The following is a 144,179-nucleotide window of genomic DNA, read 5'->3' on the forward strand; positions in this document are numbered from 1 at the left end:
ATTTCTTTTAACAAAAAACTGCATACCGCCATGATGGCGCGTCGGCTCATACGTCACTTCCGCTTATGCTCCGAGAAGCCGCTGCTGCTCCTGCAGTGGAACGTTTAAGTTTCTCCTACCGAACTTGCAACAATGCTGTGGTTCACTCGGGTTGCAAGATTGTAAGAATATAATTTCTGCATATACTAGCAGTGCTTCTCAATTATTTCACGCCCGCCCCTTCCAAGAAGAAAAAGATTCGCGCCCCCCCACCACCATTTTTTCTGTCTTTGTATATTGATGTTAGATTGTCAATAAAATATCCCTGAACTAACCTAAATTGATAATATAATTTTGAGAACGATTATCGTAAGTATCTCGAAACTCCGTACTCTGTTGTCCAAATATTGATGAGATGATAAATATTTACTAATATGTGTTTTGTAAAAAAAACTTCGTTAACATTAACAAACCAAACACAGTTATTAATACGTACAAAATATAGAAAAGACAAAAAGAAGAGCCAGGGCGATTTTCAACAAAGATTCTATATAAATTACAAAGCAACAGCTTTAGTATGTTTACGCGACTTTTTTTTTTTTTTTAATTTATGGTTACTATGAGGCAGTCGGAATTAACACACACGTCTGACTGAAAACCAGCCTTTATTTGAAGACTACTGTAGAAAAGGCTGCTCAGAGACTGTGACAGCGGCTCCTTTAAGAGGGCGGAGTTTAGTGCTCCAACTCACGTGCGTGGGCGTGCGTGCGTATATAAGAAGGAGGAAGAGGGGAGAATCGTGTCAGTCTGTCTATCGAGCTAAGTTTGAGTTGTAGTCCACATTTATCCTGCTTTGAGTTGTGCGTGAGACAAGTAAGTTACAGCATTAATACCACTGTTTGTTTGTCTGTACAATCCACGTTTCACTGCTAATTAGTAACATGCAATGTTCAATGTTTATTATTTCCTTTAGAACCACACGAATTGAAGCGTCAAGAAATGTGTGCTTTGACTGCAACTTATTAAAAGACCTGAACCACACGACCATACCCTCATTATTGGAGTTCTAACCGGACTCTCAACAGCGATTTGCATACTCCTCCCAGCACTAGTCAGTTACATATTTTACAATGGTCCTTCGAGCCGGATGGCAAATCGCTGTTTGAAGATGCAGGACTCGGAATTAGCAGCACCTGGCGGCAAATCCAAACGATTGACATCGGTGCCTTCCTATATGTCTGATTATGACTTAAGTGGGCCAGGTGCGCTGAGTAAATTCCGAAGACCAGCTGCTCCAACTAGAGCATTACCAGAGGAGCACGTAGCTACGGAGCGCTCAACTAGTAGATCCCCATCACCACCGGCTAGCCAGGGCTTTGACACGGGAAATTTGGGGGATGTTGAGCACGAGCAGGGGTCTCAGCATTTTAGGTTGCAAACCACCAGGGGGCAGGATGCCAACACACTCAGTGAGTTTAATGCCGCCCTTAAAGAGATGCGCCAAGAAAATGCTGAACTCCGCAAACAGTTTCAGAGCCTGATGACTGCCTTACAGTCCAATCCTCCTCCTCCTACCCTCCCCCCTCCAGGCACATACCACAGTGGGTCTGACGGAGGCAATCAACGCCCGACCAGAAGCCAACTGGACAACCCAGCCCACTCACAGCTTCAAGATCAGGCACGCGGGTCGTCCGGAAACCTGAGACAGGACTTCTCACAAGTCAAAGTTTCACAGCCACCCGCAGATCAAGGATATAGTCCATACTACGCAGCCACACCTCCGCAAAGTGCGTCTCGTGCTGACATGTATGGCCGAAGGCATCCCGCTCACTCATTCAGAGCTAGTGACTCCCAGCATGAAGATCCATACGCTGGCAGAGATTCAGCCTTCCCCCGAGTGCCCTACTCTCATGTTCCACAGAGAGAGACCACATACAGAGGACCAAAGCCCACCATTCCCAGCCTCACATCACCAGACCCCAGAGGGTTCGCACGTATGAAGTTAGCCTTAGAGAATTTATTACCGCATGACGCCACTGAGAGATACAAGTACCAGATTCTCACTGATCATCTCAAGTGTGAAGAAGCCTCACTGGTGGCGGACTCTTATTGTAATTCCAGGCTACCCTACACAAATACGATGCTGGCTCTCACCAAGATGTATGGACAGCCCCACAAGCTTGCTGTGCAACGGATTGCAGCGCTAATGGATGGTCCAAACATACGTAGCGGTGATGCTAAGAGCTTTCGTTTATTCGCTCTCAATGTGCGCTCACTAGTGGGCATGTTAGAACAGCTGGGTCGACAAGGTCAGGCTGAATTAACCTGTGGCTCTCATGTCTCGAGGCTCTTAAGTAAACTCCCCCACGACCTCAATGCCAGCTTTAAAAGATTCATCCATCCACTTAGAGTTTCCATTCCGACCCTTTTCGAATTTGCTGATTGGCTGGAATATGAGCTAGAAGTCCAGGAAGACAGCATTACGCCCCCCAAGAGAGATGAGTCGTCCAACAAGAGGCATGATAACAAGCGCACTCCTAAATCTTCAAGTAAGTCTGCTACTATCCTCCTGAACACTGAGAAAGCTTCGGGATCAAGCTGTGCAGCAGACCCACCTGCCTCTGGACAGTCAGCTGACAAGGCAAATGCGATGGAAAGGAGAAAGGCCTACTGCCCATATTGTGATAATGACAAGCACTTCCTAAACAGCTGCTCTAATTTTAAGGACTTGACTAGGGAAAAAAAGGTGACGTGGATTAAAGTCAATAAGAAGTGCTGGCGTTGTGGACGCAATCATCAAGCGGCAAAGTGCACGCTCAAAGCCCCCTGTAAGGACTGTGGCAGGAAACATCTGCTTGTGCTGCATGACGTGAATGAGAGGGGACAGGAGGAGGAACAAGCGCCGCATTCACCGCCAACAGGAAGCTGCCTCGTAAGCACAACCAACAGAGTCCTGTATGCAGACCGTCCAGTCTACAACCGGAAGGTGTTGCTGAAGATCAGCAAAGTCTTCCTGAGGAACGGTGACAAATCCTTGGAGACATATGCAATTTTAGATGATGGCTCTGAGCGGACAATACTGCTCCAGCCTGCTGCCAAACAGTTGTGCCTTCAAGGAAGAAAGGAGGTGATGGCTCTCCGTACAATCCGATCAGGACTGGATCAGCTCCATGGAGCGTCAGTTTCGTTCACGATTTCGCCAGCTGACAGCCCTGACAAGATATATAGTATCCCGAATGCCTTCACAGCCGCTCAACTGAGTCTAGCAAAGCATTCTCATCCAGTTGCCGCACTTAAGCAGAAGTATAAACATCTGTCAGGTTTGCCTCTTCTGTCACTGAACAGGGTCCAGCCGATGCTGCTGATTGGTGCTGACAACACGCACCTCATCACACCAATAGAGCCAGTCAGATCAGGACCACCTGGTGGGCCAGCAGCTGTAAAGACACGCCTCGGATGGACTCTACAAGGGCCAGCCCAAGCCATTAAGTCAAGCCCGAATGTAAGTCACTGCCTTTTTACGTCCACCCCTTCATCCACAGAGCTCTTCTCATGCGTTGAGAAGATATGGCAGATGGAGGTGCTTCCCTACCGCAGCGAGAAGCTAACAGTTCGGTCAAGACAGGACGCTGTTTTCAAGAAGACTCGATTTGGATTTCAAAAGGCAGATATCAGTGTAGATGTTCGTCCTCAGCGACAGTCACCCCGCATTAAGAAGCTAGCCCAGAACAAAGAACCCATGCATGTGAAAGAAGACAAGTGGGTGCTCCCTCAAGTGAGAAAGGAGGAGCAGCCAGAGGCCTCCTCCATTGAAGTGAATGAGATTGACTGCCCCCACATCAAACAGGAAGTGCAGAAGCCTCTGAATATTCAAGAGGCACCTGACGAGGTGGCAAAGCAAACAGAGCCCCTCTTCATTAAAGAGCAAGAGGAAGCAAAGCCCTTCCAAGTAATGGAAGAGGAGGAAGCGTCTCCCCACATTAAAGAAGAAGAGGTGGATGTGGCAATCACACTGACTGGTCTTCCTTTAAAGAGTGAGGATGAAGGTGGAAGTGTGGATAAATGCGGACTGGACTCTCCAAGCAACAGCTCAAGTCAGCACATGACGACAGAAGGTGAGCTGAAACATCATCTCGTGCTAACTCTGTCCAGTTCTAGTCTTCCAGATCCTCTTCAATACGAGACATGGGACAGTTTCATTGAGGACACTGCCCGGCAGTTTCATGGGGCGGCCAACTCCAAGAAGCCCCTCACGACTGATTCCTATGCTGCTGCTGAGCTGGAAACCTTGCAACAATCTCAAAGAGAGTCATTCCCTGAGGATGTCACCCAGTTAAAGGTCAACAAACCCATTGCTAAATCAAGTCGACTTATCCCACTTGCACCTGAGTTTGATAAACAAACAGGTCTTATCAGAGTAGGAGGCCGTCTTCGCCGTCTCCCCCTCCTGACAGCGGATGAAGTGCACCCCATTGTTCTGGACCCTAAACATGCTCTGACCAGACTCATCATACAGGATTATGATGTAAAGCTACAGCATCCCGGGCCAGAACGAGTGTTTGCCGAAATCCGGAGGAAGTACTGGGTGCTACGTGGACGCGAAGCCGTACGCCGGCATCAGAGAGCCTGTGTGAAGTGCAAGGAGTGGAAAGGACGACCAAATCCTCCACGGATGGCGGACCTCCCTCCGGCCAGACTGCGTCTCTTCAAACCTGCATTCTATTCCACCGGCGTAGACTGTTTTGGGCCATACACCATCAAGATTGGACGCAGGAACGAAAAGAGGTGGGGGATAATATTTAAATGTCTAACCACTAGAGCAGTCCACCTCGACCTGATTCCTAGTATGGACACAGATGCGTTCCTGATGGCCCTGAGACGCTTTATAGCCAGACGAGGGAAACCCCAAGAGATTCTCTGTGACCAGGGAACAAACTTCAGAGGAGGCGAACGAGAACTACAGGAAGCATTTCAAGAGCTTCATCCTGAGCTCCAGCAACAGCTTGCTGGCCAACAAATCAGGTTTGCCTTTAACCCTCCTGGTTCCCCACACTTTGGCGGATGCTGGGAGCGGGAAATTCGCTCATTGAAGACTGCCCTTCAAGTCACCATCGGAGCCCAGATCGTTACAGATGAGGTATTACGCACAGTACTAGTTGAGATTGAGGGGATGCTCAATTCAAAACCTCTGGGCTACACTTCATCTGAGATTGCGGACCCTGACCCCATTACCCCCAATTGTCTCCTCATGGGGCGGCGGGACGCCTCGCTGCCGCAAGTCGTCTATGAGGACTCCGAGATACTTGGCCGAAGAAGATGGCGGCACAGTCAGGTGCTAGCAGACCATTTCTGGCAGCACTTCCTGCGACACTATCTGCCAGGACTTCAAGCCCGCCACAAGTGGCAAAATGAATCAGCTAATCTGCAAGTGGGAGATGTAGTTATGATTGTGGACAAGCAGCTGCCACGGGCATTCTGGCCTGTAGGGAAAGTCTCTCAGGTCTTTCCTGGACCAGACACTCGAATCAGATCAGCTGAAGTGACTGTGAAGGGAAGAACCTACGTCCGACCTGTGGCAAGACTCATCAACCTACCTGCTCTGCCGAAGGACGATTAATTACCCTTTGTGTGACCTTTTCTGTTGTTCATATTCACAGGTGAATATGGGGGCGGCTGTAGAAAAGGCTGCTAAGAGACTGTGACACCGGCTCCTTTAAGAGGGCGGAGTTTAGTGCTCCAACTCAGTTGCGTGGGCGTGGTGCGGGTATATAAGAAGGAGGAAGGGGGAGGATCGTGTCAGTCTGTCTATCGAGCGAAGTTTGAGTTGTAGTTCACATTTATCCTGCTTTGAGTTGTGCGTGAGACAAGTAAGTTACAGCATTAATAACACTGTTTGTTTGTCTGTACAATCCACGTTTCACTGCTAATTAGTAACATGCAATGTTCAATGTTTATTATTTTCCTTTTAGAACCACACGAATAGAGCGTTTTGAAGCGTCAAGAAATGTGTGCTTTGACTGCAACTTTATTAAAAGACCTGAACCACAAGACCATCTCCTCATTATTGGAGTTCTAACCGGACTCTCAACAGCGATTTGCATACTCCTTCCAGCACTAGTTAGTTACATATTTTTCACTTGCACTTTTCTGATGGGAGAGGGGTTCCAGAACTGTCATTACCTTCGGACTCACTCAGTGCCACAATAGTGATGGCACATAGAAGTTCTGTTGAATGTTCCACACATTGTGACTTGAGTAGTTGTGCTAATGATCTCACATAAAAATCTTTGACACGATGTCTTTTATTTTTCAGGCAATCCCACTGGCAGATCATTTTGATGCAGTGTGCAACATCTACCCTGACAAAGCATGGCGGCAGGTTTGCATGCTGACTCCCAAGCAAGACTTTAAAGCACTCATTAATGTAGCTCTTCAAATCGGGATGTTTTCCTGCTGACAGGTGCAGAAGTCCAGTGAAAGTTACCAAAATTTGTCCTGATTGCCAGCATGTTTTGCAACAAAATATAGTATTAAAATAAGGAAGGGCACCATCATCTTTGTCGACGCCTGTTTCATGAGTTGGTTTTCTTCTTTCTGTTGAACCGCATACAATTAAAAAGCAAAGCCTGATTTTTTTTTTTTTTTTCAATTAAAATTACTTCGACAGACATGACCACTAGTGATGAGTCTATAAAGACAGGAATGCGAATAACAATTCAGTTTTATTGATAATGCCTGTTTCAATTTCTAGTGGCATAAGCCAGCAAGTCCCCACAACTTTTCTAACTTTAATTTTTGCTGTAAAAACATCCGCTTTTTGGTTGAACTAGTCTGTCGATTGTGCTGTTTTGGGCCTTAAGAACTTGTATTGTGTTGCTACTGTTTTTCAATAAGAAATTATTTTAGGTCATTTAGAATTCATCCAGCCGCTTCTCCAAATGGACACAATCGTCGACCTTGCGCGTGTAAGGTTGCTGAAATGTGCATCACTGCAGAGAAAGATGTAAGTTTGCGTCACAAATGAGGACATCTATGTATTTATGTACAGTGCACCTCGCAGTGGTAGCATTAAAGACATTGGACTGGACACATTTTTCTGTCACTACTGGAGTCAAACAACTATGTGTACAAGACATTGGTACAGATGTCAGAAAAGCATGGCGTATGTGTGTTAGGATATGTCACCAATTTTGTGTATTCATAATCATGTTTCATACACTATTTGTATCACTAATAACTGTATACACACAGACACTCATTTAGCACACATGAGCACAGCTTGAACACACACACACACACACACATTCGGTTTCAAGTTTCTGAATCTTCGAGCTGAAGTTTTAAACTGACTGTTGTGATTGGTTGTTTCCTGCCTGCCTGCTAGAATTCCAGAAGACAGCCCCCCTCTTTGTCTCTTTATGTCCGGAGGAGAGTCAGAGGAGGGGGTGAGATGAAGGGAGTGTGGGAGGCCGAACGGGCCTGTTCGGCCTCCGGCTCTCTCTCTCTCACCAACTCGCAAATTGCAAAATAAAACTTTGCTTGATTGACTTTGGACATTCAGCCATCACCCGATTTGAAGACCTACATCAATGAGTGCTTTAAGCATGAAAACCTGCCATGCTTTGTCAGGGTAGATGTTGCACACTGCATCAAAATGATCTCCCAGTGGGACCGCCTGAAAAATAAAAGACATTGTGTAAAAAGATTTTTTCTGAGATTTAGCACAACTACTTAAGTCACAATGTGTGGAACATGCAAAATAACTTCTATGTGCCATCACTATTGTGGCACTTAATGAATCTGAAGGTAATGACAGTTCTGGAACCCCTCTCCCATCAGAAAAGTGCAAGAAATACCTGAAAACACAAATAGCACAAGAAGACTGTATCAGCATGCCAGACACAGAGGTTCAGGCACAGGAACCCGTCGAGGAGCATCAGCAGCAGATCCAGACTAACGCTTGACAGTGGGTGACAGAAATATGTGAGGAGATCAGGTCACTTGCCATGGCTGAGGGGGACAGGGATAACATCCACTTCCTCCCTGAGATTATTACCCACATCATAAGACAGGGAAGTTACTTACCACTCTGGACAGGAGTAATGGTCCCTCTCTTCCGGAGTACCAGCATCACTGCAAGTTCGGCAGCTGTTGAAGCAGAGTTCAAAAACATAAAAAATGGCCTTTTCAAGCATGAAAGCCTTCCCATTCGTGTTGACCGGTTTGTTGCTCGTCATCTTGCCTTCATTGAGGGAAACGTGGATTTCTGCTGCAAAACAAAAAAGCTGATGTAGGTCATGTCTTAAGACCTGACGATGCCTCTACTACTTCTCATACTGAGGAAAAAATATATTAAAAAATTATGTTGACCTCTGTGATGAGTCTGATGTTGCTACAGTATTCATACTACTGAAGTTGAGAAATGGAGAGGCTTAGTGGATTGACACCGACCTAGGTATGAGTTGAACAGAAGTTGCCCTGCTGGAAATTCCCAGAAGTCTGATGCTGACAGTTTACTTTTAGAGCAGTCATATCATCTCGAAGAGGATTCTCTAGGACATTATGTGGCATATTGCAGGAGGGCTGCTTTTGACTGGGAGATGCACAATGACCTGGAAAGTAGAGTGAAAGCAGCATCAGAAAAGACAAAGAGCTTCACAAAGCAGTGATTGCTTAATTGTTGAAATGTAAATAGTTTGGGGTTTTGTTTGTTGCTGTTTTCTTTACACATAAAGCTATCGTTTCACCCAAGGTTTCTCTGCAGGCTCTCATCAATTACACACGGACTGTTTTTATATTAATTCAGTTGTTCTCAAATGAGGGAATGCTTCATCGAGGGGTGTCTTTAAGTTGTTTTTATTTCAAAAAGTTCAACGGATATGTTTCAGCCTCACGTCTACTATAATTTTAAGAAATAATCACATAGCTTTAATGACTACTGATGAAATAAATGAATGAGCAGTAGAACAACACTATTAAAAGAAATAAGACCGAATTTAAAGTAATTTACAGCAGTGAAAACAGGAAGGTTTTAAGATTACTGTATGCTAGCAAAAAAGCTACAACAGTGAGTGTGACCTGTTTACCTGAAGTTCGTCCGGCAACAGTTGCTTTCCAGGATCATGAAGAATGTAAAATGCGCAAAAACATACAAAACATCGGTTCATTCCAGGAACTAGTTTATAACCTGGAATTAATAACAAATACGAGTGATTCAAGTGATTGACTGAACGCGGTAGCGCGATACCGAGCTCCTTGTTCGACAGCAAAACAAAACAAACTGACGCTGGCGCGTTCCTGTTTGTGACGTCACCGCGTGAATTAAAACGTGTAATATCTTTCGAACCGGAGCAGCACAAACGAAAATTTTAACAGCACAAACGGGCACAAACGTAGCACAAACGAATGGCACCATTCCCAAGTCAATCGGATGAAAATGGGGGGCTGGGTGACGTCACCACTCGAAATTAAAACGTGTAATATCTTTCGAACCGGAGCAGCACAAACGAAAATTTTAACAGCACAAACGGGCACAAACGTAGCACAAACGAATGGCACCATTCCCAAGTCAATCGGATGAAAATGGGGGGCTGGGTGACGTCACCACTCGAAATAAAAAAGTGTAATATCTCTGGAACGGAAGCAGCACAAACGAAAATTTTAACAGCACAAACGGGCACAAACGTAGCACAAACGAATGGCACCATTCCCAAGTCAATCGGATGAAAATGGGGGGCTGGGTGACGTCACCACTCGAAATTAAAACGTGTAATATCTTTCGAACCGGAGCAGCACAAACGAAAATTTTAACAGCACAAACGGGCACAAACGTAGCACAAACGAATGGCACCATTCCCAAGTCAATCGGATGAAAATGGGGGGCTGGGTGACGTCACACTCGAAATAAAACAAAGTGTAATATCTTTCGAACCGAAGCAGCACAAACGAAAATTTTAACAGCACAAACGGGCACAAACGCAGCACAAACGAAACAAACTATTTCCACCTATTTTTGCAACAAATGGGGGGCCAACTTCACGCAGGTTGCCAGAGGGGGTTGTGGACCCGGGGTCTGACTGATGTTGTGCTCTGCTCCACAGCTTCTCCAATTTGTTTTTGCTTTATCTGCGAAAGTTTTTATTTTATTGTGAAAGAAATTAAGTTTGTCATGTCATCATGTTTCAAAACTATGCTTACGGGTTAATAGAAGGTCACCAAAACATGGACCTCTTAAACAGGAAAACGTGAGTTCAGTGGTAACAGGGTTGTGTCTATGCTGGCAGTTTAGCAGGAAGCCACAAAAACAGATGCACGCCTTGAACCGTGTTTGACAGGAAACCGTTTAGCTCGCATGCAACAGAAGTGTTACCCAAATATGTGTTGTAAGCTGAAACCGTTCGAACAACAGGAAGAGCGTGGACGGGTGTGATAAAGTCAAAGTGTTCATGTTTTTCCATTCTTTATGAGTTTGCATATTCAAATTACTTTGCTGTGCTTCAATAAAACGCCGCACAGGAGCGGGAAAGCTTTTCTCTTTGGCGGACTGCTCCTTGCAAGTGACAAAGACAATCTTGGCTGGGTGATTCATTTGTGCAGGCTTGTCTCGTTTTTGGCAAAAACTCTGACGTATCTTGTTCAAGCAATTCCTTACTGAAGGAATTCTGCCTGACTCTAAAAAATGTGCACACTGCGGCGAAAACATCAATGGTGGTTAATCAATTTTAGTGGATAAAACACAAAATATTACGTTTTTTTAAAAAATCAAGTACGTATTGGTCTTATTTATGAACTTTGTACTGGCTTGGTCGGGTGAGAGTCAATGAACCTCGGGTGGCCCTGCACTGTTTTGTGCACGTGTGCATAGTTTCACCCCATCCAATCATTTAAAATACATTTAATGCATCCATCCAGGGTTGCAAGGATCTCATCGGTGAAAAAGCGCATGCTGCAAGGAATACATCTGCATCTTTGGCTTACGATGGGCTTAAAAAGGGAGAACGTCACGACCCCCTTTTCTACCAACAAGCCCAGGATTATTTAATTCTATCTCAAAATGCAAAATGAAATACTTGTAAACATATTTCACTTGAAGGATTCCTATTTTATCGATGACATTATGTTGCGATGGCCCCCAGTGGTCTGCATCAATATGTTAAGGTCCAGCAACAGGTGTTCCATCAGACGCACACGATAGCCTGTGTGTGCTAACTTCAGCTCGCTTCCAGAAACGTCTGTGACCATGTCAGGAATGAAATAGGGCATCAGCCGCAACGTGCTTCCGTTTTAAATGCTCGTTTATCACTGTTGTGCAGCTAACGGGAGGCTTACATCGTAGGACGTAATTTTGTGAAATACCCCCATGGTCCGGTCCAAATCGGGGTCGCACGCATTGCTCCGTGTGCGGCAGGCACAAGTCAAGGTAGCTCGGTAAAAACAATATAAGACAAAGTCGCCGCCTGAACTTTGACTTGACCAAACCAAATTTGTCTTTTTGTGTCCTGCAGACGTCAGTGAAAACGATCTCCGTTCTGTGAAAGAGGAGCCAGACTTGACTCACATCAAAAAGGAGGAGGAGGAGGAGGAGATCAACAAGTCACCAGTGAACGTTCTCCCTATAAAGACTGAAAATGAAAACAAGGATGAGAGTGAGGACAACAGAGGGGCGGAGCCTACAAGCAGCAGTTCAAGTCATCACGTGACAACAGAAGGTGATGAAGACCACCGGGGGCCAACACATAATGAGGACACATTATCAGACGCTCATGTCGATGATGATGATACTAATGATGATGATGATGATGATGGGCAAGCCAAAGGTGAAAGGGCATGGCACACTGACTCATTAACTTCAAAGCGGTCTTTAAAAGGACACAGAAAAACACACAGTGGTGAAAAACCTTTTTCTTGTTCAGTTTGTGGGAAATGCTTCTCTCGAAAGTCTCATTTAGTAAGGCACACAAGAACACACAGTGGTGAAAAACCTTTTTCTTGCTCAGTTTGTGGTAAAAGCTTCTCTCAAAATTCAAGTTTAACATATCACATAAGAACACACAGTGGAGAAAAACCTTTTTCCTGCTCAGTTTGTGGCAAAAGCTTCTCTGGAAAGTTTTATTTAACAATCCACACAAGAACGCACAGTGGAGAAAAACCTTTTTCTTGCTCAGTTTGTGGAAAATGCTTCGCTCAAAAGGCAACTTTAACAGAACACGCAAGAACACACACTGGAGAAAAACCTTTTACTTGCTCAGTTTGTGGTAAAAGCTTCTCTCAAAATTCAAGTTTAACAATCCACACAAGAACGCACAGTGGAGAAAAACCTTTTTCCTGCTCAGTGTGTGGTAGACGCTTCTCTGAAAAGTCAAGTTTAACTTGTCACACAAGAACACACAGTGGAGAAAACCCTTTTTCCTGCTCAGTTTGTGGTAAAAGCTTCTCCAATAATTCTCATTTCACAAGGCACACAAGAATACACAGTGGAGAAAAACCTTTTTCCTGCTCAGTTTGTGCCAAGAGGTTCTCTCGAAAGTCGCATTTACGACGCCACACAAGAACACACAGTGGAGACCAGCCATTCAGTTGCAGCGTTTGTGCTAAAAAATTCTTTTCTAAAGAGGGTGCTGAGAGACACAATTGTGCTGGTGAGAATTGCAGCGATCCTTTAAGCTTAAAAAAAAGACAACAAAAAACTCAAGGAACTGACTCTTTGTGGTAAGATGTAAATATGATTTTGGATAAAATATGATGAATTTAATTTTGAAAAGCTTTTTTTATTGACATTAAGCCAATGTGATCCGTGCCAGAAGAAGCAACGTGTCTGAGTGATGATGATATTTTTTGTGTGTTAACATCAAACATGTAAATAAAATTAATTGCCTGTGCCTGGAACAAATATTTGTGAACATTTTGCTTTTCAGTTGTCTTTTTAAACGTACTTAATGGAAAAGGTGTGAGAAGAAACGGTGCTTATGGAATCGGTGCCTTCCACAATCATCAATAAAATGACTTGTTCCACTTGCTCAACTGGCCTTCAATAGGCCGTGAAAAGGTGAAAAACTGAACTAGAAGTTGAACTATAAAACGAACAAGAAAGAGAAACGCAAATAGTCTCAGTTTCTCTCAAAGGTTTTGGTATGTCAGGAGTTGGCAACTTGATGGCGACTGGAGTCAGCGCTGGTTTTCTCGCTGTGTTTGGCTGGCTCGTATATGAATGGTCCATTGAACAAAATTCAAACTCTTCAAATATCCCCTCACATACATTTAATATTACACTTTCTGAATAAATTTCTGACTTGCTAAAAACACTTTCTAGGTTGAGCTCTATCAAGCGTTTGGGGTTTGTTGCGAAGCAGAATCTCACTTCGGAAAATGTATCATTTTGTCAACTATACCAAATATTTTTTTTCATGCTGTATTATATTTTTTATATATTGGATTATTTTTATAATGAAATAGGGAAATATTAAAATAGGCAACCACATACAGACTTAATTCAATTAATAAGAAATATAGAAACATTTTATAAATATTGAACTCATTGAGAAGAGTCCTAATATTGAAATAAATATTGAAATATAAAAAATACTTATGTATTAAATTAATTCAATAACCCGACCCCGGATGAGCGGCAGAAAATGGCTGGATGGATGGAATAATTTAAATTGCAAACATATTCAAATGAACAAATAAGTTAAGTGTCAGGGTCGCCTTTTGGCGAGGAGGAAGGTGGACCCAAAAGGCGAGGAGGCAGGGAATGGATGTCGTTCAGGGGGTTTATTAAAGGGGTTCAACAAAGGAAGACAACCGGGACGGGAGAAAAATAACAACGGTACCAACTTGACGAACAGAAAAAGGGGGGGCGAGGAACAAAAACCGAGGCAAAAGGCTGAGGAAGGCAAACGGGAACGAGGAGGGGAACAAAAGCATGAACATGAACGTGAGCGAAACGTGGTCGTGGCAGTCCGTAACTTGCGGCAATGACCCGACACAGAGTGGTGGGTCTGGGAGGCTTAAATAGTCCGAGTAATTAGGGGAGCAGATGGGAATCAGGTGCGTGATGAGGGTAACGGGGAACAGGTGCGTGGCTGGTGAGGACGAGTGCTGAGGGGAGGCGCTATCACAGCTGACCAAAACAATAACAGAAAACACATGGCGGGAAGGAGGGGACGAAAACAATAACAAAACCGCATGCACATGAAAACAATAACAAAGCCCCTCTCATGCCCGACGCGGATCATGACATTAAGAAATAATCAAGAGTGAAATAAAAAGGTTTAAATTAATATTGATGTAATTTAACATTAAAATAATTGAATAAATATTGTAGTATTACATAAACAAGCTTAAATATAAGTTGAAATGTTGTGTATTTTTAAATGGCCTAATTTAGATATGGGAAGTAATTCTCTTTATAAAACTATGAAGGGACTGGAGCTCACAGAAGTGACCAGTCTTGGTGCTGAAGTTCCGATGTAACCATATACTGCCCTGAGTGAAAATAGGCCTGAGCATTGTTTATGGTGGGGGCAATTCTCTCGCCAGGTCAGTGACCTTCCAGGGTATGAGAGTAATTTAAGGTGGTCACGAGTAGACTGGTCATATCAACGGGGAGACGCGTCTGCTCTCCCTCTGGGGGACTTTTGGAAGGAAATCCCAAAGATTAGCGGGATGGGAATGCATATGCAACAAGGGAAAATTAGATATTCATGTCCTACTTAGGCATTCCCTGTAAGAAGGGAATGTCTGAGAGGGGGCTCGCACGTGCGCGGGGCGCATACACGCACACGTTTTTGGGGAGACTTTTTTTTACATCAGCATATGACGAGAATAAAATCTTTTTCGAACCAGTTCTTTTCCATCACCAATCCAGCCTTGCTCGGCTGCCTCTCCGGAAGGCAGCAAGGACCCAAACATCTGCCAAGTTACAGGATGGAAAGTATACTATGAACTTACCTTTCAAGAAGAAAGATGTCTTCTTACCAAACAATTTTGCTGTGGCCCAGCAACGGTTACAAGGTCTGAAGAAGAAATTTAAGTTTGATCAGCAACTCCATCAAGAATATGTGAAGTCCATGACTAATATAATCACTTGCAATTATGCAGAACAAGTACCTGACAATCAAAGAGACCTTGATTCAGGAAGAGTTTGGTATATTCCCCATCATGGTGTCCATCATCCCAGAAAGAGAACACTGCGTGTCGTGTTTGACTGTGGTGCCACGTTTAAGGGCTTGTCCCTGAATACGGAGCTGCTGCAAGGGCCCCTTCTCACAAGCACGTTGTGGTCCTCGTCAGCACCCGTGCGGCTGAATTCTGAAGTAGTTGTAGACTAGAAATACTCTTTTTGGGAAGACCAGAGAGCAGGGCATTACAGTAATCTAGGCGGCAGGAAATAAAAGCATGCATCAGCACCTCCGTGTTAGCCTGAGAGAGAAACGGGCGGACTCTGGCTATATTCTTCAGGTGATAAAAACCAATCTTGGTTACATTTTAAATATGAGGAATAAAACTGAGCTCAGAGTCAAAAAAGACGCCCAGGTTCTTCACAAATTGTGATGAGTTTTTCTCTCTGACCTTCAGGACCAATAACTAAAACCTCTGTTTTGTCCTGATTGAGCTGTAGGAAATTCTCTGCCATCCATGACTTAATATCTAAAATGCAATTTAAAAGGGTATCGATAGGCTTTGTGTCATCCGGAGACACGGCAATATACAGCCATGTGTCATCAGCGTAGCTGTGGAAGCTGATGCGTGTCGCCTCATGACATCCCCAAGAGGAAGCATGTACAGATTAAAAAGTATTGGGCCTAAAATTGAACCTTGGGGAACCCCACATTCAATTTCATGGGTTTTGGCGGAACAGGTATCCATACTTGCAAAGAAACGTCTGTCTGTGAGATAGGAATAAAACCAGTTAAAAGCAGTACCAGAGATGCCCAATAGGTTTTTAAGTCTATTTAATAAAATGTGATTTACTGTGTCAAACGCGGCACTTAAATCCAGTAGCACCAAAACTGTGAGTTTTTTTGCATCTGCAAAACACCTGAAATCATTTAGAATCCTTAAAAGAGCTGCCTCTGTACTGTGGTTCATTCTAAAACCAGATTGAAATTTCTCTAAAACATTATCTGTATTTAAAAAAATAATATAACTGTAGAAAAACATTTTTTTCTAAAATCTTACTTCAAAACGGTAAGTTGGATACAGGGGTGTAATTATTTAAAACACTGGGCTCTGAATTGCTCTTCTTCAGAAGGGGCTTCACCACCGCCGTTTTAAACGCAGTGGGGAAGACACCCGTCTGAAGAGAGCAATTGACTATATTTAAAATCTGTTCCTCAAAAAAATCCATAAAAAGCTTTTAAAAGTGATGTGGGAATTGGATCTAAAAGGCAGGTTGTTTGATTTATCTGGGAGAAAACTCGACCAAGTGTCCTTGCATCAACCAGGGCAAAACTTTCCAGTGTTTCCTCTGGTAAAAATGACTGTCCAGCGTTAATAGAAGTTACATTTTGATGAGCTAAAAGACTGGATCTTATGTCATCGATTTTACTTCTGAAGTGGTCTGCAAAGTCCTCACAGAGAACGTCTGTCGCTGTCTGTGAGGACTTTTTAATATCAGATCTGGTTAAAAGATCGAAGGTGGAGAAGAGATACCTAGGGTTGTTTTTACTAATTGTAATGAGATTTGAGAAGTAAGACATTCTTGCCAGTTTGACTGTTTTATTGTAGGATTTGAGTTGTTGACAAAATATTTGGTAATGAACTGTAAGGTTGCTCTTTCTCCACCTCCATTCTGCACTCCTGCATTTTCTTTTTGATTTCTTCGTTAAATCATTTCTCCACGGGGGTATCGTCTTGATTTTTATGTTTTTTGTTAAAAGTGGAGCAACTGAGTCTAATGTTGATTTTAAAACCCTGTTAAAATTATCAACAATAAAATCACCAGGTGCAGGTAAAATGTCAGCAGGAGTGCTCTTTAAAATCTCAATAAAATTTGCAGTAACCTCAGAAGTTAGGTAGCGTTTTCTCACTATTCTCACCGGGGCTGCTTCTTGATTAAAACTGGCGATGTTAAAATATACACAGTAAATGTCTGACACAGCCAGGTCAACAACAGAGGACACACCAACGGACAGGCCGTAGGTTATGACCAGATCCAGGGTGTGTCCTCTGTTGTGAGTTGGCTGTGCGACATGCTGTTTAAATTCAAAATAGTTAAAAAGGTTTAAAAATTCTCTGGACAGTGAGTCCGAGATATTGTCAACGTGCACATTAAAATCGCCAGTTATTAAAATTCTGTTATAAGTGGAATGTAAAATCGATAAGAACTCTGAAAACTCACTCATAAAAGAAGTAGAGTGATGAGGAGGTAGATAAAGTGTGACACAGAGAATAGAAGGACTGCTAAAAACAAAGGCATGGTGTTCAAAAGATAAATAAATACCTGTTAAAAATAGTTTCCTTTGAAATAAGAGAAGTTTTTATAATTGACACAGTCCCGCCTCCTCTTTTACAGTCTCTGGTCGAAAATAAAAAATTAAAATTTGGTGGGCAAGCCTCGGTGAGAGCAACTGGAGCATCTGTACCGAGCCATGTCTCAGTTAAAAGAATACCTTCAAGGTTGTTGTCTAAAATCAGGTCGTTTATGATAAAAGTTTTGTTTAAAAGGGGGCGCACGTTCAGCACAGCCAGGTTAATGTTTGTGCGGGACGTGCGCTCATGGTCACATGGATTTGAAATGTTAACATATAAAAGATTGTCGCCCTGTCGCTCGTTGTCCCGGAGGTGATTTCTTTCCGCTTCTTAAACGCCCTGCGCTATGCTATCTTGCGCCGCAGCAAAACGGACTTTGTTTGAACTATATGTAAGTCCATACACAGCAGCAGCAACAAGCTACGTGATGGAAAATAAACGACTCCACTATCAAGTACCGTGCTAAACGAGGAGGTGAGCAAGGAGGTGCTAAGCGCGCTAATTGCTAAAATTAATTGTTTCGATGTACGCTCGACGTTTAACAGAAGTCTGACTTGAACTGCGTTTGGGTGGAGACCCAGCAGCAATGAACAGAAATGTTGAATTGCAACCATTAAGTATCTAAACATAAAATGAAAGGAACACGGAAATGTCTGATGTTATCACGACGAAGTGGTTTGATGTCAAACGTAAAGTAACTGTAATGATAGCAGTTATATCATTAGTCACTAGTTGGCAGTATTGCCTGATGTGTGTTTTGGTTACCAGACGAACAAGTGTGTCTGCACATAGACGAGAATGCAAGTCAGTAAATAAAGACACACAAGCTTGAAGCATCACATTACCTGCGTGACTTCTTAGAAGACAGAACGTTACATGGTACCAGGTCGCGGGTCAAGAAAAGGACTGACGCGAGATGGACTCCGTGAGGCCACCAGAACCGCTGAAAATGACGGGAAATGTGGACGCGAGTTGGCGAGCTTTCAAGCAACAATTCCAGCTCTACCTTGCTGCGGTGGGAGTCGGTAACAGAGCAGACGAAAGAAAAATAGCCCTTTTGAGAACCAATGCCGGAGCCGAGGCCATTGAGGTATTCAACACCTTTGTTTATGATGAACCGAAGATAAAGACAAGTTTGAAAAGGTCCTACAAAAATCTGATGAACACTGTCTAGCTAAGAAAAACAAAACTTATGAGAGATACGTGTTTCGTTCAAGACTCTAACAGCCCGGTGAGTCCTTTGACAATTTCTTCAACGATCTCAAAATTAAAGCTAGGTCTTGTAACTTTGGTGATCTGAAAAACTCAATAATAAGGAAAGCCTTGCCAAGCTAACGAGCTAGCAAAGCAGCACGTGCTAACTTTCCAAGCAGCGCCATCTTATGAAAAAACAGAGTCCGTGAAGGCAGTGACGAGGAAAGGTAAACTGCGATTCAAGAAAAAGACCAAAAACAATGAAAATGATCAAGCTCCATTCAGCTGGAAAAAAGTGTGGAGAAATGCACGAGCCAAAACGGTGTCCTGCATTTGGGAGAACATGTGCTAAGTGTAAAAAGCAAAATCACTATGCTAAGATGTGCTACACCAAGAAGTAAGTGCACACCGTGCAGGAAGACACAGTGATCGTGATGACCTAAGTGACACTTTTTTCATCAAAATCGTGTCATATGACGAAAGCGAGGTGCAACAACAAATTAGAGGAGACCCAGAGCAAGCAGTAAAAGAAGATAAATGGATTGCACCACTGCTTGTCAATGGGACACTATTTGCTTTTAAAATTGACACAGGAGCAAAAGCAAACATAATAAATGAAAAAGACTTGAAATCACTTGAAGAGAAACCGGCACAGACAAGGCCGTGAAATTGAAAACCGACAACAATCAGCCAATAAAAACAAAGGGATGTTGTAGGCTAAAAGTGACAGCAAAGGGAAGACAACACAAGTTAACGTTCACAATTGTGCCAAGTGGACTGGAGTCAATCCTTGGAGACAGGACATCTGAAGATCTTGGATTGGTAAAAAGAATTTACCAAGTCGACGGCAAGGATGTCAATAAGAACAACAAAGACTTGCAGAGTGAAGGTAGTAAGAGTATAGTGAACAAATACTTTTCTGTCTTCAAAGGACAAGGTACGCTACCTTACACTTACAAAATACAGCTCAAGGAAGATGCTGAACCTGTAGTACATGCCCCGAGAAGAGTCCCAGCCCCTCTCAAAGAGAGATTAAAAAAGGAACTGAGCAGAATGACACCGATCAGAGTCAGAGAAAGTGGAAGAACCCACCGACTGGGTAAATTCCATCACGTGTGTTTAAAAGAGAAACTCCCCAGAGTTACGTGTTTGCCTCGACCCCAAAGATCTGAATAAAAACATGATAAGAGAACATTATCAGATTCTCAAGCGTGAAGAAATCCTGAGTGACATGGCAGGTGCGAAGTACTTTAGCAAATGAGATGTATCGCATGGATTTTGGCAGCTCAAGCTGGACACCGAAAGCAGCAGGTACACCACCTTCAACACACCATTTGGGCGTTTCTGTTTTCTGAGACTGCCATTTGGCATAAAGTCTGCGCCTGAGATTTTTCACAGAGCTATGGAGTCAATCATAGAAGGTCTGGAAGGAACCCGTGTGTACATTGATGATTTGGTTGTTTGGGGAAACACGGAACAAGAACACAATGAAAGACTTGAGGAACTGCTACAAAGAGTTAAAATGAATGGACTTAAACTAAAACGAGAGAAATGTCTGTTTGGAGTTACAGAATTGACATTCTTGGGAGACAAGCTCACAGCAGATGGAGTGGTGCCAGGCAGAACCAAAGTGCAAGCAATGCCGAACATGCCAGTTCCAACTGAGAAAAAAGGACTTCTGCGAGCAATGGGGATGATAAACTTCCGGGGCAAGTTCATTCCAAACCTCTCGTCGAGGACAAAGTCCCTTAGAGAGCTGCTGCATCACAACGTCGCCTTTGAGTGGACGACAAAACATGACAAAGAATGGCAAGATCTAAAGAGAACTGTGACAGCTGAGCCAGTCCTTGCCTACTTTGATCCGTCAAAACCAACCAAAATTTCCACGGATGCGTCGACAGATGGGCTAGGTGCCGTACTGCTGCAAAAGGCGAGAGACACATGGCAACCTGTAGCCTATGCATCCAGGTCAATGTCAGAGACTGAAAAATGCTATGCTCAGATCGAAAAGGAGTCACTGGGTCTAGTGTTTGGATGTGGCAAATTTCACACGTATGTTTATGGACTGCCCACGTTCATAGCAGAGACTGATCATAAGCCACTGATTTCAATTAGGAAGAAAAATCTCAATGACATGACGCCCAGAATTCAACGCATGATGATGATATTGCAGCGCTATGATTTTGAGCTAATATACACGCCTGGAAAATACATAGTGCTTGCTGTTGCGTTATCCCGAGCGCCGCACCATAACAGTGACATCAAGGACTGCGTTACGGCGGAGGAGGCTGAGGCTCACATCATTACTTCAAGCCCTTTATACCCACAGGCAAATGGCCAGGCTGAGAAGGGAGTGCAAATCATCAAGAGACTGCTAAGGAAGGCCAAGGATGATGCTGTGGCGGACATTAGGACCATGCCTCTCACCCAGCAGGCATCCCGTTTGGGGGCGTATTCATGTTAATGTTTGTTGGCGCAAATTTGTGATTGTGCGTTATTCTGTTGTTGGCAGTCTTGGAATAAAGACGTGTTCACAGTCAGTCGTGTGTGCTCATTTCAACTGCCACATTGGTGACCCCGACGCTGAGTATGTTTCAAGTCATAGATGAAGAGGTGTCTTCCTCGGCCATGCCGCCCCAACTCCCTCATCTTGCAGCCGTCACCGCTACCGTGAGGCTACCGGAGTTCTGGCAGAGCGATCCGGCTTCGTGGTTCCAGCATGTGGAAGCGCTTTTCCACCTTCGTGGAATCACCTCCGATGACCCGAAGTACTACATGGTCGTGGCGTCCCTCAACCAACTGACTACACGTCGTGTTATGCAGCTATTGCGAGCACCTCCACATGGCGGGAAATACGACGCGCTCAAACAGCTTCTGCTGAGGAGGTTCTGTTTGTCGGACTCAGAGAGGGCAGATAGGCTCCTTTCCCTGCCCGGTTTGGGCGATGGCACGGCGGTGGATCTCATGGACAATATGCTGTCGCTCTTGGGTTCGGATGAGGGCGGTTTTATTTTCCCGCACATTTTCCTGCGACAGCTACAATCTCCGGTGCGCGCAGTGTTGGCTAACTCCGCTTGTCTGGCGACCGGCGATCATCGAGGTTTGGCTGAGAAAGCGGATCGAGTTCTGCTGGCTACGAGACGGTTCGCCGTGCAAAGTGTGGCGGCCGATTCCACCCTTGGGACGACACCAGACGTGGATCCGTCAACGGTGGCCGCGGTGGTCGTTCGAAAGCGTCGTGGGAAGGTTCTCTGCTTCTTCCATCAGCGGTTTGGCGCCAGGGCTCGGCGTTGTGTTCCCCCCTGCACCTACGAAGCTCCGGGAAACTCCAACGCCGGCGTTCAGTAGTGGCTATGGGCGCCGGCAAAGAGAGCGAGCTGCTTTTCCTTACAGACTCGTCCTCTGGACGACGTTTCCTGGTGGACTGCGGGTCGCAAGTCAGCCTGCTTACACCCTCCGCCGTGGACAAGGCGGGCGGCGTTTGCGGACCACCCCTGTGTGCGGCTAACGGCTCGCCCATCATCAGCTTTGGTTCCAGGTCGGTGACTCTGTGCTTCCATGGACGTGATTTCCAGTGGAACTTTCTTGTTGCCGCAATCACGGTTCCCATTATCGGCGCGGATTTTCTGTGTGCACATGGACTGCTCGTTGATGTCGCAAACCGCCGTTTGATTGACGCTGTTTCTTTTGCTACTTTTCCGTGTGAGGCTGGGGGACTCGGGCCATTAACGCATGCGAATTATTTGGCATCGGGTGACATTTATCAGCGCCTGCTGACAGACTTTCCCTCCCTAACGACTCCAGCCTTTTCCACCGCATGCACTAAACACGGGGTGGAGCATTTCATACCCACGGTCGGCCCGCCTGTTTTTGCTCGCGCGCGTCGCCTTGACGCGGCCAAATTGGCGATAGCAAAAGGGGAGTTTGCTACAATGGAGCGTTTGGGGATTGTGAGGCGTTCTAACAGTCCGTGGGCCTCGCCTTTACACATGGTGCCTAAAAGGGATGGTTCCTGGCGGCCTTGTGGTGATTTTCGTCGCCTTAACAATGTGACTACGCATGACCGTTACCCCATTCCACACATTCAAGACTTTTCCACCCGTTTGGCGGGCACCACCATTTTTTCAAAAGTGGACTTGGTCCGTGGTTACCACCAGGTGCCTGTGCAGGCGGAAGATGTGCCCAAAACCGCGGTGATAACCCCGTTCGGTCTTTTTGAATTCTTGCGCATGCCTTTTGGACTGAAGGGGGCAGCACAGACTTTTCAAAGATTGATGGACTCTGTGTTGCGCAACCTCGACTTTGTGTTTGTTTATCTTGACGATATTCTGGTGGCCAGTCCTTCACCAGAGGAACATCTGTCGCACTTAACAGAGGTTTTCAAGCGTCTTGATTCGCATGGTCTGATCGTTAACCCAGCGAAATGTCAATTTGGTCTGGCTGAGATTGATTTCTTAGGCCACCGGATTTCAGCACAGGGCGCGGTCCCCTTGCCCGCCAAGGTGAAGGCAGTGGTGGATTTCCCCCGCCCGGCCTCAATTAAGGCGCTGCAGGAGTTTTTGGGCATGGTTAATTTTTATAACCGGTTTCTCCCGCGTGCGGCCCACCTCCTGCATCCTCTTTACAATGCCTTGAAAAATAAGAAAGCTAATGATACTGTCGAGTGGTCTGCACGGCGGGAACAGGCTTTTCAACAAACTAAGGACGCCCTGGCGAGTGCGACTCTCCTGGTCCACCCGATTGCGACTGCGCAAGTTGCCTTAACTACAGATGCTTCTGATATAGCTGTTGGGGCAGTGGTTGAGCAGCTCGTGGCAAATGTGTGGCAGCCTCTTGCGTTTTTCAGTCGTAAGCTGCGGGATAACGAACGCAAGTATAGTGTTTTCGACCGAGAGTTGTTGGCTTTGTACCTTGCGACGCGCCACTTTCGTTTCCTTCTTGAAGGACGCCGTTTCACGGCTTACGTGGATCATAAGCCACTTACGTTTGCGATGTCAAAGGTTACTGAACCATGGTCGGCCCGTTTCAGAGTTTACGACGGACGTTCGGCACGTGGCCGGTAAGTGTAACCCTGTGGCTGATTGTTTATCGCGCGCGATCGTGTGTCCTGTCCAGCTCGGGGTTGATTTTTCGGAAATGGCTGCCGACCAGTCCGTTGATCCTGACATCCGCAACCTCAAGGCAGTGAGTATGGCTCTTAGGCTTGAGGAGGTGGTGTTGCGGGGCGGTGGCACTGCTCTCCTCTGCGATGTGTCCACGGGCCGCCCTCGTCCTGTAGTTCCGTTGGAATGGCGTCGCCGGATTTTTGATTCGATCCACTCCCTGTCACACCCTGGCGTCCGTGCATCGGTCAAGCTGGTTGGGGCAAAGTTTGTCTGGCCCGGGCTTCGTAAGGACGTCAGGATGTGGGCAGCGGCCTGTGTAGCATGTCAGCGTGCCAAAGTCCACCGACACACCAGGTCGAGCCTTGAACCTTTTCCGATTCCGGCCAGGAGGTTTGACCATGTGCATGTGGACTTGGTAGGTCCCCTTCCCCCTTCGCAAGGTTTTACTCACCTACTCACTATGGTGGACCGGACGACTAGGTGGCCAGAGGCGGTTCCTCTGTCCTCCACGACCTCGGTGGATATAGCCCGTGGGTTTCTGTCGTCCTGGGTCGCGCGTTTTGGCACGCCGTCCGATATCACCTCGGACAGGGGCCCCCAGTTTGTATCTGAGCTCTGGTCAGCCTTGGCAGTATCGTTGGGTGTGCGCGTGCACCGCACTACTGCCTACCATCCGCAGGCTAACGGTTTGTGCGAACGTTTTCACCGGTCACTTAAAGCTGCGCTGCGAGCTGCGTTATCGGACGGTAACTGGGTCGACCGTCTGCCATGGATTTTGCTCGGCTTACGTTCAGCGCCGAAGGAGGATCTTAACGCCGCTCCTGCTGAGTTGGTGCTCGGTCAGCCGCTTCGCGTACCTGGTGAATTTCTGCCAGACGGTTTGGACGCTCCGCCCTTTTCCTTTTTGTCGGGGGGGCCCCTGAGCCCTGCACCGGTTCACCACTGTGTTCCCAAGGTATTCGTGCCGTCCGCGCTTATGTCAGCCCGTTTTGTTTTTGTGCGCCACGATGCCCACCGCTCGCCCTTGCAGCCACCGTATGACGGCCCGTTTAGGGTGCTGGAGCGCGGCGATAAGAGTTTTGTGCTTGATATGGGTGGGCGAAGGGAGTGCGTCTCGGTAGATAGGCTAAAACCAGCTCATTTGGTTGCAGGCGATGTGCTGTTGCCGGCCCACGTCCCTCGCCGCGGTCGCCCTCCAAAGTCCACGCCCTCACTTCCGCGCGACGACGTTGTGTGTCGTGCTCCCGCTCCTGTCTCGCCTGACCCCCCTGCCCACCGGGTTTCAACTGCACCACTAAAGGATGGCCTGCGTAGTCGATGTGGCAGGCCGGTGAAGCCCCCTGTGAGGTTTTTGTTCTGAGCGACCTTCTGGGTGTTCGGGGGGGGGGCTGTGTGGCGGACATTAGGACCATGCCTCTCACCCAGCAGGCATCCCGTTTGGGGGCGTATTCATGTTAATGTTTGTTGGCGCGAATTTGTGATTGTGCGTTTTTCTGTTGTTGGCAGTCTTGGAATAAAGACGTGTTCACAGTCAGTCGTGTGTGCTCATTTCAACTGCCACAGTATAGTATATAAGTGGACTGAGGCTGGGAAAGATTGGATCTTTCGGACCGCCATTATCTGTCGCTGCAGAGGCATACACGGTGGAGGGAAGTGCACAGCTGACGAGCTGATGGTCGCACTGCAACCTCAATAAAGCGTGCGCAGTCACGGTAAAAGAGCGTGCAGTCACGGTATACGTGGTTGACCGAGGCGTGGAGCGTTCCGGTTGCTGGAATATAGAATAGATTTTAAGGTGTTCCGATATTGTTGGCAGTTTCTTGATTTCGGGGTGTTCCAATGTGGTTCACTAGCTCTGTTCTGTGTTTGTGCTGTTGTCTGTGTGTTAATTGTGACGTTGTTGTGTAATTGTCTAATTGCCTATACGTTGTGTGTGTCCCGTGGCAATTTGTGGCCCTTGCTGTGCTGCGTTCAACTGGGTTGTTGTGTCTCATGTTTATAATTCCCGCGTCTATGTCTTATGATGCTCAATTGGTTTAATGTTAGGGTGTGTAGAAGAAAGTAGAGTGTTAATGTCTGGTGAGTGATGATAAAAAGGAGAGAGTGGGGTTTGCGTCCCACACTCACAAGAAAACATGCTTAAAGTAAGGTGTGGTGCATACAATATATCATGTGAAAGTTCAAGCGATCGTGTGAGTGAATGCAACCCTGAAGCAGAACAGGGGGAAACCTAACGGTGATAAGATAAAACTGCCTGATTGGTTGGAGTGGATAAATAATGAAGTTGTGGATATTTTGGTAGTACAGAGAGGAGAATCCAAAAAAACGGAAAAATTTGTGATAGGATGGACCTTGCTCCGATGAGAGTTCCACACTGCTTGAGTCGTAGTTGATTAAAAATGGGGAAATGGTGGGAGTGTAAAATTATGATTGGTATAAAAATTTCAGGGGATGATTAGCAATTAAATTAATTAATTTCTACTGAGGTGGCAATACATGATGGGTTTAAGCATTCCTCCTCGGTCGGTTTTATTGACGACGAGCCGTTCTCTCAAAATAATAGCACTCGAAAGCTGGTAAATAACTATCGGATTCCGACCGTCAGAATTTCTCGCCGCGTTTATAGTCGCTCGAGGTACAATCCGGGACCTAGGCAAAGCAATCTCCTTAATATTATGACCAGGAGTCCTGTTGCGCGGAATAACTTACCTTACCTACCTAACTTACTTAACTAACTAACCTATTTTACTGAAACTCGGTTTTTTAAATATTAGATCGCTTTCATCGAAAGCCTTGTTAGTTAATGACCTTATTAGAGACCATAATCTTAACATGATTGGTCTTTGCGAGACCTGGTTAAAACCAAATCAGTTTTTACCGCTAAATGAGGCTTCGCCTCCAAACTTCGTGAGCTCGCATGTTGCGCGCCCTCAAAAGAAAGGTGGGGGTGTAGCCCTCATTTCCGAATCTAACCTAAAACTTAGTCCTCGTTTTAGCAATTCCTTTAAAACATTTGAAGTTCTCATTATGCGATTCTCAGCCGAGCTGCCGTTTTATCTTGCCGTTCTTTATCGTCCACCTGGCTCTTACTCCGGCTTTTTAGATGAATTTTCTGAATTCGTAGCTGATTTAGTAACTCATGCGGATAATATACTTATCATGGGCGACTTCAACATTCATATGAATCTCCCGTCGGAACCACTTACGGTAGCGTTTCGGACAATCATTGATATGTTTGGTTTCACGCAAATAATAAATGAAGCAACGCATATAAATGGCAATACGCTAGATTTGGTATTAACCCGAGGCTTAGCATCTTCAAAAATAATTGTATTACCATATACCAGTGCTATATCTGACCATTACTTTATCAAATTTGAAGTCTTGGCTCACTGTCATCGTTCTGACCATAATCAAAATTATAGCAGCCGTAACATTAGCTCCTCAACCATCGTTGCGTTCTCTGAGCTACTCCCTTTAGCAACTGCTTCGTTTCCTAATTATATTGGTACGATTGATGATCTCACAAACAACTTTAATGTCGCTTTGTTAAATGCGCTTGACTCCGTCGCGCCTTTAAAAACTAAAACTCGTCCAAAGAGGCTTACTCCGTGGTTTACAGAGGAAACGCACGTACTGAAACGATCTTGTAGGAAGCTTGAGCGCAAATGGCGTGCGACCAAACTTGAGGTCTTCCGTCAGGCATGGTGCGATAGTTTACTAATATACAAAGAAGCGCTTAATTTAGCCAAAACTAATTATTATTCTAGATTAATTGTCTTACATAAAAACAATCCTAAATATTTATTTGATACCGTAGCAATGCTAACGCAACAGCGACCAACCTCGGATAGCTCTTCCTATTCAGCTCACGATTTCATGCAATTTTTTACTCAGAAGATAGAATGTATTCGTGATGAGATTAAAGACACTGTTCTTAAAATTCCGTCGACTTCCGCGATAAATGGTGTTAATAGGGACATTAGGGCTGATAACTGTCCGATAACCTTATGTCAATTTAAAAAAATATCTCTTGAGAGCCTAACAAAATTGGTGAGTGCGGCAAAACCGACAACTTGTGTGCTCGATCCGCTTCCTGGCAAACTAATTAAAGAACTGTTTACGACCCTAGGACCGTCTGTTTTAAATATAATTAATCTATCACTTACCACGGGTGTAGTACCAGCAGCTTTTAGGACCGCCGTTATCCGACCGTTACTTAAGCAACCAAACCTTGACCCAGAGAGTCTCATCAACTATAGGCCGGTTTCAAATCTTCCGTTTATTGCAAAAATTCTTGAAAAAGTCGCAGTGCAACAACTTAATGAATATATGACTGCTAATAATCAATTTGAACCTTTCCAATCGGGTTTTAGAGCCGACCACTCTACTGAGACGGCCCTTGCTAAAGTTACTAATGATCTTCTCATAGCTATGGACGCCGACACCTCATCAATATTACTCTTACTCGATCTTAGTGCCGCTTTTGATACCGTTGATCATAACATATTATTAAAACGCCTTGAAACGTGTGTTGGCATTTCAGGTTCAGCGCTTTCTTGGTTTAATTCGTATCTGTCGGAGAGGACGCACCGTGTAATTCATGGCAATACGACTTCGGATCTTTGTAAGATCATATGTGGAGTTCCGCAGGGATCGGTACTTGGACCTCTATTGTTTAGCATCTATATGCTACCGTTGGATATAACGAATCCGCGCGACTGCTATAAATTAGAGGCGTGCCTTGCCGAAATTAAACAATGGATGTCTTTCAATTTTTTGCGTCTTAACTCAGATAAAACCGAGATGCTCATCATTGGACCAGCGCGTCATCGGTACCTTTTCAAAGACACCACTCTGAATATCGATAAATGTAATATTATCCAAAAGGATTCAACAAAAAATCTCGGTGTTATATTTGACGCAACTATGTCTTTTCAAATGCACATTAAAAATATTACTCGAACTGCGTTTTTTCATCTGCGTAACATTGCTAAGATTAGCCCAATTCTATCAACGTGTGACGCGGAAATCTTAATCCATGCGTTTGTTACGTCTCGCCTCGACTATTGTAACGCTTTGCTCTCGGGTCTCCCCATGTCGAGTATTAAAAGTCTGCAGTTAGTTCAAAATGCAGCAGCTAGACTCTTAACTAAGACGAGAAAGTTTGATCATATTACCCCGATATTAGCCAATTTGCATTGGCTTCCGGTCCACTTGAGATGTGATTTTAAAGTTCTGCTACTTACTTTTAAAATATTGCACGGCTTAGCACCTTCTTATCTCGTTGACCTCGTGGTACCATATGTTCCGTCCCGAAACCTTCGCTCACAAAATGCTGGTCTTTTAGTGATCCCGCGAGCCAAAAAGAAGTCCGCAGGTTCTAGAGCGTTCTCTATTCGGGCACCAATGCTTTGGAATGCACTTCCCTCAGATATTAGAGGCGCCACCTCAGTAGAAATGTTCAAAACACTACTAAAGACGCATTTATACTCTTGTGCATTTACTTTAACTATTTGTTGGCCTGTTTACTGCCGCTTTTTTCTCTTTTCTGCCCCCCTTTCCCCGGCTGGGAGATTAGGTGACGGTGACCCACTAGGAAGTTTAAGGCATTGACCAACTGGGCATGCACCTGTTCCAGTGATGTTGTCTTCCTGCAGCGCGACATTTGATTAATTTATTTATATACTTTAGCATCTCATTTAATTATTTGTTGGCCTGTTTACTGCCGGTTCTTCTCTTTTCTGCCCTCTCTTCCCCTGCTTGGGAATTAGGTGATGGGGACATGCTTTGAAGATTACGGCACTGACGAACCGGGAAGGGACCTGCTCTGCCGAAGTCGTCTTCATGCAGCGCCTCTTCTGATTTCCTTATATTTCAGAACTTCGTTGAACTACTTGTTGGCCTGTTTACTGCTTCTGTTCTTTGTTTTTTTTTCTGTTCCCAATTCCCAGGCTTGGGAATTAGGTGATGGTGATTCACTTGGAAGTGGCTGTACTGAATTTACACCAACTGACCGGTACAAGATCGAAGGCTCATCCTCGGATATGCTGCCATGGAGATTACGGCCCTGGATGAGGACCCACTCCACTGAAGTCATCTTCCTGCAGCACTTCTTTTGATTGACTCTCAGATTATTTCATCTAACATTGTATAGCATCATTTTATGTGTCAAATGTTGCCCAGTTGGCATCCATTGCAGCCTGGAAGGGGGATTCCCCCATCTGTGGTCCCTTCTCTAGGTTTCTCACTTTTCCCCTACTGAGGTTTTTGGAGTTTTTCCTTGCCCTCCAGGGGGTTAATATCAGTGGATGTCGATTGTGGTTATGTAAAGCCCTTTGAGACTGTCTCTGATAAAGGGCTATACAAATAAAATTGACTTGACGTGACGCATATGCATTCCCATCACGCTAGTCTTTGGGATTTCCCTCCAAAAGTCCCCCAGAGGGAGAGCAGATGCGTCTCCCCGTTGATACGACCAGTCTACTAGTGACCACCTTAAAATACTCTCATACCCTGGAAGGTCACTGACCTGGCGAGAGAATTGCCACCACCATAAACAATGCTAAGGCCTATTTTCTATCTCTTTTATTCAGAAAGTGAAATATTAAATGTATGTGAGGGGATATTTGAAGACTTTGAGTTTTGTTCAATGGACCATACATATACGACCCAGCCAAACACACAGAGAAAACCAGCGCTGACTCCAGTCGCCATCATGTTGCCAACTCCTGACATACCAAAACCTTTGAGAGAAACTGAGCCGATTTGCGTTTCTCTTTCTGGTTCTTTTCATAGTTCAACTTCTAGTTTAGTTTTTCACCTTTTCACACTGCGAAATGAAGGCCAGTTGAGCAAGTGGAACAAGTGATTTTATTGATGACTGTGGAAGGTACCGATTTCATAAGCAGTTTCTTCTCACACCTTTTCCATTAAGTACGATTAAAAAGACAACTGAAAAGCAGAACGTTAACAAATGTTATTCCAGGCAAAAGCAATTAATTTTATTTACATGTTTGAAGTAAACACACAAAAAAAAAAATCATCACTCAGACACAATGGTTCTTCTGGCAATGATCACATTGGCTTAGTGTCAATAAAAGAGCTATGCAAAACTAAATTTATCATATTTCATTCAAAATCACATTTACATCTTACCACAAAGAGTCAGTTCCTTCAGTTTTTTGTTTTCTTTTTTTAAGCTTCAAGGATCGCTGCTATTCTCACCAGCACAATCGTGTCTCTTAGCACTCCGTTTAGTGGAGAATTTTTTAGCACAAACGCTGCAACTGAATGGCTTGTCTCCACTGTGCGTTCTTGAGTGGATTCCTAAATTTGACTTTACAGAGAAGCTTTTGCCACAAACTGAGCAGGAAAAGGGTTTTTCTCCACTGTGTATTCTTCTATGTTTAGTTAAATCTTGCTTTTGAGAGAAACTCTTGCCACAAACTGAGCAGGAAAAAGGTTTTTCACCACTGTGTGTTCTTGTGTGTCTTGTTAAAGTTGACTTATTCAGGAAGCTTTGGCCACAAACTGAGCAGGGAAAAGGTTTTTCACCACTGTGTGTTCTTGTGTGTTCTGTTAAATATGTCTTTCTTGAGAAGCATTTTCCACAAAATGAGCAGGAAAAAGGTTTTTCACCACTGTGTGTTGTTGTGTGTTTTGTTAAACTTATCTTATGAGAGAAACTCTTGCCACAAACTGAGCAGGAAAAAGGTTTTTCTCCAGTGTGTGTTCTTGTGTGCCTTGTTAATTGTGCCTTTTGAGAGAAGCTTTTGCCACAAACTGAGCAGGAAAAAGGTTTTTCACCACTGTGTGTTCTTCTATGTTTTGTTAAAGTTGACTTCTCAAAGAAGCTTCTGCCACAAACGGAGCAGGAAAAGGGTTTTTCTCCAGTGTGTATTCTTCTATGTTTAGTTAAATCTTGCTTTTGAGAGAAACTCTTGCCACAAACTGAGCAGGAAAAAGGTTTTTCACCACTGTGTGTTCTTGTGTGTCTTGTTAAAGTTGACTTATACAGGAAGCTTTGGCCACAAACTGAGCAGGAAAAAGGTTTTTCACCACTGTGTGTTCTTGTGTGTTCTGTTAAATATGTCTTTCTTGAGAAGCATTTTCCACAAACTGAGCAGGATAAGGGTTTTTCTCCAGTGTGTGTTTTTGTGTGCCCTTTTAAAGACAACTTTGAAGTTAATGAGTCTGTGTGACATGCCCTTTCACCTTTGGCTTGCCCATCATCTTCATCATCATCATCGTGATGAGCATCTGATAATGTGTCCTCATTATGTACTTGTGATGGTCCCCATTGGTCTTCATCACCTTCTGTTGTCACGTGACTACTTGAGATGCTGCTTGGAGGCTCCGCCCCTCTGTTGTCCTCACTCTCATCCTTGTTTTCATCTTCAGTCTTGATTGGGACTCCGTTCACTGGTGACTTGTTGATCTCCTCCTCCTCCTCCTCCTTTTTGATGTGAGTCAAGTCTGGCTCCTCTTTCACAGAACAGAGATTGTATTCACTGACGTCTGTCGGACACAAAAAGACAAACACACATTTGGTTTGGTCAAGTCAAAGCTCATGCGGTGACTTTGTCTTATATTGTTTCTACTGTGCTACCTTGACTTGTGCCTGCCGCATACGGAGCAATGCGTGCGACTCCAACTTGGACCAAACCATGGGGGCATTTCACAAAATTACGTTCGACGATGTAAACCTCCTTTTAGCAGCACAACAGTGATAAACGAGCATTTAAAAAGGAAGCACGTTGCGGCTGATGCCCTATTTCATTCCTGACATAGTCACAGACGTTTCTGGAAGCGAGCTGAAGTTAGCACACACAGGCTATTGTGTGGGTGTGATGGAACACCTGTTGTGGGACCCTAACTTATTGATGGGGGCCACTGGGGGCCATCGCAACATAATGTCATTGATAAAATAGGAATCCTTCAAGTGAAATATGTTTACAAGTATTTCATTTTGCATTTAGAGATAGTTTCATCGTGGGTACTTTTTGCTTCCATTATAATCTGGATCCGTAAAAGAATTAAAGGGGCCCTGGAATCAGAGTGGCTATTTATTGCATGATTTACGTTTGTTTGTTTTTTTTTTACCCAAAATAACATTTATCCTGCTAGTACATTCCGACATTCCCCTTTTTCCTTTTTTTAAATAAAATTTCTGTTTCTAAATCAAATTTAAAACAAAATTATGTTTGAAGAGACAAAATCCCTTCACATAAGCATTAAGCAACAACACTTTCACTCTGACTTTCATGTTGACATATTTGAATAATGACTGTTTATATTAAAGTTATCCAATACATATTCAAATTAGACTAAGATACACCATAATATTTTAAGAGTTCACTAAATTATTTTGGAACTGCAATGATGCTTAACTGCCAAAGGGTGTCAGGAATGAGTAACAAAGGAACACAAGACCTCCCACTGATACATCATCATTGTCATTTGGATAAATTACCAGGAACTATGAGATGCAAACCACTTGGGCCACAGGAACTTTATTACCAGGAACTAAATGTTCCTGGACTTGTTGGTAGAAAAGGGGGTTTTGACGTTCTCCCTTTTTAAGCCCATAGTAAGCCAAAGATGCAGATGCATTCCTTGCAGCATGCGCTTGTTCACTGATGAGATCCGTGCAACCCTGGATGGATGCATTAAATGTATTTTAAATGTTTGGATGAAGTGAAACTATGCACACGTGCACAAAACAGTGCAGAGCCACCCGAGGTTCATTGACTCTCATTCGACGAAGCCAGTACAAAGTTAATAAATAAATAAATAAGACCAATACGTACTTGATTTTTTTTAAAAAACGTAATATTTATTTAATTTATCCACTAAAATTGATCAACCGCCATTGATGTTTTCGCCGCAGTGTGCACATTTTTTAGAGTCGGGCAGAATTCCTTCCGTAAGGAATTGCTTGAACAAGATATAAAAACCAGAAAATGTAAAATGTTAAACGAGTTCAAATTTTATCCTGGGAAAAACATGGAGTTCACCCCTCACTATTGGTTATTCTTTGGCATCCATTTTCTGCACTGATTACATTTGACATAAAAAATTGATCAGCAGACCTGCAAGTAAAAGGCAATATTTAAAAAGAAAACGGCAATAACCTTGAACGATTTCCCCAAACAACTTAATGTTGTGATGCATATTTCTAACGATAGAAAGTCGTTCTATACAAAGCAAATGAGAGTAAGACGTGTACAAACCTGCTTTGTGTTGCACAACACGAAGCTGCTTGCAAACTTCGCCCAGCAGTTGAAGATGTTGCTCGTTCTCTTCTTTTATTCCACAAAGTTCCCCTTCGTACTTGGGTGTCGTTTTTGCACACATTTTCAAATGATAATTCCAAAAAATCCACACTTGATCTCTGCTTGGCGATGAGTCATGTGCCTCTTTTCGTTAGCGGCTAGCTAGCTAACAAGCTAAGCTAACTACGCCGAAAAGCATCAACGCGCGAAGATGAGGTTTTCGGGACACAAAGACTTAATGAATTATGTCGTAGTCCTTTAGAGTAGCACTGGACATCCTATGAGAAAATTACAGTCAGTTCCACACTAAATCAGAAGAATTTAGCGGTGGATGTTTTTGTTCCGGTGTGGACGGGTCGGTGGATGTGGTCGAGGTCCTTCGGAAGCTGCGCGCTTGCTAATGACGTCATGCTGTAAGCACGTATTTTTCAAATATATTTCTTTGCCTCTGTGTTTGTTTTAACACCTGGCTGTTCTCTTTTAATATATATTCTATGTAATATTTTAATTCGGTTGATAAAAAAATGTAACAAAATAATTAAAATAACGCCACAAAAGCGAGTCAGCTCGACGTCACTTCCTCCCTATGCCCGGAGAAGCCGCTGCTGGAACAGCAGTGGGAAGGTTACGTTTCTCCTACGGAACGAAGCAACAATGCTGTGGTTCAATCGGGCTGCAAGATTGTATGGATATAATGTCTGCATATACTAGCAGTGCTTCTCAATTATTTCACGCCCGCCCCTACCAAGAAGAAAAAGATTCGCGCCCCCCACCACCAATTTTTTTTCTGTCTTTGTATATTGAGATTAGATTGTCAATAAAATATCCCTTAACTAACCTACATTGATAAGAAATATAATTTCGAGAACTATTATCGTGAGGATCTCGAAACTCAGTACTCTGTTGTGCATATATTGTTGAGATGACAAATATTTGTCATGTCATGTCATTATCCACACCGCTTATCCTGAACAGGGTCGCGGGAGAGTGCTGGAGCCAATTCCAGCTGACAACGGGCGAAAGGCGCACAACACCCTGAACTGGTCGCCAGCCAGTCACAGGGAAGACATAGACACCGTCACTGAGTGGGAACTGAACCCACGCTGCCTGCACACAACTCAGGCGAGTGTACAGCTCCACCATCAGTGGTGATATTAGGGCTGGGCGATATGACCTAAAATCAATATTGCGATAAATTGGGCAATTTGACCTCAATAACGATAAATGTGCGATAAATTCCCCCTGAGGACCAAAATCAAAATCAATGCAGGAAATGCATATTAACTGCTTTTTTTATTGACCAACTGGTACACATTAGTTTCAATGAAAAATAAAAGTACAAAAATCATTTGAATAAACATTCAAAATAGCTTGCTTTGCATGACTTGAACAATGTCACAAAGAACAGGAGAAAAAGGGTACCTCTCACAAAATCTTTTTCTGCAAATATATTGTGCTGAGATGCTGTAATGCCATTTGCATAGGCCTAAATTTGTGTAAAGGTATCTTGTAAACAATATAAATAATGCCATGTGCAAAGGAGCTAGTCGCCTGTAAACAAAATGCGAACTAAAATGAAAAAAATGTCAATGGAATGCCAGTGCCAAATAAACAAGTGTGCTTCATCAGGAAAATGTGCCGTCTCGAGTGGTGCGCGGTCGCTACTTGTCGTCTATGTCATGCACGGTCAGGCTCAAACAGGGATCCATGTTGCGACTCGACCACAAGTCGGATGTGGATGCAAAATGCTCGACATGTCTACGCTCCCGTCCCGATGTTGTCCATATAAGGAAGTGCTGTTTGCGACAAATATTTCCGTGCCTCTTGTTGGCTACGTTCATGAGGCGTTTAAGTCCTGTGCGCTCCACTGTAGCTCGAGGAGCTCTATCTTAAGCTATATGCTAGGCTATCGCGTCCACCTCTTAGACGTTCTCTCGTATGGTGTCGCCTCCGTTATGGGCTGTTGTCACTTGTCGAACCTTGCTTCTCACTTTGAACTTTTAGCACAAGCTCCAAGTCAACAACATGGTTGTGTTGTGGGTGGTGAAAAAGAAAAGGTTGGGCGCGCTGTTTCGGGTGCTTACGACGCACTTTGTGTTCTTTTGCTCAAACATCGTCTTTATGGAACCCAAAACATTTCCAAACGACAGATGTCGAATTTCTTTTCGGGACAAGCGAGTCAGGAACAATTTCAACGAACATTACGTCGTCTTCAGCCGTGTCAGCTGCTTCTAGATTTGAATCGACAGCTACGACCGCGTCGTCAGTTTTCTTTCTTGTTCAGCTGGGTGGAGTCACGTGACTACAGCCGCTCAAGCCGTCTTACAGGGGCATGAACATAGCTGCAGACTAAAAGGACTTCTTTTTTTTTTAAACACCGAATTAACCAACATGGGCAAAATGATTTTATTAAATTTTGATCACGGTAAATTTTCGGTTTATTGCCCAGCCCTACGAGAATAGCAGCGATCCTTGAAGCTTAAAAAGACAAAAAAAAAAACCTGAAGCAACTGACTCTTCGTGGTAAGATGTAAATGTGATTTAGAAAATGATATATTGAATTTTCAAAGCTCTTTTATTGACACAAGGCCAATGTGATCAGTGCATTGTGTCTGAGTGATGATGATTTTTTTTGTGTTAACATCAAACATGTAAATGAAATTAATTGCATTTGCCTAGAGCAACATTTGTTAACGTTATGCTTTTCAGTCGTCTTTTTAATCGTATTTAATGGAAAAGGTGTGAGAAGAAACTGTGCTTATGAAATCGGTTCCTTCCACAATCATCAATAAAATCACTTGTTCCACTTGCTCAACTGGCCTTCATTACGCCGTGTGAAAAGGTGAAAAACTGAACTAGAAGTTGAACTATAAAAAGAACCAGAAAGAGAAACGCAAATAGTCTCAGTTTCTCTCAAAGGTTTTGGTATGTCAGGAGTTGGCAACTTGATGGCGACTGAAGTCAGCGTTTATTTGTCACCACGGAGGAGATGATCCGCATCACGCAGTTCGTTGCTGCTGCTGTCTTAATTGAACCCTGGAGGTCACCTGCCAGCTTCCCTGAATTTCACCGGCGGATATTCAGCTATCCCACGTCTGACCCCAGATTGTTGTGGAATTTTCAGCAGTTAGGGAAGATCAATGAGATAGTCTGGAAAATAAATGTTCTTTTGAGTCAGTCTGCAGAGTGATCTCAGTGGGAGAAGTGCGTGGGAAGATACTGATGCACACAGGAAGATGAAGATTTATTTGACAGGAACTGTGTAATCTTAAAACAAAAATATATTTTTTCTGCGTTGAGCCCACTTATCAGTCAAGGTCGTGTTGTTTTGGCTTCACAAAGAATCCTCTCGTACAAGAAGCGAAAGGCACTTTCTTCAAAAGCAGGTGGCCACAATAAATAACAAAAACCTTACTTGCAAAATAATTTTCCATAATATTAAGATTGAACAAAATAGTGACACAAATATTGAAAAAGTAACTAACAGTAACATTAAACATTGAATACGAAATTATTACTAAAACAGTTCAATGAATCTTGAAATAAATAATGAATCACCGTAGTTTAATGAATACTGAAACGAATAATGAAATATTTAAGTTAGTTAAGTTATAAACACTGAAACCATTTTTTAAGACTCTAACATTTAGAGAATAAAACAGTGATGTATTTTAATTTAAAATTCGCAACCACGTCGCTGACGAAAAACCCTGTAAAAAGGCAAATATGTTGACATAAAGTTTCACTTTATCATGTCAACTGTTAATAATAGAGAAATACATTTGGAATACTGTCCAACCAACAACATGGTGTCAGATGTGAAAACAAAACCAGCAACAAAAGTAAAATTCAATACATCTCTCAAGTTCATATTTGGGAACTAAAATGTTTGGTCATGTCCATCCGGTTCAAATCGTACGCTTTCCAATGTTTAGAAGAAGATAACAATGATTTGCATCGCAAATGGTGACATCTGTCGGTGAGTTGGTGACAGTGCTCCACAAAGCCAGCAGCCAATCATATCACAGCGGGGTGTGTCCTGTTCTTCCGCTTTCGTGCCGAACAGGAAATCCTTTCTGTGCGACTTTGAAAAACGACGCCATCTTTCATTCGTCTCGTCGAACAAAGAGAAGCTCACGAGTTATCGCCAAGCAAAGACCAAGTGCGGATTTGTTGAGATTGGCGTTTGAAAATGTGTGCTAGAACGACACCCAAGTACAAAGAGGAACTTTGTGGAATAAAAGAAGAGAACGAGCAACATCTTCAACTGCTGGACGAAGTTTGCAACCAGCCTCGTGTTGTGCTACACAAAGCAGGTTTGTACACGTCTTACTCTCATTTGCTTTGTAAAGAACGACTTTCTATCGTCAAAAATATGCATCACAACAGGTTGTTTGGGGAAATCGTTCAAGGTTATTGCCGTTTTAAATGTTGCCTTTTACTTGCCAGTTTGCTGAACATTTGTTTATGCCAAATGAAATCAGTGCAGAAAATAAATGCCAAAGAATAACCATTAGTGGGGGGTAAACTCCGTGTTTTTTTCCCCAGTTTAAAATTTGAACTGATTATTTAACATTTTACATATTCCAGTTGTTATATGTTGTTAAAGAAATTAAGTTTGTCATGTCATCATGTTTCAAAACTATGCTGACAGATGTAGTGTATTTTTATATCCACACTGATAAAAATTTTGGGGCTGATCTACTTAGAAAATGTAAGGTAACCTTTTGCATCACACATTTATGTTTATAAAGCAAGGACAGTGCTTTTTTCATCTACTTAATTTCTTGTGCATAAGAAATCGGTTTTGTAAAGTCTACTTAATTTTACAAGTCAAGTTAGTTTCAATTTTGCAAGTGAAGTCAACTTAATTCTGCAAGTTTAACTACATTACTTCAGTAAATGCAACCTAACTATTCAAGTTAACTTGCTTGCAAAGTTAAGTAGACTTTACTTGCGAAAATAAAACTAACCTGACTTGCAAAGTGATGTGGATTTTACTTGCAAATCTAATTTCTTCCACACAAGAAATGAAGTAGCCTTTACAAAACAATCCTTGCACTATCTACATAAAAATGTGATGCAAAAAGTTACCTTACATTTAGTAAGTAGATCAAGCACACCCTTTTGTGTCATGCTGGGTCTACTTTAAATATTAAGTATGTGACACCTGTTGGGCAATCATCCACTGATCACTCAAAATATGTTTCCACGGCCAAGGGTCAACATGACTATGAATGAATTCCAACAACTGATTAATCAAATAATTGGTAACAATTAAATTATAAACTATTTTTGTAAAGGACAAACAGGCAATCATTAGTTGCGGCCCCAACATTATACATATGAACAACATGTGTCAAACCATGCATGTATATGTGACTTAAGAAATTCCAAGTTTTGTTTTGAATTGAGTTTATATAAGCATATTTATTTGACAAGAAAATATTTTTTGTTATGAACAGTGAGGGTGAAGGTAAGACGTGGCAAAGTTAAATACATTGAAAGGACATGTTCATTCATAATCGATGTTTGTCTAAAAAATTAACTCACCTAATATCCGTTCATCTAACACCAACCAAACATCCATCCTATGCTTGTGGACGTTTTTATTAAATTCTGTTAAAAATAATTATAATTTTGTCACCATTTAAATAGAGAAATCTAAGATCATAAAAGAATGAATGCATGTTCCGTGGAATCTGATTTGTCAACACGGAAAAGCTCTGACTGATGAAAACGTTAAGATATGGTTCAGGAACAGGTCTCTTTGACGGCAAAAGTCTGACTATGGTAAACAATTGATAATTAGACCTCAATGAAGTGATTGTGCAGTTGAAAAAGTTCATATCTTGACTGTGAAAAGCTAAAGTGAGAAACTAGGATTAACTATTTGGCAAACACTAGAACGTATTCAGTCTCGAGGAAGACTGAATACAGTAAAATTGCAATAAAAAGAACAATAAACCAGCCTAGAGTGTTACAATGTCCTGGAAACAAAAGTTTGGGATTGCCCCTGACGGTGAAATTCCTCTCTGAACTCCTCCTTTTTACCCCCGGCAGAAACTCATGAAACAGGGAAACTGATAAGAGATACAATTTTGTTGAAACAGAACATGCAAGGTTAAAGGTCATGTAAAACGGGAAAAAAAACAAAACATCTAATGTTCCATACTTCAGTTTGGCGACGGATGTACTACGGTAATTCAATTAATGGAACGACATTTTGAGATGGAAATGACAGGAATATGATGAATTATCATGTTATGAGGGGACTTTTGAGATAAAGTAAATTGATTTAAATTAAATTAGAAATTTTTAGTCTGCGCATTATCCACTTCAAAGAATACTGACTCATGGGTTGAGGAAAACGGGGTTATATTAGTTCAGTGGTTCTCAATTATTTCCTGTCACGCCCCCCCTACAAAGAAGAAAATAAATTTGCGCCCCCCCACTACAGTTTTTTTTACATTTCGTACTCATGTACATGTTCTTTGTATTATAAATGTTGGATTGTCAATAACATATCCCTTAACAAAGATAAATCGAAAACAAATCTATCATTTTGAGAACGACTATTGTGAGGATCTCGAAACTGCGAATATTGATGGGATGATAAATATTTACTACACGTTTTTGTTTAGTTTTTTTTACTTTATTAACATGAACAAACCAAACAGTTATTAATACGTACATAATATAGAAAAGACAAAAAGAGCCAGGGGGATTTCAAACAAAAATTCTATATAAATAACAAAGCAACAGTTTTAATATGTTGACGATACATTTTTTTTTTATGTTCACAATCTGATTGACGTTGAACCGCTTCGTTGTGATGACGTCAGCCATTTCCGTGTTCCAGCCTGAGAGCGTCTGCTAAATTGCTAACGTAGCCATCGTCTTATTTTGTTCGGATACGTAATGGTTGCAATACAACATTTCTGTTCATAGCTGCTGGCTCTCCGCCCGAGCGCGGTTTGAGTCAGACTTCTTTTAAAAGTTGAGCGTCCATCGAAGCAATTAATTTTAGCGATTAGCGCGCTTAGCGTCTTCTTGCTCGCTCTGCTGCGGCGCAAGATAGCTTGGCGCGGGGCATTTAAGGAGCGGCGAAAGAAATCACTTCAACGAGCGACGGGGCGACGCTTTTTTTTTTTTGTTAATCAGGACTGGGCGACACGTTTTTTTTAAAACCAGTACTGCGTAAACTCTGGGCACAAATAGCTTTGACGAGCTCAAACTCGCATTGTCTGAGATCGCCTTTTTCGGTCTCAAAACCATGCAAAAAAGCATGTTCGCCAGGGTCCCACGCGCCCCCCTCAGCATCACACCGCGCCCCACTATTTGAGAATCACTGTATTAGTTAGTTAGTTAGTTGGCTGCCAGGATGGCCGAGTGGTCTAAGGCGCCGCGTTCAGGACCCAGTCTCCCCAGGAGGCCTGAGTTCGAATCTTGAATTTCCCCATTGTGGGACTAATAAAGGGAATATTATTATTATTATTATTATTATTATTATTTAAAAAGAATAGCTAAATTATAGTTGACGTGTTCATGGGGATTGAATATGAATCATAAACAGAAGACAAAACCAATTGGCATTGGCATTTGTAAAATATGATGAGGGATTAAGTTGGTGAGCTCTTATGGGAGACGGGGCGAGACGCGAATGGATTGAAGCTTCCGCCAGTGACCCGTCCAATAGTGTCACCACCACACAGCTGTGCCGGGTGGCCGTCCTCGAGGGCGTGCGCCTCCCAGTTACTGACATCAAGCGAAACAGTCCGTCAATGAGAAACTGCTAATCAGTATGAGTAGAACCCCCGTTTTTGCATCGATGAAAGAAAATATTGTATTGTATGTAGAATAAGAATTGTTACACTTGCGGGTCCAGGGCGCCAAGAGTGCTAATTCACCCGGAAAAGAAAAAAGAATATGGAAAAAATAAATAAAATAAAACAGAGGGACCAGCTAATGCAGCAGCCGACGCATGCAGCTCCCATTGCGTCTGCTCTTTCCGTTTCCGTTACTCCTGGGCCAGGTTCTGGTGACGCAGTGCCACAGCAGGCTTGTTGTCCGCACCGGCCGGTCAACAAGGTCACGTAACAGAAGTAGGGGTGGTTATAGACATGGGTTGTGAGTGGGACGTTCTTTTGCTGTGGGGTCACTGGGTGATGAGTGGTCCAAACCGAGCCACTTCCTGAAATGTGCCATCCTGTGGTCCAGCGCCATGCCAGTCACAAAGAGCTCCACTAGCACGGGGGCGCCACCGCTACCCCCTCTTCCGACAACGCTTCTATGGCTTCCAAACGCACACTTGACGCACGATTGATGGACAACAGTTTATGATGGTGGAACAAGATATTCCACGCTTTGCAAGCTTCTTCTGCATATCCCAATGAGCAACAATACTGTCAGGCTTGTAGAACTCTTGAGATTGGCTGAGTCACTGCCAAGGACCGAACCCACACCTGTGAAACACTGGAATTCGAGTGGGACTGAATTTCCAGAAGGGACTGAATATGACTGTGCGCTTCCGCCGGGGGAAGCATATGTTGTCCTCCGTTCCAGTCGACTGGGCAGCTCTGAGACCAGGGTCTCCATCCTCCCGCGGGTGGTCCATCCTGTTCCTGCTCTGGTCTGCGCGGTGTAGCCGCCTCCACCCATTCAAACTACCAATTGGTCCTTTGCATTGAACACTGAGTTCTGATTATTTGGTTTGTCAGGATACATTCACCCAAAATCGAGGGTCAAAAGTGCATCTTGCATAAGGATTATGTATTTGTGATGTCTACCGGTGCTGCCTCGCATGTGTGCCTTGCCCCAGAGCAGAGCAAACGGTAAGAATTGTCTATGATCGCTGAGCCACAAATCACATTAACTATCGGTGCGCATCATCATACTAAAGGTTTCGGCCCATTGGTGAAGACGGTTGGAAGAGTTAAATTTAGATGTCGAATACCCCATGTCACTAGCAGGGTGTGGTGTTTCAGCACCCATTGCGAATTCTTCTCTTATGGAACATTTTCCGAGTTTCTCGACACTATGGTAGATAGTGAATGGGTCACTCTGAAGCGAAAGCTCTGTTTGCATCTCTGCCAGAGGGGTCGTGGACACGGGGTCTGACTGATGTTGTGCTCTGCTCCACAGCTTCCCCAATTTGTTTTTGCGATATCTGCGAAAGTTTTTATATTATTGTGAAAGAAATTAAGTTTGTCATGTCATCAGGTTTCAAAACTATGCTTACGGGTTAATAGAAGGTCATAAAAACATGGACCTCTTAAACAGGAAAACGTGAGTTCAGTGGTAACAGAGTTGTGTCTATGCTGGCAGTTGAGCAGGAAGCCACAAAAACAGATGCACGTCTTGAACCGTGTTTAACTGGAAACCGTTTAGCTCGCATTGAACAGAAGTGTGACCCTAACATGTCTTGTAAGCTGAAACCGTTCGAACAACAGGAAGCGTGTGGATGGGTGTGATAGAGTCAAAGTGTTAATGTTTTTTCATTCTTTATGAGTTTGCATATTCAAAATGCTTTGCTGTGCTTCAATAAAACGCTGCACAGGAGCGGGAACGCTTTTCTCTTTGGCGGACTTCTCCTCGCAAGTGACAAAGACAATCTTGGCTGGGTGATTCATTTGTGCAGGCTTGTCTCGTTTTTGGCAAAAACTCTGACGTATCTTGTTCAAGCAATTCCTTACTGAAGGAATTCTGCCTGACTCTAAAAAATGTGCACACTGCGGCGAAAACATCAATGGTGGTTAATCAATTTTAGTGGATAAAACACAAAATATTACGTTTTTAAAAAAAATCAAGTACGTATTGGTCTTATTTATGAACTTTGTACTGGCTTGGTCGGGTGAGAGTCAATGAACCTCGGGTGGCCCTGCACTGTTTTGTGCACGTGTGCATAGTTTCACCCCATCCAATCATTTAAAATACATTTAATGCATCCATCCAGGGTTGCAAGGATCTCATCGGTGAAAAAGCGCATGCTGCAAGGAATACATCTGCATCTTTGGCTTACGATGGGCTTAAAAAGGGAGAACGTCACGACCCCCTTTTCTACCAACAAGCCCAGGATTATTTAATTCTATCTCTAAATGCAAAATGAAATACTTGTAAACATATTTCACTTGAAGGATTCCTATTTTATCGATGACATTATGTTGCGATGGCCCCCAGTGGTCTGCATCAATATGTTAGGGTCCCACAACAGGTGTTCCATCAGACGCACACAATAGCCTGTGTGTGCTAACTTCAGCTCGCTTCCAGAAACATCTGTGACTATGTCCGGAATTAAATCGGGCATCAGCCGCAACATGCTTCCTTTTTAGATGCTCGTTTATCACAGCTGTGCTGCTAAAGGGAGGCTTACATCGTAGGACGTAATTTTGTGAAATGTCCCCATGGTCCGGTCCAAGTTGGGGTCGCACGCATTGCTCCGTGTGCGGCAGGCACAAGTCAAGGTAGCTCGGTAAAAACAATATAAGACAAAGTCGCCGCCTGAACTTTGACTTGACCAAACCAAATTTGTCTTTTTGTGTCCTGCAGACGTCTGTGAAAACGATCTCCGTTCTGTGAAAGAGGAGCCAGACTTGACTCACATCAAAAAGGAGGAGGAGGAGGAGGAGGAGATCAACAAGTCACCAGTGAACGTTCTCCCTATAAAGACTGAAAATGAAAACAAGGATGAGAGTGAGGACAACAGAGGGGCGGAGCCTACAAGCAGCAGTTCAAGTCATCACGTGACAACAGAAGTTGATGAAGACCACTGGGGGCCATCACAAGCACATAAGGAGAACACATTATCAGACGCTCATGTCGATGATGATGATACTAATGATGATGATGATGGGCAAGCCAAAGGTGAAAGGGCATGTCACACTGACTCATTAACTTCAAAGCGGTCTTTAAAAGGACACAGAAAAACACACAGTGGTGAAAAACCTTTTTCTTGTTCAGTTTGTGGGAAATGCTTCTCTCGAAAGTCTCATTTAGTAAGGCACACAAGAACACACAGTGGTGAAAAACCTTTTTCTTGCTCAGTTTGTGGTAAAAGCTTCTCTCAAAATTCAAGTTTAACATATCACATAAGAACACACAGTGGAGAAAAACCTTTTTCCTGCTCAGTTTGTGGCAAAAGCTTCTCTGGAAAGTTTTATTTAACAATCCACACAAGAACGCACAGTGGAGAAAAACCTTTTTCTTGCTCAGTTTGTGGAAAATGCTTCTCTCAAAAGGCAACTTTAACAGAACACGCAAGAACACACACTGGAGAAAAACCTTTTACTTGCTCAGTTTGTGGTAAAAGCTTCTCTCAAAATTCAAGTTTAACAATCCACACAAGAACGCACAGTGGAGAAAAACCTTTTTCCTGCTCAGTGTGTGGTAGACGCTTCTCTGAAAAGTCAAGTTTAACTTGTCACACAAGAACACACAGTGGAGAAAACCCTTTTTCCTGCTCAGTTTGTGGTAAAAGCTTCTCCAATAATTCTCATTTCACAAGGCACACAAGAATACACAGTGGAGAAAAACCTTTTTCCTGCTCAGTTTGTGCCAAGAGGTTCTCTCGAAAGTCGCATTTACGACGCCACACAAGAACACACAGTGGAGACCAGCCATTCAGTTGCAGCGTTTGTGCTAAAAAATTCTTTTCTAAAGAGGGTGCTGAGAGACACAATTGTGCTGGTGAGAATTGCAGCGATCCTTGAAGCTTAAAAAAAAAGACAACAAAAAACTCAAGGAACTGACTCTTTGTGGTAAGATGTAAATATGATTTTGGATAAAATATGATGAATTTAATTTTGAAAAGCTTTTTTTATTGACATTAAGCCAATGTGATCCGTGCCAGAAGAACCATTGTGTCTGAGTGATGATGATATTTTTTGTGTGTTAACATCAAACATGTAAATAAAATTAATTGCCTGTGCCTGGAACAAATATTTGTGAACATTTTGCTTTTCAGTTGTCTTTTTAAACGTACTTAATGGAAAAGGTGTGAGAAGAAACGGTGCTTATGGAATCGGTGCCTTCCACAATCATCAATAAAATGACTTGTTCCACTTGCTCAACTGGCCTTCAATAGGCCGTGAAAAGGTGAAAAACAGAACTCGAAGTTGAACTATAAAAAGAACCAGACAGAAACGCAAATCGTCTCAGTTTCTCTCAAAGGTTTTGGAATGTCAGGAGTTGGCAACATGATGGCGACTGGAGTCAGCGCTGGTTTTCTCGCTGTGTTTGGCTGGCTCGTGTGTGTATGGTCCATTGAACAAAACTCAAACTCTTCAAATATCCCCTCACATACATTTAATATTACACTTTCTGAATAAATTTCTGACTTGCTAAAAACACTTTCTAGGTTGAGCTCTATCAAGCGTTTGGGGTTTGTTGCAAAGCAGAATCTCACTTCGGAAAATGTATCATTTTGTCAAATATACCAAATATTTTTTTTCATGCTGTATTATATTTTTTATATATTGGATTATTTTTATAATGAAATAGGGAAATATTAAAATTGGCAACCACATACAGACTTAATTCAATTAATAAGAAATATAGAAACATTTTATAAATATTGAACTCATTGAGAAGAGTCCTAATATTGAAATATAAAAAATACTTATGTATTAAATTAATTCAATAACCCGACCCCGGATGAGCGGCAGAAAATGGCTGGATGGATGGAATAATTTAAATTGCATACATATTCAAATGAACAAATAAGTTAAGTGTCAGGGTCGCCTTTTGGCGAGGAGGAAGGTGGACCCAAAAGGCGAGGAGGCAGGGAATGGATGTCGTTCAGGGGGTTTATTGAAGGGGTTCAACAAAGGAAGACAACCGGGACGGGAGAAAAATAACAACGGTACTAACGTGACGAACAGAAAAAGGGGGGCGAGGAACAAAAACCGAGGCAAAAGGCTGAGGAAGGCAAACGGGAACGAGGAGGGGAACAAAAGCATGAACATGAACGTGAGCGAAACGTGGTCGTGGCAGTCCGTAACTTGCGGCAATGACCCGACACAGAGTGGTGGGTCTGGGAGGCTTAAATAGTCCGAGTAATTAGGGGAGCAGATGGGAATCAGGTGCGTGATGAGGGTAACGGGGAACAGGTGCGTGGCTGGTGAGGACGAGTGCTGAGGGGAGGCGCTATCACAGCTGACCAAAACAATAACAGAAAACACATGGCGGGAAGGAGGGGACGAAAACAATAACAAAACCGCATGCACATGAAAACAATAACAAAGCCCCTCTCATGCCCGACGCGGATCATGACATTAAGAAATAATCAAGAGTGAAATAAAAAGGTTTAAATTAATATTGATATAATTTAACATTAAAATAATTGAATAAATATTGTAGTATTACATAAACAAGCTTAAATATAAGTTGAAATAAATTTAAAAAAAGTTGTGTATTTTTAAATGGCCTAATTTAGATATGGGAAGTAATTCTCTTTATGAAACTATGAAGGGACTGGAGCTCACAGAAGTGACCAGTCTTGGTTCTGAAGTTCTGATGTAACCAGATACTGCCCTGAGAGAAAATATGCCTGAGCATTGTTAATGGTGGGGGCAATTCTCTCGCCAGGTCGGTGACCTTCCAGGGTATGGAAGTAATTTAAGGTGGTCACTAGTAGACTGGTCGTATCAAAGGGGAGACGCACCTGCTCTCCCTCTGGGGGACTTTTGGAGGGAAATCCCAAAGACTAGCGGGATGGGAATTGCATATGAAACAAGGGAAAATTAGATATTCATGTCCTATTTGGGCATTCCCTGTAAGAAGGGAATGTCTGAGAGGGGGCTTGCACGTTTTTGGGGAGACTTCTTTTGACATCAGCATGTGACGAGAATAAAATCTTTTTCGAACCAGTTCTTTTCCATCACCAATCCAGCCTTGCTCGGCTGCCTCTCCGGAAGGCAGCAAGGACCCAAACATCTGCCAAGTTACAGGATGGAAAGTATACTATGAACTTACCTTTCAAGAAGAAAGATGTCTTCTTACCAAACAATTTTGCTGTGGCCCAGCAACGGTTACAAGGTCTGAAGAAGAAATTTAAGTTTGATCAGCAACTCCATCAAGAATATGTGAAGTCCATGACTAATGTAATCACTTGCAATTATGCAGAACAAGTACCTGACAATCAAAGAGACCTTGATTCAGGAAGAGTTTGGTATATTCCCCATCATGGTGTCCATCATCCCAGAAAGGGAACACTGCGTGTCGTGTTTGACTGTGGTGCCACGTTTAAGGGCTTGTCCCTGAATACGGAGCTGCTGCAAGGGCCCCTTCTCACAAGCACGTTGTGGTCCTCGTCAGCACCCGTGCGGCTGAATTCTGAAGTAGTTGTAGACTAGAAATACTCTTTTTGGGAAGACCAGAGAGCAGGGCATTACAGTAATCTAGGCGGCAGGAAATAAAAGCATGCATCAGCACCTCCGTGTTAGCCTGAGAGAGAAACGGGCGGACTCTGGCTATATTCTTAAGGTGATAAAAACCAATCTTGGTTACATTTTTAATATGAGGAATAAAACTGAGCTCAGAGTCAAAAATGACGCCCAGGTTCTTCACAAATTGTGATGATTTATAATCTTGTAGTTTTGGTAAAAGTTTTTCTCTCTGACCTTCAGGACCAATAACTAAAACCTCTGTTTTGTCCTGATTGAGCTGTAGGAAATTCTCTGCCATCCATGACTTAATATCTAAAATGCAATTTAAAAGGGTATCGATAGGCTTTGTGTCATCCGGAGACACGGCAATATACAGCCGTGTGTCATCAGCGTAGCTGTGGAAGCTGATGCGTGTCGCCTCATGACATCCCCACGAGGAAGCATGTACAGATTAAAAAGTATTGGGCCTAAAATTGAACCTTGGGGAACCCCACATTCAATTTCATGGGTTTTGGCGGAACAGGTATCCATACTTGCAAAGAAACGTCTGCCTGTGAGATAGGAATAAAACCAGTTAAAAGCAGTACCAGAGATGCCCACTAGGTTTTTAAGTCTTTTTAATAAAATGTGATCTACTGTGTCAAACGCGGCACTTAAATCCAGTAGCACCAAAACTGTGAGTTTTTTTGCATCTGCAAAACACCTGAAATCATTTAGAATCCTTAAAAGAGCTGCCTCTGTACTGTGGTTCATTCTAAAACCAGATTGAAATTTCTCTAAAACATTATTTGTATTTAAAAAAATAATATAACTGTAGAAAAACATTTTTTTCTAAAATCTTACTTCAAAACGGTAAGTTGGATACAGGGGTGTAATTATTTAAAACACTGGGCTCTGAATTGCTCTTCTTCAGAAGGGGCTTCACCACCGCCGTTTTAAACGCAGTGGGGAAGACACCCGTCTGAAGAGAGCAATTGACTATATTTAAAATCTGTTCCTCAAAAAAATCCATAAAAAGCTTTTAAAAGTGATGTGGGAATTGGATCTAAAAGGCAGGTTGTTTGATTTACCTGGGAGAAAACTCGACCAAGTGTCCTTGCATCAACCAGGGCAAAACTTTCCAGTGTTTCCTCTGGTAAAAATGACTGTCCAGCGTTAATAGAAGTTACATTTTGATGAGCTAAAAGACTGGATCTTATGTCATCGATTTTACTTCTGAAGTGTTTTGCAAAATTCCTCACAGAAAGCGTCTGTCGCTGTCTGTGAGGACTTTTTAAGATCAGATCTGGTTAAAAGACCGAAGGTGGAGAAGAGATACCTAGGGTTGTTTTTACTAATTGTGATGAGATTTGAGAAGAAAGACATTCTTGCCAGTTTGACTGTTTTATTGTAGGATTTGAGTTGTTGACATAATATTTGGTCATGACCAGGTCCAGGGTGTGTCCTCTGTTGTGAGTTGGCTGTGCGACATGCTGTTTAAATTCAAAATAGTTAAAAAGGTTTAAAAATTCTCTGGACAGTGAGTCCAAGATATTGTCAACGTGCACATTAAAATCGCCAGTTATTAAAATTCTGTTATAAGTGGAATGTAAAATCGATAAGAACTCTGAAAACTCACTCATAAAAGAAGTAGAGTGATGAGGAGGTAGATAAAGTGTGACACAGAGAATAGAAGGACTGCTAAAAACAAAGGCATGGTGTTCAAAAGATAAATACCTGTTAAAAATAGTTTCCTTTGAAATAAGAGTTTAAGTTTTTATAATTGACACAGTCCCGCCTCCTCTTTTACAGTCTCTGGTCGAAAATAAAAAATAAAAATTTGGTGGGCAAGCCTCGGTGAGAGCAACTGGAGCATCTGTACCTAGCCATGTCTCAGATAAAAGAATACCTTCAAGGTTGTTGTCTAAAATCAGGTCGTTTATGATAAAAGTTTTGTTTAAAAGGGAGCGCACGTTCAGCACAGCCAGGTTAATGTTTGTGCTGGACGTGCGCTCATGGTCACATGGATTTGAAATGTTAACATATAAAAGATTGTCACTTTTAAAACCACTTTGTTTGTGTGTGGGAGGGAACCGTCTGCGAGTGATGGTTTGAATTGAGAAAATGTCCGACTTGAGTGGGAATGATAGTCGGGGCCTGTTGGGAATGCTATTGAAAGAAACTAAGATTGGCCTGTAGGTGGGTGAAGAGCTTGTTTGTGTTTGTGTTAGAGCTTGGGGTGGGAACACAGGCGGAGTGATTTGTCCGTCGGAGTCAGCTGGGAGCTTGATTGACAACTGCATAATGAATGTTAGCTGCTAAAATCGAGCTACCCAGGAAGCTCGGGTGAAAAGCGTCTGGTTGGTAAAAGGAAGCACGGTTCCAAAATAGGTTAAAATTGTCAATAAAAGCAAAACCGAAATGTCCGCAAGTGCGTATGAACCATGTGTTCAGGCTTAAAAGACGACTGAAGCGCTCGCTGCCGGGGGATAGCGGCGGTAAAGTGCCGCTTGCCCAGACCGACAGACCACAAGTTTGTAGCAGGTCGAAGAGGACATTAAAATCTCGCTTGGTTTGTTCCGATTGTCGGCGCACTGTTTCATTCGTCCCCACGTGGACAACGAGCCGGGATACGGATGGTGGAAGAGAGAGAAGAACATCTGGCAGGATGTTAGCTATGTCCGTGACGTTGGCTCCGGGATAACAGCGGGTGATAGGACCAATGTAGCGTGTGTGTTTAATGATGCTGTCGCCAACAATGACGGTGGTTGGTGAGTGCAGAGGATGTGAAGGATGAGTGCCAGGGGAACCGTGAACTCTGTGGACTCTGTGAAGAGAATCCCGACCTCGTTGTCCTAAATCGTGCTCCTCAGGCCGGGTGGCAACTGAGGACGGGACTGGTGAGTGGTGCCGATGTTGTGGCCCACTCGTGTGCCGGGACACTGCGTCCCTGAGCAGCCCCACTCGAGAACGGCCGACCGGGCCACGCGTGGACTTACCCACTCCGGCCGAATTCAGCATGAGCGGCAGAGAATTCAAAGGAGCACGTGGGACCCCAGCCCTGGGGTCAGATGCTACGGCTGACGTCTCCGACCGCAGGGGCGCAGCAGTGGCAGCGGGAGAATCCTCTGCCAGGGAGGAAAAACGATTCCTCATGACCAATCGAGGGCAGGGAGATGGTTCTCTGCTCCTCTCACTGCGGGATGCCACCTCGATCCAGGTGGTACCATGGAGTGGTGTTGAACAGGATGGGCCTGGGCAGGTAGCTGGATCCCATCTCACCGTGTCCGTCAGTGGAGCCTCTGTCATACTCACCGCTGTGATTTCGCTGGATTGCCTATCCATAATGACGGCGGAGAGTTGTGGGAAACGGGTCGTGAAAGACGCGACGAGGGACTCTTTTCGACGGAGTTCTTCCGTCAGACGACGGTCTTCCTCTCTCAGGTCAGAGATTGTTTTATTTGTTTCATCCTGCACCATTATGAACCGGGTCCGGTGACCGGGGCTAGCACGGCGGGCTAGCAGCGGCTAGTCTGAGGCAGAAGTATGCTAGCTGTTTGACAGTTGGCCGGTTCACCGGTGGGAGCGTGCCCGCAAGTTAAAAATTTAAAACAGTCACTGTATACAAAAAATAATAAAAAGTATAAAAAGTATGTCCAAGCAGTAAAAGTTGCGCAAGCTTATTACGATGAGCACTCCTACGGAGGCGAACAACTTCCGCGTCCTGTCAAGCCAAAAGAAATAGAAATCTAGGAAGTTCGTGTTAAAAAAAATAAATAAATAAAGTGAGCATTCTTAAATTAGATTTATTACTCAATATACGGTGGGTCAAGCTTCCCTCACACTTGATCTTTCAGTAGACCGTGTCTTCATCTTCACTCTTTATAGCCGTGATTCTCAAATAGTGGGTCGCGGTGCGATGCTGAGGCGGGCGCGTGGGACCCTGGGGAACATGCTTTTTTTCCGCCGTAGTCCAGCTGTACGATGCATAGTTTTGGGACCGAAAAAGGCAATCTCAGACAATGCGAGTTTGAGCTAGTCAAAGCTGTTTGTGCGCCTAGTTCACGCGGTACTGAATAAAAAAAAGAGAAAAAAAGCGTCGCCCTGTCGCTCGTTGTCCCGGAGGTGATTTCTTTCCGCTACTTAAATGCCCTGCGCTAAGCTATCTTCCGCCGCAGCAGAACGGACTTTGTTTGAACTATATGTAAGTCCATACACAGCAGCAGCAACAAGCTACGTGATGGAAAATAAACGACTCCACTAACAAGTAGCGTGCTAAGCGAGGAGGCGAGGAGGAGCTAAGCGCGCTAATCGCGAAAATGAATTTTTTCGATGTACGCACGAGCAGCAGCTATGAACAGAAATGTTGTATTGCAACCATTACGTATCTAAACATAAAATAAAAGGAACACGGAAATGTCTGACGTCATCACGACGAAGTGGTTCGATGTCAAACGTATAGTAAATGTAATGATAGCAGTTATATCATTAGTCAGTAGTTGGCAGTATTGCCTGATGTGTGTTTAGTTACCAGACGAACAAGTGTGTACGCACATAGACGAGAATGCAAGTCCGTAAATAAAGAGACACAAGCTTGCAGCATCACGTTACCTGCGTGACTTCTTAAGATAAAAGACAGACCATTACATGGTACCAGGTCGCGGGTCAAGAAAAGGACTGACGCGAGATGGACTCCGTAAGGCCACCAGAAGCGCTGAAAAAGATGGGAAATGTGGACGCGAGTTGGCGGGCTTTCAAGCAACAATTCCTGCTCTACCTTGCCGCTGTGGGAGTCGGTAACAGAGCGGACGAAAGAAAAATAGCCCTTTTGCGAACCAATGCTGGAGACGTGGCCATCGAGGTATTCAACACCTTTGTTTATGATGAACCGAAGATAAAGACAAGTTTGAAACGGTCCTACAAAAATTTGATGAAAACTGTCTTGCTAAGAAAAACGAAACTTATGAGAGATACGTGTTTTGTTCAAGACTCTAACAGCCCGGTGAGTCCTTTGACAATTTCCTCACCGATCTCAAAATTAAAGCTAAGTCTAACTTTGGTGATCTGAAAAACTCAATCATAAGGGATCAGACTAACGAAAAGAAACTAAGAGAGACGCTGTTGAGGGAAGCCGACCCAACATTGGAACGTGCAATAAAGACTTGCCAAGCTAACGAGCTAGCAAAGCAGCACGTGCTAACTTCCCAAGCAGCGCCATCTTATGAAAAAAAAACAGAGTCCGTGAAGGCAGTGACGAGGAAAGGTAAACTGCAATTCAAGAAAAAGACCAAAAACAATGAAAATGATCAAGCTCCATTCAGTTGTAAAAAGTGTGGAGAAATGCACGAGCCAAAACGGTGTCCTGCATTTGGGAGAACATGTGCTAAGTGTAAAAAGCAAAATCACGATGCTAAGATGTGCGACACCAAGAAGAACGTGCACACCGTGCAGGAAGACACAGATGATAGTGATGACCTAAGTGACACTTTTTTCATCAAAATTGTGTCATATGACGAAAGCGATAGGCAACAACAAACTAGAGGAGACCCAGAGCAAGCTGTTAATGCAGTATAAGAAGATAAATGGATTGCACCACTGCTTGTCAATGTGACTCAAGTTACTTTTAAAATTGACACAGGAGCAAAAGCAAACATAATAAACGAAAAAGACTTGAAATCACTTGAAGAGAAGCCGGAAAGAGTCACAGACAAGGCCGTGAAATTGAAAACTTACAACAATCAGCCAATAAAAACAAAGGGATGTTGAAGGCTAAAAGTGACAGCAAAGGGAAGACAACACAAGTTAACGTTCAAAATTGTGCCAAGTCGACTGTAGTATATCCTTGGAGACAAGGCAGCTGAAGATCTTGGATTGATAAAAAGAATTGACCAAATCAACAGCAAGGATGTCAATAAGAACAACAAAGTGTTGCAGAGTGAAGGTAGTAAGAGTATAGTGAACAAATACTTTTCTGTCTTCAAAGGACAAGGGACGCTACCTTACACTTATAAAATACAGCTCAAGGAAGATGCTAAACCTGTAGTACATGCCCCCAGAAGAGTTCCAGCCCCTCTCAAGGATAGATTAAAAAAGGAACTGAATTACGTGTTTGCCTCGACCCCAAAGATCTGAATGAAAACATTAAAAAAGAAGTGACATGGCAGGTGCTAAGTATTTTAGCAAATTAGATGCATCGCATGGATTTTGGTATTAATAACTGTGTTTGGTTTGCTTTTGTGAATAAAGATTTTACAAAAAACGTATGAGTAAATATTTGTCATCTTATAAATATTTGCACAACAGAGTACTGAGTTTCGAGATCCTCACTATTATATTTCTCAAAATTATATTTCTTAGCAATTTAGCTTAGTTAAGGGATATTTTATTGACAATCTAACATCAATATACAAAGACAGAAAAAAATTTGGTGGTGGGGGGGCGAATCTTTTTCTTCTGGGTAGGGGCGGGTGTGAAATAATTGAGAGGCACTGCTAGTATATGCAGACATTATATTCATACAATCTTGCAGCCCGAGTGAACCGCAGCATCGGTCAGAGAATCGTAAACGTCCCACTGCTGGAGCAGCAGAGGCTTCTCGGGGCATAGGCGGAAGTGACGCGGGAGTTGACGCAGCAATGTGGCGTGAATTTAGTTATTTTGTGAATATTTTTAATCAACCGTGTTGAGTGTTATTGTATGACTGTTTGTTACTGTAATGTGCTTATTTGCCACAAGGGGTGCTGTCGCTAACAGACGATGCCATGTTAGGCAGGTGTTCAAGCCTTATTTCTCTCTCTCTGCTTTTGGCTCTGGAGAAGAGCAGTTCGTGTGTGTTGCTGAAATAAACTACGCCAGTTGGCTAACGAGAGAAGTTGTCTACATATCAGAATTATTCTTCTGCTGCGACTGGGCATCAAGGTATAATCCTATGATGCCACATGACCATGGATTTTATGAGGTTATGGGCCCAGAGTCGCGAGAATAGATTCTGAATGCAATAACGAAGTGCACGTTAGCACGGTGAAGCAACGGTAGCGAGTTAGCTGCAAGGTAAAGCTAGTTTAGCGGCGGGAGTACCGCGGGAAGCTAAAGCTAGGCTAACGGACAGTAAAGCGGAGCTACGAACACACAGCCATGGCGAACAGAAGCAAAAGCAAGTGGCCCACCTTCGATGGGAGAGCAGATGAGTACGAGCTCTGGGAAGAGAGGATGTTGTGCTGTATGCACGGAGTGGGTTTGAAAGAGACGATTTTGAAAGAGCCGACCGGCCCGCTGACAGAGGAAGCCAGGGCCCAGGACGACAAGCTGAATGCCGACGCATATTGTGCGCTGGCACCACTCCTCGACAACACAAGTTTAGGACTCATATTCAGAGACACAAAAGACAAGGGCCGGGAAAGTCTCAGAGTGTTGCGAGAACACTATATCGGCAAAGGTAGGCCCCGCATCGTCTCCCTATACATTACGATGACGGCGCTGAAGAAAGCGGACACAGAGACTGTGACTGAATATATCATCAGAGCTGAACAGATTATCACGGCACTGAGACGCGCGGGTGAAGCGCCGAGCGAAGGGTTGATGATGGCAATGATTATGAGAGGGCTACCGGAAAAATATAAGCCGTTCACGTTAATGGTGACGCACGGCTCAACGGACGTTTCGCTGGGGGAGTTCAAGGCCAAATTACGGAACTTCGAGGCAGCGGAAGACACAGGATCGCTCGCCGAGGAGGCGGAAGAGAGATTGATGAAAGCACGGGCGGCGCAAAAGAAGAAAAGCGGACCGCCGACGGGGCTGGCGTGTTGGCGATGCGGCGAAAGGGGTCACCGTAAAGATGACTGCTCAAAGACTGTTTGGTGTAGTTTCTGTAAACACACGGGACACGCGGACAAAGCATGCCGGAAGAAGCGCGGACAAAGCGCTCGGTACGCGTGCGTCCAAGATGGCGGAGAAGATGACGGCGGTGGCAGCCATGAAATGCAACATGATGACGCCAGCAGAGCAACTGGAGGTGAGGATTACTCCTTCAGGATGGAGACTGAGGATACCAGCTGGACAACACAGCAATTACAACGAACGGTACTGATTGTGGACACAAGTGCATCGTCCCACATTATGAATGACAAAAGACGGTTTAAGAACTTTGTGAGTGATTTCAGGCCGGAGAAACACAGCATGGAACTAGCAGATGGAAAACGTGTTTTTGGGCTGGCACGAGGCAAGGGAGATGCACAGGTATGTTTAATCGACAGTAAGGGGCGTCGGTGTAAAGTCGCGTTAAAGAACGCCCTATACATCCCATCCTTCCCTCAAGAACTGTTTTCTGTGAAGTCAGCTACGGCTAACGGTGCCGAAGTGTTCTTCAAGGAAGGTGAAGACGTTCTTACGGCACCTGATGGGACAACATTTGACATTTATGTGCATAACAGAATGTACTACTTGAAAACAGCGTGTGATGAAAACGATGTGTTGTAAAGTCAGCCATGATATTCAGACATGGCACGAGATAATGGGGCACTGCAACTATGAGGATATATTGAAATTGCAAAATGTAACAGTTGGCATGCACATTAGTGGTGCGAAACACAAGCCTGTTAAAGAATTAGAAATCCCTTGTGTGTGTGATGTATGCATAAAAGGGAAGTTCACCCAAACGAGAAACCGAACTCCAACTGACAAGGTAAAGACACCGCTAGAACTGGTGAACACAGATTTAGCTGGTCCGATAAGCAACAAATCCATTGATGGTTTTAAGTATGTGCAATCTTTTACAGATGTGTATACAGGGGCTGTATTTGTTTATTTTTTGAAAGCAAAAAGTGATGCTCTTCAAGCTACAGAGAAGTTCTTATCTGATGTAGCACCTTACGGCACTGTGAAGTGCATACGGTCAGACAATGGAACAGAGTTCACAAACGGAGACTTTAAGACACTGCTACGAAAGAACAAGATTAGACATGAAACCTCCTGCCCTTATTCCCCACACCAGAATGGCGTAGCAGAGAGGGAATGGCCGACTCTTTTTGATATGGCCAGGTGTAAGCTTATTGACTGCAACTTACCAAAGAGCCTCTGGCACTATGCTGTTCAGGAGGCAGCATATACAAGAAATAGGTGTTTTAATAAGCATACTGGCACCACACCATACACAGCACTGACAGGGAAAATGTGTAACTTATCTAGGATGCACAAATTCGGGTCAATATGCTATGCCTATCAACAAGACAGGGGTAAACTAGACTCTAGATGCGAAAAAGGACATTTTGTGGGGCACGACAAAGGCAGTCCAGCCTTTCTAGTTTATTATCCCAGCGACAGAAAAGTACAAAAGCATAGACTGGTAAAGTTTGTCACCAGGACAACATGTGAAGACGAAACGCAGACATATGAGTTAGAACTGAAACCTAGAGTGAGTTGTGAAGTCAAAGACACCACACAATCAAGTGTGAGCACAGACATAAAAACTGGTGGTTCAAAACTACAGAAGGACGATGATGACAAGCACCCTAAAGGGACACCACAGGTCCCAAGCAGTGGGAGATATCCAACCCGAGAACGTAGACCACCGGGTTATCTAAAAGATTATAGTCAAGACAGCAGTGAGGAGGAGGACAGTACACTTGTGAGTATAGACTACTGCTACCGAGTAATGTGTAATATTCCCCAAAACTTTAAAGAGGCCATGACATCAACTGAGTCAGAAAGATGGAAGAAAGCAATGGATGAGGAGATGAAGTCCTTAGAGGACATTCAAACTTTTACTTTGACTAAATTGCCAGAAGGCCGGGAGACAGTGGGAGGAAAGTGGGTCTATTCAATCAAGGAAAACAGTGATGGACGTGAGATGTACAAGGCCAGGTTTGTGGCTAAGGGATATAGCCAGAGAGCAGGAATAGACTATGGCGAAACATTCTCACCGACAGCGAATCTGACTAGTGTACGGGTAGTAATGCAAAAGGCTGCCCAGGATGACTTAATCTTACACCAAATGGACGTAAAAACAGCATATTTGCACGCCCCCATTGATAGAGAAATATACATGGAACAACCTGAGGGTTATGAGAAAGGAAGAGATGGGCTAGTGAATAAGCTGGAGAAGTCCATTTACGGCCTAAAGCAATCTGGACGTAATTGGAATTTATTACTTCACAAATACCTAACCGAGAACAAATTCATCCAGAACCCAGCAGACCACTGTGTATACACAAAGGAGTCGAAAGTAGAAGGGAAAGTGATGATTGTTATCTGGGTGGATGACCTTATTATTGCAGCCAATAACACAAGTGGATTAGAACAAGTGAAGAGCATGCTCTCCATCAAGTTTAAAATGAAGGATCTAGGCAGATTAAAACATTTCCTTGGCATGGTCTTCAGCCAGTCGGAAGGCTGTGTATATATGTCACAAACAAAGTATGTGGAAAAGATCCTTACCCGATTTGACATGCAAATGTGTAGAACAAAAACTAGACTACACTGAAGATGCGCCTAGAATGACTGACGCGAAAATGTACAGAGAAGCGGTTGGCAGTCTCATATATTTGGTCACCGGCACACGCCCTGATCTATGTTTTGTGGTGAGCCGACTATCGCAACATTTTTTCTGAACCCACAGATGAGCACTGGATCACGGTCAAACATGTCTTGCGTTATCTCAGAGGTACAACCGACGGACAGCTCTGTTTCAGAAAGAGCAGTGAGGGTCTAGGCCTTCGAGCTTACAGTGATGCAGATTGGGCATCAGACGCTACTGACGGATGCAGTACCACGGGGTATTGTGTGAGTATGTGTGATGACAGTGCACTGGTCTCATGAAGGACCAAGAAACAACAAACAGTAGCACTATCTTAGTTTGAGGCAGAATACATGACTTTAGCCTTAACAATACAGCAGTGCATACATTTGGAACAACTATTGAAAGGTATTGATGACTATGTGTGCACGAAAACTGTCATTCATGAGGACAATCAAGGGGCTAGCGCACTTGTGAGGAACCCTGTATACAGGCAGAGGTGTAAATATGTGGTCATCAAATATCATTTCATTAGATCCATCATAAAAGATGAGAAGATGATACTTGTTTCCTGTTCCACAAATGACATGGCAGCAGATGTTATGACCAAGCATGTGACCAAATCTAAATTGAAAAAATTTACAGGGGTCATATTTGGCATGTAAATATTTGACATTCAAATGTCATGTTATTTGTTTTTCTTGATATATCTTTGTGAAAGTTGTACAGTTTACAAGTAGTTCATAAGTGGGAGTGTTGAGTGTTATTGTATGACTGCTTGTTTCTGTAATGTGCTTATTTGCCACTAGGGGTGCTGTCGCTGACAGATGATGTTAACATGCGATGTTCGGCAGGTGCTCACGCCTTATTTCTCTCTCTCTGCTTTTGGCTCTTGTGAGGAGCAGTTTGTGTGCGTTGCTGGAATAAACTACGCCACTTGGCAAAAGAGAGAAGTTGTCTGCATATCAGAATTATTCTTCTGCTGCGACTTGGCATTAAGGTATAATCCTAGTTTGCCACAAAACGGTGGATTTTATCAATGGCGAAACGGTTAATTCGTGCAGATTTATTAAGAGTCGCCCTTTGTTTTTCATTCATACAGAAGAAACGGACAATTTTAAAAAGATATTGTTGAAATGAGAAACAGAATGTGCTGTTCTAAAGATAAAGATAAATATGTCCTTTATTAGTCCCACAATGGGGAAATTTGATAATATGTTGGGTTTGTTTCTCTGAATATACTTTTTTTGTTGTTTATTATATTGTGTGTTGTTTCCAGCAGCCAATCACATCACAGCGAGGAATGTCCTGACTGACTTCCGGTTTTCACTCCGGTGTCGGTACTAGATGTGTTCGGGTTGTGGATGGGGTCCTTCGGAAGCCTGCTGATGACGTCAGGCGTTATAATATATTTATGTACTATATTTCTTTGACTGCATGTTTGTCACCCCTGTGTGTTCTGAGTTACTAAATAAAAACAATTACAAAATAATAAAGTATATTTACATCATACTCTGTGTGCCTGTCGAAGAAGTCACGTCAATTGAAAACTTGGAAATACTAGATTGAGAAATATTTCACACTATATGCAGACATTATATTCATACAATCTTGCAGCCCGAGTGAACCACAGCATTGTTGTAAATTCGGTCGGAGAAACGTAAACGTCCCACTGCTGGAGCAGCAGCGGCTTTTCGGGAAATAGGCGGAAGTGACGTCGGAGCTGACTCGTCAATGCGGCGTTAATTTAGTTATTTTGTAAAAACAAAAATATCAACCGAATTAAAATATTATATAAAATATATATTAAAATAGAACGGCCAGGGGTAAAAACAAACACAGAGGCAAAGAAATATATTTGGAAAATACGCGCTTAAAGCATGACGTCATAAGCAAGCGCGCAGCTTCCGAAGGTCTTCGACCACATCCACCGACCCGTCCACACCGGAACAAAAACACCCACCGCTAAATTCTTCTGATTTAGTGTGGAACTGACTGTAATTTTCACACAGGATGTCCAGTGCTACTCTAAAGGACTTCGACATAATTCATTAAGTCTTTGTGTCCCGATAACCTCATCTTCGCGCGTTGATGCTTTTCGGCGTAGTTAGCTTAGCTTGTTAGCTAGCTAGCCGCTAAGGAAAAGAGGCACATGACTCATCGCCGAGCAGAGATCGGAATTATTGGAATTATCATTTGAAAATGTGTGCGAGAACGACACCCAAGTGCAAAGAGGACCTTTGTGCAATAAAAGAAGAGAACGAGCAACATCTTCAACTGCTGGACGAAGTTTGCAAGCAGCCTCGTGTTGTGCCACTCAAAGCAGGTTTGTACACGAGTGGGTTGATCTGAATCAGAATGAATTGACCAAACCAAATCTGTGTTCATCTTTTGTGTCCTGCAGACGTTAGTGAAAAATATTTCTGTTCTGTGAAAGAGGAGCCAGACTTGACTCACATCAAAATGGAGGAGGAGGAGGAGATTAACCAGTCATCAGTAAACTTTGACCCGATAAAGACTGAAGATGAAAAAAAGGATGAGAATGAGGACAAAAGAGGGGCGGGGCCTCCAAGCAGCAGCTCAAGTCATCACGTGACAACAGAAGGTGATGAAGACCACTGGGGACCATCACAAGTACATAATGAGGACACATTATCAGACGATGATGATGATGATGATGATGGGCAAGCCAAAACTGAAAGGGCATGTCACACTGACTCATTAACCTCAAAGTTGTCTTTAAAACGGCACACAAGAAACCACGGTAAAGAAAAACCTCTATTTTGCTCAATTTGTGGCAAAATTTTCTCTCGAAAGTTTCATTTGACAATTCACACAAGAACACACAGTGGAGAAGCATCTTTTCGCTGCTCAGTTTGTAGCAAAAGCTTTTCTTTAAAGTCAAATTTAAAAACACATACACGATTTCACACTGGAGAAAAACCTTTTTCCTGCTCAGTTTGTGGTAAAAGCTTCTCTCAAAATTCAAGTTTAACAATCCACACAAGAACGCACAGTGGAGAAAAACCTTTTTCCTGCTCAGTTTGTGGAAAATGCTTCTCTGTAAAGTCAACGTTAACAAGCCACACAAGAACTCACAGTGGAGAAAAACCTTTTTCCTGCTCAGTTTGTGGCAAAAGCTTTTCTGGAAAGTCAAATTTAACAAGTCACATAAAAACACACACTGGAGAAAAAAACTTTTCCTGCTCAGTTTGTGGCAAAAGCTTTTCTGTAAAGTCAAATTTAACAAGTCACATAAAAATACACACTGGAGAAAAACATTTTTCCTGCTCAGTTTGTGGAAAATGCTTCTCTCAAAAGTCAAGTTTAACAGAACATATAAGAACGCACTGTGGAGAAAAAACCTTCGCCTGCTCAGTTTGTGGCAAAGGATTCTCTCTAAAATCAACTTTAACAAAACATAGAAGAATACACAGTGGAGAAAATCCTTTTTCCTGCTCAGTTTGCGGAAAAAGTTTCTCTCAAAAGTTAAGTTTAACATATCACACAAGAACACACAACGGAGAAAAACCTTTTTCCTGCTTAGTTTGTGGCAAAAGTTTCTCTGATAAGTCAAATTTAACAAAACACACAAGGACACATAGTGGAGAAAAACCTTTTTCATGCTCAGTTTGTGGCAAGAGTTTCTCTCAAAAGTCGCATTTAACGAGCCATACAAGAACACACAGTCGAGACAAGCCATTCAGTTGCAGCGTTTGTGCTAAAAAATTCTCCACTAAACATAGTACTGAGAGACACAATTGTGTTGGTGAAAAAAGCAGCGATGCTTGAAGCTTAAAAAATGACAAAAAAAACTGAAGGAACCGACTCTTTGTGGTAAGACGTGAATGTGATTTTCAATAAAATATGATGAAATTGAATTTTGCAAAGATCTTTTATTGACACAAAGCCAATGTGATCAGTGCCAGAATAACCATTGTCTCTGAGTGATGATGAGTTTTTTTGTGTGTTAACATCAATCATTATAAATGAAATTAATTGCCTTTGCCTAGAACAACATTTGTTAACGTTATGCTTTTCAGTTGTCTTTTTAATCGTAGTTAATGGAAAAGGTGTGAGAAGAAACGGTGCTTATGAAATCGTTGCCTTCCACAATCATCAATAAAATCACTTGTTCCACTTGCTCAACTGGCCATCATTACGCTGTGTGAAAAGGTGAAAAACAGAACTAGAAGTTGAACTATAAAAAGAACAAGAAAGAGAAACGCAAGTAGTCTCAGTTTCTCTCAAAGTTTTTGGAATGGCAGGAGTGTAGTCCAGCAAAAAGGCCACGATTCAGACTGATATCCAGATTTTCCTTTATTTCTCCTTTTCCTCTGACGGCGTTCGGAAATTCCGGAGCCCCTTAGGGGACATGGAAGAAAAAATAACAACAACAAATCTTTGCTTTCCCTTGCAAAGATTGCGTTCCCTCGCAAACGCAAAGTTGTTTTTTTTGAGTGAATGTTCGTTTATTTATTTTTTCAATACGTGTTTTTGTACTTCCGGGTCAGTTTGGCTTGCCTAGCCTCTGATGCGCGGCTGTTCGAGAGACGACAGTACGTCAGATGCGGCAATAATCTTAGAGGGGGACTGGAAACGTTTCTTGCGGTCAAGAGATGTCCCTCACGGTGACATTCTGCACATGAAAAGCAACAAGGTACATACAATTCACTCGAACGCACATGTCAAACTCAAGGCCCGGGGGCCAGATCTGGCCCGCAACCTCATTTTATGTGGCCCGCAAAGGGCAAATCATCTGCATCAACTTCCTGTTTCTATCATATTTTCTTCACTTTTAACAACACTGAGATATGAGATATTGCCATTTATTTGTTAGCAGTCCTCCCCTTTTAAAATAAATGGAAAAATTGTTGAACAATTACTTAGGAGCTTCTGATTTCAAAACTGGCTTTCCATTCAATTTATATGGGTTCACAGTCATACCGGCCCTCTGAGGGAAACCACAACTACGATGTGGCCCGTCCACAAAAATGAGTTTGACACCCCTGCTCTAACGAAATAACCTTAATAATAGCAATATGGGTCCCTACTGTTAATGTTTTTGCATAATACTAGCGTGCAAACTGTTTACCTTTTGAGTGGCAAGAAAAGTATTGCTGTTCTGTTTTCAATTTGTAGTTCATTTAAATCCTGTTATTGCATTCAAATTACTGTGAAGTGTAACGTTAAATATTTTTCTAAATGTTTTTTGTACAACGCAACTTTAGTTTTGTTATGAAGCAGCGTAGTTCGTACCCGGAAATGACGTCATCAAATCGGAAGTCGCGGAAGCAGGAAGTATAATAATAGATCACCAATAAGAGAGAAATGTGATGATAATGAAGTCCAATCGAGCACAATCTGCATACATCTTTTGCCTTTGGTAGCATCGTGGGTACGTACAAGTTTGTGTTATTAACATTGACTATGACTCTAACTATCCTGAGATTGCGCAACTCACCAGCACCACTGCACAGTCCATTATTGTGCACATGAAAGGGTTCTTTGCAAGACACGGAATTCTGCAGTGTGTTGTGAGTGACAACGGTCCGCAATTTGACTGTGGAGAATTTCAACAGTTTGCAAAGCAATATGGATTCACTTCAAGGCCTTTATACCCACAGGCAAATGGCCAGGCTGAGAAGGGAGTGCAAATAATCAAGAGACTGCTAAGGAAGGATGATGCATCTGATCCTTACCTTGCCCTATTGAGTTACAGAGCTGCACCTCTGGAGTGGGGAGCTTCTTCGCCTGCTGACCTACTCATGTGCCGTAAGCTTCGCACCACGCTTCCACAAATACCACAAGGACATGACAACAACATTTGGTTTGAAAAGAAGAGAATGCTCAAACTCAAACAGAAAATTGCATATGACAGAGCTACAAAACATCTGGAACCTCTTTCTGAGAAAGACACTGTAAGGATCGAGGGACCTCATTGGGACAGAAAAGTGACTGTCCTTATCAAAGCCGGACCGAGATCTTACATTGTGGAAACAAAGCATGGACAAAGAGTGAGGAGGAACAGGAGGAGTCTTCTGAAGGTTCCCGAGGACTGGAAGAAATCTTCTGATGCGGCTGAGGCTGCAAAGCAGGTGGATACATCGAAGGAGCACAGACCTCAACCACCAGCAATTTCTGGGATGACTGAACCTCTTCGAAGATCAACAAGAGTTAGACGACAACCGGACAGGCTGATTGAAAATGTTTAATGTTGTGTTATTGTTGCTAAAATTGTTGTAGAGCTGCTTGTTGTCATAAAAAAATGGATAGATATTGATAAGAAGTGAAAATAATTGATAACAAAACAAAATAATAAAAAGAATAATAATAATAATAATAAAATAATAATAATAAAAAAGGCATTGGCATTGTTTAACGTTTGAAAGGGAGATGTAATGATAGCAGTTATATCATTGGCCACTAGTTGGCAGTATTGCCCGATGTGTGTTTTGGTTACCAGACGAACAAGTGTGTCTGCACATAGACGACAATGCAAGTCAGTAAATAAAGAGACACAAGCTTGCAGCATCACGTTGCCTGCGTGACTTCTTAAGATAGAAGACGGAACATTACAGTAACCATTAAAAAAAACGTATAGTAACCATAAAATTATTTTTTTTTAAAAAACGTATCGTAAACATACTAAAGCTGTTGCTTTATGTTATTTACAAAGAATTTTTGTTTAAAATCCCCCTGGCTCTTCTTTTTGTGTTTTCTATATTATGTACGTATTAGTAGCTGACCTTCCCACAACTCCCTGGCAGAAGGTAGGCACTGATTTGTTTCATATAAGAGAACACTATCAGATTCCCAAGCATGAAGAAGTCCTGAGTGACATGGCAGGTGCTAAGTATTTCAAATTAGATGCATCGCATGGATTTTGGTATTAATAACTGTGTTTGGTTTGCTTCTGTGAATAAAGATTTAAAAAAAAAAACGTATTAGTAAATATTTATCATCTCATCAATATTTGCACAACAGAGTACTGAGTTTCGAGATCCTCACAATAATAATTCTCAAAATTATATTTCTTAGCAATTTAGCTTAGTTAAGGAATATTTTATTGACAATCTAACATCAATATACAAAGACAGAAAAAAATTGGTGGTGGGGGGGCGCGAATGTTTTTCTTCTTGGTAGGGGCGGGTGTGAAATAATTGAGAGGCATTGCTAGTATATGCAGACATTATATTCATACAATTTTCAGCCCGAGTGAAACACAGCATTGTTGCAAGTTCGGGAGGAGAAACTTAAACGTCCCACTGCTCTTGCAGCAGCGGCTTCTCGGGGCAAAGGCGGAAGGGACGTCAGAGTTTACGCGCCAATGTGGCGTTATTTTAGTTATTTGGTTAATTTTTTTTATCAACCGAATTAAAATATTATATAAAATATATATTAAAATAGAACAGACATGGGTAAAAACAAACACAGAGGCAAAGAAATATATTTGAAAAATACGTGCTTAATGCATGACGTCATTAGCAAGCGCGCAGCTTCCAAAGGACCTCAACCACATCCACCGACCCGTCCACACCGGAACAAAAACACCCACCGCTAAATTCTTCTGATTTAGTGTGGAACTGACTGTAAATTTCTTACAGGATGTCCAGTGCTACTCTAAAGGACTACGACATAATTCATTAAGTCTTTGTGTCCCGATAACCTCATCTTCGCGCGTTGATGCTTTTCGGCGTAGTTAGCTTAGCTTGTTAGCTAGCTAGCCGCTAACGAAAAGAGGCACATGACTCATCGCCAAGCAGAGATCAAGTGTGGATTTTTTGGAATTATCATTTGAAAATGTTTGCGAGAACGACACCCAAGTACAAAGAGGAACTTTGTGGAATAAAAGAAGAGAACGAGCAACATCTTCAACTGCTGGACGAAGTTTGCAACCACCCTCGTGTTGTGCTACACAAGGCAGGTTTGTACCCGTCTTACTCTCATTTGCTTTGGAAAGAACGACTTTCTATCGTTAAAAATATACATCACAACATTAAGTTTTGGGGGGAAATCGTTCAAGGTTATTGCCGTTTTATTTTTAAATATTGCCTTTTACTTGCCGGTTTGCTGAACATTTGTTTCTGCCAAATGAAATCAGTCCAGAAAATAAATGCCAAAGAATAACCATTAGTGGGGGGGTCAACTCCGTGTTTTTTTTTTCCAGTTTAAAATTTGAACTGATTATTTAACATTTTACTTATTCCGGTTTTTAAATGTTGTTAAAGAAATTAAGTTTGTCATGTCATCATGTTTCAAAACTATGCTGACAGATGTAGTGTATTTTTATTTCCACTGTTGGAGTTGAGCCACCGAGAAAATGAGAAACATTTAGTGAATGAATCTTAAAAGCCAAACTTACTCCAATGCGTGTTCGTTTTTTGTACTCAAGAAGAATAGGGTCAAATAAAGACTCAACAACAACTGATTAGAGTTCCGATATTTTAGTTTCTTTGATTTCTGGAGTTCAGGAAATAGTACAAATACAGATATCTGGGCGGCTTTTTCTTAATCTGACGAGAAACTGTACTCAGACGAGTACTATCGAAAAATGGCGCGCTGATCTCAGCCCAGCCTCACATTTTCTAGGAGGTTTTTTATGTCAAGGGTCATGTAGGTTGAATCGGTCGTCCTTGCTCCTTCTCCCGTCCACGTTCCACGTCCAAGGCTGACCTTCTCAGGCAGGCGGCAGTCTCTCCGTCTCTCCTGCTCACATTCCCCTGTAATCTCGTCAGTGTACAGATTGTGTGGTGTATGTTTTCCCAGATCAAATTGTGTGTTTTTGGGTGTTCTTGATAGCGTCCCTGTGACGTCCTCCCCGGCCCAACTTGATATGTTTCTATCTTCTATGGCCTATGTGGAGAATGTGTTTTATTGTATTTGTCCATGAAGTGCTATCTGGTTTGTCATCAGTTTGACCTGAGCAGACTGAATCTGTTTGTTCTGAATGAGAGTGTGGGTCATGAAAATACAATGTGTGCAATTTTGAGGTCTTACATTTCAACTAAGTCATATAAATTTAGCATATGAATGCATCAGTAAACACCATGACTACAATCCCAGTCAATCTTATCGATGCACTGCACTTCTACATTCATTTGATAAATGGTTTTTGTTTAATCAATGTCGAACATATTCAGTAAATATGAACCTGCTAAATTAAATAATTGACCTTCTGTCCCGTAAGTGTTTAAAATAATGCCAGCAATCGTAATACAAACCTTCAATATTCATGTCCGGTGTGGCCATTCCCTATAAGAAGGGAAGGCCAGAGAAGAGGGGACACCTTTCCCTTTTTGCTTTTTGGGGAGACTTCTTTTGACATCAGCATGGGACGAGAATAAAATCTCTTTCCAACCAAAATGGCTGTGTCAGAGAATTTTTTTCCATCACCAATTCTGCCATGCTCGGCGACCTGTCCGGAGGGAAGCTGAGCCAGACCCACACATCAACAACAAAATATACCACATTTTTGGCGTCACAAAGAGGATTCTTGCTCCATTGAGGGTCTCAGGGTGCTGGGGCGCAGGCGTTCAACAGCCGGCCGGCTGAACTTTAGGTGAGATGCTTTTACTCACAATGGGTGTTGTGCGCCTGTGTCCAAGCGGTCGGGGCTTTTGGGGTCGTGAAAGAAAGCTTGTGCGTGTGGGTCTGCTGGCTGGTTGGTCATGGAAAATGTCCCTGTGTTAGTTTCAATTATAGTTTTAACAAGAGGCCAATATCATGACTGATTAAGACATTAAAAGATGTCAAAATAACCGCACTGTGAAAGAACATACGAAAATGTATTAAAAAATAAATAAATAAATGAAAAAAAATAATGATAGGAACTATGTAAATGGGGACTAGCGCGGGAGAAATGTGCAGAAGATTAAGAAAAGAAAGGTCTAGTGGTTAAAGAGATGAGAACTAAGAAGTGTAAAACTATAGCTATAGACAACATAGTCGTGAATAAGTTCAGTTTGAGCACAGACCCTGGCCAGGGTGTAAATTTTAGCAGGAAAATTATGAGCTGATAATAGAAATAATGAAGAGAAGCACACTTCCACATATCGTATTGGGCACTTTGTGGCATGGAACACAGTAAGGATCGAGGCGTACCGTTGTGTGGAGGGCCTGGGGCTGAGCCGACAGTTTCGCTGGTACGTAGCAAGAGATACGCTGTTCAGATACGTACCCTATGATTACTCGTGTTCTGGTCGGATAATTCTGTCAGGGTCTTGCCAGCGAAACGCTGGGAAGAAGGTGGCAGGACTCTCCAAACGCGGACACAGGAAAATCAGTTTAACAAAGAGTGTTTATTGATTCACAATAGTGGAAGTCCAATCATCAATTAAGGCAAATATATCTATCTTAGCATTACATCCGTCGATAAATCAGGAGAAAACACAAAGCGCTGGCGGAGAAAAGCTAACACCAGGAAGGAGATAAACGACGGAACGAAAAGCGCTTGCACCGGCAAGGAAAAGGAAAAACGATCAACATAAATAGCTTGCCAAAAGGGCAAGAGGGAAAACCAATTGGAGAAAACGAGGAACAAAAAGAGACAGGGCAATAGCTGGCAAAACGTGGAACACAAAGAGATCGCAAGAGCAAAAATGCATGAACAAGAGAACAATCGATACCAGGGTCATGAACGTGAGCAGTGCAGGAAAATTATCAGACGCCGGGCAGTCAGTGTAGGTGGCTTAAATAGTGTGTGTAATTAGTCAGTGGATGGATGTCAGGTGCGGCGCCGGTGGGCTGGGCTCCCGCTCGTGATGACGCGGGCGGAGTCGGTCGGAGGAGGAGACGCCCCTGCTCAGCTGAGAAACATAAACAAAAGTGCACATGGCAGGGAGGTGACGAAAACAACAACAAAACAGGCGTGACCGGCACGGGTCACGACAACCGGGGGAAGCAGTTAATCCAGCAGCCGACGCATGCAGCTCCCATTGCGTCTGCTCTTTCCGTTTACGCTGCTCCTGGGCCAGGTTCTGGTGGCGCAGTGCCACAGCAGGCTTGTTGTCCGTACCGGCCGGTCAACAAGGTCACGTAACAGAAGTAGGGGTGGTTATAGACATGGGTTGTGAGTGGGACGTGCTCTTGCTGTGGGATGTGGGGTCACTGGGTGATGAGCGGTCCAAACCGAGCCACTTCCTGAAATGTACCATCCTGTGGTCCAGCGCCATGCCTGTCACGAAGAGCTCCACTAGCACGAGGGCGCCACCGCTACCCCCTCCTCCGACAACGCTTCGATGGCTTCCAAATGTGCAGTTGACCCCCAACCCGACTGGGACCCCATTCCACGATAGGGGTGCCCGCGGAGCCTCAGCATTCAACGACCGGCAGGTCTTGGCATTCCGGTGACGATTGATGGACAACAGTTTTTGATGGTGGAACAAGATATTCCACGCTTTGCAAGCTTCTTCTGCATATCCCAATGAGCAACAACACTGTCACGTTTGTGGGACTCTTGAGATTGGCCGAGTCACTGCCATGGACCGAACCCGCACCTGTGAAACAAACACTGGAATTCGAGTGGGACTGAATTTCCAGAAGGGACTGAATTTGACTGTGCACATCCGGCGGGGGAAGCATATGTTGTCCTCCGTTCCAGTCGACTGGGCACCTCTGAGACCAGGGTCTCCATCCTCCCGCGGGTGGTACGTCCTGTTCCTGCTCTGGTCTGCGTGGTGTAGCCGCCTCCACCCCTCCAAACCACCAATTGGTCCTTTGCATTGAACACTGAGTTCTGATGATTTGGTTTGTCAGGATACATTCACCCAATTTCGAGGGTCAGAAGTGCATCTTGCTTTTGGATTATGTATTTGTGATGTCTACCGGTGCTGCCTCGCATGTGTGCCTTGCCCCAGAGCAGAGGAAACGGTATGGATTGTCTCTGTTCGCTGAGCCACAAATCACATTCACTATCGGTGCGCATCATCATACTAAAGATTTCGGCCCATTGGTGAAGACGGTTGGCAGGGTTAATTTTTGATGTCGAATACTCCGTCACAAGAAGGGTGTGGTGTTTCAGCACCCATGACGAATTCCTCTGTTATGGAACATTTTCCGAATTTCTTGACAGTATGGTAGACAGTGAATGGGTCACTCTGAAGCGAAATCTCTGTTTGCGTCTCTGCCAGAGGGGTTGTGGACCCGGGGTCTCACTGACGTTGTGCTCTGCTCCACAGCTTCTCCAATTTGTTTTTGCTATATCTGAGCCTCCCCCATTTGACAGAGTTAATGCCGGTACAACCTGGCGGACTGCTCCTCGCAAGTGACATAGACAATCTTGGCTTGTCTCGTTTTTGACAAAAACTCTGACATATCTTGTTCAAGCAATTCCATATGGAATGATTCGACCTGACTCTAAAAAATGTGCACACTACGGCAAAAAGATCAATGGCGGTTGATGTATTTTAGTGGATAAAGCACAAAGGATTAAGTTTTTTTTCATAAATCAAGTACGTATTGGTCTTATTTTTGAAACTTTTACTGGCTCGGTCAATGAACCTCGGGTGGCCCTGCACTGTTTTGTGCACATGTGCATCGTTTCACCCCAATCCAAGCAATTAAAATACATTTAATGCATCCATCCAGGGTTGCACGGATCTCATCAGTGAACAAGCGCATGCTGCAAGGAATGCATCTGCATCTTTGTCTTACTATGGGCTTAAAAAGGGAGAACGTCACAACCCCCTTTTCTACCTACAAGTCCAGGAACATTTAGTTCCTGGTCATAAAGTTCCTGTGGCCCAGGTGGTTTGCATCACCCCCACAACTCATAGTTCCTGGTAATCTATCCAAATGACAATCATGATGTATCAGTGGAAGGTCTTGTGTTACTTTGTTACTCATTACTGACACCCTCTGGCTGTTATACATCATTGCGGTTACAAAATAATTCAGTGAACTCATAATATTTTGGTGTATCTTAGTCGAATTTGAATACATATTGGAGAACTTTAATATATGCAGTCATTATTCAAATATGTCAACACGAAAGTCAGAGTGAAAGTGTTGTTGCTTAATGCTTATGTGTAAGAACTTTTACTCTTCAAACATAATCTTGTTTTAAAATTTATTTAGAAACAGAAATTTTATAAAAATAAAAAGGGTAATGTCAGAACGTACTAGCAGGATAAATGTCATTTTGGGTAAAAAAAACAAAAAAACAAACGTTACTCATGCAATAAATAGCGACTCTGATTCCAGGCCCCCTTTAATTCTTTTAGGGATGCAGGTTATCATGAAAGCAAAAAGTACCCACGATGAAACTATTTATACATGCAAAAAGAAATACTTGAAAACGTATTTCGCTTGAAGGATTCCTATTTTATCAATGACATTAGGTTGCGATGGCCCCCAGTGGCCCCCCATTAATAAGTTAGGGTCCCACAACAGGTGTTCCATCAGACGCACACAATAGCCTGTGTGTGCTGACTTCAGCTCGCTTCCAGAAACGTCTGGGACGATGTCAGGAATGAAATAGGGCATCAGCCGCAACGTGCTTCCTTTTTAATTGCTCGTTTATCACTGTTGTGCTGCTATTGGGAGGTTTACATCGTAGGACGTAATTTTGTGAAATGCCCCCATGGTTTGGTCCAAATCGGGGTTGCACGCATTGCTCCGTATGCGGCAGGCACAAGTCAAGGTAGCACGGTAGAAACAATATAAGTCAAAGTCGCCGCAGGAGCTTTGACTTGTCCAAACCAAATGTGTGTTTGTCTTTTTGTGTCCTGCAGACGTCTGTGAAAACGATCTCTGTTCTGTGAAAGAGGAGCCAAACTTGACTCACATCAAAAAGGAGGAGGAAGAGGAGGAGATCAACAAGTCACCACTGAATGTTGTCCATATAAAGACTGAAAAGGAAAACAAGGATGAGAGTGAGGACAACAGAGGGGCGGAGCCTCCAAGCAGCAGCTCAAGTCATCACGTAACAACAGAAGGTGATGAAGACCACTGGGGGCCATCACAAGCACATAATGAGGACACATTATCAGGCGCTCGTGACTATGAGGATGATGATAATGAGCAAACTAAAGGTGAAAGGGCATGTCACACTGACTCATTCACTTCAAAGCTGTCTTTAAAAGGGCACAGAAAAACACGGAGTGGTGAAAAACCTTTTTCCTGCTCAGTTTGTGGCAAAAGCTTCTCTCGAAAGGCAAATTTAGTAAGGCACACAAGAATGCACAGTGGTGAAAAACCTTTTTCTTGCTCTGTTTGTGGAAAATGCTTCTCTCAAAAGGCAGGTTTAACATATCACACAAGAACACACAGTGGTGAAAAACCTTTTTCTTGCTCGGTTTGTGGCAAAAGTTTCTCTGACAAGTCTATTTTAACAAGGCACACAAGAACACACAGTGGTGAAAAACCTTTTTCTTGCTCGGTTTGTGGAAAATGCTTCTCTCAAAAGGCAGGTTTAACATATCACACAAGAACACACAGTGGTGAAAAACCTTTTTCTTGCTCGGTTTGTGGCAAAAGTTTCTCTGACAAGTCTATTTTAACAAGGCACACAAGAACTCACAGTGGTGAAAAACCTTTTTCTTGCTCGGTTTGTGGAAAATGCTTCTCTCAAAAGGCAGGTTTAACATATCACACAAGAACACACAGTGGTGAAAAACCTTTTTCTTGCTCGGTTTGTGGCAAAAGTTTCTCTGACAAGTCTATTTTAACAAGGCACACAAGAACACACAGTGGTGAAAAACCTTTTTCTTGCTCGGTTTGTGGAAAATGCTTCTCTCAAAAGGCAGGTTTAACATATCACACAAGAACACACAGTGGTGAAAAACCTTTTTCTTGCTCGGTTTGTGGCAAAAGTTTCTCTGACAAGTTTATTTTAACAAGGCACACAAGAACTCACAGTGGTGAAAAACCTTTTTCTTGCTCGGTTTGTGGAAAATGCTTCTCTCAAAAGGCAGGTTTAACATATCACACAAGAACACACAGTGGTGAAAAACCTTTTTCTTGCTCGGTTTGTGGAAAATGCTTCTCTCAAAAGGCAGGTTTAACATATCACACAAGAACACACAGTGGTGAAAAACCTTTTTCTTGCTCGGTTTGTGGAAAATGCTTCTCTCAAAAGGCAGGTTTAACATATCACACAAGATCACACACTGGAGAAAAACCTTTTTCCTGCTCAGTTTGTGGAAAATGCTTCTCGAAAAAGACATATTTAACAGAACACACAGTGGTGAAAAACCTTTTTCCTGCTCAGTTTGTGCCAAGAGGTTCTCTCGAAAGTCGTATTTACGAAGCCACACAAGAACACACAGTGGAGACAAGCCATTCAGTTGCAGCGTTCGTTCTAAAAAAATTGTCACTAAACAGGGAGCTGAGAGACACGATTGTGCTGGCGAGAATTGCAGCGATCCTTGAAGATTAAAAAAAGACCAAAAAAAATGAAAGAACCGACTCTTTGTGGTAAGATGTAAATGTGATTTTCAATAAAATATGATGAAATTGAATTTTGCAAAGCTCTTTTATTGAGATCAGTGCCAGAAGAACCACTGTCTGAGTGGTGATGATTTTTTTGTGTGTTTACTTCAAACATGTAAATAAAATTTATTGCTTTTGCCTGGTACAACATTTTTTAACATTATGCTTTTCAGTTGTCTTTTTAATCGTACTTAATGGAAAAGGTGTGAGAAGAAACGGTGCTTATGAAATCGTTGCCTTCCACAATCATCAATAAAATCACTTGTTCCACTTGCTCAACTGGCCTTCGTTACGCTGTGAAAAGGTGAAAAACAGAACTCGAAGTTGAACTATAAAAAGAACCAGAAAGAGAAACACGAATAGTCTCGGTTTCTCTTTCTAGGTTGAGCTCTATCAAGTGTTTGGGGTTTGTTGCTAAGCAGAATCTCACTTCGGAAAAAAACTATCATTTTGTCAAATATACAAAATACTTTTTTCATGCTATATTATATTTTTTATACTTTGGATTGCTTATATAATGCAATCGGGAAATATTGAAATGTAAAATTAGCAACGGCATACAGACTTAATGCAATTAATAAGAAATATAGAAACATTTTATAAATATTGAACACATTGAGAAGAGTTAATCTTGAAATAAATATTGAAATGTAAAAAATACTTAGGTATTAAATTAATTCAATAACCCGACCCCGGATGAACGGCAGAAAATGGCTGGATGGATGGAATAGTTTAAATTGCATACATATTCAAATGAACAAATTTGTTCAGAAATATTCAAGAGTGAAATAAAAAGGTTTAAATTAATATTGATATAATTTAACCTTAAAATAATTGAATAAATATTGTCGTATTATATATAAGCAAGCTTAAATATACATTGAAATAAATAAAAAAAAAGTCATGTATTTTTAAATGGCCTAATTTAGATATGGGAAGTAATTCTCTTTATGAAACTATGAAGGGACTGGAGCTCACAGAAGTGACCAGTCTTGGTTCTGAAGTTCCGATGTAACCAGATACTGCCCTGAGAGAAAATAGGCCTGAGCATTGTTTATGGTGGGGGCAATTCTCTCGCCAGGTCAGTGACCTTCTAGGGCAGGGGTGGCCGAGCCGCATGCGGCTCTTTGGCTGATTTCATGCGGCTCTTTAAGCGAACCTGCCCATAGCAAAACTAATTGCAATAGCCACGGATGGAGCGCCGGCCATGATCGGATCCGTGAACGGGCTTGTGGGGCTATGTAAAACTGATCAAACATTTCCCGACTTTTGGAATTTCCATTGCATCATCCACAGGGAGCAACTCGTGTCTAAATCATTGAATTCAGACAACGTCATGAAGCCTGTGATGGAAATCGTGAACTACATCCGTACACACGCGCTTAACCACAGGCAATTCAGGAGTCTCATCGCTGAGCTGGACCAAGGGCTTCCAGGTGACCTGCCGCTGCACTGCACTGTGAGGTGGCTGTCAAAAGGCAAAGTGCTCTCTCGCTTCTTTGAGCTTTTGGATGCCGCAAAACTGTTCATGGAAGAGAAGGGCAAGGACTATCCCGAGCTCTTGGACCTCGAGTGGATTATGGATCTGGCATTTTTGGTCGACATGCTGTGTCACTTGGACAGACTGAACCTGACCCTGCAAGGCAAGTTAAAAATGCTGCCTGACCTCGTGCAATGTGTGTTTGCGTTTATCAACAAACTGAAACTGTTCAAGACGCAAATTCAAAAGAAAGATTTAACGCATTTTCCCACTCTGCTAAAAGCCAGTGAACATGTCACCAGTGCCGCCCTGAAAAAGAAAAGAGACAGATATGCAACGCTGATTGAAAACTTGCACGAAAGCTTTGTGACCCGGTTCCGTGATCTACAACTGAAAAGACCACAGATTACGTTCCTTGTCGACACATTTAATGCGGAGATGGACTGTTTGAAAATCCCGCTCGTCACAGATGAGGCTGCGGCGGAGTTGGAGATGATCGATCTTTGTGAGGAGGATCAACTGAAAGCTGTTTTCAGGGAAGGGACCATTGAGTTCTGGAAACGTGTGCCAATGGAAAAATACCCCAACATCAAACGGGCTGTGCTAAAGATCCTGTCGATGTTTGGGTCAACGTACGTCTGCGAGTCTGTGTTTTCCACCCAGAAACATGTGAAATCAAAGCATCGATCTGTTTTGACTGACACTCATGTGAAAGAGTTGCTTCGAGTGGCAACAACGGAATACAAGCCAGATTTGAGGAGGATTGTTCAGGACAAGGAATGCCAGAAGTCCCACTAAGCAGCATAGTAAGAGAAAAATGTCATTGAAAATTGTTATATTTTTGTTTGTGGACTTGCTTGAACTGAGAGTTTATGTGTGTGTGAGACAGTGCACACAATGTTAACTGTTGAAAAAAATAACTGTCATTATCTTGCTGTGGGTCATTTTCAATAAATCTGGCTGAGCAGAGGCCTGTGTGTGTCTCTCTCTGTGTGTGCGCGCACACACACATGATGCATGGAATGATGTTCATGTGTGCCCATGTATGATGTGGCTCTTTGCAGTAACACAGTAAAAAAAGTGGCTCTTAGTCTCTGACTGGTTGGCCACCCCTGATCTAGACAGTGGCATCCTCACAGGCATTGCCCCCAGAAACAATTTTCCAACGTATACATTTAGTTTTGCCGATAATCACCACAATCCAGATGTGTTTGTTTGCAATAATGTCCTAATGATATCCAGCTAATATGGCACAATGTTTGAATTTGGCTTTGCAAGATGGGCAAATTATTCCTGAATTAGAGAAAATTTAGTTCACTGAGTTCAAATATCTAACTGTCTAGAGATTATAAATTAAGGCCTGAGCTAACGCTCCAATTTTTACCGTTTTTTGGCAAATCTTTAAAGCAAACCAAATGAAATAGTAACCATTTATGATAAAAAAATAAATAAATAAATAAAAATCCCAAACTATAATAACGCAGATACCAAATTAAACCTTTCTTTTTACGGGAAGAATAGGTGCTCTCCAAGATGTAGACAGCTCCAAGACCGCTGCAGTCTTCACCTCCTATTGTCTCCCGAATGCCTCCCTCCACCTCCAGGCTGTGCCAACTCTGATTCTGTCAACTGGGCGAGGGTGTAGAGACAGTAAAACAATTGGGGGAGCTGTGGAGCAGAGCCCAAAATCAGTCGGGCCCCATGTCCACAACCCCTCCGGCAGAGACGCACACAGAGCGACCTCTCCCGAGTGACCCGTTTCGTGAAATTTTGAAATTTAGTCACGTTCCCAAAACCGAAGAATTTGTAGTGGGTGTTGAAATATGATATCCTGATAGTGACGCGGAGTATTCAACATTCATAATAGACGTCTGAACCCAGCCAACCGCCTCGACACACCGCTTTACCATGGGGCCTAGATCTTTAGTATGAAGACGCGCATCAATAGTCAATGTGATTTGTGGCTCAGCGAAAGTAAACAATTCATACCAATTCCGCTGCTCAGGGACAAGGCACGCATGCGAGGCAACGCCGGTAGACAAATATATAATTCTAATGCAAGATGTACTCATGACTAAATTTGGATGAATGCATTTTGATAAACCAAATCATGTGTGCGATCATATGTACAGTGTACAATGTACTGGGTCAATTGGTGAATGGGTGGAGGTTGGATCAGGAACAGGGCATACCCACCGCGGGAGGATGGAGAACCAGGTTTCAGAGCTGCCCTCAGATGTTTCAGTTCAGCCAGTGGAATGGAGGAGAGCACCACATATGCTCCGCGGCCCCCTGTCATGGAATGGGGTACCAGCGAGTTGGTGTCAAGAGTGCGTTGGGAGTGGGTAACGGTGGCGCCCCCTGCGCTGGTTGAGCTCTGGGCGACAGAAATGGCACCGGACCAGAAGATGGCACATTCCAGAAAGTGGCTCGGTATGGACAGTTCATCACCCAGTGACCCCGCAGCAAGAGCACACGCCACTCACAACCCCCGTCTATAACCACCCCTACCTCTGTGACCGCAATCCCGACCTCGTTGACCGGCCGGGTACGGACAGCCAATCTGCTGTGGTGCCGCGTCACCCGAACCTTGCCTAGGAGCAGCAGAAGCGGAAGGCGCAGGTGCAAAGGGAGCTGCATGCATTAGCTGCCCCACCCCTTTTTTTCATTTTTTTTATTTTATAATTTTTAGCCCTCTTGGCCACCTGAACCTGCAAGTACAACAATTTTTAGTAACACTCCTTAATCCAATCCCACATTTTCCTTTTCTGATGTCGTGCAAAATGATGTAAAAAAAAATGTGTTCTCCTGAGACTGATTAGCATTTTTTCATTGATGGACTGTTTCACATGATGTCCGTAACCGGAAGGACACGCCCTAAGGACGGCCAACTGGAACAGCTGCGGAATGACGACATTATTGGACGGGTCACTGCCGGAAGTCTCACTCCATTCACGTCTCGCCCTGGCCACATAGACCAGGCCTGTCTCCTCCCCTTCCCCACCTGAAAGATACAGCAACATCGGCCCCAACGGGGCCAGAAATATCTGATGCACGGCACGGCCAATCTCACCTGAGGTGTCCCCATTCAGCCGGTGACCGTCATGCTGGTCTGTAGGTCTGGCCTCGGCCTCAAGTGAGGACAGTTCCTGACAAGTAAATTTTGTCCCGCATGTAACTCTGTAATCCCCTCTACGAAGAACCTACCCTTGCGTTAAGTGAGTAATTTTCATAAAAACAGCGCCACCGCCCACTTAACTGAAATTAACCTCAAGTATCACCGCTGTGGTGCCGTATATTATGGAAAAGTCTTAACAATACAACAAAATTCTGCTCTATCCTGGACTGGGTGTGTGTTATCTATTCGTGCACCCAATGTGAATATTAAAACTGCGGAGCACATGAGCAGGCTAAAGCAACAACTATATCTTAATCTGTTTTCATGGAACCTAACTTAGAATATCTTATATCTCCCTCCTTGTTGAGGAGAAACTCCGGGATGGGCGTGATGCGGCGCTATTTGAAGCGTTCTCCGACCTTCTGGTCACACAGGTCACATGTCACCTAGAACCTGTGGAGAGAACTGGAGGAGGAGTGGCAATTGCTAACGAGAAGGGGTAATTACCTCCATTCTGAAACTTTCAGTTTTGCATAAATTTTGTGTAATAATGTCAATCAATCATTCACTTGATGCTTGAATTTGATTAGTCCAATCTGTCTCCAATAACAATTTGAAAATCAGTACTTGGGAGTGCAATAGGGATCCAGGTTGATCAGACCTGTCCGCCCATTGCATCCTAAGTACTGTAAGGGCTTGCCGGTGCCCTTCATCAGGTTTCTTTCCTGAGGCCCGTCCCTTAAACATTCACTCAAACCACTTAGACATACAAACACTTTTTCTGTCAGACTTTCATTTACCAAAAAGATACTTTCCAATTCCACACAGAGACCCCTCCCTCGGCGCTAATTTAGCCAGCATATGCCAAAGTTTACCACTGTGCGTTTGTGGATTTTCCCATTCAGTCTCCATGAAATCGTTTCTCCTGTTCCTCCTGGACTCAGCTGACGATCCTGCACCTGTGACGTCAAACAGCTCATAGAAGCGGATTTTAGTCTGGTATTTCTGGAATGCTGTCTTGTCCCTTAAAAGTTGTCATGTCAGGGCTGGTGTCGCATCGTCATAAAACATCTGTCGTCCACCTTTGTTACATTTGATACACATCAGTTAATAAATCAGCTGCCGAACTATTTAATCCAACTTTATACTTGGCAAACCTCTCATCAATTGCTAGACATCTCCTGTTCTAAAGACTTTCTTTAAACATGATCATAAAATGTTTCAATTAAAACCTATCCCAAAAACCTAATCCTTTTGTGTCATGGTCCGTTTTGTCCTGTCATGTTTTTGTTTTGTGTTTGCCCAGCTGGAGTGGGGGCGTTTCCTTCCAGCGCTTGTTCCTGTTCATGTCGTCATGGCTGGAGAGACGCGCCCACCAGCCACGCACCTGTCACTCGTCAAGTCATTGATTACTGCACTATTTATACACTCCACGCTGACTACTCAGCGTCGGAATATTCCTCTTGCTCATGTCCCAAGTTGTGAATTCTAGAGACCTCGTTATTGCATTCCGCGTACCTTGTTCCCGTTCATTGTTTGTGTTTCCGTTTTCATTTATTGATCTTCTCGGTTGAGCTCAATTGGTTTTCCTTGCCCTTCTGCGGTAAGCGATTTTTGTTCATTTTGTTCCTTGCCTTTTGCAAACCTTTTTCGTTCCCGTCGTTATTCCCCTGGTGTCAGTTTTTCCACCAGCGTCTTTCGTTGCACTTTGTCGGTATTGCGTATGATTATATATCTTATATATATTGTCCGCACCCCAGCCACGCCTCCCCATCTCCAACCCTCACAAACAGCTACCGTCCATCGGCCACTCGACCCCCATCTTTCAAACCTCATATCTGCAACTCCCCCTGCTCATCCAACTGCTCCCACCACTTTCCCCACACTCTTCACCCTGCTTGCTTTGACTTTTTTCTTTCAATTTCCTCATCAACTCAGAGTTCCCAATAGTCACATTTCGTACATCCGCGAGACACATGCTCAATGAAGCCTTTGTGTTTCGGTTTCATATACTTTTTATCTCAAGTAATTTCATCGCCAATCCTCTCCTGTAATTTAATTGCTAATCATCCCCTGAAATTTTTATAACAACCATAATTTTACATTCCCACCATTTCCCCATTTTTAATCAACTACGACTCAAGCAGTGTGGAACTCTCATCGGAGCAAGGTCCATCCTATCACAAATTTTTCCGTTTTTTTGGATTCTCCTCTCTGTACTACCAAAATATCCACAACTTCATTATTTATCCACTCCAACCAATCAGGCAGTTTTATCTTATCACCGTTAGGTTTCCCCCTGTTCTGCTTCAGGGTTGCATTCACTCACACTTGAACTTTCACACGATATATTGTAAGCACCACACGTTACTTTAAGCATGTTTTGTTGTGAGTGTGGGACGCAAACCCCACTCTCTCCTTTTTATCATCACTCACCAGACATTAACACTCTACTTTCTCTTACACCCCCTAACATTAAACCAATTGAGTATCATAAGACATAGACCCGAGAATTATAAACATGAGACACAACAACCCAGTAGAACGCAGCACAGCAAGGGCCACAAATTGCCACGGGACACACACAACGTATAGGCAGTTAGACAATTACACAACAACGTCACAATTAACACACAGACAACAGCACAAACACAGAACAGAGCTAGTGAACCACATTGGAACACCGCGAAAGCAAGAAACTGTCAACAATATCGGAACACCTTAAAATCTATTCTATATTCCAGCAACCGGAACGCTCCACGCCTCGGTCAACCACGTATACCGTGACTGCCCGCTCTTTTACCGTGACTGCGCACGCTTTATTGAGGTTGCAGTGCGACCATCAGCTCGTCAGCTGTGCACTTCCCTCCACCGTGTATGCCTCTGCAGCGACAGATAATGGCGGTCCGAAAGTTCGAATCTTTCCCAGCCTCAGGCCACTTATATACTATACTATACTAACTATACTGAGCGTCACTTTATTGGGATCGCCGTGCACACGTTCTGCTAGTCAGCTGTGCATCCCCTTCTTCGACTGCCAGAGCAGGAGTCCCCCTTTTTGACTCCGGGTGCTAATTTCTGTTGCCGGCCGACAACAGTAGCCCCCTACTTATTTCACCTGCGTACGCTTCCAATATTACTAGTAATCCATGCGCAATCTACATTCTATACAAAGCATTCCTGAAGTCCAGAAACAATATATCCAGAAACACTGACAAAATTTAACGGTCTAATAATCGGCCACGTCTTTCCACTCTACAATATAGCAAATCAGGAGACTTTGAATAAACAGGCTCTCCCCTACCTTTGTTCTGATTGTCCAGGCCTGGAATATTGTAGAGTGTGAAGTACAAGCCGCAAGGACTCCCTTTTTGAGAAAATCACGTCGGGGTCACCAAAAATGTTGGAGTTGAGCCACAGAGAAAACGAGAAATATTTCGAAAATGAACCTGAAAATCCAAACTTACTCCAATGCGTGTTCGTTTTTTTTGTACTCATGAAGAAAAGGGTCAAATAAAGACTCAACAACAACTGATTAGAGTTCCGATATTTAAGTTTCTTCGATTTCTGGAGTTCAGGAAATAGTATCTGGGCGGCTTTTTCTTAATCTGACGAGAAACTGTACTCAGACGAGCACAATCGAAAAATGTCGCGCTGATCTCAGCCCAGCCTGACATTTTATAGGAGGTTTCCTATGTCAAGGGTCATGTAGGTTGAATCGGTCGTCCTTGCTCCTTCCCCCAGCCCGTCCACGTTCCACGTCCAAGGCTGACCTTCTCAGGCAGGCGGCAATCTCTCCGTCTCTCCTGCTCACATTCCCCTGTCATCTCGTCAGTGTACAGATTGTGTGGTGTATGTTTTCACAGATCAAATTATGTATTTTTGGTGTTCTTGATAGCGTCCCTGTGACGTCCTCCCCGGCCCAACTTTATATGTTTGTATCTTCTATGGCCTATGTGGAGAATGTGTTTTGTCGTATTTGTCCATGAAGTGCGATCTGGTTTGTCATCAGTTTGACCTGAGCAGACTGAATCTGTTTGTTCTGAATGAGAGTGTGGGTCATGAAAATACTGTGTGTGCAAGTTTGAGGTCTTACATTTAAACGAAGTCATATAAATTTAGCATATGAATACATCAGTAAACACCATGACTACAATCCCAGTCAATCTTATCTATGCACTGTACTTCTACTTTCATTTGATAAATGCTTTTTGTTTAATCAATGTCGAACATATTCAGTAAATCTGAACCTGCTAAATTAAATAATTGAACTTTTGTCCCGTAAGTGTTTAAAATAATGCCAGCAATCGTAATATAATCCTTCACTATTAATTACATAACGCCTACAATAAAGCATAACTTTAACTCTATTGATGAAAGTAAAGTTTAATTTAGGCTATTAAGTAACTCAGTGTTGGGCCTTCAAGGCCTTCTCTGCTGGCCAAACATAATCAATAATAAAAAAAAAATCATAATCGGCGCATTGGTGTCATATTATAGCTGAGCGTTGTATTTTTAGGTGAGGGTTTTGAATCCAATTGGAATTCCGCTCGCTCGTGTTGCTGGGCAGGTTTCACAATACGAGGAGCACGCATTATTCGTTCCGAGGCCTTAAGATGCAATTGTGCAAGCGTCTCTTCTGTCAAAGTCAATGAGCTTTCATATTTGTTCGACGGTTGCGATAGCCAATCAGATCACGAGTTGGTTACAGTGAGCCTTTTCGCTGGCCTTATGCTGAGGGTGATGAACGCGTTTTATGATTGGATACTCACTCGTGAGGGGGCGGCGCTATGCCGAATCAACACACCCAAAAGTCGTAATTGGCGGCCGTTGGAAAATCTAAAATATATTCTTGCTTTTTTTTAAACCACAATGGCCAAAGGAGGGAAAAGCATGGATTTAATGTTAGATACACTTGCAAGGACATTTTCAAGTCGGACCTTTCAAGAGAAGCTATATCGTCCAACACTCACTCAGTGGTGCGTAAGTGTGTTTCTGGATATTATTTGTCCAGCCGTGGTGTCATAAATGATGGTATTTTGATGGGGATTTATTCAAGTAGAACAACGTAGAAATTCCCTGAAGGCACAGGTGTGAAATGCACAGAAGTAACTTAAAAATTAAAAGTAAAAAAATTACGATTGTTTAAGAATGTGCAAGCAAGAACTCAATCTGATCGAAATGTTGTGCTTTGACGAATGTTGATAAATAATATTTTCCAGGAGGTATTTATTTCTTTGTTGTTTATTCATTCAATTCTATACTTATTTCAATATTTGAGTATTGTTTTTCTTTCAATATGTTGTATATTTTGTCTTTGAAGTGTGGGTCCTTGCTGCCTTCCGGAGAGGCAGCCGAGCCAGGCTGGATTGGTGATGGAAAAGAACTGGTTCGAAAAAGATTTTATTCTCGTCACATGCTGATGTCAAAAGAAGTCTCCCCAAAAACGTGCGAGCCCCCTCTCAGCATTCCCTTCTTATAGGGAATACCCAAATAGGACGTGAATATCTAATTTTCCCTTGTTGCATATGCATTCCCATCCCGCTCGTCTTTGGGATTTCCGTCCAAAAGTCCCCCAGAGGGAGAGCAGATGCGTCTCCCCGTTGATACGACCAGTCTACTCGTGACCACCTTAAATTACTTCCATACCCTGGAAGGTCACTGACCTGGCGAGAGAATTGCCCCCACCATAAACAATGCTCAGGCCTATTTTCTCTCAGGGCAGTTTCTGGTTACATCGGAACTTCAGAACCAAGACTGGTCACGACTGTGAGCTCCAGTCCCTTCATAGTTTCATAAAGAGAATTACTTCCCATATCTAAATTAGGCCATTTAAAAATACATGACTTTTTTTTTTTATTTATTTCAATGTATATTTAAGCTTGCTGATGTAATACTACAATATTTATTCAATTATTTTAATGTGGAATTATATCAATATTAATTTAAACCTTTTTATTTCACACTTGAATATTTCTGAACATATTTGTTCATTTGAATATGTATGCAATTTAAATCATTCCATCCATCCAGCCATTGTCTGCCGCTCATCCGGGGTCGGGTTATTGAAATAATTTAAAACACAAGTATTTTTTATATTTCAATATTTATTTCAAGATTAACTCTTCTCAATGTGTTCAATATTTATAAAATGTTTCTATATTTCTTATTAATTGCAGTCTGTATGTCGTTGCTAATTTTACATTTCAATATTTCCCGATTTCATTATATAAGCAATCCAAAGTATAAAAAATATAATATAGCATGAAAAAAGTATTTTGTATATTTGACAAAATGATAGTTTTTCCGAAGTGAGATTCTGCTTAGCAACAAACCCCAAACGCTTGATAGAGCTCAACCTAGAAAGAGAAACTGAGACTGCTTGCGTTTCTCTTTCTTGTTCTTTTTAGAGTTCAACTTCGAGTTCAGTTTTTCAGCTTTTCACACAGCGTAATGAAGGCCAGTTGAGCAAGTGGAACAAGTGATTTTATTGATGATTGTGGAAGGAACCAATTTCATAAGCACCGTTTCTTCTCACACCTTTTCCATTAGGTATGATTAAAACGACAACTGAGAAGCATAATGTTAAAAAATGTTATTCCAGGCAAAGGCAATTAATTTCCTTTACATGTTTGATGTAAACACACAAAACAAATCATGATCACTCAGACACATTGCTTCTTCTGGCACAGATCACATTGGCTTAGTGTCAATAAAAGAGGTTTGCAAAATTCAATATATCATATTTTATTCAAAATTTACATCTTACCACAATGAGTCAGTTCCTTCAGTTTTTTGTTTTCTTTTTTTAAGCTTCAAGGATCGCTGCAATTCTCGCCAGCACAATTGTGTCTCTCAGCACCCGTTTTAGAAAAGAATTTTTTAGCACAAACGCTGCAACTGAATGGCTTTTCTCCACTGTGTGTTCTTGTGTGGTTTCGTAAATGCGACTTTTGAGAGAAACTCTTGGCACAAACTGAGCAGGAAAAGGGTTTTTCATCACTGTGTGTTCTTCTATGATTTGTTAAAGTTGATTTTTGAGTGAAACCTTTCCTACAAACTGAGCAGGAAAAAGGTTTTTCACCACTGTGTATTCTTCTATGTTTTATTAAAGGTGACTTTCCAGAGAAGCTTTTGCCACAAACCGAGCAGGAAAAAGGTTTTTCTCCACTGTGTGTTCTTGTGTGCGTTGTTAAATGTGACTTTTGAAAGAAACTTTTGCCACAAACCGAGCAAGAAAAAGGTTTTTCACCACTGTGTGTTCTTGTGTGGCTTGTTAAACGAGACTTGTCAGAGAAACTCTTGCCACAAACTGAGCATGAAAAAGGTTTTTCACCACTGTGTATTCTTCTATGTTTTATTAAAGGTGACTTTAAAGAGAAGCTTTTGCCACAAACCGAGCAGGAAAAAGGTTTTTCTCCACTGTGTGTTCTTGTGTGCGTTGTCAAATGTGACTTTTGAGAGAAACTTTTGCCACAAACCGAGCAAGAAAAAGGTTTTTCACCACTGTGTGTTCTTGTGTGGCTTGTTAAACTAGATTTGTCAGAGTAACTCTTGCCACAAACTGAGCATGAAAAGGGTTTTTCTCCACTGTGCTTTCTTGTGTGATATGTTAAACCTGACTTTTGAGAGAAGCATTTTCCACAAACAGAGCAGGAAAAAGATTTTTCCCCACTGTGTGTTCTTGTGTGAATTATTAAATGAGACCTTCGAGAGAAACTCTTGCCACAAACTGAGCATGAAAAAGGTTTTTCTCCAGTGTGTAATCGTGTATGTTTTTTTAAATATGACTTGAAAGAAAAGCTTTTGCCACAAACTGAGCAAGAAAAAGGTTTTTCTCCACTGTGGGTTCTTGTGTGCCTTACTAAATAAGACTTGAGAGAGAAGCTTTTGCCACAAACCGAGCAGGAAAAAGGGTTTTCACCACTGTGTGTTTTTCTGTACCCTTTTAAAGACAGCTTTGAAGTGAATGAGTCAGTGTGACATGCCCTTTCACCTTTGGATTGCCCATCATCATCATCATCATCATTAGTATCATCATCATTGTCATGAGCATCTGATGTGTCCTCATTATGTACTTGTGATGGCCCCCGGTGGTCTTCATCACCTTCTGTTGTCACGTGATGACTTGAGCTGCTGCTTGGAGGCTCCGCCCCTCTGTTGTCCTCATTCTCATCCTTTTTTTTATCTTCAGTCTTTATAGGGACAACGTTCAGTGGTGACTTGTTGATCTCCTCCTCCTCCTTTTTGATGTGAGTCAAGTCTGGCTCCTCTTTCACAGAACGGAGATCATTTTGTCTGACGTCTGCAGGACACAAAAAGACAAATTTGGTTTGGTCAAGTCAAACCTCAGGTGGCGACTTTGTCTTATATTGTTTTTACCGTGCTACCTTGACTTGTGCCTGCCGCACACGGAGCAATGCGTGCGACCCCGATTTGGACCGGACCATGGGGGCATTTCACAAAATTTCGTCCTACGATGTAAACCTCCCTTTAGCACAGACATGTCCAAAGTCCAAATGCGGCCCGGGGTCAAACTTCATCTGGCCCGCAGCCTCTGTAATAAAATTAATAAATTCTGGCCCGCACATATACAGTGCTTAGTTCGCTCTCTTCTTAATTGCTGTTCCTAATTTACCCACTCTGCGACATCACCCCGGGTGACCTTTACCCCCAATTTCTAAAATGGCGACAATAAACAAAAAAAGGAAAGTTGACTGAGAGCAATATCAGTGCGCAAACAAAGTACGCATTAGATAGGAAGTCTTTGGCTGAAGAGTTCACACGACGCTTTCGGAATTTTGCAGCTATTGAGAAGCATATCCTCTTTTTTCATCACCTTTCTCCGTGGACACAGACAATGTTCCAGCCCAGCTGGAGCTCATTGAGCTGCAGTGTGACGCCGAGAGCCGCAGTCGGCACCGGCAACTTTCTCTCGACAACTTTTACCGACAGATGGATAAAGGCAGGTTTCGAGAGGTTCGAGAGTTTGCTAGAAAAATGCTGAGCTTGTTTGGGTCGACGTATTTGTGTGAAAAGACAGTCTCGGTTATGAACTTAAATCAGAGTCGCGTGAGGACACGGCTCACAGACTCTCACCTTGCGCATCAATACCACTGCCTTTGAGCCAGACCTGGCCTTTGTGCTGCAGTCCAGATCTCAGTATCACCCGTCACATTAATGCAGGCAAGTCATTTGTCATTTAAATAACTGACTTAATTTTGTTTTGTTCAGTCACAAATTTAGACAAGTTGTCGGTTTTCATTCCAGAATAAAATGTTCATTCAACATTTATATTTGATGATATGTCATATATATCAAATTAGTCCTTGCACTTGTGGATAATCATTTCTGTAATTCAAAAATTCTGTGAACATTGAACTCCCATGATGATATAATTCATGTTCAAATATTTGCACTCAAGACTATAATTACTTCTGTTTAAGAAAAAAAGTTAAGCAAATATTCAATTGCATGTGATGTTCATGCTTCAAATGAACCAAAATACATGTTTGATGGTTTAAATGAAAATAAAAAAGCAAATGTGAAACACAGAATCACTTGCTAAAATGTGTTTGAATATATTGTTCTTTATGTAGTTAATGTCAGCCGAGGTCGGCCCTCCCACATTTTACAACATCAAATCCGGCCCCCTTTGCAAAAAGTTTGGACATCCCTGCTTTAGTAGCACAACTGTGATAAAAGAGCATTTAAAAAGGAAGCACGTTGCGGCTGATGCCCGATTTCATTCCTGAATTAGTCACAGACGTTTCTGGAAGCGAGCTGAAGTTAGCACACACAGGCTATTGTGTGCATCTGATGGAACACCTGTTGTGGGACCCTAACTTATTAATGGGGGCCACTGGGGGCCATCGCAACATAATGACATCGATAAAAAAGGAATCCTTCAAGTGAAATATGTTTTCAAGTATTTCATTTTGCATTTATAGATAATTTCATCGTGGGTACTTTTTGCTTACATTATAATCTGGATACCTAAAAGAATTAAAGGGGCCCTGGAATCAGAGTCGCTATTTATTGTATGATTTACGTTTGGGTTTTTTTTTTACCCAAAATGACATTTATCCTGCGAGTAAGTTCCGACATTACCCTTTTTATTTTTATAAAATTTCTGTTTTGAAATAAATTTTAAAACAAAATTACGTTTGAAGAGTAAAAGTTCTTACACATAAGCATTAAGCAACAACACTTTCACTCTGACTTTCATGTTGACATATTTGAATAATGACTGTATACATTAAAGTTATCCAATACATATTCAAATTAGACTAAGATACACCATAATATTATAAGAGTTCCCTGAATTATTTTGTAACTGCAATGATGCTTAACAGCCATAGGGTGTCAGTAATGAGTAACAAAGTAACACAAGACCTCCCACTGTTCCGTCATCATTATCATTTGCATAAATTATCAAGAACTTTGAGTTGCGGGGGAGATGCAAACCACCTGAGCCACAGGAACTTTATTACCAGGAACAAAATGTTCCTGGACTTGTTGCTGGAAAAGGGGGTTGTGACGGTCTCCCTTTTAAAGCCCAGAGTAAACCAAAGATGCAGATGCATTCCTTGCAGCATGCGCTTGTTCACTGATGAGATCCGTGCAACCCTGGATGGATGCATTAAATGTATTTTAAATGATTGGATGGGGTGAATCTACGCACATGTGCACAAAACAGTGCAGAGCCACCGGAGGTTCATTGACTCTCACCCGACGAAGCCAGTACAAAGTTAATAAATAAATAAATAAAACCAATACGTACTTGATTTTAAAAAAAAAAGTTAATATTTTGTGTTTTATCCACTAAAATTGATCAACCGCCATTAATGTTTTTGCCGCAGTGTGCACATATTTTAGATTCAAGCAGAATTCATTCCGTAAGGAATTGGTTGAACAAGATATAAAAAACAGAAAATGTAAAATGTTAAATAATCAGTTAAAATTTTATACTGGGAAAACATGGAGTTCACCCCTCACTATTGGTTATTCTTTGGCATTTATTTTCTGCACTGATTTCATTTGCCAAAAATAAATGTTCAGCAGACCTGCAAGTAAAAGGCAATATTTAAAAATAAAGCGGAAATAACCTTGGACGCATTTCCCCAAACAACTTAATGTTGTGATGCATATTTCTAACGATAGAAAGTCGTTCTATACAAAGCAAATGAGAGTAAAACGGGTACTAACCTGCTTTGAGTGGCACAACACGAGGCTGCTTGCAACCTTCGCCCAGCAGTAGAAGATGTTGCTCGTTCTCTTCTTTTATTCCAGAAAGTTCCTCTTTGTACTTGGGTGTCGTTCTTTCACTCATTTTCAAATGATAACTCCAAAAAATCCGCACTTGATCTCTGCTTGGCGATGAGTCATGTGCCTCTTTTCGTTAGCGGCTAGCTAGCTAACAAGCTAAGCTAACTACGCCGAAAAGCATCAACGCGCGAAGATGAGGTTATCGGGACACAAAGACTTAATGAATTATGTCGTAGTCCTTTAGAGTAGCACTGGACATCCTTTGAGAAAATTACAGTCAGTTCTACACTAAATCAGAAGAATTTAGCGGTGGACTGTTTTTGTTCCGGTGTGGACGGGTCGGTGGATGTGGTCGATGTCTTGCGGAAGCTGCGCGCTTGCTAATGACGTCATGCTTTAAGCGCGTATTTTTCAAATATATTTCTTTGCTTCTGTGTTTGTTTTTACACCTGGCTGTTCTATTTTAATATATATATTTTTTACATAATATTTTATTTCGGTTGATTAAAAAAATTAACAAAATAACTAAATTCACGCCACATTGGTGAGTCATCTCTCGCGTCACTTCCGCCTATGCCCCGAGAAGCCTTTGCTGCTCCAGCAGTGGGACGTTTACGATTCTCTGACCGATGCTGCGGTTCACTCGGGCTGCAAGATTGTTTGAATATAATGTCTGCATATACTAGCAGTGCTTCTCAATTATTTCACGCCGGCCCCTACCAAGAAGAAAAAGATTCGCTCCCCCCCACCACCAATTTTTTTTCCGTCTTTGTATCGTGATGTTAGATTGTCAATAAAATATCCCTTAACTAAGCTAAATTGATAAGAAATATAATTTTGAGAATTATTATTGTGAGGATCTCGAAACTCAGTACTCTGTTGTGCAAATATTGATGAGATGATAAATATTTACTCATACGTTTTTTGTAAAATCTTTATTTCAAAAGCAAACCAAACACATTTATGAATACCAAAATCCATGCGATGCATCTAATTTGAAGTACTTAGCACCTGCCATGTCACTCAGGATTTTTTCACGCTTGGGAATCTGATAATGTTCGTTTTTAATGTTCTCATTCAGATCTTTGGGGTCGAGGCAAACACGTAACTCTGGGGAGTTTCTCTTTTTAACACATGTGATGGAATTTACCCAGTCGGTGGGTTCTTCCACTTTCTCTGACTCTGATCGGTGTCATTCTGCTCAGTTCCTTTTTTAATCTCTCTTTGAGAGGGGCTGGGACTCTTCTCGGGGCATGTACTACAGGTTCAGCATCTTCCTTGAGCTGTATTTTATAAGTGTAAGGTAGCGTCCCTTGTCCTTTGAAGACAGAAAAGTATTTGTTCACTATACTCTTACTACCTTCACTCTGCAACACTTTGTTGATTTGGTAAATTATTTTTATCAATCCAAGATCTTCAGCTGCTTTGTCTCCATGGTTATACTTGTGAGAGTATGTAAATAGTTTGTGTATTTTTAATCATGTTTTTTATACACTATTTGTATCAATGATAATTACACACACACTCACAGACACGCACATCATTGCTTCAGCACACATGCGCACACCCACACGCTTGTTTTAAGTTTCACTTTCCATAGGTTTCGTTTTTCTCTGAATAAAGTCCAGAGGGATGGGCGAAGAAGTCAGTGAGAGTGCGGGAGAGTGAACTGGCAAGACGTCTACTTCACTTCCTGGCTTCTCCTCCCATCGCGATGGAGAAAAGACAAAACCTTCCCTGGTTATTCCTCTGGTTCTCTGCATTTAATTCAGTCTAATGAAGGCGTCAGGACCTTTTAAACCTGACAATACTAGTCTACTCGGCACAATTTTGAACGTTAATTTGTGTTGTCTTCCCTTTGCTGTCACTTTTAGCCTTCAACATCCCTTTGTTTTTATTGGCTGATTGTTGTAAGTTTTCAATTTCACGGCCTTGTCTGTGACTCTTTCCGGTTTCTCTTCAAGTGATTTCAACTCTTTTTCGTTAATTATGTTTACTTTTGCTCCTGTGTAAATTTTAAAAGCAAATAGTGTCCCATTGACAAGCAGTGGTGCAATCCATTTATCTTCTTTTACTGCATTAACAGCTTGCTCTGGGTCTCCTCTAGTTTGTTGTTGCACATCGCTTTCGTCATATGACACGATTTTGATGAAAAAAGTGTCACTTAGGTCATCACTATCATCTGTGTCTTCCTGCACGGTGTGCACTTTCTTCTTGGTGTAGCACATCTTAGCATAGTGATTTTGCTTTTTACACTTAGCACATGTTCTCCCAAATGCAGGACACCGTTTTGGCTCGTGCATTTCTCCACTTTTTACAGCTGAATGGAGCTTGATCATTTTCATTGTTTTTGGTCTTTTTCTTGAATCGCAGTTTACCTTTGCTCGTCACTGCCTTCACGGACTCTGTTTTTTCATAAGATGGTGCTGCTTGGGAAGTTAGCACGTGCTGATTTGCTAGCTCGTTAGCTTGGCAAGTCTTTATTGCATTTTCCAATGTTAGGTCCGCCTCCCTCAACAGCCTCTCTCTTAGTTTCTTTTCGTTAGTCCCGAACACAATCTGATCCCTTATCATCGAGTTCTTCAGATCACCAAAGTTACAAGACTTGGCTTGAATTTTGAGATCGGTGAGGAAATTGTCAAAGGACCAACCGGGCTGTTAGAGTCTTGAACGAAACACGTATCTCTCACAAGTTCCGTTTTTCTTAGCTAGACAGTGTTCATCAAATTTTTGTAGGACCTTTTCATACTTGTCTTTATCTTCGGGTTCATTGAATACCTCGATGGCCTCGGCTCCGGCATTGGTTCGCAAAAGGGCTATTTTTCTTTCGTCCGTTCTGTTTCCGACTCCCACGGCAGCAAGGGAGAGCTGGAATTGTTGCTTGAAAGCCGTACATAATTTCAACAGGAGGTTCTACTGTCAGACCCAAAGTGTATCCTCAACCTGAGCTTCATTCTGTCTTAACTGGGGCCGGTCTGTCATCACTACCAGCAGGTGTACAACGTGAAACTATTCCAACAATACAGAGTGACCAAGCTTCACCAACAACCTGATCGTTTGCTTACAGCACTGGAGAAGCAAAATGAAATTACATCTTCACTTTTCAAACAATCACTTTTGCTGTTACCCTAACGAGATTTGCAAATATTTGATGGAGATCCATTACAATTCCTAAGTTTCATAAGAGCCTTTGAACACAACATCGAAGAAAGAACTCCTAATCACAAGGACTGTTTGTACTACCTCGAGCAATATACCAGAGGCCAGTCCCTGGATCTGGTCCGAAGCTGTCAACATCTGCCACCTTCTCGTGGATTAATTAAAGCGAAGGCTTTGCTACAAGAACATTTTGGAGATCCATTTAAAGTAGCTTCTGCATACATGGACAAGGTACTTTCATGGCCTTTGCTAAAGGGAGAAAATCTCAAGGCCTACAGTTTATTGCTTCGTGAATGCTGTAATTCAACGGGAGATTCTGTAGGTGACCTAAACGTGCCCACCAATATGCAAATTATGGTTAAAAAACTGCCTTACAAGCTTAGAGATAAGTGGAGAAGTGTGGTCTGCCATCTGCAAGAAACGTACCATCGCAGAGCCACATTTCATGACATTGTGGAGTTTGTGGAGAAGCAAGTTAAGATTGCAAGTGATCCTCTCTTTGGAGATATACAAGATTTGCCTGCAACAGGAAAAAGAGTTTAGAGGTGGGACATTTCGGACTGGTACGAAAGCTAAAGGGAGTAGCTTTGCCACTACAATAGCACCTGTGGAAAAGAAAATGGAGCCTGTAAATAAAATGGAGAAGAACTTACCTGTAAAGGCATGCTTGTTTTGTGGAGCTGGACATTCTTAGGATGTTTGCCTTCTATTGGATAAAAAGACGCAAGTCGAAAAGATGTCTTTTTTGAGGGAAAAAGGAATGTGCTTTGGTTGTTTGTGCATTGGGCACAGAAGCAGAGAATGCAAAGGACGTTTGGTGTGTAGAGTATGCAATAAGAAGCACCCTACCTTGTTGCATATTTATTCCCAAACGAAGCAAATAAGTTCAACACTGGCCGATGTTGATTTAGAAAGTGTCAGAGACGGACGGTGCTGTGGTGTCAATTCAATCCAGTGGCTTGACTGGGACCAGTAAACAGGACTATGTGTTATCAATACTACCCGTCCAGGTGAAATCCAAAAGAGGTAACAAAACTTTGTCTTCTGTTGGGTACAGAGGCGCGCAGAACTGTGTTGAGAGGGCTTTTGTACTAGATCTCCTGTGAGGAATAAATCGGCTCCTGTGTGAAGTTGCCGGCTTCCTGGTCGTCTTTCTCTCAAAACGAGCGCGCATAATTGTTGGATGAATGTCGGTCATGTTTGGTTAATCATTAATGGAATCAGATAATTAATTCGAATAATTTGGTAAAAGTTATGCTACAGTCTTAGAGTTAAATTCCAACGGCACCAAGAGAACACAAATAATATACTTGCTTAGGAGGAAAGGTGAACAAATTCAAAATCTTTGACTTAAACTTGTGAAACATTAATGTCTATTCAAGACATGAGAGAGGCAATTAACCTTGAACGCATTTCCCCAAACAACTTAATGTTGTGATGCATATTTTTAACGATAGAAAGTCGTTCTTTACAAAGCAAATGAGAGTAAAACGTGTACAAACCTGCTTCGTGTAGCACAACACGAGGCTGCTTGTAAACCTTTGCCCAGCAGTTGAAGATGTTGCTCGTTCTCTTCTTTTATTCCACAAAGTTCCTCTTTGTACTTGGGTGTCGTTCTTGCACACATTTTCAAACGCCAATCCCAACAAATCCGCACTTGATCTCTGCTTGGCGATAACTCGTGAGCTTCTCTTTGTTCGACGAGACGAATTAAAGATGGCATCGATTTTTAAAGTAGCGCTGAATGGATTTCCTGCGTGAAAACTGCAGTCTGTTCCGCACGAAATCCGAAGAACAGGACACACCCCGCTGTGATATGATTGGCTGCTGGCCATATGGAGCACTGTCACCGCTCACCGACAGATGTCGCCATTTGCGATGCAAATCATTGTTATCTTTTTCCAAACATTGGAAAAACGTACGATTTGAAAAAAGAAAAAACGAAAGATTTAAACCGTATGCATTTGACCAAACATTTTAGTTCCCAAATATGAACTTGAGAGATGTATTGAATTTTACTTTTGTTGCTGGTTTTGTTAAAACATCTGCCACCATGTCGTCGGTTGGACAGTATTCCAAATGTATTTCCCTATTATTATCAGTTGACATGATAAAGTGATACTTTATGTCAACATGTTTGCACCTTTGCCTTTTTACAGGTTTTTTCGCCAGCGACGTTGTTGCGAATTTTAAATTAAAATACGTCACTGTTTTATTATCTAAATATTAGAGTGTTAAAAATGATTTCAGTGTTGATATAAGCACTGAAATATTTCATTATTCGTCTCAGTATTCATTAAACTACGCCTATTCACTATTATTTCAAGATTCATTCAACTGTTTTAGTAATAATTTAGTATTCAATGTTTAATCGTTTCTTTTTAAATATTCGTGTCAATATTTTGTTCAATCTTAATGTTATGGAAAACTATTTAGCAAGTAAGGTTTTTGTTATTTATTGTGGCCACCTGCTTTTGAAGAAAGTGCCTTTCGCTTCTTGTACAACACGACTTTGACTGATAAGTATGCTCAATGCAGAAAAAATATCTCTGTTTTAAGATTCCACTGTCAAATAAATCTTCATCTTCCTGTTTGCATCCGTATCTTCCCACACACTTCTCCCACTGAGATCACTCTGCAGACTGACCCAAAAGACAATTTATTTTCCAGACTATCTCATTGATCTTCCCTTACTGCTGAAAATTCCACAACAATTTGGGGTCAGACGTGGGATAGCTGAAGATCTGCCGGTGAAATTCAGGACGCTGGCGGGTGACCTCCAGGGTCCAATTCAGACAGCAGCAGCAACGAACTGCGTGATGCGGATCATCTCCTTCGGGGTGACAAATAAACGCTGACTCCAGTCACCATCAAGCTGCCAACTCCTGACATTCCAAAACCTTTGAGAGAAACTGAGACTACTTGCGTTTCTCTTTCTGGTTCTTTTTATAGTTCAACTTCTTGTTCAGTTTTTCACCTTTTCACAGCGTAATGAAGGCCAGTTGAGCAAGTGGAACAAGTGATTTTATTGATGATTGTGGAAGATACCGATTTCATAAGCACCGTTTCATCTCACACCTTTTCCATTAGGATTAAAAAGACAACTGAAAAGCATAACGTTAACAAATGTTGTTCCAGGCAAAGGCAATTAATTTCATTGATAATGTTTGATATAAAAACAAAACAACTCATCATCACTCAGAGACAATGGTTATTCTGGCACTGATCAAATTGGCTTAATGTCAATAAAAAAAGCTTTTCAAAATTAAATCTATCATATTTTATTCAAAATCACATTTACATCGTTTTTTTTTTAAGCTTCAAGGATTGCTGCAATTCTCACCAGCACAATTGTGACTCTCAGCACCCTGTTTAGTGAAGAATTTTTTAGCACAAACACTGCAACTGAATGGCTTTTCTCCACTGTGTGTTCTTGTGTGGTTCGTTAAAAGCGACTTACGATAGAAACTCTTTCCACAAACTGAGCAGGAAAAGGGTTTTTCGCCACCGTGTGTTCTTCTATGATTTGTTAAAGTTGATTTTTGAGTGAAACCTTTCCTACAAACTGAGCAGGAAAAAGGTTTTTCACCACTGTGTATTCTTTTATGTTTTGTTAAAGTTGACTTTCCAGAGAAGCTTTTGCCACAAACTGAGCATGAAAAGGGTTTTTCTCCACTGTGTGTTGTTGTGTGTTCTATTAAATTAAACTTTCCAGAGAAGCTTTTGCCACAAACTGAGCAGGAAAAAGGCTTTTCTCCACTGTGTCTTCTTAAGTGGCTTGTTAAATTATACTTTTGAGAGAAGCATTTTCCACAAACTGAGCAGGAAAAAGGCTTTTCTCCACTGTGTTTTCTTGTGTGGATTGTTAAATTAGACTTTTGAGAGAAGCTTTTGCCACAAACTGAGCAAGAAAAAGGTTTTTCTCCACTATGTATTGTTGTGTGTTTTATTAAATGCGACTTACGATTGAAATTATTTCCACAAATTGAGCAGGAAAAAGGTTTTTCACCACTGTGTGTTCTTGTATGTTCTGTTAATCGTGACTTTTGAGAGAAACTTTTCCTACAAATTGAGCAGAAAAAAGGTTTTTCTCCACTGTGTGTTCTTGTGTGTTCTGTTAAACTTGAGTTCCTGGAGAAGTGTTTTCCACAAACTGAGCAGGAAAAAGGTTTTTCTCCACTGTGTATTGTTGTGTGTTTTCTTAAATATGACTTTAAAGAAAAGCTTTTGCCACAAACTGAGCAGGAAAAAGGCTTCTCTCCACTGTGTGTTCTTGTGTGTTCTGTTAAATGTGACTTTTGAGAGAAACTTTTTCCGCAAACTGAGCAGGAAAAATGTTTTTCTCCACTGTGTATTGTTGTGTGTTTTATTAAATATGACTTTAAAGAAAAGCTTTTGCCACAAACTGAGCAGGAAAAAGGCTTCTCTCCACTGTGTATTCTTGTGTGTTCTGTTAAATGTGCCTTTTGAGAGAATCCTTTGCCACAAACCGAGCATGAAAAAGGCTTCTCTCCACTGTGTGTTCTTGTGTGCCTTGTAAATTGTGCCTTTTGTGAGAAGCTTTTGCGACAAAATGAGCATGAAAATGTTTTTTCTCCACTGTGTGTTCTTGTGTGTGGTTTTAAAGACAACTTTGAAGTTAATGAATCAGTGTGACGTGCCCTTTCACCTTTGGCTTGCCCATCATCGTCATCATCATCATCATCATCGTCATGAGCGTCTGATAATGTGTCCTCATGATGTGCTTGTGCTGGCCCCCAGTGGTCTTCATCACCTTCTGTTGTCACGTGATGACTTGAACTGCTGCTAGTAGGCTCCGCCCCTCTGTTGTCCTCACTCACATCCTTGTTTTCATCTTCAGTCTTTATAGGGAGAACGTTCAGTGGTGACTTGTTGATCTCCTCCTCCTCCTCCTCCTTTTTGATGTGAGTCAAGTCTGGCTCCTCTTTGACAGAACAGAGATCATTTTGTCTGACGTCTGCAGGACACAAAAAGACTAATTTGGTTTGGCCAAGTCAAAGGTCAAGCGGCGACTTTGTCTTATATTGTTTTTACCGTGCTACCTTGACTTGTGCCTGCCGCACACGGAGCAATGCGTGCGACCCCAACTTGGACCGGACCATGGGGACACTTCACAAAATTCCGTCCTACGATGTAAACCTCCCTTTCGCAGCACAACGGTGATAAACGAGCATTTAAAAAGGAAGCATGTTGCGGCTGATGCCCGATTTCATTCCGGACATAGTCACAGACGTTACTGGAAGCGAGCTGAAGTTAGCACACACAGGCTTTTGTGTGCGTCTGATGGAACACCTGTTGTGGGACCCTAACTTATTGATGGGGACCACTGGTGGCCATCGCAACATAATGTCATTGATAGAATAGGAATCCTTCAAGTGAAATATCTTTACAAGTTTTTCATTTTGCATTCAGAGACACAGTGGAACCTCGGTTCTCGAACGACTCTGAGGTCGAACAAATCGGAGTTCGAACAAAAAAAAGAGAAATTCTTGCTTCGCAGTTCAAACAAACCTCGGAGTTCGAACGCCGGTATGACGCATGAGTGCGTATGCGAGGGTGGGATGCTGAGCGGCGTACGGGTGTAGATCGCTCTCTCTCTCTCTTCGTGACCAACAGTTGTCGCGTGCGGACGTGCTGCGTTTTGCTCTCGCGTTTTATATACGTGTACGAAGTGTTTTAGCCCCTAATCATGCCTCCAAAGAAAGTCAGTGCAAGCAGCAAAGGAATGGTTTCGGTGTTCAAACAATTCGCTTTTCGAACAGGGTTCTGGAACGGATTATGGTCGAGAACCGAGGTTCCACTGTAGTTTCATCGTGGGTACTTTTTGGTTCCATTATAATCTGGATACCTGAAAGAATTAAAGGGGCCCTGGTAGAACAGGGGGTTGTGACGTTCTCCCTTTTTAAACCCATAGTAAGCCAAAGATGCAGATGCATTCCTTACAGCATGCGCTTGTTCACTGATGAGATCCGTGCAACCCTGGATGGATGCATTAAATTTATTTTAAATGTTTGGATGAGGTGAAACTATGCACACGTGCACAAAACTGTGCAGGGCCACCCGAGGTTCATTGACCGAGCCAGTAAAATTTTCATAAATAAGACCAACACGTACTTGATTTTTTAAAAATCGTAATCCTTTTTGTTATATCCACGAAAATTCATCAACCGCCATTGATCATTTTGCCCCAGTGTGTACAGTTTTTAGAGTCAGATTGAATCATTCCAGAAGGAATTGCTTTAACAAGATTTGTCAAAGAAGTTTTCAAAAACGAGACACGCCTGCACAAATAAATCACCCAACCAAGATTGTCTTTGTCACTTGCGAGGAGCAGTCCGGCAAAGAGAAAAGCTTTCCCGCTCCTGTGCGGCGTTTGATTGAAGCACAGCAAAGCAAATTTGTATATGACAACCCATAAAGAATGGAAAAACATGAACACTTTGACTTGATCACACCCGTCCACACTCTTCCTGTTGTTCGAACGGTTTCAGCTTACAACACAATGTTTGGGTCACAATTCTGTTAAATGCGAGCTAAACGGTTTCCTGTCAAACACGGTTAAAGACGTGCATCTGTTTTTGTTGCTTCCTGCTAAACTGCCAGCATAGACACAACCCTGTTACCGCTGAACTCACGTTTTCCTGTTTAAGAGGTCCATGTTTTTGTGACCTTCTATTAACCTGTGTGGTATATTTAGTTGTTGATGTGTGGGTCTGGCTCAGCTTCCCTCCGCACAGGTCGCTGGGCATGACAGAATTGGTGATGGTAAGAACCTCTCTGACACAGCCATTTTGGTTCGAAAGAGATTTTATTCTCGTCACATGCTGATGTCAAAAGAAGTCTCCCCAAAAAAGAGAAAAGGGAAAGGGTGTCCCCTCACGTTCCTTCTTATCGGGAATGGCCACACCGGACATGAATGTCTAACTTTACCTTGTTGCATATGCATTCTCATTGTACTAGTCTTCGATTTTGCCCCCAAAGCTCCCTACGGCGAGAGCAGATGTGGTTGCTCTTTGAAGTGGCCTTCTGGTGCCATCTTGACTGCTTCTATCACCTTGAGTGCTCCACACCTAGAGCTGGTCAAGCCTTTTGTCCTCCTGGACACTATCTCGTTCACATTGGAATTTCAAAACCAAAACTGGTCACTTCTTTAGTCTCCAATCCCCTCATCGTTAAAGAGAATTACTAAAATGTTCATAAAAGTGAATACAAAAATACAATACATATTTCCCCCCCTCGAGGCAATCTTGTCCTGGTAAAGCAAAAACGACACCAGCATGTCACCAAAAATCCCATTCCAACCTTTTATATGAATCCATTGTCTAAAATTTGGGAAACCTAATTGACTAAAACCTAAATCATGCTCAAGGCATGCTACATAAGGGTAGTTTAACTAGGAAAACTAAGTGTAAGGCCAAATTGCTCCCTGGTGTCACTCTAACACCTCCTACAGGACCACACATAAATCCAGCAATAATTCCAAAAAATCCCAAATCAACCACCCCGATCACGAAGTTCCCCCCGCAATGATAGATCTTTAAGCAAACCGGCAGTAACACTCACAATTCCCAGTGTAGTCCATGTGGAGGCATCAAAGCTTCGCTGAACCTTCGTCAAAACCCCCCGCCCCCTTCGAAAGAGTGGGGAAAAAGGGGGAGATCCTTTCTAACACTTTCTAGTAAACCTATATTCACAGGTCAAGTAGGATGAAGGAACACCGTTACAGAACAGAATAAATCCACAGCGTAATAAAAGCATGATAGGACAAGACACATTAACATACAAAACAAAAACATGAGTCCAATGATATGCAAAAACATAGTTGAGGCCACGCTCCAGCGTGAGAATCCCATGGCATCGACTCCCTCGAGAGATGCCAAGCCCTCGTCACCGACGAGCTCTTGCAAACACTATTGTTTCAGATTATCACGTCCACATCTTATGACCCTCATAGGAGTCCTCCTCATCACTTGCTCCAAGTGAGATTCCAGTCTACATCCAACTCCATCTACACTTCAACTGAAACACAACAAGCAGACACACTCCACACAAAAATTGAGCACCAGAGATGCCAATGAAATCCATTTTCCACAGAAAAGAGTCCATTCCAGGATGTGGAGGGCACCAAGAGCGATGCAGTCCTCATCCCAGCCATTATGGCCGGAATGCCCCCCTTTGCCCCCAAGGTGTGCCGGCATTAACTCTGTCAAATGGGGAAGGCGCAGATATAGCAAAAACAAATTGGAGACGCTGTGGAGCAGAGCACAACATCAGTCAGACCCCGGGTCCACGACCCCTCTGGCAGTGACGCAAACAGAGCTTTCGCTTCAGAGTGACCAATTCATTGTCTACCACAGTGCTGAGAAATTCGGAAAATGTTCCATAACAGAGGAATTCGTAATGGGTGCTGAAACACCACCCTGGTCTCAGAGCTGCCTAATCTGCTGGAACGGAGGACAACATATGCTTCCCCCGGCGGAAGTGCACAGTCAAATTCAGTCCCTTCTGGAAATTCAGTCCCACTCGAATTCCAGTGTTTCACAGGTGCGGGTTCGGTCCATGGCAGTGACTCAGCCAATCTCAAGAGTCCCACAAGCGTGACAGTGTTGTTGCTCACTGGGATATGCAGAAGAATTTTCCAAAGCGTGGAATATCTTGTTCCACCATCAAAAACTGTTGTCCATCAGTCGTCAACGGAATGCCAAGACCTGCGAGTCCTTGAATGCGGAGGCTCCGCGGGCACCCCTATCGTGGAATGTGGTCCCAATCGGGTTGAGGCGTCAAGTGTGCGTTTGGAAGCCATAGAAGCGTTGTCGGAGGGGGTAGCGGTGGCGCCCCGTGCTCGTGGAGCTCTTTGTGACTGGCATGGCGCTGGACCACAGGCTGACACATTTCAGGAAGTGGCTCGGTTTGGACCACTCATCACCCAGTAATCCCACAACCCACAGCAAGAGCACGCCCCACTCAAAACCAATGTCTATAACCACCCCTACTTCTGTTACGTAACCTTGTTGACCGGCAGGTGCGGACAACAAACCTGCTGTGGCGCTGCGTCACCAGAACCTGGCCCAGGAGCAGCGGAAACGGAAAGAGCAGACGCAATGGGAGCTGCATGCGTCGGCTGCTGGATTAACTGCTTCCCCCGGTTGTCATGACCCGTGCCGGTCACGCCTGTTTTGTTGTTGTTTTCGTCACCTCCCTGCCATGTGCACTTTTGTTTATGTTTCTCAGCTGAGCAGGGGCGTCTCCTCCTCCGACCGACTCCGCCCGCGTCATCACGAGCGGGAGCCCAGCCCACCGGCGCCGCACCTGACATCCATCCACTGACTAATTACACACACTATTTAAGCCACCTACACTGACTGCCCGGCGTCGGATAATTTTCCTGCACTGCTCACGTTCATGACCCTGGTATCGATTGTTCTCTTGTTCATGCATTTTTGCTCTTGCGATCTCTTTGTGTTCCACGTTTTGCCAGCTATTGCTCGGTCTCTTTTTGTTCCTCGTTTTCTCCAATTGGTTTTCCCTCTTGCCCTTTTGGCAAGCTATTTATGTTGAACGTTTTTCCTTTTCCTTGCCGGTGCAAGCGCTTTTCGTTCCGTCGTTTATCTCCTTCCTGGTGTGAGCTTTTATCCGCCAGCGCTTTGTGTTTTCTCCTGATTTATCGACGGATGTAATGCTAAGATAGATATATTTGCCTTAATTGATGATTGGACTTCCACTATTGTGAATCAATAAACACTCTTTGTTAAACTGATTTTCCTGTGTCCGCGGTTGGAGAGTCCTGCCACCTTCTTCCCAGCGTTTCGCTGGCAAGACCCTGACAGAATTATCCGACCAGAACACGAGTAATCATAGGGTACGTATCTGAACAGCGCATCTCTTGCTACGTACGAGCGAAACTGTCGGCTCGCCCCAGGCCCTCCACACAACGGTACGCCTCGATCCTTACTGTGTTCCATGCCACAAAGTGCCCAATACGATGCGTGGAAGCGCGCTTCTTTTCATTATTTCTATTATCAGCTCATAATTTTCCTGCTAAAATTTACACCGTGGCCAGGGTCTGTGCTCAAACTGAGCTTATTCACGACTATGTTGTCTATAGCTATAATTGTACACTTCTTATTTCTCATCTCTTTAAGCACTAGACCTTTCTTTTCTTTATCCTCTGCACATTTCTCCCGCGCTAGTCCCCATTTACATAGTTCCTATCATTATTTTTTTTCATTTATTTATTTATTTTTTTATACGTTTTCGTATGTTCTTTCACAGTGCGGTTACTTTGACATCTTTTAATGTCTTAATCATTATGGAGGCCTCTTGTTTAAACAATAATTGAAACTAACACAGGGACATTTTCCATGACCAATCAGCCAGCAGACCCACACGCACAAGCTTTCTTTAACGACCCCAAAAGCCCCGACCGCTTGGACACAGGCGCACAACACCCATTGTGAGTAAAAGCATCTCACCGAAAGTTCAGCCGGCCGGCTGTTGAACGCCTGCGCCCCAGCACCCCGAGACCCTCAATGGAGCAAAATGCCAAAAATGGGGTATATTTTGTTGTTGATGTGTGGGTCTGGCTCAGTTTCCCTCCGGACAGGTCGCCGAGCATGACAGAATTGGTGATGGAAAAAAATTCTCTGACACAGTCATTTTGGTTAGAAAGAGATTTTATTCTCGTCCCATGCTGATGTCAAAAGAAGTCTCCCCAAAAAGAAAAAAGTGAAAGGTGTCCCCTTTCTCCGGCCTTCCCTTCTTATAGGGAATGGCCACACCGGACATGAATATTGAAGGTTTGTATTACGATTGCTGGCATTATTTTAAACACTTACGGGACAGAAGGTCAATTATTTAATTTAGCAGGTTCATATTTACTGAATATGTTAAACATTGATTAAACAAAAAGCATTTATCAAATGAAAGTAGAAGTACAGTGCATCGATAAGATTGACTGGGATTGTAGTCATGGTGTTTACTGATTCATTCATATGCTAAATTGATATGACATAGTTTAAATGTAAGACCTCAAAATTGCACACATAGTATTTTCATGACCCACACTCTCATTCAGAACAAACAGATTCAGTCTGCTCAGGTCAAACTGATGACAAACCAGATAGCACTTCATGGACAAATACAATAAAACACATTCTCCACATAGGCCATAGAAGATACAAACATATCAAGTTGGGCAGGGGAGGACGTCACAGGGACGCGATCAAGAACACCAAAAACATAATCTGATCTGGGAAAACATACACCACACAATCTGTACACTGACAAGATTACAGGGGAATGTGAGCAGGAGAGACGGAGAGACTGCCGCCTGCCTGAGAAGGTCAGCCTTGGACGTGGAACGTGGACCGGGGGAGGGAGCAAGGACGACCGATTCAACCTACATGACCCTTGACAAAGAAAACCTCCTATAAAATGTAAGGCTGGGCTGAGATCAGCGCGCCATTTTTCTATTGTACTTGTCTTGAGTACAGTTTCTCGTCAGATTAAGAAAAGGTCGCCTAGATATCTGTCTTTGTACTATTTCCTGAACTCCAGAAATCAAAGAAACTAAATTTCGGAACTCTAATCATTTGATGTTGAGTCTTTATTTGACTTTATTTGAAAAAAGCATTCCCCTGAATGCAGCAGCATGGAATGTGCGCACCCTACTCGACAGAGAAAACACCGACAGACCTGAGCGACGAACAGCACTTGTCGCAAGAGAACTCAGCAGGTACAACATTGACATTGCTGCTCTCAGCGAAACAAGACTAGCAGGAGAAGGAGAACTTTGTGAAAGAGGAGCAGGCTACACTTTCTTCTGGAGTGGCCGCGAACCGGAAGCCAAGCGGGAAGCCGGAGTCGGCTTTGCCATAAAATCCTCACTGGTCAGCAAACTAGAGGGTCCGCCCAAAGGCATAAACGACAGACTGATGTCTCTGAGAATCCCCCTCTCACATGGAAAGAAGTTCGCCACCATAGCTAGTATTTATGCACCTACAATGACCAACACTGATGAGACCAAAGACAAGTTCTATGAAGAACTGAGTGCCCTTATCTCAAGTGTGCCTACCAGTGACAAATTAATCATCCTTGGCGACTTCAATGCGAGAGTAGGCTGTGACAGCGACTCATGGGATGGAATACTCGGGAAACATGGGGTGGGCAAATGCAACAGCAACGGCCTGCTGCTCCTGCAAACCTGTGCGGAACATGATCTGCTCATCACCAACACAGTATTCCGTCTTCCCACTCGAAACAAGACATCATGGATGCATCCCAGGTCAAAACACTGGCACCTCATAGACTACGTCATTGTTAGAAGGAAGGACAGGCAGGATGTCCGTGTCACCAAAGCAATGTGTGGCGCGGAATGTTGGACAGACCACCGTCTCATTGTGTCCAAGCTAAATCTACGCATCCAACCTAAGAGGAGACCACAGGGCACAAAAAGTCTGAAACGGCTAGCAGTAAACAAGCTTAAAGCCAACGACATCAAACAGCGCCTCAACAATTCCCTAGACGAGCAACTAAACACAATCTCTCTAGAGAACAAAAATGTTGAGGCTGCATGGTCAACACTGAAGGAGGCCGTCTACAATACAGCATACACGTGCCTTGGACCCTCTGGAAAAAAGCACAAAGACTGGTTTGATGAGAACTGCAACGAAATCAGCCAGCTGCTAGAAGACAAACACAAGGCTCACAAAGCCCTCCTGGATGATCCGACCTCTACAGTAAAGAAACAGACATTCAGACACAAACGGAAAGCCATCCAACAGCGGCTACGACAAATGCAAGACACATGGCTGAGCAAAAAAGCAGATGAAATTCAACGTTTTGCCGATACCCATGACATGAAGAACTTCTATAGCAGTTTGAAAGAGATTTATGGGCCAACATCATCCTCAGGACCATCTCCACTTCTCCACAGTGACGGAACAACACTGATCACTGACAAAGAGGACATCTTGAAGAGATGGGCCGAGCATTTCGACAGTGTGCTAAATCGCCCCTCAGTCATTAAAAATGAAGCCATCAATCGACTCCCACAGATACCAACAGCAAATTCCCTTGATGATGCACCCACAGAGAGTGAACTCCTCAAGGCCATAAACCAACTGTCTAGTGGCAAGGCACCTGGCGCAGACAGCATCCCTGCAGAAATCTACAAAAATGGCGGTAGTATGCTCGTCCACCGCATGAGTGAACTCTTCAGCCTGATCTGGAAGCATGAATCAGTTCCTCAGGATCTTAAGGATGCCTCAATAACCCACTTGTACAAGAGGAAAGGAAACCGGCAGGACTGCAACAACCATCGAGGAATCTCACTGTTGTCAACTGCAGGCAAAATTCTCGCCAGAATCCTCCTCAACCGTCTGATAAAACATCTTGAACAAGGCCTGCTGCCTGAGAGCCAATGCGGTTTCCGAAAAGAACGAGGCACCATTGACATGATTTTTGCTGCCAGGCAACTGCAAGAGAAGTGCCAGGAGCAAAACGTAGATCTGATGTACCAGATATGGTATGTGTTTTTCCAACCTCTTAGCCAATAATTTGCACAATATTTTAGTATCACAGTTCATTAAACTTATTGGTCTAAAAGATGAACATTCCATTGGGGGCTTTCCCGGTTTCAAAATGAGTGTTATAATCGCCAGACGTAAGGAGGGCGGGAGTATCCCACTTTGAAGTGAGCCATTATACATATTCAATAAAGGGGTAAGTAACTTTTCTTTAAAAGTTTTATAAAATTCAATGGGCAGTCCATCATTTCCACCAGTTTTGCCACTTTTTGTACTTTGAATGGCTTCAGAAATTTCTTCAATTTCTAAATCGCTATCAAGTTCTTTTTTAAATTCATCTGGTAATATTTTAAACTGATACTGATCCAGGAATTCATTTTGATCTTCTGGTGTTTTTGACATGTCGGATTTATACAGAAATTGGTAATATTCTCTAAAGGTATCATTAATTTCCAATGGATCCATAGATATATTTCCCAATGGGGTTGTAATGCTCTTGATAGCTCCGTCGGTATGTCTTTTTTTAACTTGCCAAGATAGCAACTTACCCGCTTTCTCGCCTTGATCATAATAGGCCCTTCTCAACCACAAAAGACTATTAGCTACTCTATCAGCCGACAATTTATTATATTCAGCTCTGAGAAGGAGCAGGTCTCTTTCTTGTGTAGGATCATCATTTGTATTAAGATTAGTTTCCAGATATGCAGTCTTACTTTAACTTGGAATCGGTGCACATATTGAACAGTCAATATAATACTCCCAATCAATGTAAACCATGTAAAATATTGATCCCTAGTGGTTATTTGTAATTATTATACAATCAACCCACACTTTACTCACACACTAACTAAATAGCACAATTACAAAAATCGCCCTTTCCTTGGATTAGTTTCTTAACAACAGTCCAAGCTTCTTGTGGCTTCTTCCTGGAACTGTAGCTCCTATGCAACCGTCTTGCTTGTGTGTGAAATGCGAATTGAGCTTAGCGTTCACTTCTTGCCGTTGACGTGACGACGTCATCGTAGGCGGCCATCGTGCTGTTCGACGAGCGTTGAAGCAGTCTCCGGCGACATCTTCTGTCCACTTGCGTTGGTGAAACAGACGCGTTTTCACTGTCGAGTTTTCACTGAAACTCCCTCCGCAGGCACGACAAACACAAATGGGTTTCTTTTTGTAACTGGTTTAATGAAGGCGTCTTACTCCATCACACCGTGAAAACTGTACACAAATAAATAATACAATTGACAATACATTCATAAAAACAACAAAGTAACTAATGTCACATACTGAAACAATATAGAAACGAAAAAAATACCTCGTTGGCTGCTGCCGCAAAAGAGGGAATTGAAGGGTGAATTGTTGAGGTGATAATTTGTCCTCCATGTCTCTATTCTTAATAAAGTTTTGCTGAAGTGACCGCAGGGTCAAACCAGTTGATCATCTATACACGTGTGGGGCCAAAACCGGGAAGTATTTAAAGGGAAACGGAAGGCAAGGGCGTGTCCTCCAAACAATGCAATACTATGTATAGAATTAAATGCAAATACTAATATGTAAATTACTTAACTTCATAAATTAACTATACATATAAATAACTAACAAGGAACAAATAAATTAAATCCATGCCCAATTATGGCTACATTTACAAAAGATTTTGGCAAAAAACGTATTAGTAAATATTTATCATGTCACTGATCGTGTAGTGGTACACTCGCCTGAGTTGTGTGCAGGCAACGTGGGTTCAGTTCCCTCTCAGTGACGGTGTCTATGTCCGTCCTGTGACTGACTGGCGACCAGTGAAGGGTGTAGTGGGCCTTTCGCCCGAAGTCAGCTGGGATAGGCTCCAGCACCCTCCCGCGACCCTGTTCAGGATAAGCGGTGAGGATAATGACATGACATGACAAATATTTGTCATCTCATCAATATTTGCACAACAGAGTACTGAGCTTCGAGATCCTCACGATAATAGTTCTCGAAATTAAATTTCTTATCAATGTAGGTTAGTTAAGGGATATTATATTGACAATCTAATCTCAATATACAAAGACAGAAAAAAATTGGTGGTGGGGGGGCGCGAATCTTTTTCTTCTTGGTAGGGGCGGGCGTGAAATAATTGAGAAGCACTGCTAGTATATGCCGACATTATATTCATACAATCCTGCAGCCCGAGTGAACCACAGCATCGTTGCAAGTTCGGTCGGAGAAACGTAAACGTCCCACTGCTGTTCCAGCAGCGGTTTCTCGGGAAATAGGCGGAAGTGACGTCGGAACTGACGCGCTTTTGTGGCGTTATTTTAGTTATTTTGTTACATTTTTTTATCAACCGAATTAAAATATTACATAGAATATATATTAAAAGAGAACAGCCAGGTGTAAAAACAAACACAGAGGCAAAGAAATATATTTGAAAAACACGTGTTTAAATCATGACGTCATTAGCAAGCGCGCAGCCTCCGAAGGACCTCGACCACATCCACCGACCCGTCCACACCGGAACAAAAACACCCCCCGCTAAATTCTTCTGATTTAGTGTGGAACTGACTGTAATTTTCTCAAAGGATGTCCAGTGCTACTCTAAAGGACTACGACATAATTCATTAAGTTTTTGTGTCCCGATAACCTCAATCTTCGCGTGTTGATGCTTTTCGGTGTAGTTAGCCTAGCTTGTTAGGTAGCTAGCCGCTAACGAAAAGAGGCACATGACTCATAGCCAAGCAGAGATCAAGTGCGGATTTTTTGGAATTATCATTTGAAAATGTGTGAAAGAACGACACCCAAGTACAAAGAGGAACTTTGTGGAATAAAAGAAGAAAACGAGCAACATCTTCAACTGCTGGGTGAAGTTAGTAAACAGCCTCGTGTTGTGCCACTCAAAGCAGGTTTGTACACGTCTAACTCTCATTTGCTTTGTATAGAACGACTTTCTTTCATTAGGAATATGCATCACAACATTAATTTGTTTGGGGAAATGTGTTCAAGGTTATTGCCGTTTTATTTTTAAATATTGCCTTTTACTTGCAGGTCTGCTGAGCGATTGTTCATGTCAAATGTAATCAGTGCAGAAAATATATGCCAAAGAATAACCAATAGTGGGGGGTGAACTCCATGTTTTTCCCCAGTATAAAATTTACATTTAAAATAACAAAATAACATTTTCTGGTTTTTATATTTTGTTCAAGCAATTCCTTACAAAAGGAATTCCGCCGGACTCTAAAAATGTGCACACTGCCGCGAAAACGTCAATGGCGGTTGATCAATTTTAGTGGATAAAACACAAAATATTAAGTTTTTCTTTTTAAAAATGAAATACGTATCTGTCTTTTTTATTTATTAACTTTGTACTGTCTTGGTCGGGTGAGAGTCAAAGAACCTCGGGTGGCCCTGCACTGTTTTGTGCACATGTGCGGAGTTTCACCTCATCCAAACATTTAAAATACATTGAATGCATCCATCCAGGGTTGCACGGATCTCATCGGTGAACAAGCGCATGCTGCAAGGAATGCGTCTGCATCTTTGGCTTACTATCGGCTTAAAAAGGGAGAACGTCACAACCCCCTTTTCTACCAACAAGCACAGGAACATTTAGTTCCTGGTAATAAAGTTCCTGTGGCTCAGGTGGTTTGCCACTCCCCCACAACTCAAAGTTCCTGGTAATTTATCCAAATGACAATGATGATGTATCAGTGGGAGGTCTTGTGTTACTTTGTTACTCATTACTGACACCCTGTGGCAGTTAAGCATCATTGCAGTTCCAAAATAATTCAGGGAACTCTTATAATATTTTTAATTTAATATACAGTGAAACCCCGCTACTTCGCGGTTCACCTTTTGCGGGTTCAGTGCTTCGCGGGTCTAAAAAATATTCGGGGGCATTGTAGTTTCGCCGAGCGGCACAAGGGGGCGCTGAAGCGGTTAGACGGCCGGCGTGCGCCGAAGAGGAGAGTGGACGAAGAAGAGAGTAGACGAAGGAGAGCAGGTTCCCCCGGACACAATTGATGGCGACGTTTCGCGCGGTTCGGACCGTATCAGAGCTCCGGCCGGCGTGCGTGGCAGTTAAGCCGTAGATGAGCACCTTCCCCGGGCACGGGCGGTGCCAAACGGCCCCTAAGTTTAACCGAATGGAAGCTCCCAAGGAGAAGGGCATGCTCGCGTCACAGTAAGCCGAATAGGAGCACCTTCCGCCCGGGCACCGGCGGAGAGCGAGGCTGTCAGTTATGAATGAATAAATAAATAAATGAAGAATGCCACCTATCATTTCACTGTCATGATCTGTGCCTGTCATGCCGCGTGTTTTTGTTTTTTCAGCTGTGTGGGCGTTCCTCCAGCGATCGTCTCGTCAGCTGCTGCAAGACGCGCTGATTACACTGACTATATTGTGATTGTAATAAATATCTTTGTATCACCACCTTTTTTCCCGGGTCTGCGTTTGGAGAGTCCTGTTCCATCCTCCAGTTCTGCTGGAGGATCATAACATTCACAGGGCACACCGGACGGCGTACCACCAGGTAAAAGTCGAAGTAATTAAATAAATACAAAAAGAAGTAATTGAATAAATACAAAAATAATGGCTGGGGAATAAAAAAATAATAAGTTTTAATAATAATTTTTTTTGTTATAACATGAATTTCACTCTCTCTCTCGCTACCAGTGTGTAGAAATATATATATATATATATATTTTTTAAGCATTTTTGAAGGTGTGCTGCTACTTCGCACCTATATATATATATATATATATATTTATATATATATATAGATATAGAAGTATTTATATACGGTGTTTTTTTTTTTTTTTTGAAGGTGCGACGCTACTTCGCGGATTTTCAGTTTTCGCGGGTGGTCTCGGTCCCCATTAACCGCGATAACCGGGGGTTCACTGTATACAGTCATAATTCAAATATGTCAACATGAAAGTCAGAGTGAAAGTGTTGTTGCTTAATGCTTATGTGTAGGGATTTTGTCTCTTCAAACGTAATTTTGTTTTAAATTGTATTTAGAAAGAGAAATTTTCATAAAAAGGGGAATGTTGGAACGTACTAGCAGGCTAAAAGTCATTTTGGGGAAAAAAAAACAAAACAAACGTAAATCATGCAATAAATAGTGACTATGATGCCAGGGCCCCTTTAATTCTTTTTGGTATCCAGATTATAATGGAAGCAAAAAGTACCCACGATGAAACTATCTCGAAATGCAAAAAGAAATACTTGTAAACATATTTCTCGAAAAGGATTTCTATTCTATTAATGACATGTTGCGATGGCCCCCATTAATATGTTCGGGTCCCACAACAGGTGTTCCATCAGACGCACACAATAGCCTGTGTGTGCTAACTTCAGCTCGCTTCCAGAAACGTCTGTGACTAATTCAGGAATGAAATCGGGCATTAGCCGCAGCGTGCTTCCTTTTTAAATGCTTCTTTTATCACTGTTGTGCTGCTAGGAAAGGGAGGTTTACATCGTAGGACGTAATTTTGTGAAATGTCCCCATGGTCCGGTCCAAATCGGGGTCGCACGCATTGCTCCGTATGCGGCAGGCACAAGTCAAGGTAGCACGGTAGAAACAATATAAGACAAAGTCGCCGCCTGACCTTTGACTTGACCAAACCAAATTTGTCTTTTTGTGTCCTGCAGACGTCAGTGAATACAATCTCCGTTCCGTGAAAGCGGAGCCAGACTTGACTCACATCAAAAAGGAGGAGGAGGAGGAGGAGGAGATCAACAAGTCACCAGTGAACGTTGTCCCTATAAAGACTGAAGATGAAAACAAGGATGAGAGTGAGGACAACAGAGGGGCGGAGCCTACAAGCAGCAGTTCAAGTAGTCACGTGACAACAGAAGGTGATGAAGACCACTGGGGGCCATCACAAGCACATAGTGAGGACACATTATCAGATGCTCTTGACGATGATGATACTAATGATGATGATGGGCATGGCAAAGGTGAAAGGGCATGTCACACTGACAATTGGGTATGTTCTCAGTGTGGGAAATCATCAACTTCAAAGTTGTCTTTAAAACGGCACACAAGAACACACAGTGGAGAAAAAACCTTTTCATGCTCAGTTTGTGGCAAAAGCTTCTCTCGAAAGTTTGATGTAACAATCCACACAAGAACACACAGTGGAGAAAAACCTCTTTCCTGCTCAATTTGCGGTAAATGCTTCACTCAAAAGTCTCTAGTAAGGCACACAAGAACACACGGTGGAGAAAAACCCTTTTCATGCTCAGTTTGTGGCAAATGCTTCTCTCGAAAGTCTCATTTAGTAAGGCACACAAGAACGCACACTGGAGAAAAACCTTTTTCTTGCTCAGTTTGTGGCAAAAGCTTCTCTCGAAAGTTTGAGATAACAATCCACACAAGAACGCACAGTGGAGAAAAACCTTTTTCTTGCTCAGTTTGTGGAAAATGCTTCTCTCAAAAGGCACATTTAACAGAACACGCAAGAACCCATAGTGGAGAAAAACCTTTTTCCTGCTCAGTTTGTAGGAAAGGTTTCACTCAAAAATCAACTTTAACAAGGCACGCAAGAACGCACGGTGGCGAAAAACCCTTTTCCTGCTCAGTTTGTGGAAAGAGTTTCTATCGTAAATCGTATTTAACGAGCCACACAAGAACACACACTGGAGACAAGCCATTCAGTTGCAGGGTTTGTGCTTAAAAATTCTTCACTAAACAGCATGCTGAGAGTCACAATTGTGCTGGTGAGAATTGCAGCGATCCTTGAAGCTTAAAAGACAACAAAAAACTGAAGGAACTGACTCTTTGTGGTAAGATGTAAATGTGATTTTGAATCAAATATGTTATATTGAATTTTGCAAAGCTTTTTTATTGACATTAAGCCAATGTGATCAGTGTCAGACGAACCATTGTGTCTGAGTGATGATGAGTTTTTTGTGTGTTTACATCAAACATGTAAATGAAATTAATTGCCTTCGCCTGGAACAACATTTGTTAACATTATGCTTTTCAGTTTTCTTTTTAATCGTACTTAATGGAAAAGGTGTGAGAAGAAACGGTGCTTATGAAATCGGTGCCTTCCACAATCATCAATAAAATCACTTGTTCCACTTGATCTTCATTACGCTGTGTGAAAAGGTGAAAAACAGAACTAGAAGTTGAACTATAAAAAGAACCAGAAAGAGAAACGCAAATAGTCTCAGTTTCTCTCAAAGGTTTTGGAATGTCAGGAGTTGGCAACTTGATGGCGACTGGAATCAGTGCTGGTTTTTTCGCTGTGTTTGGCTGGCTCGTATATGTATGGTTCATTGAACATAACTCAAACTCTTCAAATATCCCCTCATATACATTTAATATTTCACTTTCTGAATAAATTTCTGACTTGCTAAAACCACTTTCTAGATTGAGCTCTATCAAGCGTTTGGGGTTTGTTGCTAAGCAGGATCTCACTTCGGAAAAAACGGATCATTTTGTCAAATATACCAAATATTTTTTTTCATGCTATATTATATTTTTTCTACATTGGATTACCTTATTTTCACAGTCATCAGGCGCACTTTAAAGTCCTGAAACTCGTCCAAGAAAGCCAGGGCGCCTTTTGAGGTGGAGCGCCCATTATGTGGACCAAGTGCAACAAGTGCACTGCTGGGCTGACTGCGAACATTTACTGCATGCACACCGCTTATATAGAGAGAGAAGGCGGGCGTGGCTAACGACAGCAGCGGGTGTGAGAGGGGAACGATGGGCGTGAACGACAACAGGCGGATATGAGAGGGGAGATGGGCGTGAATGACAATGCAAAGGCACCCCCCCAGTGCAAAGCAGCCCCAATGCCCCAATATATACCAGGTGCAACACGTTGCTCAGGCAATTAATCAGCAAAAATGGCATCAATGAAGATACACTCTTACGAAGCTCAGTTCAAGCTGCAAGCTATCAGCTACGCAAATGTTCATGGGAATTGAGCAGCTGCGAGGGAATTAAAAATCAACGAATCCATGGTTCGCAAGACGAGGAAGCAGGAAGACAGAGTCAAGAAAGTCAAGAAAACTACACTGAGTTTTCGTGGAAGCAAGGCAAGGTGGCCCGTGTTGGAAGACCAGCTCGAGCAATGGATTGCTGCTCACAGAACAGCTGGGAGAAGCGTATCTACCATCACCATTCGACAGAAGGCAGTAACGCTTGCTGGCGAATTGAACATCGAACATTTCCAAGGAGGGGCGTCTTGGTATTTTCGTTTTATGAAACGGCGCCATCTATCCATCCGGGCAAAGACGACCGTCGCACAGCAACTCCCAGAGGATTACAAGGAGAAGATGGTCGCCTTCCGCTCTTACTGCAGCAAAAAGATTGCCGACAAACGTATCCAGCCCAGTCACATCACCAACATGGACGAGGTGCCGCTGACTTTCGACATCCCGGCGAGCCGCACTGTGGAGAAGAAGGGGGTCAGCACGGTAGCAATCCGCACAACGAGACACGAGAAGTCGGCTTTTACTGTTGTGCTAGCTTGCCATGCTAACGGACAAAAATTGCCACCTATGGCGATTTTTAAGCGGAAGACGCTGCCTAAAGAGAAGTTTCCTGCCGGCGTTATCATCAAGGCCAATCAAAAGGGCTGGATGGACGAGGACAAAATGAGAGAGGGGCTGAGTGAGGTGTACGTAAAGAGACCCGTTGTTTTTTTCCATGCGTCACCGTCGCTGTTGGTCTGTGACTCCATGCGTGCCCATCTGACAGCCGCTGTGAAAAACCAAGTCACGCATATGAACTCAGAGCTTGCCATCATCCCGGGAGGCTTGTCAAAGGAACTCCAACCACTCGACATTAGTATAAACAGGGCGTTCAAAGTGAAGTTGCGTGCTGTGTGGGAGCGATGGATGGCGGAGTGCGAACACAGCTTCACAAAGGCTGGGAGACAGCGAAGAGCAAGTTATGCCACAATTTGCGAGTGGATTGTAGCTGCTTGGACGAACGTGTCTGCTAGCTCTATTGTAAGAGCTTTCGCGAAAGCCGGCATTACATCCGAGGAGCCGCTCAGCAGTGACACAGAATTGGACAATGACGAGAGGGAACCTGGCGTGTTTGTGGGAGAACTTGCCCAACTGTTTGTATCTGATACGGAAGAATCTGATTTTGAAGGATTTGTGGATGACTGATCAATATTAATGTGAGTAAATTGTTAAATAAAATACAACCAAACTCAGTTTTGCTCCTGTTGCCTTTTTAAAAACAGCTAGCCACGCTAACCGTGCTATCCTCTGTTTTAGTGTGCATGCATGTTAACTAAGCTAGTGTATGGTAATCTGGGAGGTGTAATTTTGCTGGGCCTACACTATTATGCTATTCAGTTGATTTGGGGTGATAGTTTTAGTTTTGATGTAACTCCGTGACCGCACATCATTTGTTGATTAGTGACTTGCTCACACCGGCATTGTGTCGGCATCCCATCTGAGGGGTTGCGCGGCAGCGAGACGGCGAGGCAGACTGATAATGACTCTCGTGTTTGGTGGAGAACGTGTCCAGCTGTTTATCTTGGATACAGAAGACAAGGACTTGGTGCATTTTTGGATGAAGACAACTTCAGCACGTTGTTAAAAGCTAAAATAAAATACCACTGAACTCCCGCTGCCATTTTAAAAACACGCTAGTGCGACTGAGCAGCTAGTGCGACTGCTCTGTTGCTCGGTTCTGTTAGCGCCCAATGAGACGGTGCGTTGTATCTATGTGTTAGCGCCATTTCACAAATGTTTATATTTTTATGGATAATGATTGCAAATATTTGTTTTTTGCCATTTGTATGTTAGATTTCAAGTCCTTCCTAAGAGCTTTCGACCATACAATTGTCAGCAAGGTCGATAATGATAGTGACAAGATTTATTTTCTTGAACAATTCACAAAAGATGAACCTAGAGACCTAGTTCGAAGTTGCCAACAGATGAGCCCTCAAAAAGGCTATAACGAAGCAATGAAACTCTTATACTATCATTATGGCAACTAGATCAAAATTGCAACAGCTTACCTGAACAAGGTTGTTAACTGGCCTCAGGTGAAAGCAGATGATGCCAAAGCTTTGCATAGTTACTCTTTATTTCTAACTGGCTGTAACAATGCAATGCAGGATATTAATCATCTTGATGAACTCGATAATCCCACAAATCTCAAGGTCATAGTTTCTAAATTGCCTTACAAAATGAGAGAAATGTGGAGGGTTTTTGCCTTCGACATTCAGGAAAACTCTGGTGGAAGAGCTAGGTTTTCAGATTTAGTGAGATTTGTTAACAGACAAGCTAAGATAGCTTCAGATCCGCTGTTTGGAGACATTAAAGATGTTGACAAGGACAAGCAGCATTCAAAACAAAACAAGACGTATAGACCTAAGGGCAGTGCATTTGCAACCAGTGTGGCACCTGCAAGAGAAGAAAATATTCCAAATGGTAACAAAGGCATCATAAAGCAAAGAGTTGATGCGTTTAAGAGTCCGTGTGCATATTGTGAGAAAAAACACTCACTTGCGGACTGTCAGAAAATAAGACAACTGCATCACAAGGAAAGAGTGGAGTTCCTTAAGGGAAAAGGACTTTGCTTTTCATGCTTGACTCAAGGTCATTTGAGTAAGGACTGTAAGAAACGACTTCAATGTGATGAATGTTCAAAAAGACATCCCAGCCTCCTTTACTATGTTAAAACAGAGGACGGAACAGTTGAAAACAAATCCAATGATGGCAATGACATTTCACATACTGAAATCCCCAGCCCTACTGCAATCACAAGTGGAACATGTGGTGCCACTGGGGCCGGTAATGACAATAGAATTTTGGCTATTGTGCCAGTTCATGTTAAGGTCAAGAAAAACAACAAAGTAATAAACACATACGCCTTTTTGGACAATGGTAGTGACGCAACTTTCTGCTCAGAGAAGCTCATGAGACAACTTGGTGTAGAAGGAAAGAAGACCAGATTCCTTCTCTGCACGACAAGCCAGAAAAAGGTTGAGCCAAGTTACATTGTTTCAGGCTTGGAAGTTAGCGGTGTAAAAGAAAATGTGTACATTGATTTACCTGACACGTACACACACAAAGACATTCCAGTTTGGAAAGACAGCATCCCAAGGCAGACGAATTTGGAAAAGTGGCCTCATTTGAAAAAAGTTGATCTGCCAGCTATAGATGCAGATGTCGGACTCTTGATTGGAGCAAATACTCACAAGGCAATGGAGCCATGGGAAATCATTCACTGCGTAGATGATGGTCCCTATGCAGTCTGTACAATCCTCGGTTGGGTTATCAATGGACCTTTAAATAGAACAGACTCTGAAAATGAACACAGTGCTTCTGTCAACCGCATCTCACTGTCAGACATTGAAACACTGTGTGTGAAACAGTTTAACCATGACTTTCCAGAAAAGATTTCTGAAGAGCAACAAGAGATATCACAAGAGGATAAACACTTCATAGACTCAGTCAAGAACACTGTTAAAAAGGTTGAAGGTCATTATTGCATTGGCCTCCCACTTAAAGATCAGTCTGTCAAACTACCCAACAACCGTAACCTAGCCGTGCAAAGAGCAGAAAGTCTCAAAAGGAAACTGTTGAAAAACAAAGATTTTCACGAAGAGTACACAGCATTCATGTCAGATCTCATTGATAAAAAATATGCTGTGTCTGTGCCAAGCGAACAACTGGAACGTGATGATGGGAGATTATGGTATATACCTCACCATGGGGTGTACCACCCACAGAAAGGAAAACTCCGTGTTGTCTTTGACTGTGCTGCCTCATTTCAAGGCAATTCATTGAACACGGAACTTTTACAGGGACCTGATTTGACAAATTCTTTAATTGGAGTTTTAACCCGTTTCAGACACGACCACATTGCCTTGATGTCTGATATAGAGGCAATGTACCAACCACCAAGTGAAAGTTCCACCAGAGGACACAGATATGCTACGTTTTCTCTGGTGGCATGAAGGAAACCTGGATGAACCACTGCAGGAGTTCAAAATGACTGTGCATTTGTTCGATGCTGCGTCTTCACCAAGTTGTGCCAATTTTGCCTTAAAGAAAACGGCTGAGGATGCCATTAACAAGACATCACAGATGGCCATTAGTGCAGTGCAGAATAACTTTTATGTGAATGATTGTCTTGTGTTAGTCACAAGTGAAAGTGAGGCCTGTACTATGGTGAAGGAGTTAACGAAACTATGCGCAGGTGGAGGTTTTCACCTTACAAAATGGAATACTAACAGCAGACTTGTCCTGACTTCCATTCCCGAAAAGGAAAGAGCATCAGAGGTTAAAGCATTAGATCTCTGTCATGACGAACTTCCAGATGAACGGGTTTTAGGCGTAAATTGGTGTATTGAAACAGACTCTCTTAAAGTCAAAATCAATGAAAAAACAATGACACAAACCACACGTGGAATTCTGTCGTTCGTGAGTTCAATTTATGATCCTTTAGGGTTTTTGTCACCGGTAATTCTTCCAGCAAAAATTATTTTGTAGGAGCTGTGTAGAAAGAAATTCTCGTGGGATGAGGACATTCCAGAGAACCTGATTAAAAAGTCACAACATTGGTTGTCAGAATTTTCAAAACTACAAGGATTCACAGTGGACAGATGTTTTAAACCACTCAGATTTGGAAATGTCACATCTGCGCAACTTCATAATTTCGCAGACGCGAGTGAGAAAGGATACGGAGTGGTTACATGCCTTCGTGTTACAAATGAAAGAGGTGAATCGCATTGCTCTTTTGTAATAGGCAAATCACGAGTATCGCCTTTGAAACAAACTACCATTCCTCGATTAGAGCTTACGGCGGCTGCTGAGGCTGTGAAAATGGACAAAATGATGAGAAAAGAGCTAAAAATGCCATTGAAGGAATCCATATTCTGGTCAGATAGTACCACAGTGTTGCGGTACCTTGCAAATGACAGTGCCAGATTTAAGACTTTCGTGGCAAATAAGAGTATCACTGATCAAAGATCATTCCATGGTCAGTCAGTGGAGGCACGTAAATTCAGGGTTGAACCCGGCTGACTATGCATCTAGAGGAATGAAACCAAGCGAGTTCCTCTCAAACAAATCTTGGATTCAAGGACCGGACTTTCTTAAAGATGATTGTAAATCTTGGCCAGTGTCACCAGTAGCATCAATGGACATTCAGAATGACCCAGAAGTCAAGGTCATGAGCGTTACTGTTGATACTGTGCGAGACGATCCAATCAGCCAATTTCTTTGGTACTACTCAGATTGGTACAGATTAAAAAAGGCTATTGCCTGGATGTTGAGATTCAAACAGCTACTCTTAAAACTGTCGCATGAGCGCAAAAGTTTGCCATCCAGTGATAGCCGATCGAAAAAGGGAAATACAGAGCAAAAGTTGAACAGAAATGAATGTTACTTAACTGTCACAGAACTGGAAGATGCAGAGAAGGAAATTGTGAAATTTTGTCAAAATCAGAGCTACAAAGATGAAATCCTTACTCTACAGAGGGGTCAAAAGGTCAAAAGGACTAGTCATATATTGAAACTAGATCCTGTGTTGGACAATGATGTCTTGAGGGTGGGTGGAAGGCTGGATAAATCTGCTTTACCATGCAATGAGAAACACCCTGTAATACTTCATCAAGACCACTATGTATCGTCTTTGATACTCAGACACATTCACATGCAAACAGGTCATAGTGGTAGGAATGTAATGTTGTCCAAGCTGAGAGAAAAATATTGGATTCCAAAAGCTGATGCAGCTCTAAGGAAAATCTTGTCAAAATGTGTCATTTGTAAAATGTTGTCAGTCAAACCTGGTGAACAGAAAATGGCAAATCTGCCAAAAGATAGACTTGAAATGGACAATCCCCCTTTCACAAACGTAGGGATGGACTATTTTGGACCTTTTGATGTTAAATGTGGCAGGAGTAATGTGAAAAGGTATGGTGTTTTATTTACATGTCTTACCACAAGAGCAGTTCACATAGAAGTTGCGCACTCACTTGAAACTGATTCATGCATTAACGCATTCAGAAGGTTTGTAGCCAGGAGAGGTCAAGTTTCTGTTATGAGATCAGATAATGGTACAAACCTGGTTGGTGCACAAAAGGTAATGCGTGAAGCAATCAAAGGTTGGAACAAGTCAAAAATTGCTGAGTCACTTTTGCAAAAAGGTGTTACATGGATATTCAATCCACCTTCTGGGTCTCATTTCGGTGGGATTTGGGAGAGACAGATCCGTTCTGTTCGACGAATTCTTGTTTCATTATTGAAACTACAAACTCTAGATGATGAACGTCTTCACACTTTGTTTTGTGAAGTGGAATCTATTATTAATAATAGACCAATTACCAGAGTTTCAAACGGTCTAAATGACATAGAAGCATTAACACCAAATCATTTGCTGCTTCTAAAAAGACAACCTGTTTTACCACCTGGTTTATTTGAAAAGGAAGATTTGCACTCAAAGAGAAGGTGGCGTCAGGTTCAATACTTGTCAGACATTTTTTGGAAGCGTTGGGCCAAAGAGTATCTCCCACTTCTACAAGAAAAGCAAAAATGGTTCAATGTGAAAAGAAACCTACAACCCGGTGATATTGTTCTTATTGTAGATGACAGTGCACCTAGGGGTTCGTGGGTAATGGGAAAGGTTGAAAATGCAATCCGTGATTCGAATGGTCACGTGAGAAGAGTTTTGGTTAAGACTAAAAGTAGTGTTTTGGAAAGGCCAGTTGACAAGTTATGCCTTTTGCTTGAAATGGAGCAGTGATGTGATTAGTTTCAAAATACAAACGTGTTGCGTTTACATTTAGATATGGTTTCTATAATAGAACAGTTTAGAATGTCGCTTTTGTAATTTTTGTGATTGTTATGCCCAAACAGAACAATTAGGGGCCGGAATGTTAGCGCCATTTCACAAATGTTTATATTTTTATGGATAATGATTGCAAATATTTGTTTTTTGCCATTTGTATGTTTGTGAGAAGAAATTATACATTTCTTTGTCTTTTGTAATTATTTTGATTTGTGGAGTGAAATGTGTCAACGTTAGAGGGCGCAATTCTTTATTTACTGTAATGCACGAAGAAGAAAGTGTTTTTTGGTTGAAGAAGAAATAAAGATGATAGCGAAGGAGCAACACGGTCTTTTTGCCGTGCTTCGACCATCAGTGTTTGTTCACGCGTAAAAAGTTGTTTTTATTCGCCACCAAACGAAGAGGTTGAACAACGAAAATAAGAAGAAACTAATGGAATCTAAAATAACCTCTACACATAGCATTTCCATGAGCTGCCCTCACATTCACAGCACTTCATGGACAAATACGACGAAGCACATTCTCCACATGGGCTGTAGAGGGAAATATACCAAATTGGGCACTGGAGGACTCACACAGACGCTATCAAAAGAAAAACACATTCCAAAAGACAGAACAATTGGAGATCGGAGCACATGCACATACGCATACACACACACAGACACAGACATACACGTGCACATACACGCGCACACACCGACAAGATTACAAAAGAATGCCAGCGGAGAGAGAGACGGAGGGACTGCCAGCCGGAGAAGGCCAGTCTTGGCGTGTCAGTCTTGGGGACCAGACGGGAATCAACTTATCCAGACGATGACTAACCTGGGGAGGACCTTCCCTTGGACGTGGACCCGTGCCGTGGGAGGGAGCGAGGACGACCGATTCAACCTACATTACCTTTGACATATAAAACTCCTATAAAAACTGAAGCTGGGCTGAAAGATGGTGCACATTTTTCGACTGTGCTCGCCCGAGTGCAGTTTTCTCGTGAGATTAAGAAAAAGACGCCCAGATATCTGTCTTTGTATTATTTCCTGAACTCCAGAAATTGAAGAAACTAAATATCGGAACTCTAATCAGTTGTTGAGTCTTTTTTTTTACCCTTTTCTTCTTGAGCACAAAAAACGAACACGCATTGGAGTAAGTTTGGCTTTTAAAGGTTGATTTACTAACTACTTCTTATTTCCACGGTGACCCAACTACAACAATAACATGACAAATATTTGTCATCTCATCAATATTTGCACAACAGAGTACTGAGTTTCGAGATCCACACAATAATATTTCTCAAAATTATATTTCTTATCAATTTAGGTTAGTTAAGGGATATTTTATTGACAATCTAACATCAATATACAAAGACAGAAAAAAATTGGTGGTGGGGGGGCGCGAATCTTTTTCTTCTTGGTAGGGACGGGCGTGAAATAATTGAGAGGCACTGCGAGTATATGCCGACATTATATTCATACAATCTTGCAGCCCGAGTGAACCACAGCATTGTTGCAAGTTCGGTCGGAGAAACGTAAACGTCCCACTGCTGTTCCAGCAGCGGCTTCTCGGGGCATAGGCGGAAGTGACGCGAGAGATGACTCGCCAATGTGGCGTTAATTTAGTTATTTTGTTAATTTTTTTTATCAACCGAATTAAAATATTATATAAAATAAATATTAAAATAGAACAGCCAGGTGTAAAAAAAACCACTGAGGCAAATAAATATATTTGGAAAATACGCGCTTAAAGCATGACGTCATAAGCAAGCGCGCAGCTTCCGAAGGACCTCGACCACATCCACCGACCCGTCCACACCGGAACAAAAACACCCACCGCTAAATTCTTCTGATTTAGTGTGGAACTGACTGTAATTTTCTCAAAGCATGTCCAGTGCTACTCTAAAGGACTACGACATAATTCATTAAGTCTTTGTGTCCCGATAACCTCATCTTCGCGCGTTGATGCTTTTCGGCGTAGTTAGCTTAGCTTGTTAGCTTGCTAGCCGCTAACAAAAAGAGGCACATGACTCATCGCCAAGCAGAGATCAAGTGCGGATTTTTGGGTATTATCATTTGAATATGTGTGAAAGAACGACACCCAAGTACAAAGAGGAACTTTGTGGAATAAAAGAAGAGAACGAGCAACATCTTCAACTGCTGTGCCACTCAAAGCAGGTTTGTACACGTTTTACTCTCATTTGCTTTGTCAAGAACGACTTTCTATCGTTAAAAATATGCATCACAACATTAAGTTGTTTGGGGAAATGCGTCCAAGGTTATTGCCGCTTTATTTTTAAATATTGCCTTTTACTTGCAGGTCTGCTGAACATTTGTTTTTGCCAAATGAAATCAGTGCAGAAAATATATGCCAAAGAATAACCAATGGGGGGGGTGAACTCCATGTTTTTTTTTTTTTCATAAAATTTGAACTGATTATTTAACATTTTACATTTTCTGGTATTTATATCTTGTTCAAGCAATTCCTTCCGGAAGTAATTCTGCCTGACTCTCAATAATATGCACACTGCGGCGAAAACATCAATGGCGGTTGATCAATTTTAGTGGATAAAACACAAAATATTAAGTTTTAAAAAAAAATCAAGCACGTAATGGTCTTATTTATTTATTAACTTTGTACTGGCTTCGTCGGGTGAGAGTCAATGAACCTCCGGTGGCTCTGCACTGTTTTGTGCACATGTGCGTAGTTTCACCCCATCCAAACATTTAAAATACATTGAATGCATCCACCCAGGGTTGCACGGATCTCATCAGTGAACAAGCGCATGCTGCAAGGAATGTATCTGCATCTTTGTCTGACTATGGGCTTAAAAAGGGAGAACGTCACAACCCCCTTTTCTACCAACAAGGCCAGGAACATTTATTTCCCGGTCATAAAGTTCCTGTGGCCCAGGTGGTTTGCATCTCCCCCACAACTCATAGTTCCTGGTAATTTATGCAAATGACAATGTTGTGTTCCTTTGTTACTCATTACTGACACCCTATGGCTGTTAAGCATCATTGCAGTTCCAAAATAATTCAGTGAACTCTTAAAATATTTTGGTGTATCTTAGTCGAATTTGAATACATATTGGATAACTTTAAAATATACAGTCATTATTCAAATATGTCAACATGAAAGTCAGAGTGAAAGTGTTGTTGCTTATGTGTAAGAACTTTTACTCTTCAAACGTAATTTTGTTTTAAAATTTATTTAAAAACAGAAATTTTATAAAAAATAAAAAGGGGAATGTTGGAATGTACTAGAAGGCTAAATGTAAATCATGCAATAAATAGCGACTCTGATGCCAGGGCCCCTTTAATTCTTTTAGGGATCCAGATTATAATGGAAGCAAAAATACCCACGATGAAACTCTCTAAATGCAAAAAGAAATACTTGTAAACATATTTCGCTAGAAGGATTCCTATTTTATCAATGACATTATGTTGCGATGGCCCCCAGTGGCCCCCATTAATATGTTAGGGTCCCACAACAGGTGTTCCATCAGACGCACACAATAGCCTGTGTGTGCTAACTTCAGCTCGCTTCCAGAAACGTCTGTGACTAATTCAGGAATTAAATCGGGCATCAGCCGCAACGTGCTTCCTTTTTAAATGCTCGTTTATCACTGTTGTGCTGCTGAAAGGAGGTTTACATCGTAGGACGTAATTTTGTGAAATGCCCCCATGGTCCGGTCCAAGTTGGGGTCGCACGCATTGCTCCGTGTGCGGCAGGCATAAGTCAAGGTAGCTCGGTAGAAACAATATCAGACAAAGTCGCCGCCTGAGCTTTGACTTGACCAAACCAAATTTGTCTTTTTGTGTCCTGCAGACGTCAGTGAAAACAATCTCCGTTCTGTGAAAGAGGAGCCAGACTTGACTCACATCAAAAAGGAGGAGGAGGAGGAGGAGGAGATCAACAAGTCACCAGTGAACGTTGTCCCTATAAAGACTGAAGATGAAAACAAGGATGAGAGTGAGGACAACAGAGGGGCGGAGCCTCCAAGCAGCAGCTCAAGTCATCACGTGACAACAGAAGGTGATGAAGACCACTGGGGGCCATCACAAGCACAAAATGAGGACACATTATCAGGCGCTCGTGACGATGATGATGATAATGAGCAAACTAAAGGTGAGAGGGCATGTCACACTGACTCATTATCTTCAAAGTTGTCTTTAAAACTGCACAAAAAAACACACAGTGGAGAAAAAACATTTTCCTGCTCAGTTTGTGGCAAGAGTTTCTCTCAAAAGTCAAGTTTAAAAACACACACAAGAACACACACTGGAGAAAAACCTTTTTCTTGCTCAGTTTGTGGCAAGAGTTTCTCTCAAAAGTCGCATTTAACAAACCACACAAGAACACACAGTGGAGAAAAACCTTTTTCCTGCTTGGTTTGTGGAAGATACTTCTCTAGAAAGGCTAATTTACAAATTCACACAAAAACACACTGTTGAAAAACCTTTTTCATGCTCAGTTTGTGGCAAAAGCTTCTCTGATATGTCATGTTTGACAAGCCACACAAGAAAGCACACTGGAGAAAAACCTTTTTCCTGATCAGTTTGTGGTAAAAGCTTCTCTGGAAAGTCACATTTACGAATCCACACAAGAAAACACACTGGAGAAAACCCTTTTTCTTGCTCAGTTTGTGGTAAAAGCTTCTCTCAAAACTCAACGTTAACAAGCCACACAAGAACACACAATGGAGAAAAACCTTTTTCCTGTTCAGTTTGTGGGAAAAGCTTCTCCCAAAATTCTCATTTAACAAGGCACGCAAGAACACACAGTGGAGAAAAACCTTTTTTCCTGCTCGGTTTGCGGTAAATCTTTCTCTGTTAAGTCAAATTTACGAATCCACACAAGAACGCACAGTGGAGACAAGACATTCAGTTGCAGCGTTTGTGCTAAGAAATTTGCCACTAAACAGAGTGCTGAGAAACACGATTGTGCTGGTGAGAATTGCAGCGATCTGAAGCTTAAAAAAAGGACAAAAAAACTGAAGGAACCGACTCTTTGTGGTAAGATGTGATTTTGAATAAAATATAATAAACGGTATAAGAAACGGTGCTTATGAAATCGGTGCCTTCCACGATCATCAATAAAATCACTTGTTCCACTTGCTCAACTGGCCTTCATTACGCTGTGAAAAGGTGAAAAACTGAACTAGAAGTTGAACTTTAAATAGAACAAGAAAGATAAATGCAAGTAGTCTCAGTTTCTCTCAAAGATTTTGGAATGTCAAGAGTGTAGCTACACCGGTCCAGCGAAAAGGCCACGATTCAGACTGATGTCCAGATTTTCTTTTTTTATTTCTCTTCCTTTGATGGCTTTAGGAAATCACGTGACACAGTGAAAACTACAAATACATACACACCGAATGAGTCCTTGAGGCCAATGCAAACAATGTACATTAATAAACAAAGTAAAAATGAAGAAAGGCACAAATATCGTGTGCGCCTCCTGAACACAGTGTATTTATCGCTCTGCTGTTGCACGGTCCGTTCCTGCTTTCGTTAATCTTCCCGCTTCTTTTTTTTCGTCACCACGGAGGAGAGGATCCGCATTACGCAGTTCGTTGCTGCGCGTCTGAATTGCAAAAGTGAATCACCGTAATTTAATGAATACTGAAATTAATAATTAAATATTTAAGTACCTAAATAAATACAGAAATATTTTTTAACACTCTAACATTTACATAATAAAACAGCGACATATTTCAATTTAAAATTCACAACCACATACTGAGTTAATTAAATTCATAATAAATATAGAAACATTTAATAAATATTGAACGAATTTTGAAAGATAAAAAATAATGAATGAAATTTTAAGTGTTAATTAATGCAATAAATAAATAAAATAATTGCACACATATTTAAATGAACAAATATGTTGACAAATATTCAAGATTTAAATAAAAATAATTAAAAAATATTGAAATAATTTTTATGTATTAAATAAATTGAATAAATATTGTATTACATAAGCAAGCTTAAATAATTCCATGAAAATCGAATTAAATACTGATAGAGGTAAAGAATAGTAAAAGAAAAAAATACTTAAATAGTGACGTGCAAATAAATGAAAAACAACAGACAAATCCCGAATGAAAAATACAATTTATCAACATTTGACAAACGACAATGTGAAATGTTGAGCTGAGAGATTTCTTTCTTGCATATTCATATTCTTAAAGAACCTTAATTATTTTTTTCTTTTACTTTTTTAGTTACTTAAGAGCTCAATCCACGTGAAATATCCCCTTGGGAGATAAAAAAATATCTCATGCAAAAAATAAAGAGCGACTAATTGTTTTTGAGGACAATCAAGGCACCATAGCACTGGCGAAAAAGCCTGTAAAAAGGCAAAGGTGCAAATATGTTGACATTAAGAAAAACTTTATCACGTCAGCTCTGGCACCCTCCCGCGACCCAGTACAGGAAAAGCGGTGTGGATAATGACATGGCATGACATTTGGAATACTGTCCAACCGACAACATGGTGGCAACAACAAAACCAGAAACAAAAGTTAAGTTTAATTCATCTGTCAAGTTTATGTTTGGGAACTAAAATGTTTGTTCATTTGCATACGGTTTAAATCTTAAGTTTTTCCGATGTTTAGAAGAATATAACAATGATTTGCATCGCAAATGGTGACATCTGTCGGTGAGTTGATGACAGTGCCCCACACGGCCAGCAGCCAATCATATCACAGCGGGGTGTGTCCTGTTCTTCCGCTTTCGTGCCGAACAGACTGCCATTTTCAAGCAGGGGATCCATAGTCCATATAATAGGCGAGTCGCATTACAAGGCGCATCATTTGTTGTGGGGAAGATTTAAGACTTTAAAGTGCGCCTGATGGTCGCGAAAATACGATAACCACGATGAAACTATCTCTAAATGCAAAAAGAAATACTTGTAAACATATTTCACTTGAAGGATTCCTATTTTATCAATGACATTATGTTGCGATGGCCCCCAGTGGTCCCATCAATATGTTAGGGTCCCACAACAGGTGTTCCATCAGACGCACACAATAGCCTGTGTGTGCTAACTTCGCTTAGCTTCCAGAAACGTCTGTGACTATGTCAGGAATGTAATCGGCATTAGCCGCAACGTGCTTCCTTTTTAATTGCTCGTTTATCACTGTTGTTGTGCTGCTAAAGGGAGGTTTACATGGTTGGACGTAATTTTGTGAAATGCCCCCATGGTCCGGTCCAAGTTGGGGTTGCACACATTGCTCCGTATGCGGCAGGCACAAGTCAAGGTAGCACGGTAGAAACAATATAAGACAAAGTCGCCGCATGAGCTTTGACTTGACCAAACCAAATTTGTCTTTTTGTGTCCTGCAGACGTCTGTGAAAACGATCTCTGTTCTGTGAAAGAGGAGCCAGACTTGACTCACATCAAAAAGGAGGAGGAGGAGATTAACAAGTCACCAGTGAACCTTGTCCCTATAAAGACTGAAGATGCAAACAAGGATGAGAGTGAGAACAACAGAGGGGCGGAGCCTCCAAGCAGCAGCTCAAGTCATCACGTGACAACAGAAGTTGATGAAGACCACTGGGGGCCATCACAAGTACATAATGAGGACACATTATCACGCTCTCCTGATGATGATGATGATGATGGGCAAGCCAAAGGTGAAAGGGCATGTCACACTGACTCATTAACTTCAAAGTTGTCTTTAAAACCGCACACAAAAACACACAGTGGAGAAAAAACATTTTCTTGCTCGGTTTGTGGCAAAAGCTTCCTGCATAAGTCAACGTTCACAATTCACACAAGAACACACAGTGGAGAGGAGCCTTTTTCATGCTCAGTTTGTGGCAAGCGTTTCTCTCAAAAGTCGCATTTAACCAACCACACAAGAACACACAGTGGAGAAAAACCATTTTCCTGCTCAATTTGTGGAAAATGCTTCTCTCAAAAGTCACATTTAACAGAACACACAAGAACACACAGTGGAGAAAAACCTTTTTCCTGCTCAATTTGTGGAAAATGCTTCTCTCATAAGAAGAGTTTAACAGAACACACAGTGGAGAAAAACCTTTTTCCTGCTCAGTTTGTGGCAAGAGTTTCTTTCATAAGGCAAGTTTCACAAAACACACAACAGCACACAGTGGTGAAAAACCTTTTTCCTGCTCAGTTTGTGGCAAGAGTTTCTCTCAAAAGTCAAATTTAACAATCCACACAAGAACACACAGTGGAGAAAAACCTTTTTCCTGCTCAGTTTGTGGAAAGAGTTTCTATCATAACTCGCAATTACGACGCCACACAAGAACACACACTGGAGAAAAACCTTTTTCCTGCTCAGTTTGTGGAAGATACTTCTCAACAAAGTCAAATTTACAAATCCACACAAGAACACACAGTGGTGAAAAACCTTTTTCCTGCTCAGTTTGTGGCAAGAGTTTCTTTCATAAGGCAAGTTTAACAAAACATACAAGAACACACAGTGGAGACAAGCCATTCAGTTGCAGCGTTTGTGCTAAAAAATTCTCCACTAAACAGCATGCTGTGAGACACAATTGTGCTGGTGAGAAAAGCAGCGATCCTTGAAGCTTAAAAAAAAGAAAACAAAAAACTGAAGGAACTGACTCTTTGTGGTAAGATGTAAATTTTGATTTAGAATAAAATATGATATATTGAATTTTGCAAAGCTTTTTTATTGACATTAAGCCAATGTGTTCCGTGCCAGAAGAAGCAATGTGTCTGAGTGATGATTTGTTTTGGTGTTTACATCAAACATGTAAATAAAATTAATGGCCTTTGTGTGGAACAACATTTGTTTACATTATGCTTTTCAATTGTCTTTTTAATCGTACTTAATGGAAAAGGTGTGAGAAGAAACTGTGCTTATGAAATCGGTGCCTTCCACAATCATCAATACAATCACTTGTTCCACTTGCTCAACTGGCTTTCATTACACTGTGTGAAAAGGTGAAAAATAGAACAAGAAGTTGAACAATAAAAAGAACCAGAAAGAGAAACGCAAATCGTCTCAGTTTCTCTCAAAGGTTTTGGAATGTCAGGAGTTGGCAACTTGATGGCGACTGGAGTCAGCGCTGGTTTTCTCGCTGTGTTAGGCTGGCTCGTATATGTATGGTCCATTGAACAAAACTCAAACTCTTCAAATATCCCCTCACATACATTTAATACTACACTTTCTGAATACATTTCTGACTGGCTAAATACACTTTCTAGGTTGAGCTCTATCAAGCGTTTGGGGTGTGTTGCTAAGCGGAATCTCACTTCATTTTGTCAAATATACCAAATATTTTTTTTCATGCTGTATTATATTTTTTATACATTGGATTATTTATATATTGAAAAAGGAAAATATTCAAATTTAAAATTGGAAACCACATACAGACTTAATTCAATTAATAATAAACATAGAAACATTTTTGTCGCGGGTCGCTAAGCGACGAGGAGGGGGGAGGACCCAAAAAGCGAGGAGGCCGGGGAAGGTGTAACTTAAAGGGGATTTATTGAATGGTTTAACAGGGACAAACAACGAGGCAGGGTGAAAAATAACAAAGGTCAACTAAACGTGACTACACTGGCAGAAGGACAATGAACCAAAACGGGACGGAAACGAACGAAGCGGACAGGAACAGGAGACCAGGGCGGAGAGCATGAACAGGGCAGGAAACAAACGCGGTCGTGGAAATCCATGAAATGCGGCAAATGACCCGACACTGCGTTGTCGGTCTGGGAGGTTTAAATAGACAGAGTGATCAGGGGAGCAGATGGGAATCAGGTGCGTGATGATTAACAGGGAACAGGTGCGTGGCTGGTGAGGACGAAAAGGCTGAGAGGGAAACGCCCTTACACAGCTGACAAAACAATAACAGAAAAGCACATGGCAGGAAGGAGGGAAGAAAATAACAACAAAAACACTGACATGCCCGACACGGGTCATGACAATTTTATAAATATTGAACTAATTGAGAAGAGTCCTGATCTTGAAATAAATATTGAATTATAAAAAATACTTAAAAAATTAATTCAATAACCCGACCCTGGATGAGCGGCAGAAAATGGCTGGATGGATGGAATAATTTAAATTGCACACATATTCAAAAGAACAAATATGTTAAGAAATATTCAAGTGTGAAATAAAAAGGTTTAAATTGTTGAGAATTTTACATCTTAAAATAATTGAATAAATATTGTAGTATTACATAAGCAAGCTTAAATATAAATTGAAATAAATGAAAAAAAAAAGTTGTGTATTTTTAAATGGCCTAATATAGATATGGGAAGTAATTCTCTTTATGAAACTATGAAGGGACTGGAGCTCACAGAAGTGACCAGTCTTGGTTCTGAAGTTCCGATGTAACCAGATACTGCCCTGAGAGAAAATAGGCCTGAGCATTGTTTATGGTGGGGGCAATTCTCTCGCCAGGTCAGTGACCTTCCAGGGTATGAGAGTAATTTAAGGTGGTCACGAGTAGACTGGTCGTATCAACGGGGAGACGCGCCTTCTCTCCCTCTGGGGGACTTTTGGAGGGAAATCCTCGTGGGATGAGGACATTCCAGAAAACCTGATTAAAAAGTCACAACATTGGTTGTCAGAATTTTCAAAACTACAAGGATTCACAGTGGACAGATGTTTTAAACCACTCAGATTTGGAAATGTCACATCTGCGCAACTTCATAATTTCGCAGACGCGAGTGAGAAAGGATACGGAGTGGTTACATACCTTCGTGTTACAAATGAAAGAGGTGAATCGCATTGCTCTTTTGTAATAGGCAAATCACGAGTATCGCCTCTGAAACAAACTACCATTCCTCGATTAGAGCTTACGGCGGCTGCTGAAGCTGTGAAAATGGACAAAATGATGAGAAAAGAGCTAAAAATGCCATTGAAGGAATCCATATTCTGCTCAGATAGTACCACAGTGTTGCGGTACCTTGCAAATGACAGTGTCAGATTTAAGACTTTCGTGGCAAATAAGAGTATCGCTGATCAAAGATCATTCCATGGTCAGTCAGTGGAGGCACGTAAGTTCAGGGTTGAACCCGGCTGACTATGCATCTAGAGGAATGAAACCAAGCGAGTTCCTCTCAAACAAATGTTGGATTCAAGGACCGGACTTTCTTAAAGATGATTGTAAATCTTGGCCAGTGTCACCAGTAGCATCAATGGACATTCAGAATGACCCAGAAGTCAAGGTCATGAGCGTTACTGTTGATACTGTGCGAGACGATCCAATCAGCCAATTTATTTGGTACTACTCAGATTGGTACAGATTAAAAAAGGCTATTGCCTGGATGTTGAGATTCAAACAGCTACTCTTAAAACTGTCGCATGAGCGCAAAAGTTTGCCGTCCAGTGATAGCCGATCGAAAAAGGGAAAGTTGAACAGAAATGAATGTTACTTAACTGTCACAGAACTGGAAGATGCAGAGAAGGAAATTGTGAAATTTTGTCAAAATCAGAGCTACAAAGATGAAATCCTTACTCTACAGAGGGGTCAAAAGGTCAAAAGGACTCGTCATATATTGAAACTAGATCCTGTGTTGGACAATGATGTCTTGAGGGTGGGCGGAAGGCTGGATAAATCTGCTTTACCATGCAATGTGAAACACCCTGTAATACTTCATCAAGACCACTATGTATCGTCTTTGATACTCAGACACATTCACATGCAAACAGGTCATAGTGGTAGGAATGTAATGTTGTCCAAGCTGAGAGAAAAATATTGGATTCCAAAAGCTGATGCAGCTCTAAGGAAAATCTTGTCAAAATGTGTCATTTGTAAAATGTTGTCAGTCAAACCTGGTGAACAGAAAATGGCAAATCTGCCAAAAGATAGACTTGAAATGGACAATCCCCCTTTCACAAACGTAGGGATGGACTATTTTGGACCTTTTGATGTTAAATGTGGCAGGAGTAATGTGAAAAGGTATGGTGTTTTATTTACATGTCTTACCACAAGAGCAGTTCACATAGAAGTTGCGCACTCACTTGAAACTGATTCATGCATTAACGCATTCAGAAGGTTTGTAGCCAGGAGAGGTCAAGTTTCTGTTATGAGATCAGATAATGGTACAAACCTGGTTGGTGCACAAAAGGTAATGCGTGAAGCAATCAAAGGTTGGAACAAGTCAAAAATTGCTGAGTCACTTTTGCAAAAAGGTGTTACATGGATATTCAATCCACCTTCTGGGTCTCATTTCGGTGGGATTTGGGAGAGACAGATCCGTTCTGTTCGACGAATTCTTGTTTCATTATTGAAACTACAAACTCTAGATGATGAACGTCTTCACACTTTGTTTTGTGAAGTGGAATCTATTATTAATAATAGACCAATTACCAGAGTTTCAAACGGTCTAAATGACATAGAAGCATTAACACCAAATCATTTGCTGCTTCTAAAAAGACAACCTGTTTTACCACCTGGTTTATTTGAAAAGGAAGATTTGCACTCAAAGAGAAGGTGGCGTCAGGTTCAATACTTGTCAGACATTTTTTGGAAGCGTTGGGCCAAAGAGTATCTCCCACTTCTACAAGAAAAGCAAAAATGGTTCAATGTGAAAAGAAACCTACAACCCGGTGATATTGTTCTTATTGTAGATGACAGTGCACCTAGGGGTTCGTGGGTAATGGGAAAGGTTGAAAATGCAATCCGTGATTCGAATGGTCACGTGAGAAGAGTTTTGGTTAAGACTAAAAGTAGTGTTTTGGAAAGGCCAGTTGACAAGTTATGCCTTTTGCTTGAAATGGAGCAGTGATGTGATTAGTTTCAAAATACAAACGTGTTGCGTTTACATTTAGATATGGTTTCTATAATAGAACAGTTTAGAATGTCGCTTTTGTAATTTTTGTGATTGTTATGCCCAAACAGAACAATTAGGGGCCGGAATGTTAGCGCCATTTCACAAATGTTTATATTTTTATGGATAATGATTGCAAATATTTGTTTTTTGCCATTTGTATGTTTGTGAGAAGAAATTATACATTTCTTTGTCTTTTGTAATTATTTTGATTTGTGGAGTGAAATGTGTCAACGTTAGAGGGCGCAATTCTTTATTTACTGTAATGCACGAAGAAGAAAGTGTTTTTTGGTTGAAGAAGAAATAAAGATGATAGCGAAGGAGCAACACGGTCTTTTTGCCGTGCTTCGACCATCAGTGTTTGTTCACGCGTAAAAAGTTGTTTTTATTCGCCACCAAACGAAGAGGTTGAACAACGAAAATAAGAAGAAACTAATGGAATCTAAAATAACCTCTACACATAGCATTTCCATGAGCTGCCCTCACATTCACAGCACTTCATGGACAAATACGACGAAGCACATTCTCCACATGGGCTGTAGAGGGAAATATACCAAATTGGGCACTGGAGGACTCACACAGACGCTATCAAAAGAAAAACACATTCCAAAAGACAGAACAATTGGAGATCGGAGCACATGCACATACGCATACACACACACAGACACAGACATACACGTGCACATACACGCGCACACACCGACAAGATTACAAAAGAATGCCAGCGGAGAGAGAGACGGAGGGACTGCCAGCCGGAGAAGGCCAGTCTTGGCGTGTCAGTCTTGGGGACCAGACGGGAATCAACTTATCCAGACGATGACTAACCTGGGGAGGACCTTCCCTTGGACGTGGACCCGTGCCGTGGGAGGGAGCGAGGACGACCGATTCAACCTACATTACCTTTGACATATAAAACTCCTATAAAAACTGAAGCTGGGCTGAAAGATGGTGCACATTTTTCGACTGTGCTCGCCCGAGTGCAGTTTTCTCGTGAGATTAAGAAAAAGACGCCCAGATATCTGTCTTTGTATTATTTCCTGAACTCCAGAAATTGAAGAAACTAAATATCGGAACTCTAATCAGTTGTTGAGTCTTTTTTTTTACCCTTTTCTTCTTGAGCACAAAAAACGAACACGCATTGGAGTAAGTTTGGCTTTTAAAGGTTGATTTACTAACTACTTCTTATTTCCACGGTGACCCAACTACAACAATAACATGACAAATATTTGTCATCTCATCAATATTTGCACAACAGAGTACTGAGTTTCGAGATCCACACAATAATATTTCTCAAAATTATATTTCTTATCAATTTAGGTTAGTTAAGGGATATTTTATTGACAATCTAACATCAATATACAAAGACAGAAAAAAATTGGTGGTGGGGGGGCGCGAATCTTTTTCTTCTTGGTAGGGACGGGCGTGAAATAATTGAGAGGCACTGCGAGTATATGCCGACATTATATTCATACAATCTTGCAGCCCGAGTGAACCACAGCATTGTTGCAAGTTCGGTCGGAGAAACGTAAACGTCCCACTGCTGTTCCAGCAGCGGCTTCTCGGGGCATAGGCGGAAGTGACGCGAGAGATGACTCGCCAATGTGGCGTTAATTTAGTTATTTTGTTAATTTTTTTTATCAACCGAATTAAAATATTATATAAAATAAATATTAAAATAGAACAGCCAGGTGTAAAAAAAACCACTGAGGCAAATAAATATATTTGGAAAATACGCGCTTAAAGCATGACGTCATAAGCAAGCGCGCAGCTTCCGAAGGACCTCGACCACATCCACCGACCCGTCCACACCGGAACAAAAACACCCACCGCTAAATTCTTCTGATTTAGTGTGGAACTGACTGTAATTTTCTCAAAGCATGTCCAGTGCTACTCTAAAGGACTACGACATAATTCATTAAGTCTTTGTGTCCCGATAACCTCATCTTCGCGCGTTGATGCTTTTCGGCGTAGTTAGCTTAGCTTGTTAGCTTGCTAGCCGCTAACAAAAAGAGGCACATGACTCATCGCCAAGCAGAGATCAAGTGCGGATTTTTGGGTATTATCATTTGAATATGTGTGAAAGAACGACACCCAAGTACAAAGAGGAACTTTGTGGAATAAAAGAAGAGAACGAGCAACATCTTCAACTGCTGTGCCACTCAAAGCAGGTTTGTACACGTTTTACTCTCATTTGCTTTGTCAAGAACGACTTTCTATCGTTAAAAATATGCATCACAACATTAAGTTGTTTGGGGAAATGCGTCCAAGGTTATTGCCGCTTTATTTTTAAATATTGCCTTTTACTTGCAGGTCTGCTGAACATTTGTTTTTGCCAAATGAAATCAGTGCAGAAAATATATGCCAAAGAATAACCAATGGGGGGGGTGAACTCCATGTTTTTTTTTTTTTCATAAAATTTGAACTGATTATTTAACATTTTACATTTTCTGGTATTTATATCTTGTTCAAGCAATTCCTTCCGGAAGTAATTCTGCCTGACTCTCAATAATATGCACACTGCGGCGAAAACATCAATGGCGGTTGATCAATTTTAGTGGATAAAACACAAAATATTAAGTTTTAAAAAAAAATCAAGCACGTAATGGTCTTATTTATTTATTAACTTTGTACTGGCTTCGTCGGGTGAGAGTCAATGAACCTCCGGTGGCTCTGCACTGTTTTGTGCACATGTGCGTAGTTTCACCCCATCCAAACATTTAAAATACATTGAATGCATCCACCCAGGGTTGCACGGATCTCATCAGTGAACAAGCGCATGCTGCAAGGAATGTATCTGCATCTTTGTCTGACTATGGGCTTAAAAAGGGAGAACGTCACAACCCCCTTTTCTACCAACAAGGCCAGGAACATTTATTTCCCGGTCATAAAGTTCCTGTGGCCCAGGTGGTTTGCATCTCCCCCACAACTCATAGTTCCTGGTAATTTATGCAAATGACAATGTTGTGTTCCTTTGTTACTCATTACTGACACCCTATGGCTGTTAAGCATCATTGCAGTTCCAAAATAATTCAGTGAACTCTTAAAATATTTTGGTGTATCTTAGTCGAATTTGAATACATATTGGATAACTTTAAAATATACAGTCATTATTCAAATATGTCAACATGAAAGTCAGAGTGAAAGTGTTGTTGCTTATGTGTAAGAACTTTTACTCTTCAAACGTAATTTTGTTTTAAAATTTATTTAAAAACAGAAATTTTATAAAAAATAAAAAGGGGAATGTTGGAATGTACTAGAAGGCTAAATGTAAATCATGCAATAAATAGCGACTCTGATGCCAGGGCCCCTTTAATTCTTTTAGGGATCCAGATTATAATGGAAGCAAAAATACCCACGATGAAACTCTCTAAATGCAAAAAGAAATACTTGTAAACATATTTCGCTAGAAGGATTCCTATTTTATCAATGACATTATGTTGCGATGGCCCCCAGTGGCCCCCATTAATATGTTAGGGTCCCACAACAGGTGTTCCATCAGACGCACACAATAGCCTGTGTGTGCTAACTTCAGCTCGCTTCCAGAAACGTCTGTGACTAATTCAGGAATTAAATCGGGCATCAGCCGCAACGTGCTTCCTTTTTAAATGCTCGTTTATCACTGTTGTGCTGCTGAAAGGAGGTTTACATCGTAGGACGTAATTTTGTGAAATGCCCCCATGGTCCGGTCCAAGTTGGGGTCGCACGCATTGCTCCGTGTGCGGCAGGCATAAGTCAAGGTAGCTCGGTAGAAACAATATCAGACAAAGTCGCCGCCTGAGCTTTGACTTGACCAAACCAAATTTGTCTTTTTGTGTCCTGCAGACGTCAGTGAAAACAATCTCCGTTCTGTGAAAGAGGAGCCAGACTTGACTCACATCAAAAAGGAGGAGGAGGAGGAGGAGGAGATCAACAAGTCACCAGTGAACGTTGTCCCTATAAAGACTGAAGATGAAAACAAGGATGAGAGTGAGGACAACAGAGGGGCGGAGCCTCCAAGCAGCAGCTCAAGTCATCACGTGACAACAGAAGGTGATGAAGACCACTGGGGGCCATCACAAGCACAAAATGAGGACACATTATCAGGCGCTCGTGACGATGATGATGATAATGAGCAAACTAAAGGTGAGAGGGCATGTCACACTGACTCATTATCTTCAAAGTTGTCTTTAAAACTGCACAAAAAAACACACAGTGGAGAAAAAACATTTTCCTGCTCAGTTTGTGGCAAGAGTTTCTCTCAAAAGTCAAGTTTAAAAACACACACAAGAACACACACTGGAGAAAAACCTTTTTCTTGCTCAGTTTGTGGCAAGAGTTTCTCTCAAAAGTCGCATTTAACAAACCACACAAGAACACACAGTGGAGAAAAACCTTTTTCCTGCTTGGTTTGTGGAAGATACTTCTCTAGAAAGGCTAATTTACAAATTCACACAAAAACACACTGTTGAAAAACCTTTTTCATGCTCAGTTTGTGGCAAAAGCTTCTCTGATATGTCATGTTTGACAAGCCACACAAGAAAGCACACTGGAGAAAAACCTTTTTCCTGATCAGTTTGTGGTAAAAGCTTCTCTGGAAAGTCACATTTACGAATCCACACAAGAAAACACACTGGAGAAAACCCTTTTTCTTGCTCAGTTTGTGGTAAAAGCTTCTCTCAAAACTCAACGTTAACAAGCCACACAAGAACACACAATGGAGAAAAACCTTTTTCCTGTTCAGTTTGTGGGAAAAGCTTCTCCCAAAATTCTCATTTAACAAGGCACGCAAGAACACACAGTGGAGAAAAACCTTTTTTCCTGCTCGGTTTGCGGTAAATCTTTCTCTGTTAAGTCAAATTTACGAATCCACACAAGAACGCACAGTGGAGACAAGACATTCAGTTGCAGCGTTTGTGCTAAGAAATTTGCCACTAAACAGAGTGCTGAGAAACACGATTGTGCTGGTGAGAATTGCAGCGATCTGAAGCTTAAAAAAAGGACAAAAAAACTGAAGGAACCGACTCTTTGTGGTAAGATGTGATTTTGAATAAAATATAATAAACGGTATAAGAAACGGTGCTTATGAAATCGGTGCCTTCCACGATCATCAATAAAATCACTTGTTCCACTTGCTCAACTGGCCTTCATTACGCTGTGAAAAGGTGAAAAACTGAACTAGAAGTTGAACTTTAAATAGAACAAGAAAGATAAATGCAAGTAGTCTCAGTTTCTCTCAAAGATTTTGGAATGTCAAGAGTGTAGCTACACCGGTCCAGCGAAAAGGCCACGATTCAGACTGATGTCCAGATTTTCTTTTTTTATTTCTCTTCCTTTGATGGCTTTAGGAAATCACGTGACACAGTGAAAACTACAAATACATACACACCGAATGAGTCCTTGAGGCCAATGCAAACAATGTACATTAATAAACAAAGTAAAAATGAAGAAAGGCACAAATATCGTGTGCGCCTCCTGAACACAGTGTATTTATCGCTCTGCTGTTGCACGGTCCGTTCCTGCTTTCGTTAATCTTCCCGCTTCTTTTTTTTCGTCACCACGGAGGAGAGGATCCGCATTACGCAGTTCGTTGCTGCGCGTCTGAATTGCAAAAGTGAATCACCGTAATTTAATGAATACTGAAATTAATAATTAAATATTTAAGTACCTAAATAAATACAGAAATATTTTTTAACACTCTAACATTTACATAATAAAACAGCGACATATTTCAATTTAAAATTCACAACCACATACTGAGTTAATTAAATTCATAATAAATATAGAAACATTTAATAAATATTGAACGAATTTTGAAAGATAAAAAATAATGAATGAAATTTTAAGTGTTAATTAATGCAATAAATAAATAAAATAATTGCACACATATTTAAATGAACAAATATGTTGACAAATATTCAAGATTTAAATAAAAATAATTAAAAAATATTGAAATAATTTTTATGTATTAAATAAATTGAATAAATATTGTATTACATAAGCAAGCTTAAATAATTCCATGAAAATCGAATTAAATACTGATAGAGGTAAAGAATAGTAAAAGAAAAAAATACTTAAATAGTGACGTGCAAATAAATGAAAAACAACAGACAAATCCCGAATGAAAAATACAATTTATCAACATTTGACAAACGACAATGTGAAATGTTGAGCTGAGAGATTTCTTTCTTGCATATTCATATTCTTAAAGAACCTTAATTATTTTTTTCTTTTACTTTTTTAGTTACTTAAGAGCTCAATCCACGTGAAATATCCCCTTGGGAGATAAAAAAATATCTCATGCAAAAAATAAAGAGCGACTAATTGTTTTTGAGGACAATCAAGGCACCATAGCACTGGCGAAAAAGCCTGTAAAAAGGCAAAGGTGCAAATATGTTGACATTAAGAAAAACTTTATCACGTCAGCTCTGGCACCCTCCCGCGACCCAGTACAGGAAAAGCGGTGTGGATAATGACATGGCATGACATTTGGAATACTGTCCAACCGACAACATGGTGGCAACAACAAAACCAGAAACAAAAGTTAAGTTTAATTCATCTGTCAAGTTTATGTTTGGGAACTAAAATGTTTGTTCATTTGCATACGGTTTAAATCTTAAGTTTTTCCGATGTTTAGAAGAATATAACAATGATTTGCATCGCAAATGGTGACATCTGTCGGTGAGTTGATGACAGTGCCCCACACGGCCAGCAGCCAATCATATCACAGCGGGGTGTGTCCTGTTCTTCCGCTTTCGTGCCGAACAGACTGCCATTTTCAAGCAGGGGATCCATAGTCCATATAATAGGCGAGTCGCATTACAAGGCGCATCATTTGTTGTGGGGAAGATTTAAGACTTTAAAGTGCGCCTGATGGTCGCGAAAATACGATAACCACGATGAAACTATCTCTAAATGCAAAAAGAAATACTTGTAAACATATTTCACTTGAAGGATTCCTATTTTATCAATGACATTATGTTGCGATGGCCCCCAGTGGTCCCATCAATATGTTAGGGTCCCACAACAGGTGTTCCATCAGACGCACACAATAGCCTGTGTGTGCTAACTTCGCTTAGCTTCCAGAAACGTCTGTGACTATGTCAGGAATGTAATCGGCATTAGCCGCAACGTGCTTCCTTTTTAATTGCTCGTTTATCACTGTTGTTGTGCTGCTAAAGGGAGGTTTACATGGTTGGACGTAATTTTGTGAAATGCCCCCATGGTCCGGTCCAAGTTGGGGTTGCACACATTGCTCCGTATGCGGCAGGCACAAGTCAAGGTAGCACGGTAGAAACAATATAAGACAAAGTCGCCGCATGAGCTTTGACTTGACCAAACCAAATTTGTCTTTTTGTGTCCTGCAGACGTCTGTGAAAACGATCTCTGTTCTGTGAAAGAGGAGCCAGACTTGACTCACATCAAAAAGGAGGAGGAGGAGATTAACAAGTCACCAGTGAACCTTGTCCCTATAAAGACTGAAGATGCAAACAAGGATGAGAGTGAGAACAACAGAGGGGCGGAGCCTCCAAGCAGCAGCTCAAGTCATCACGTGACAACAGAAGTTGATGAAGACCACTGGGGGCCATCACAAGTACATAATGAGGACACATTATCACGCTCTCCTGATGATGATGATGATGATGGGCAAGCCAAAGGTGAAAGGGCATGTCACACTGACTCATTAACTTCAAAGTTGTCTTTAAAACCGCACACAAAAACACACAGTGGAGAAAAAACATTTTCTTGCTCGGTTTGTGGCAAAAGCTTCCTGCATAAGTCAACGTTCACAATTCACACAAGAACACACAGTGGAGAGGAGCCTTTTTCATGCTCAGTTTGTGGCAAGCGTTTCTCTCAAAAGTCGCATTTAACCAACCACACAAGAACACACAGTGGAGAAAAACCATTTTCCTGCTCAATTTGTGGAAAATGCTTCTCTCAAAAGTCACATTTAACAGAACACACAAGAACACACAGTGGAGAAAAACCTTTTTCCTGCTCAATTTGTGGAAAATGCTTCTCTCATAAGAAGAGTTTAACAGAACACACAGTGGAGAAAAACCTTTTTCCTGCTCAGTTTGTGGCAAGAGTTTCTTTCATAAGGCAAGTTTCACAAAACACACAACAGCACACAGTGGTGAAAAACCTTTTTCCTGCTCAGTTTGTGGCAAGAGTTTCTCTCAAAAGTCAAATTTAACAATCCACACAAGAACACACAGTGGAGAAAAACCTTTTTCCTGCTCAGTTTGTGGAAAGAGTTTCTATCATAACTCGCAATTACGACGCCACACAAGAACACACACTGGAGAAAAACCTTTTTCCTGCTCAGTTTGTGGAAGATACTTCTCAACAAAGTCAAATTTACAAATCCACACAAGAACACACAGTGGTGAAAAACCTTTTTCCTGCTCAGTTTGTGGCAAGAGTTTCTTTCATAAGGCAAGTTTCACAAAACACACAACAGCACACAGTGGTGAAAAACCTTTTTCCTGCTCAGTTTGTGGCAAGCGTTTCTCTCAAAAGTCGCATTTGACAATCCACACAAGAACACACAGTGGAGAAAAACCTTTTTCCTGCTCAGTTTGTGGAAAGAGTTTCTATCATAACTCGCAATTACAACGCCACACAAGAACACACAATGGAGAAAAGCCATTCAGTTGCAGCGTTTGTGCTAAAAAATTCTCCACGAAACAGAATGCAGAGAGTCACAATTGTGCTGGTGAGAAAAGCAGCGATCCTTGAAGCTTAAAAAAAGAAAACAAAAAACTGAAGGAACTGACTCTTTGTGGTAAGATGTAAATTTTGATTTTGAATAAAATATGGTCTATTGAATTTTACAAAGCTTTTTTATTGACATTAAGCCAGAAGAACCATTGTGTCTGAGTGATGATTTTTTTTTGTGTGTTTACATCAAACATGTAAAGAAAATAAATTGCCTTTGCCTGGAATAACATTTTTTAACATTATGCTTTTCAGTTGTCTTTTTAATCGTATTTAATGGAAAAGGTGTGAGAAGAAACAGTGCTTATGAAATCGTTGCCTTCCACAATCATCAATAAAATCACTTGTCCAACTTGCTCAACTGGCCTTCATTATGCCGTGAAAAGGTGAAAAACAGATCTAGAAGTTGAACGATAAAAAGAACCAGACCGAGAAACGCAAATCGTCTCAGTTTCTCTCAAAGGTTTTGGTATGTCAGGAGTTGGCAACTTGATGGCGATTGGAGTCAGCGCTGGTTTTCTCGCTGTGTTTGGCTGGCTCGTATATGTATGGTCCATTGAACAAAACTCAAACTCTTCAAATATCCCCTCAGATACATTTAATATTTCGCTTTCTGAATAAATTTCTGACTAGCTAAAACCTCTTTCTAGGTTGAGCTCTATCAAGGGTTTGGCGTTTGTTGCTAAGCAAAATCTCACTTTGGAAAAACTATAATTTTGTCAAATATACCAAATATTTTTTTTCATGCTGTATTATATTTTTTATACATTGCATTATTTATATATTGAAATAGGAAAATATTAAAATTTAAAATTGGAAACCACATACAGACTTAATTCAATTAATAATAAATATAGAAACATTTTATAAATATTGAACTCATTTAGAAGAGTCCTGATCTTGAAATAAATATTGAATGATAAAAAATACTTAAAAAATTAATTCAATAACCCGACCCCGGATTAGCGGCAGAAAATGGCTGGATGGATGTAATAATTTAAATTGCATCCAAATTCAAAAGAACAAATATGTTAAGAAA

At 42.1% G+C, this 144,179-nt stretch overlaps 2 protein-coding genes, 1 long non-coding RNA gene and 1 pseudogene across 4 annotated transcripts; 2 read left to right on the top strand and 2 right to left on the bottom strand.

The window, feature by feature from the left end:
- Positions 1-7,593: 7,593 nt before the first annotated feature.
- LOC148341905 (uncharacterized) lies at positions 7,594-9,514 on the bottom strand. Of its 2 annotated transcripts, XR_015842061.1 has the most exons (5): positions 9,066-9,514; positions 8,431-8,591; positions 8,065-8,127; positions 7,836-7,938; positions 7,594-7,654 (listed from the first exon to the last, which is right to left on the bottom strand). It is a non-coding gene; the product is annotated as an uncharacterized LOC148341905 (long non-coding RNA). The 2 variants fall into 2 exon arrangements; XR_015842062.1 differs by lacking the exons at positions 7,594-7,654; positions 7,836-7,938; positions 8,065-8,127 and adding an exon at positions 8,182-8,245 and having other exon boundaries at positions 9,066-9,504.
- An 816-nt stretch (positions 9,515-10,330) lies between these two features.
- Positions 10,331-45,928, top strand: LOC148341906 (uncharacterized). The gene is made up of 3 exons (XM_088287986.1): positions 10,331-10,361; positions 11,892-12,518; positions 44,942-45,928. The coding sequence occupies exons 1-3, from the start codon at positions 10,331-10,333 to the stop codon at positions 45,733-45,735; spliced, it is 1,452 nt and encodes a 483-aa protein (XP_088144112.1). The 3' UTR covers positions 45,736-45,928.
- A 9,596-nt stretch (positions 45,929-55,524) lies between these two features.
- On the top strand, positions 55,525-114,430 carry LOC148341907 (uncharacterized; annotated as a pseudogene).
- Positions 96,360-100,960, bottom strand: LOC148341908 (uncharacterized). The gene is made up of 2 exons (XM_088284070.1): positions 100,942-100,960; positions 96,360-98,131 (listed from the first exon to the last, which is right to left on the bottom strand). The coding sequence occupies exons 1-2, from the start codon at positions 100,958-100,960 to the stop codon at positions 96,678-96,680; spliced, it is 1,473 nt and encodes a 490-aa protein (XP_088140196.1). The 3' UTR covers positions 96,360-96,677.
- Positions 114,431-144,179: the final 29,749 nt, after the last annotated feature.

The sequence above is a fragment of the Idiotropiscis lumnitzeri genome, chromosome 2 (genome assembly GCF_059441095.1).
Source record: "Idiotropiscis lumnitzeri isolate Australia: NSW breed Sydney's pygmy pipehorse chromosome 2, RoL_Ilum_1.0, whole genome shotgun sequence".
NCBI classification, from domain to species: domain Eukaryota; kingdom Metazoa; phylum Chordata; class Actinopteri; order Syngnathiformes; family Syngnathidae; genus Idiotropiscis; species Idiotropiscis lumnitzeri.

What these genes read in the sequence shown, in the direction of transcription:
- LOC148341906 (XM_088287986.1), top strand. Translation starts at nt 10,331, where the DNA reads ATGCAACAGAAGTGTTACCCAAATATGTGTT. An exon ending in GTGTTACCCAAATATGTGTT is followed by an intron (nt 10,362 to 11,891) that starts GTAAGCTGAAAC and finishes TTTCTTGTTCAG; the next exon opens with TTTGTGGGAAATGCTTCTCT. An exon ending in TCGAAAGTCGCATTTACGAC is followed by an intron (nt 12,519 to 44,941) that starts GCCACACAAGAA and finishes GGTCTTTAAAAG; the next exon opens with GACACAGAAAAACACACAGT.